Below are 124,034 nucleotides of genomic sequence, written 5' to 3'. Positions count from 1 at the left end.
TATCGATGATGAATATAGATTGTTTTTATTCGTCAAAACTTTAATTCTATGAAATTAATTTATGCTGTATGTTATATTATTTAAATATTATTAAAGAAATAAAATAATAAATACATGTACTATCATTTATGCACTATATTATGTTATGTGTAGTGGTATATTTTGACGTAATTAAATTGGCTCCCAAATACAGGTGATCAATATTTTATCCTCAATTATTACCTTTAAATTGGCTCCCAAAAATTTACTGTTAAATTGGCTCCCTAAAGTTTTTTTCAAAAATATATTGGTTATCAAAACGTTGTTAATAATTTGAAGTTAGACGTTATTTCCAAGAATAGTCAACATCGGGTACACTCAAGATAACAAAATAAATTTAGTATGATTCTTAATTTTCACATATGGTTTACGATATCGCATTCGTATATGTTACATCGTTAGGTACATTGAAAGTTATATATCCATTTTAGATTATTTAGTTAATATAGTAAAAACATTTCACAAGAAAAGAGAAATAATAAAAGCTCAACAATAATCAAAAATTAAAACACAAACAATATAAACTTTATGCAATTAGTTTTTATTTTTCATTAATAAGTTAAATCAAAATATTATTTTCAACTATTTTTCGAGGTCTATATACTTATTGCCTAATAAATATGTATATCATATAATATAGATCAATGATAATCAATTATTATAGTAGATTACGGTGATTAAGATGATAAGGCTAAATTCAATAACTATTTATAAATTTATATTATAGTATAGGTATATCCAGGTAGCGTCAGACTATATTTGAGTGCAAACACTGCAAACTGCCAGGATAAGGTTGATGTCGTATAAGTAAACGCCTTTAATATAAGAACCCTTTGTTAAATAATAATATCTTACAGTTTCGAGAGTCAACTGAAATATACATTTTTCAGGAAACAATTCAAGAGTCAACTTCAAATTTACCCAAAATTGGGAGCCAATTCAATAGTGGGCGCATATTTGCGGGGTTGATTGGGCTGATAAATCACCCCCCCCCCCCCACACACACACACACATACTTTTTTATTATTCACTTTCAGTGTGTTTTAATTTTATATTCAGTGTTCACGTTTAAATAATTAGACAACATGAACATATTTTTCAATCTTATCAAGTGATCTTTCGTATAAATACGAAATTTGTCACACTGAACCTAACCTATCGAAAGCTTCAGTTTTTATTTAATAACGCTAAATACCATATAATTCTGACTTATTTTATAATTACTAGTTTGTAAAGAATACGGTTTTTTAATGTACTTTTGGTGTTTAATGTTTTAACACATTTTGTAGTTTGCAAGGAATACATTGTTTAAATTAAAATACTTTTTGGTGTTTGATTTCATTATGCCCCTCCCTGATAAATTTTCTGCGGACGCCCATGTTCTCATATAATGTATATTGTTATTGCTGAGTTATTTGAGTATAATTTAATATCTTAATACCTTATTTTCTTACGAATGACAAATATAATATAATATAATATTACATTATTATGATATAATAGTACTATATATATATACTTATTATACTCATATACATGATATAATAAAGAGAAAAATAACTATGGTTATATTATTTATAGTGTAGTGTGTATACTGACTAAACTGTACCTATAGCTCTTAGACTGTAATGTGTGTACATTGATGGCGCACTTGCCACAATACCGTCACAGAATGATTACGGTAATAATACATTTACAACGCCGCGAACCGGCCATCATCAGCGTTGACGAGTAGGAGGAGGTGAGATGTATAATAATTTGCGCATTTCCCCCCCCCCCCCCCATGTCAAGCTTTTCATTGTTGTCCATACGTCAATCTACGAACAATTATAATTATTATACCATTCCGCGATGCCCATTCAAAGCAAATAATAAGAATAACGCAACAACAATAAAAAAAAAAAAGAATGATAGTAATAATAATAATAATAATAATAAAATAACAACCTAGTCAGTAAAAGAACAATTTCTCTAAATAATAAATAAGTCTGTTCATTGTGTCGGTGGTGATGGAGGTGGTAATACAGATGGTGGTGGTGGTGGTAGTGCACTTTCGAAAAGAAACATTATAAACAGACACACACAACGCACGTGGTGGTGGCTGTCAAGTGCGAGTTTGGATTAAATATAAAGATAATGGATTATAAAAGAACACCTAAATCAAGGCTATTGTTCGCTCAGGAGTGACGGAAGCCACAGATTATCGACTAGGTACTAGGTAGGTAACTGTTAGGTACTAGGCGGACTGCAGTCCACGTGACCTGTAATTTACATACGTCAGAAATTATTTTTGTTTGCTTTTATAGGCCTTAGGGTCTGTTAACAATACGTGAAATAATAGCAATGATAATAATAACGTGACCAACGCATCGACGTCACATATGTGTGCATGTGAGTCATTTAAACGAACATAAATTACATTATATTTACACAATATATGCATGTAGATATGTAGTTAAACAAAGCTCTGCAATAGTCGATCGTTAAATATGCGCCATCGACGAGCCTGCTATAGCCTGCAAGAATGAAAATTAATACCGTTCGACGTTACGAGGTTGTAACTTTCTCGTTGTAAATTATGACACATATATTTTATAGGTGTATGTATATTTTTTTCGCTGTTAAAAATCAAAATATTGCTCAGGTAATGCTGGTAATGGTTTAACGTTCAGAGTAAAACAATAACCACCGAAATACTCGTTCATCATCTAGTGTACCTAAATTTAATATTAAAATGCTAAGGTGAGCATTAACTTACTAGTATTAAGAAGAAAAATTAAATTTTTTTTGACGATGTGTTTCTTGAGAAAATAATATTACATATTATAAGTAAGTCACAAAATATCCTTCATGTGATCCACATACTAAACATTAAAAAAGTAGACTTAAGTTTTAAACTATAAGCTATGTTTAATATTATTTTAATATTAACTTTAAGCTTATGAGTTAAATTTATTATATTGTACATCCTACTTCAACTTTACGATCTTTTGTTTACTTAACCACCTTGAGCTAATTCTTTTCACTATAACTTATCACCTTATTATAATGTAAGACAAATTTTTGTTTATGAATATTCAGAGCTTGAAAAAAACATCAGTGGTAGAAATCCGATATAAAGAAGTATATTGTAAAAACACTTCATATTATAACTACTACAATAAATACCTGCATAACTTATTGATGACCTGTGTATACACATGGAATTATGCGATACTGTACTTAAATTTAAACTTAACTGGAAAATCGGACAATATTCGTATAGTAGAATATAATCTGTTATTTTAATATATCTTTATATTATTATGTACCTATCTATTGTGTAATTAAGGAAGCGTTAACACGAAAATGATCTATGGATATACGGATAACCAAAAACGAGTATAATGTAGTATAATAGTTGTGCTATAGTCAGCTGTAGCTTGTACTTTCACAATAGATATTAGGTAGGTTAAGTACCTGTATTTGGTTATTATGGTACAACATTCAATGTTGAGAATCGTTTTTGATTAACATAATTGCAATTACCATAAATTTCACTATTTACACTTTTGTTTTCAAATAGACACTAAATTTACTTTTATAACGGTTTTTGTTTTCGGATACATTCACACCTCCACTTTGATTCACTACTTCTTTGATGTCACTCATTTTAAATATAATAAGTTAATGTATTTTTTTATAATGTGAAGGTGAGAAAAAAGCTGATGTATTTGTGTTAAACATGCACATATTAACAACAAAAGGTGTATTACCAATTTAGATTACAAGTTTACGACAGTATAATGACATGTTATGCAGACAAAACACAAAAGTTTAGGTGCACTATATTCAATACAGCAATATCACACCCAAACTATGAAGGGAAATTAAAAATGCATTTACAAAGGAAAAGATTACCTATCGTAGTCCATAATAACTTCTAGAAATTATTAGTCTGTAATCGAATATTATAGTATTCGATTTAAAGTTAATAAGGTGTATTGTGGAATAAATTATTCTATTAGAAAGATAGCAACTTTCGACGTCTATATGAATTTTGGGAAAATACAATTTTAGTACCAATATGAAACTTTTAGAATCTTGTATTATTTGAAATATTAATTCCAAATATCATCCCTAATCTTTTTTTTCAATAATTTGGCATTTCCATAAATACTAATCTAAATTATAATATTAAATTTAATAATAATAAAAATCATTTGCTATTATTATTGTTATAAATTATTATTAAATTAAATCTAGATGTACACTATACGTTTATACATAATATCGATGTGTCTTGTCTTCGGGGAAAAAAAGATTTCAAGAGTTGTAGAGTTGGTCTTGTTTTGGTCTGGGTCTCATAGCGTGAGTATTGTTTTGGTCTTGGTCTTGGTTTTGCTAGTACCAGTGCCATCTTCGTCTTGGTCTTGTAGCAAGAGTCTTTCAAGATTGCAAGACCAAGACCAATTTTGATCATCACTATTTCCAACCTTTTAATGGTGCCCTCAAATTTAAACTTTGTTGATACGTGACCACCTGAACACCTACTAAAAATAAAAATAAAGTATGTCTAATTATTGTCTAATGAACAAAAATTTTAAATATAATCAATTTTATCATTTATTATTAACATATATGTCAATAATGAATAATGAACAGGTATCTACTTCTGTTAAACATGGAGATTATTTTGATATAATTATAATATATATCATGTATGTATATTTCGAAATAAAAAAATATAAACAATTTGATTATAACATTTTCACAATCGTAGTAAAATTATACTTTACCTTAACTTTAAAATTTTGAATTAAATGTAGGGGAGACCAGGGCTATAGTTGGATTACATTTGTATTTTTAATTTATTCAGTTCTATGACTTGAAAACTCTAAATACACCTAACAGCAGTTCACTAACTTGTAAGCTACATAACTAATCTTAATTATTAATCCATAATTGAAAAAAAAAATTATCAGGCCATTACAGTGGCGGTGTGAACTATTTTATTTCATGAAGCAAGTAAAGATGCTTGACCACCACCACCTAAATATTATCACACAGACACGCGGCCGCTTTGCCCCCACACCACCAATTCGCAATAATTCTACAACAATAATATACTTGATCATGTTAGTATCAGAAATATAATAAAATTACTGATGTTTGTGCTTCATAACATATATTTTATAATATATTAATAAATAATAACAGTACAACTTTATTTGAACAATAAATTTTCCCTCAATAAATCTGATAAATTAATAGATAAACAAAATAATGATACAATTATCTATGATACTAATAACTATGATAGTGTTTCCGGTTTCGTGTTACCACGATACCACGTTATTGTACACACTATAGGTACATAGTGTATTTCCAGTAACCGTGATGTATAAATCATCTTAATTATTATATAAATAGTATTAGTTGACCACTTGACCATATGTGTATTTTAATATCCATTCCATGAGGTACCACCACCTAATCGGTCATCGTGAGGCAATTGCCTCTTGAAACACCCTATCCCGCCGCCATTGCAGGCCCACTTACCCCGTATACGGAACAAGTTGACATGACCACTGGGGCAAGTAGTTGTCACTCCACGCAAGTATGAATACATTCAATTTTTCCTTATTTATTAATTTATTTAAATTTAAGCATTTTAAAATTTAACAAACATAGTAGCTAATGAAGCAATAGTAGGATTGTTAAAAATACCCATATTGTGAAAAATCTTATATCTCGTTTATTTGAAGTCAAATATTTTAAATTATAATATAAATATTCTCAAATACGTCAAATTAAACTTCATAAACGTTAAAAAATAACAAATATTGATAACAATATCTATTGATTATAAAATTAAGGAAAAATCATATGATCACCACGAATTGAACAGAGATACGCAACAATAATGGACACAATACAATGTTGATGCAAAGTGTCTAACTCAAACACTCAATTTTAAAAATCGACTTGGTAAACTTACCCCGGTCTCGGCGGTCTCCCCTAATAGTCTATTTTTATTATTGCTGTGACTATGTTAAATTGTTTCTTCATATTTCTATTGTATTATTGTGTGAGTATGTGTTTAATTTTTGTTTGCAAATTCATAATTTATTATAATAAGGCAAGTTTTATCGGAATTGTTGAAAATTGCAATTATATATTGTAACATTTGTACCTAAGTACTTACTAAAATATCTTTTATAATTAGTAGGTACTAGGTATAAGAAAAATAATATTTAGTGATAATTTTTGTTATAATTCAATCTTTCAAGTTTCCTCATTCTTCAATTTTCATCAACGTTCATGAACAATTTTATTAAACTATGACTATAATAGTTCATATGACTATCAAAAATGATATAAGTATGATAAATTAATAACAGGTGTCGCCAAACTACGGCTCCCCAATCGTCATCATATTTTATTATTCTGCGACCCGCTGTCCGCGAAAGTAGTTTTAGACATGGGTTCTTAATTCATGGTTTTAGATGTATTCTATTTTAAATTACTTGTCTATTCACTCATTCAGTCGTGGAAGAAAACATAGTCGGTACTACGCGAGGGGCCGAGTATGCACTGCCCCTCCTGTGGACCGTACCTATAAGATACTTCGGGCTTACAATAATAACATTCATATATTATTACATTTTAATATTTTATTAATGCTACAAGACTGCTATCATTTATTGATTACCTAGTAATATTAGTATAGTTGTATAGTTTGTTGTATGTTGGCACTGAGGTAAGATTCTTATCTATCTCAGTGTATGTGTTACAGGCAAAAGTCGAAATCGGGCAAACCTCAGAAATGCCCGGTAAAAACGTGAACTGCCCACAATCCTTGGGCAAAATGTCATATTTCGGCTTTTGACCGAGAAAACCTAGTTAAGACCAACCTCATTTGGGCAAAACTGTATAGTGACTTTTATCGTAAGGGCAAAACCAAATAATCATAACATAAATAATATTATTGATCAAAATATATAATTGAATACACTTAAATAACAATAAAAATATAATGATATTAAGTACTCCTATAAAAATTAACAAATAATAATATTAGGTACCTACTCTTATAATGTTAAAATAAAGTATTAAAAAAATTAATACATTTAAATATTAAACTTCATTTGAGCAAACCCGTAGCGTCTTAAATAACTTCACTAATATTAAATACAAATAAATAATTATCGTAAAATATTGTAAAAATATAACATATGAATACACATAAATAGAGCCCGGATAATTATGCACTAAAAAGTATCAAAATATGCCATATAATATGCAGTGAAAATCATTAAAATATGCAAAAAATATGTAATAAAAAAAGTTATATTAAAAAATTAAAAATTATGTTAAGCACGAAAAAAATACAAATATTTAAATTTAAACACATACAAATAAATACATAATTATTTATATTTAAAAAAAAACAAAATATACAACTCAAAATGTGTGTTTTTATTCTTTATTGTTAAAATTAATTATTAAATGATATTCAAGTTTTTCTTCGGTAAAACTGTGCCATCTATCTGTTAATAAATGCTTGTATATTGAAAATGATCGTTCAACATCTACCGAAGTTATTGGAGCAAATTTAAAAGAGCTTAAAATCATTGGATCTTTATAGTTTTGATCTAGTAGAACCACTTCCGCTTCCGCTATTAATACTTTATTAATGTTACGTAATACTGTTATGCCTTTGTTTTTGGAAAAAATATCATTTAATTTTGTTTTTAATTTTCGCTTCAATATGCAATAAATTATGAATTTTGCCAAAATATGCAAAAATATGCAATAACCTTTAAATATGCAGAAATATGCAAAAAAAAATTTCTCCATTAGCTTCAAATTATGATGATTCGTGGAGATAACTGACAACAATCTAAAAATATTAAAAGGAAAAAAATATGCAATTGCATAGAAATCCGGGCTCTACACATAAATAATAATAAAAAAATAATGTTTTTGTTTATTGGCGCATTTATAATCGTAATAAATTTGTACGATAAAAATCACTATTTGTATTTAATATTAGCGAACGTATATTATAAAGCACTACAATTTTGCCCTTGAGGCCTACTGAGGGTCAGTATACAGTTTTTCCCAAATGAGGTTGTCGTAACATATGCATAATGCAGCAACTTGCTGATAACTGAATCCTGATAAAGTGATTTGCGCGAAAAGTAGAATAATATGTACCCATAGATAATATATTATCTATCTATGTACCACAATTTCATAGATAATAGATAGCATCTTAAACTGTGATATGTACTAATCACGATTGTATACCTAACCTAACGGTATAGTTAAACTGTTTTCTGCCCCCCCCCTGCCAAGAGGATCTAGTACCGCCTATAGAAGAAAATCATAAATAAATAAACGTTTTTATGTACCCTGGTCAAAAAAAATGTTTGCCACCATCACTATACTAATTTAGAAAATACTAGGTATAATAAAAAAATGTACCTATTGAAAATGGGTGCCACGAATTTTAAGCACGGAGCACAAAATGTCTAAATACAGCCCAGTATAGGTACTTCGCGCTATTATTATAATATGTAGCTTAGAGATTTCAAATACATTGCATCATAATTCTTAATCAACTTATGACTAAAATAATTCTATTTTTACAATCGAGATAGTTATAGACAAGGCTAGGATTTGTATGCAACTGCATGTTTTTTTGCGTTTTCTGATTATTGATTTTGTCAGTAATGTCCACGAATCACCTCATGATAAGATGAATGGTGGTGTTTTTATTTTGCATGTTTTTGCATATTTTGGATAAAATGTATATTAATGCATATATTGAATAAAATTAATATTATTGCATACATCGATGCATCGATTATAAGAATGCGAAAAATGCATGTTTTATAGTATATTTCGTAATTAATATTTTTTGTAATCGCTTTGTTATAATTATGTTTTAATAAAATGCAAATTAAAAAAATATATATATATTAATATTTCATATTTAATTCTAGCTCTACTGATTAAAGTATAAAACTTGGTTTTTTTGTCAAACACAAATTTTATTTTTATAAATACAATCCTATGGACTATGGTACAATAGGTATGCGATTAAAGATTAAATAGTTTGATGGAGAAAGATAAACACAATTAATAAAAGTATGTCGGTCAATATAAAATCTAAAATAGAAATTAAAATGCATATTTTTGCATATTTTGGTAAATAAAATGTATATTTTACAATTTTTTATTGCATAAAAATCCTAGCCCTGGTTATAGAATACTGAATAGTTAAATTAGCTTACGAACATCGCGACTTTATAAAAATATTTCATGACCCAAAATTAGGTCGTGACTTATAGGTCAATTCCCATATAAAACACTGCCCTAGACCCTAGTACAATATATCGATATATTATGCAATATATGTATATTAAAGTGTATTTTGTGTACGTTGTACGTACTATTTGATATTATTATTATATATAAACAACAACAATACGTTTTATCGGAGGGGCTGAAGGGGGCTGATGGTGGTTGTGTACATGGGTGATAAACAAAACCAGACTTAAAAAAATATATAAGTATAATAATATAATAACAATTATAATCTTCATGATCGGCGGTTGCGGCGACGGAATGTGCGCGTGCGAGCTTCTGCGTTTGACAACGCGGTATAGATAGCGGATGGTAGCGAATCGTCGTCCCGCTCGTCAGCGCTCTCCCATTACTCTCTCACTCTCTTTCTCTCTCATACACGCACTGGCAGTTCTACGCCTACCCGCTTACCACCTCTACCAACTCCGTTGTCCCTTTAGCCATTATTATACTTATATACATACATATATATACATGTATATATATAGGATGCCAGGAAGTATATATATACATAATATATACCTACTCGGACTACTATTGAAAATGAACCGTTATTGTTCGGGCTCTAAAAGATTCTCATCTTAGTAATTAAACTCGTATTCAACGTCCATTGTTCGCGCTGTATCGGTTTACTCGGGGCGGCGAACATACGGCCATCCCTTGCCGTCTGTATCACTCTTTCGCCCACACCCCCACCGATGCCTGTTCATCCCCGAACAATGTCGGCAGCGACGTCTCTTCGTTTTCCACCCCTCCCCTCCCCCCATTCAACCGACGCAATGGTGCAATACCACCCAATAGCCCTGACAACTGTTATTACACTATTACGCTGCTGCACATATTTTAGATTTAGACACTATATTATTATAATATACATAAAATGTGTAATATGTACACTTTGCAGTGTAAACTCTGTATTATTTATTATATACACTAATACAAACTATTAACAACTTAATTTTTAAATACATCCACCCAGTGGCGTAGTTATAATTGTATTGTATTTTATTTTTATTTATTTAAAAACACAATACTTTCAAGTTTCAAAGAAAGCAGATTGAAACTATGAAAGCTAGAATGTGAAAAATAATTTTCGACGACAAGGGACAGACCTCGAGACATACAATACGACAGTAAAAAATTTGTTCCAAACGGCAAACGCTGTGAGCCTGTGAACGAGTGAACACCAAATAAACAAATTAATAATAACTCGAAATTGTTTTGCCCAAACGTGACGTCATATCATTAAACATGAAAGCTACATAATTGTGCCTATACAAGCATATTATGATAAGGCGCGTCTATTAGCTTATATGGTCGAAGGTTACATACTTCGACGGTGTATTTTATTTTTAGAATGGAATTTTTGATCACTGTTGTATTTACCAACTGTCTTTGAGGGATTAACAAGGAAACGTTAAAGGTTATCAGGACTTATTGCTTTGATTACGAATATTCGTAATCTTTCAATAAATATTACCTATTTTTATAGGCAGTTCCACCACAGATGAAACTATTTATATTTAAAAATAAATAAATATACAATACAATAAAATTGTACAATCTTTATTCAATCTATTGTTTGACATCATTATAACCACGCTATCTACTAAAAAAATGTCTAGCCTTAGCAATACTGGTGGTAATGGTAAATATAGTGATTTTCAGTGGCGCAACTACAACTTTTGTTGCCCTAGTGTAAAAAATTGGACGGTGCCCTACCAGTGGTGTTAATGTGTGGTTATATTACCACACTTATCTCAATATATATATGTATATATATATTAATATGTAAAACATAAATGATATTCCTTAAATAACCTAGTAAACAATTAAATAAATACAAATATTTTGATAAAATTCAATCAATCCTCTGGAAATACTGTGATAATTTAATATGTTTAGGAGAAAAATTTAAGAAGCATTTAAAATTCCTGTAAATTAATATTATTAACAAATTATTTCACAAAAAGACATATTATAATATATTTAAATAGCTTATAAATAATTACATCAAAAACATTATAATTGAATTAAAAAAAAAAAATTAACTAAACTTGACTTTTCTAACTTTTATGTTGGCAAAGTTATCTATTATTTTATTCATATCTAAGTTTTGAGTTTTATTTTTTTCAATATTTAAAATTGCGATGTTTGACAATCGGTCTTGATTCATTGAATTTCTTAATTAGTTTTTTATAAGCTTCAGTTTAGAGAACGACCTTTCCGCCGATGCAACTGTTACAGGTAATGTAAGGTAAATTAAAGTTGCGCATATGATGTACTATAGTCATGTTTTAAAATGTATAATGTTAATTGTTCAATATTTTTCACTTCAGAAATATTAATTAATTCTCTCATTGAGAGTAATTGCCGAGTTAAATCTGAAGTTATATCATTTTTATATAATTGTACAAAATCATATGACGCTTTTATTAAGTCATCTTCAAATAAATTAAGTAATGTAATTGGTTGTAAAAAATCAAAGTTTTCAATTATTTCTTTCAATGCATTAAATCTATTGGAAAGTTGAAAAATCACAGTATCAATTACTGGTAAAAAAACTCGAATCTTGAAGTTCTCTGTTGTAACATTTAATCTTCGATCACCGTCAACTTCATCAAAATGTCGAATGGCAAATTTAGAACGAACTTCATGGTAATTTTTTGAAATTCCCCACTTATCGCACATATTATGACTTGTTAGTATTAAATCATCATACTCATTTCTTAAATTTTGAATAATACAATTAGCCTCAAGTAAATTTTGACAAGCATTGTGTAAATTTGTATTTTTACGTTGAAGAGACTGTGAAACTCCATATAATGGTCTTAAAATATTTTCCCATAAGCATAACAATAAAACAAATTCAATATTTTCTAATTTTTTTTTTAGAGTACCTACTTGCAATATTTATATTTTTGTACTATTTTTAGATGTACTTATGATAATATATGGTAGGTAAACGAATCCAATCTAGATAACGTCAACCGTTTCAAGGAATATTGATATAAACTATTTTAGTAACTTTTACAAGAAATAATCAATAGATATCTTTATTATTATGCCTCTATGGTAATACCACATTTTAATGTTTATTAAAATATTGAAGTGTCATGTTATTCTAATATACATTATACATAATATTCTTCATATTATATATTATTTTTTTATTGGTTTTATGTATCATAATAATAATATATCGAAAAAACAAAAGCATCAGATGGTGCCCCCCAAAATGGCATTGTACTCTGGTGCCCCAGTGTAAGTACCACCCAACACCCCCGCTTGTTGCGCCACTGGTGATTTGGAACATATTGAAAATAATTGATAAATACTCTACTCTATATTCATTTACCTACCAGGTATGCCAGATGGTACACGCATGCATGATGTGTACATTTTGGAATTTTTGATGTTAAAAACTAAAATATATTTGTATTTTATAAGATAAATCAACAAACTTGGTTGAGAATAAGAAATTTTTTCTCGAGTTATAATCTATACGATATAATGGCGAGTTTCAACAATTTGCTACTAGAATATCAGAAATTATAGTATAGGACGCGAGATATTAGGAAAAAAAGTCCACGGAAAAAAAGTCCCACGGAAAAAAGTCCCAGGAAAAAAGTCTCCAAATTAATATTTAATTTAAATTCAGTCTTTTATCATATTATAGGTATATTTATAATTTATATAAATAGGTACATTATAGCCCATAGGTTACATACATCTTACATATTTTGTTGAAGATAATTAACATAGGTACAAAATAATAAAATAATTAATCCCGGGTAGCAATTGTTCATTATGCTAAAGTTCCAGGACTTTCCATTTGTTCCAGATTAGTCCTATAGTGACATTTTTGTACAATTATGCCAGCACTGGACCAAATTGCTTACTCTTAGTGCTAATGTAGTTGAAAAGTGTTTAAGTAGTTATAAAGTGCTAAATTACAATAAACACAATTTTGGACCATTTTATTTTACTATTTCCAATAGTTTTTAGACAGTCCAGTGGTGCCTTGATCGTACATATTAATCTTGATATTTATAGGGCCTTTAAAGGAAAAATGTTATTTTGGAACAATATTGGCACGATTATTTTTTGTTGTTGTTGTTATCCATGTGGGGAAATTCTAAATTTAGTAAAATAATAGTGAAGATAGCTGATTAGGCGCATACGGCGTACTCCTAGCTAGCTATATTAGCTGACGTTAAGCACGCGCGCTTTCGTTTGTTACTATTACGAATAACAATTAGTTATTTATCTAATATAATGATAATTATTTTCCGCTTTTTAAATTCACTATTTATATAGTTTGTTTACAATATAACATTATACAATTATAATACGCGTATTATACCGCCTATGCCGCGGTTTGTTAAAAACTTAAAACTTAAATAAAAGAATTTCCGTATCGTTCAAGTTAGCACTTTAAAGTTTGGGTTGCGTTCTACTGTCACCTGTCATTTTTGCAGCATCTATTTTGAAAGGTAAGAAATTCTTACTAAGAATAAACCATTATGCAAGTGGTCTAAGAATTTTTTTTACATATAGATATATTCGCACTAGTTAGATTAATATATGTAGGTATACCTACTTTATTACATGACGTATAATTCAAGTATTATACCTACATACCTAAATACATAATTATGCGTACTATATACCTAGTGTATACATAATTATTTTAAACACATTTTAGTTTCTATAGTAACTATATACACTATAGTTAGGTATATACTTATTATTTATACTTATAGTTTACTAGTTTTGTTATAGTAATCATTTTTTTTTATTTCTACGTTTTATAACACAAACTTAAAAATTAATAAATGTTTAATAAAAGTATATGCGATGGTAGGTAATTACTACCTTATGGCTTATTGTGGGCTCAAATATATAGTGGTACCTACATCGCTCTTTAACAAACTTTTATTTGACAAAACTCTGTCCCAAGTAACAAAAAAATATTTTTTTAATGTTTTAAAAAAGATTAAAAATATGTTTTAAATTGCATTCAAAAATATTTATAAAATGTTATAATGGCCAACTTTTCATTTAAAATACAATATTAAAAAAACAAATTTTAAATATTTTTTAAACATTTTTTTTCTTATGTAATTTTGATAATAAAATATCATAAAAACATTTTTTTCAAATCAATTAAACATTTTTTAAGTACTATTTTGATGTTTTTATAATATTTTTATTCCGTTAGAAACACCATTTAAATATATTTTTAATATAATAAATTCATTATATCATTATAATAACTGAAAATAGCTATAGGTAGGTTAGGTATTTAATAATAAATATGTTTTAAAAAAATCTTTTTATTGCTCTGGTTAAAAAATATAATAATATATATAAATGTTAAGAAATGTAATGACTAAAATATATATAGTTGTAATACATTATATATACAATGGTTATAATACAATATAAATGCTTATAAATATAATATGTATTATTATTATATAGTAATAATATATAAAAGGAAAATTTTTATAAGACTTTTTCGTTTTTTTTTTTTAAATTTTAAATTAATAAATACACAATATACTTAAGAAATATAATAATATGTATAAAATGTGTGTTTTATAATGGTATACAATATATATTAATAACTAATAATAATATATTAATAAAAAATTACTTCTGTTTTTGATATACACATTTTTATAAGCATAATATGTATTTTAGTTATAATATATAAAAGAAAAATTGTTAAAATGATTCATTTTTTTAAACTAAAATTCATAAATAGGAATACAATTACATTTTATAGGAAATATAATAATACGTTTTATATAAACTTATATATTTCATAATACTATAAAAGTTAAGATATATAATTGAAAAAAAAATACTTGTAGATATATGTCCGTTCTTTTTTCTTTTTTACTTAAATTAATATACAATATACATTTTTATAAATTTATAATATGTATTATAGTAATATAATATAATATAATAAAAGAAAAATTGTTAAAATGATTCATTTTTTAAAACTAAAATTCATAAATATACAATTAAATTTTATAAGAAATATAATGATACGTTTTATATAAATGTATATTATTATTTCATAATAGTATAAAAATTAAAATGTATAAAATCGAAAAAAAATTACTTGTATAGGTATGTCTGTTATTTTTTTTTTGTTTTAATTGTAATGTAAAATAATATTATGTTATAGTGATATTTTTATCATTTGCAATATTATTGTCGCCATCATCATCATCATCGTGATGATAATCTGCAATTTCTTTCTTTTTTTTTTGTTTTTCTTTGCTGTAAAAATACAGAACAATGAGGATCATTTTAAGGTTTAAAATATTTTACTATTTATATTCCTGTATCGGTTATACATTGTTTAAGTTTATTGTATAACTTATGCGCTAAATAATAATTAATAAACATAAAAAGTGGTTTTTATCAATCTTTATAATGTTAATTATACCTAATAATTTTTGTCAACATAATCAACGCTTCAAAGTTTTAAATAGTTCTAAAAAACATCAAATTCATATTATTTGTATATACCTACACATACAAATTTAAATAACCAGTGCTTGCAATATCATCAAAACAAAGTATCTCATTTAAAATCAATTATTTGCAATTTGTTATTTTTCATATTAAATAAAAAATAATAATTTACTAATTAGGTATCTCATTATTTAGGAATTATTTTAATCTGTGTAATAATGATCTAAACTTTTTGAAAATGTTAACATAAACCAACTTTGTCGATCAACAACTTTTTAGTGTTAAGAAAAAACATATTAGCTTATAAATCATATATTAATGTTTCTTCAATAATAATTATATTTTCAATTTTCTAACAATTAAAGACTAGGTTATTATTACTTTGCAATCCTTGTTGGTGCCTGTGCCAGCCATGACATAATACTATTGATAATATCATTTCTGATATCTTTTATTTGTTCAGGAAATTTTTGTCTAACAGCACCTTTAAATAATAACAATTAAATCATAACTATTTCATCATCAATATATAAAATACCATATTTAAACAATACTCTATACAATATATTATTGGCATAATAACAATAATATCATCTAATGAAAAAATAAAAAGATACCTACCTATAATGACTTTACAAATTCTAAACTCTGAAAATGGTTTTTTATTTTTTTGACCTTTCCAGCTGTAATACTTGAGGAGCTCATCAGAAAACATTATTTTTAAGATACTATAAGTGACTTTGGAAATATTTTTTCCTTCAGAGGCAAAAACTAGTGTTGATATCTATGTAAAATAAAATGTATATAATATACAATAAACAATATATACTACAATTATTCCATAATGATAAAAAAAAAAAAAAAAAAATACAACATACCAATTTGTTTGTGTAGCTTAATTCTTCATTTTGCAATGTTGATTCTATTGCTAAGAGTTCACTTTCGGTTTTTAATGGAAAACATGATAAATAGTGTTCTTCAGAATTTGTATTTGTATTTATTGTCTGACGATTAGGTGCCGGTTGATCTTCAATAAAGGATGAAACATCTTGTTTTACATACTTTATACTTGACTTTACTTTATTCATATCAGCTTTAAAAACATAGTATGTATGGGTTAAAATATTACTCTTGTAGTATGTATAAATATAATTTATCAAATAGTATTCAAATTAGATGTTGGTGCAGTTACCTGATAGCTTACAAAGTTGATGACCAATAGCTTCTAATAAACTTTTATCTTTGATATCAAAAGTACAGGAATGTATAACTTTTTTGGCTAGTTTACATTTTTTCAAATCTTTTGATGGTTCATCTGGTATAGGAGTAGAAAAGGGAGTACTGCTGCTAGACTGAACTGATGTCTTCTTATTGGTAAAACATGATGTGTCAAACTCATTTCTTGGTGGAGAAATATTATCACAATAATTGTTGGTCTCATCAAACGATTGTGACTGTTCTAGTTAAAAAAAATTATTATTATTAACTGTATTATAAAATACTATGATTGAAACATATTATATACAGACTAAAATAGCTTAGACAGTGTAATAAAAAACAAAAAAAAAAAACATAAAATAGTTTTTTTTTTAGAAAATTCAATTTACTTTTTTGTTTCTTAGGGAATGCAGGGTATGGTGTGGGCTTATCTTTGAGAAGTATATCATCCTCATCAGAGTGTGAAGAGTAATATTGGTCTAATGATCTTTTAGCTTTAACTTTTAATCTTTGTCCACGGCCTCTTTCTTCAACTTCTGAATGGAGGTTGGAATTCTTATTTAATTTATACATCAGTTTTAATCCATATTCATAATTGTCTAAAAATATAAATATTACATTTATGTACATTGCATAATACATTCATACTAGATTGCATAAATTTATAAATTACCAATATTTTCTTCTATAATGTCAATCTTACATTTTTTCCACTTATTATAATCGGGGTTTTCTTTTGATTTAGCATATTTTTTAATTGTAGATATTTTGAAATCCAGTGGATACCAACAATTTAATTTATTAATTATCCAACCATTTGGTATTAAATCTGGACTTTTTTCAACTGCATCATCTTCATTATCATATAATAATATTAAACACCACATGCTGACAACAAATTATAGCCATCATAAACATATATTTTAATAAAATAAATATTAGTCTAGTAGTGAAATATAAAGAATAATAACTACCTACTATAGGTAATTTAAAGACTTCGATGTACTAAATATTCAACTTTTGTATTATATAGAAAAACCTAAACTTCAATACATTATGTTTAAACATATAAAACGATAAATTATACACATAATAATTGCTATATACATTATGAAAACAATCTGATAATATAATACTCTTACACACATCACAAAAAAAGTTTATACAATGTAACTTGGCCGGAAAATAATATATATATTTAGCTCTAATATAATATTATGAGTATGAAAATAAATATGATTAGGTTATAAATAACATTTATTTATATAAAATAATAATTTAAACACCAAGTAATTATTTATTCGAATGTAATAATGGAAATACAATAAATGCATTTTTGTGAGAAAAATATACATATTTGTTAACAATTTCATGAACTGGCCAAATTCGCATTTCTGATAACTTTTCGACTTCATATACTCCAATAGACGAACTTTCACATGGAATTGTATAAAAATTGTTTTTTCTTAGAAACATTCTACCAATAATTACACAACTGTTCATGGCTTGTGAAAAACAAATATTGTCCACCATTATAATATCACCAGAAGCTGAACCACAACAATTATCAGGAGAACTAATTTTGATTTTAAAATCACTAAACTGTATATTGGAGTATTGTGGATTAACACATGAAAGGACCAAAGGACCATTGCAATGCATTTTTGAGTAAATAGGGTATTTTTGAAAAGTCTGAGGATTGTGTGTTGCGTTTACTGTTAACAATTCGGCCATTCTATTTCCTATTTGCTCTAATGGTTTATTTTTTCCTCTTGTCATTCTTTTTATTTGTTGAAGGTAATTCTCAAAGGGAAAAGCTGATATAGTATCTAATGTTAGCATAGGAATTATTGGTGCAAAGTAGTCAGCGTCATCGACTAGATGAATCAAATTATGAAAATTATGAGTAATGAAGCTTGGGTGATATAAAATCATAAATGACTGCACAAAATGTCTTAATAGTTCTCTTGAATAATCTCTTAATTTATGGTCTTGAATACTGGTTTGATTTAACAAAATAGATATAGCTACATTTAATGTCATAAAATTGTTGTATTTTTCTTGGTTTAAAATGCCTTTTAAAGCAACTGGACCAAGATAGAGTAAAAATGACCGATACTCAACAGCTTTCCATCTTAAAAGATATTTTAATTCCCTTGGTTTTCTTACAAATTCTACCGGTAACCTTGCACTACACATAAAATCTGAGATTCTCTGAATTAATAGTCGCGATAGCTTAAAAGGTAAATCTCCATCATACCAAGTTAAAAGCATGGTCCGCATCACTCCTAAGTACACCAAATGCATTATGTCGAGAATGATTGAATGTACAAAATCAATTCCGGGTATTTTCACCAAACATGAATCAACTAGTCGATAATTTGGATCTATCCAATTAATAAAGTCATCACTTGTTCTAGTTGGACAGTTAATATCAGTAAAAACACGCTTATTATTAAGAGTAGTACCTCGAACGGTACACCTGGTACAAGAATAATACCCACCATGACCTTTAATGCCCAATATATCTTTTTTAGCAGGTGCATCACAAACAAAACCGAGAATTTTAACTAACATATTAGTGTCATTATCAATTAAAATACCTCTTTCTGACAATTCTATGATTTCCAATACAAATGGAGTTAAAAAATTATCCATGTCTTTAGGTTTTTGAAAACCATAGTATAGTCCAATGGGAAAAACTATTTTGTTAAGTTCAGGGACATTAACAACTGAAACCAATATAGGAATTGCTTGGCCTGGAGAACTTTTATACAAAGGTAGTCCATCAATATTTATTAATAAATGTAATTCATGGACATTACAATCAAATGATGAGATCAAGCGTTTTAATTGACTTTCCAAACCAAAATGAATATAATGTCCTGGTTCAACTGTTTTTTTTTCAAAAACAATACTTGTTTTTAGCAAAGTTCTTGAATCTGAAGGCAAAATGTGACTTATATTTTCAATATTTTTTTTTAAGCCAACCAACAATTCAGATAGTGCACTAGCAGTAATATTATGCTTAACAGCCCAAACACGCAAGAAATTTTTAATTGAGTTTTCGTCATTTATCGAATGGTCAACAGATTGCCTACGAAATAAATTATTAGAATCAAAGTCCAATAAAACATCTTCATCAATTATATCATGTTCACTAGATGAGGTACTTGATAATACTTTATCATATTCATCATAGTCAATACTTTGGTTAGTAAAATTTGAAAGTGTCTGGTTGAGTGAATTTATAGGTGCATTTATAACATCCTGTTCATTAGAAGTATTTAATTGTTTATTGTTATCATTATTAGAAGAATTATTGCTATCTGAAGAACTATAATGATCAAACATATAAGAACAATCCTTATTTTCGGCCACACGCCTTCTTTTACTTCTGTTTGATAGGTGATGAAATTTAGAAAAAGGTCTAGGCATCCTAAAAACAAGATAATGCCCGACACAATAATTGAATATTGAAAAAAAAATTCACAATTTTATAGTTAAAATGCAATAATAGGTATAGTTGGCCAATATTTTAAATTATTTTTAACGCAAATGTAATTAATTAATCAAACAGAAAGCTTATTAAGTACCTATACTTTGATTTCTTAAATATTTAGCAAAACTATAGACGCCAAAGAAAAAAAATGAACAGATACTAAAAAATTCAATTTTTAACAAATTAGGTAGGTATACTACAAATTAAATAATTAAGAGAATATCTTTGTATAGTATTTGTTATTCCTCTCTCTTTCTGACCCACACGCAACATAAAAAAGTTTACGTTCACAACAATGATTTGAACCATAATATTAATTTCTCAAACTAAAGTTAGTTATGAGCTTTTTAAGATGTAAAAACATTTACTTAATTACCTAACAATTGATAACTAGATAGTATTAAACATAATATTGGTTTGAATAAAAAAAAATATTTTTAAATATTGTACTAGATTAAAAAATATATGATAAATAGTAATAATAGTTTATAGTTAGGTAATACTGGTAATAGATATGTATAACATTATTATTATTTGTATTCTTACTTGGCACTTCGCGAACTTTTTCGAGTTTCTTAGACAATATAGCCAACAAGTATATAGGTAAACAGCTATTTGAACGGCGTAATACGAACGGCACTATTAAAAACATTAACGAATTACGAAACTAGAAATGCAAACAACAAGCAAACCACGATGGCGATGTACGTTGTAGATTTGAGTATTTACTATTTGACAGAAGAAAATATAGAATATAATGACTTTAAACCATGATGAAACCACGGTTAAGGCGAACACAATACAATATTATTATTATTGATTAAAATTTCGTTTAACCAAAACGGAAAATTATTTAATATCATACCGTTCTAAATTTATATTTTAATAACGATATCATTACCGCCGGCCGTTGTGCGTGTGGTATGATATCGAGCAAGTGCGCAACGTTTCGCAACGGTAGTACGGTACGGTACGTTTACTGCATCAGTAGGTATCACGGTTATCTAGTGTAGATAACCGTGGTAGGTATAAATTCTGTTTCATTCATAGATAATCTTTATTATCTATGATTTCATTAGAGCGCATAGAGTAATAAAACTAGAGAGTCATCCTTATCACTTAAAATCACTGCGTTCTTATCTACATTAACTATTACTTAATACTTATTAGTTATTAGTCTTTAATTAGAAATTGAGAACTTAATATTATAACATATTTTATTATTATTATTAATATCTTTGATTCTTAGGCATTGTTCTAGCCTTCTAGGTTCTAATGTTTTATTATTTTCTGTTTTCATATATTCAGTTTACTTGGGCTTATGTTCATCAATATATTAATAATAGGAGCTAGGGATAATATTTGTTCCTATTAATCTTGTTAAATATTATGTTAAGGTCGATTCATTAATAATGTTAATATTTATATAACAGAGAGAGTATCTATATTTCATATACCTACACAATATATCTAAGCAATCAACATAGACATTAAGCTCTAGCTGTAGGGAATTATAAAATCGGAAGGAGTGTTACACTTGACATATGATTTTTAAAATGTACATAACTTAAAAATTTAAATTGGACTTTATTAAAACCAGATATTTCTGAAATAATGTATATCTATTATCCTAAATTGTGATTCCTGAAGACACTGATCTATAATTATAGTTTCAAATATGCATATATTTGTTAAAATAAATTTAATACTTAAACCTTTAATTTTGACTCTTATTCTTAAAATAAATATAAACTACCCAGGTTTTTAACACGCAGTTAGAAATGTTTTGACCAAGTAAAAAATACTGGCTTAAAATATTATATAAAATTGGATTGATGATGGTAACAATATAATATAGGTATATAATATAATAAGGTATATTGGTAGGAACACTACATAAAATATGATCATTGTAATTGTGACATTTTGTTCATACCTAAGTATTTGATTTTATTAAAAGATTTTATTTTAATTTTATTTTTGATTTTATTTGTAAAAATATAGTTTGTATGCTGGCCATTATCATATGTATTTCAACACTCATTTATCATACTACCATAAAAGTATATATTAATAATATACTATAATAGTAAATATTATAATCTATATAGCCTGCAATTATGGCAACCATTTTATTAGTTTAAAAAAAACTCAATATTTGAGAGCCAAAATTAAATTTAGTTTCTTCATTAATGAATTGCATATTTATGTATTAACTATATGTATAGCAGGGGTTGAAAAAATATAAGCAGTATAATAACAATTGTTCTAATAATTTATTAATTCATACCTCAGAGCCTAAATAATTTAATTACAAATAACTGGTTTTGGGAGATAAATGGTCCAGTGTATAGATGATATATATGTGATGATGATGATGATGATGTAAAGGCGATCAGAATATAATATTATATATTTTAAACATTATAAAAATGATAGAAAATAAACATTATAACTTAATATTTTTTTAATATTTTAAAATGTTTAGAAAAACATATTGAATAATAAACATTATATTGATATTTATTTTATCTTTTATTAAAAATCTTATAAATCTAATATTTATTTAATATAAAAAAAATATATTTTTTGAAAACATTATTTTTGAAATGTTGTAATATTTATTAAACGTATAAAAAACATTCCATTGTTACTTGGGGTATAATAACAAAATTTACATATTTAATAATATAATTTAAATTTATTTACTAATATATTATATATAATTATTTATTAAGCATATTATAGTACACTAAAAATAAGTTTTGTTAATGAAAAAAATATAATTTCTTTTAAACAACATTTTTATTTCACAATTTTTTTGTTAAATAGAAATACCTAGGTACCACTTTATTTAAATAAAAAAGTGCAATTTGGATTTAATACAAAACTCATTTACTTTGTTACTGATATTAATATATATTTTAACAACTCAAAGTAATATTGATAGACGATAGTACATTTTTATTATTAGTTTATGATACTATGCTTTTTTTTTTGGTAACTTCAACTACCTAGTTCTAGTAAAAATATTGCTGGAAATTATTAAAGTTGGAAGGTACTATTAATTTCATTAAACTAATAATATATACATAATTAATAATAATTTAATTTTGTTCACAATAATGAAATAATATAGGTATTTATATACATATTGTTATTGGTTGAAGAAGTATAATATTGGTGCTAGTTTTTAGAGCATTAATTTTTTTTATTTAGATTTGACTGATTTAAGATTAGGTGTCTAAACCTATTAGGTGTGTGTGTAGTACAAACAATTGGATATTTTAGGGACTGGTATACTTGCAGTAAATTATATGTATACATTAAATGAGTTTTTGTACCATCAATCATTTTACACATTTTTATTATTACTAAATTATAATATGTACCTAGGGAATCCAAAGTTTAATACATAGTACAGACAGACTTGATGTGATCATCTTTTTTCTTTAAATATATATATTGTTTATTAAAATCATATACTGCATATTTCATTTAACTTGGGTTTTTATGTACCTACCATAATCTTATTGTAATTGTATAATAATAATATTATAAAATCTAACAAATTATAGGTAAAAAACATTTTTGATTTAACGTTATTATTTCTTGTAACTTCTAATGCATAATTCATTTAAATTTTATTCTACTACATGGTAAAAACAATTTTCTTGGTTTTAGGAAATTATAATGTTACGTATAAAGAAAATTTCTTCAAGTACTATTAAAAGTACTAAGCTAAGAATAAAAAAAAAGCTCAACTTAAAGCAAGTGCTTTATTATAAGAAGCTTTTTCTGAACAAAAATCTAATAATAATAATAATTCTCAACTAAATAATTGTATATCAATATTTGAAACACAAAATAAAAGTTGTAATAATAATATTCCTGCAATAGTTTACAAAAATGATAATATTATTGAAAAAAACACTGAACAAGAAATTCTTTTAAAAAACAACTTAAGTGATGATGATCTGTATGATATGATAGAATCAAATGTAAAAGTAACTTTTAAAGATTTAATTGCTGGTTGGGCACTTAAAAACTGTGTACCTCATTTAATTTTGAACGAATTGCTAAAAATATTAAAATCAAATGACCATCCAGATATGTGTGTGGACTCACGGACATTATTAAAAACTCCTCCCCTTACAGTATCAAGAAATATTTCTGGTGGCCAATATATTCATTTTAGCTTAACATCTGAGATTGTCCATTTACTTATTGACAGTCAATTATCAAATAAAATTCCAAATACTCTACAATTGATGGTATGAATAGATGGTTTGCCTATATCTCGTAGTACTCAAAGTGAAATTTGGCCAATTTGAGGATATTTTTCTAATATACCAGGTAAACAAGTTTTTGCTATTGGAGCTTTCCACGGACAATCAAAACCAAAAGATTGTAATAATTTTTTAAACGATTTTGTTGAAGAAATAATACCATTAATAAATGTTGGAATTGTGTACAATAATAAACATGTGAAAATTTTATTACATGGCATTATATGTGATGCTCCGGCCAAGTCGTTCGTTCTAAATACATTAGGCCATACTGGAAAAGTAAGCTGTTCTAAGTGTACCATTGAAGGAATTTGGCTAAGTAAAGCATGTTTCCCTATAATTGATGCCCCACTTAGAACTGATGAAAATTTTAGAAAATATTAAGATTCAAGATATCACAATGGACATACAGTTTTAGTCAATATACCTAAGTTTTCAATAGTTGAGTCTTGTATTATTGATTACATGCATTTAATTTGTGAAGGAGTTGTACTAAAAATTGTAAATTTATGGATAACTGGTGTTAATAAAAATCCAACAAAATTACCCGATAATTTAATACAAGCTGTTAATAAAAGACTTAATCGTTTAGCCACATACATCCCACTTGAATTTCAACGTAAACAAACAGAAAATTCCAGAATGCATCCTTTTTCTCAAGCATCACGTTGGAAAGCAACTGAGTCACGGCAATTTTTACTGTATACTTCTGTGATATGCATTAAAGGAGTAGTTTCAGATGACATATATAATCATTTTATAGTACTATGCGTGGCAATGAGGATTTTACTTTCGCCTTCAATTCACAAAACTTTTAATGAATATGCAAATCAACTTTTAAGATATTTTGTATCATCATTTCGTACTTTATATGGCATCCAGCATATGACATACAATATTCACGGTCTTATTCACCTAGCTAAGGAAACCTTAAAGTATGATGAGTTAGATCAGTGCTCAGCATTTCCTTTTGAAAGTTTTATGCAACCACTTAAAAAGGACATTAGATCTCCTGTTAATCCACTACAGCAACTAGCTAGGAGATATATGGAAAGAAGACATTTTTATGATAAAATTGCTTTAACCAAACATGATATTTCTGATGAAAATCAATTGAATGGTGATATACAATTGTTAGGAAAACCCATGTTTAAAAATGGAGGTCCTTTAACTTCAACAACTAAATATCCACAATATAAACGAGTAAAAACAACCAATTTTACAGTAGGAACAAATATGCAAGACTGTTGTGTTCAAATGGACAATAAAGATATAGTGATTATTGAATCTATTGCTACTTCCACATTTTGTGATTCTGAAGTAGTTATTGTTGGAAGAAAGTATAAAACATTATGTAACATTTTTGATTCACCATGTGAATCTAAATTTTTAGATATGTATTCTATTTCAAACTTAGAGATGTTAAATGTTTGGTCGTTATCTAAAATAGAAAAAAAAATGATTTGTTTTAGATCAAACCTGTCTCACTATCAAAATACCGATATAGTGATGCCTCTTATACATCATACATAATAGAGATTTATTTTGTATATATATTGATATAACTATGTAAATTTTGTATGCAAATAACTATCTAATTATATTTAATTATATTATCATGTAAATATTGGTAAAAAATTAATAACTATGTGAAAACAATTATATCTTTATTCTATATATTATTATTATGTTTATTTATTTACTATTATTACAATAATTGTAAGTTTAAATCAGTTATATTATGCTATTTAAATTTAAATACATTAATATATATAATGATATGTATATTTTATTTTTATTCTAGCTTTAAATTGTATTGCCATGCCTTGGTCAGCAGTAATTTTTATGGGGCCCACTGAAAACGCCCAGCATGTACCAGCCAGTTGGTTTATCAAAAACAATGAAAATAATGAAGGACTTTGTTGGTGGCCTTATAACAAACATGATAATCCACCTGAAATATCAATTAATTTTTCTTCTTCTCAAATTAATAAAATGATTATTCAAGAAAGTGTTCCCAATGATTATGATGGGTCTTATTGGCCAGCTAAATGCATATCAACATTTGGCAAGTATTTTAATTATATTATTATACCTACCATTATAATTAAAATAAATATTATATACTATGTATAGTCGGGTGTATAGAAGATAACATACTTATTTCCTGCAATATGCATATATATTTGGATATAATGATGTACATAGTTATGTTTCTCATTCATATCCATATAGGTATCTAACTCCAAAAAAAATAAATAGCATTTAACATAATTTTAGATACTGAAGGGAGCGATGTTTTTATTTTTTACCAACCTCTTATTATTTGTTTTACTAATGTCACTTTAAACCATTTGAATATAATTTTTTTTTCACTCTAGATAATATTATAATGGCCCGTAACGTAGCAAAAGCATTATCTGGTTCTGATTGTGAAACACAAAATAATAATTGTGATAATGATGAAGATATAAATACATGCAAAAGAAAAAAAAAGAAAAATTCAAAATACCTACAAGAATCCGAGGATGATATTATTACCACTTCAGAAACTAAATTAAAATTATATGAAAACAGTCACATAAGTAAAGCTCAAAAAATTTTTTTTTTAAAACACAAGGTTGTTAAGGATAATATATTGAACACTGTGTCCAATGAACATTTACCACTCCATCCATTCAAACAAAAAAATAATTCTGCAAATTTAATTCATGATGTTGCTATTTCAAAAAAAAACCCCTTTTAGAAATAAATTCTATTCCAGCTTCAACTATAACTAATAAGACACCATTAGTAAATATATCAAATACAATAATAAACAGTGAAGGTATATTATATCAATAACTCTTATATACCTATATGTAACCACAAAACAAAATTATATTTCAGATAATTCTAACAGCATCAATAGCACAAAAACTGAAACTTTATCTAATGCATCTATAATCAATGTGGATAGTGAGAATATTATAAAAAGAGTGTTAACTGAATATAATTCTACTGATTTTGAAGAAACAAGATCAATGATAGGTACACAAACTTCAAATTAAAAATGTTGTATAATTTATAATTTATATAATATAAACTATCTATTATAATCAGACATTAAAATTATATTTCAGATGATTCTAACAGCATCAATGGTACAAAAGCTGAAACTTTAAGTAATACATCTACAATGAATGTTGATAATGATTATACTACAAAAACCATGTTAATTGAAAACAATTCTACTGATATAGAAACAACCAGCCCAATTATAGGTATACAAACTTAAAATTAAAAATGTCTTATAATTTATATAATAGAAAGTAGAAACTAGGTATATAATATATAATCAGACATTAAATTGTGTGTTGTAGACAATTCTTTCAGCATAAATAGTACAGCTGATACTCTATTACTTTCTTCATGTAATACACTCACAATATTTTTAAATAATGATGATAATTTGAGAAATGTATCAACCAAAAATAATTCTACTTTGAAGAAAAACAGTTTGGAGATAGGTATACAATTTCAACCTTACAGTTATAATAAAGAACTACTACTTTCTGAATAATATTTTTATGACGCCTATTTTAGGAAAGTATTTTGATAAGATAAAATTACTTTATAGTTTATTGAGTAACTTGACTTACACCCTGTATAAATATGACACCATTTATTCAAGTATTTTTATATTAATATGTAGTCTTTTTATTATTTATAGATGAATGCACTAATAATGATCTTGCAGAAGTATTTAATATCAGTGAATTATTTTTCGTTTTAAATGATGACAAAATATCAATGCAGCCCATATCAAACTGTAGTAATAATCCACACTATTAATGGTATAAACTTATATATACTTAAAACTTGATAATATTATGTAATAATCATTCATTTGTTTACAATATACCGTGTATCCTCAAAAACAGGGTACACTGTATAATTAAATTGCCCATATTATTCAGTACTCTATATATATTTTTGAATTCTATTTTCGGGAAATAAAACTAATATACATACTATGTATGGTGTACTGAGTACAAAGTTTAAAGTTATATGGGTATATATATGGGTATATAGGTATAAAGTTTACCCAGCTTTTGCGGACACACAGTATTTTACAAGCAAATCTTTTTAACTACATAATTTATTATTTACGTTCTAAATGTTATTAATGTATTTAACAGAAAGTTTTATTGGAAATTATGACCATAATAGTGCAGCAAATATTTTGGACAATGACATTGCATGTATTATTGAAAATGCAATAAAAAAAGCAACTAAACCTATTCTTACCCAAGTGACAATTCTGCAAAAAACTTTGGATAAGGTATCTATAGTTATTATGATTTTGTGCATTTTGTTTTATATATTTTTGGTTTTTGGACTTAGAATAAATGTTCAAAGTATGTATTAATACTGTGTACCTATTTTTCTGGCTTGTATAGGTGATTGCCAATCAACAAATAACCGACCAAAAAATAAGTTTATTATGTGCTAGCAATAAGAAAATGAGGCCAATATCATGTACAATACAAAAGTTGCCATCTTCATTAGAAGGCATTTTTCCGTTGCAGAATAATGTACAAATAGCAATATTAAAAAGTTTTTTGGATTCCGACAAAAATTCTGAAATGGATATTGTAAGAAATTAATCTAATATTAGATAATAATTATATATTTGTTATTAATATGTCTTAGCTATACATCTTATCGTAAATAAATTATTTAAGGTATCAAATTATGGTAAAAATCCAAACGTGAAAAAAGTGACGAGTTGCAGGGCCACAGTTTCATGCTTAGAAGCACTCATCAGCAAACAATTTACAATGCAATATACATTTAAAGGAAAAGGCAGGAGGCTAAATTTTCATGATACTCCATTTTACTATTTAACTAAACATTAGTTATTGTAATGATACATTTTATAACTTTCAATGATATTATTTCTTCCTTATTATTTATTTACAAAAAATACATTAATATAAATATAAATATACATTTTATTTCAGAAGCTACATCAGAGTTTCGCACTACAGATGAAAAGGAAATAAAGTTTGAATGCACTGTGGAAAACTTTGTAAAACATGCTAAGAGAGATGTTGAAAAAGAAAAAGAAAAAGCAAAAATAAATAACGAAGAAAATGCTAATAATGATTAATGATTTTTACCTAACAATTATTTTTTTCAAAATAAACAATGCCTTTTTTATCTTAATAATATTTTTTTTTAATGCAGATTTTATTATATTTGAAGATATCTGTTTATTCTGTTTTAGGTCTCAAACCCATACACTCAAACATTTATAAAATAGAATTTAATGTTAACTATTTATTCACATTCAAACATCTTATTTTATTAATTTAAATTAAATTAGCTAGAAATTCAGGAACCAATCTGAGGACATATTTATTTATTATAGATACTTTTTATAATATATTGTATTTCAATACCTATAACTTTTTTCCTTTTATTTTTAATTTGGTCATATAAATAAGAACTATATTAGGTATAAATAATGAAGTCAATTAAATAGTTGTAAAATTAACTAAAAATACAGATTTTACAAACTTTGATGATAATAATAATAAAAAATAACCAAAGATGTAAATAATTAAACAGTTTTTTATAATTTAAAATCTAATCTTCTTTCTTTTTATGAAGCAAACATATTAATTATTACTTCAGAATTAATATGTATATATCTCTGTGAATATTCATCAGCACTAAACCATTTAGTCTTGTCTCACCTGTAGAGTTCCTTAAGTACGGCTTTATTATTTTTAATAAAACTTCTTTCGAATGATGCAGTTGATACTGGTAATCAAGATAGTATTTAAAAAAAAAAACATTTATATTTGGAAACAATTCTTCTGGACACTTTGGTATTGTATCCAAGGGACTTTTTGGAATTCAATTTTTTTTACAATTTTATTGGACCATTTTTGATTACAAAATTCAAATCCATTCTCAAGTAATTTGTAATTTCCTATAATCAAATCTTCTTCATAAAAAGTAATTGCTATAGTTTTAAGTCATTTAAAAATAAAAATAAAAAAATACTGAAATAGTGAATATAGAGAATACTACAAATAGTCTACAATTATCGGTATAGAATGTAGATACAAGAAACAAGTAAAGATTCATGCCAGCAACAGGCATATATACAATCTCCAATTTAATATTTCAGGGGGGGCTTAAGCCCTTAAGCCCCCCCCCTCCCCCCCGCATATACCACTTTTATACGTCCCTAAACTGGTTCCCGCATAGTTCTATTTAGTTACAAAATAGTGTAGGCACTATATTAAGTCTAAATAAATGGTGCCAATAGATAAGTAATCCAACAGAGCACTTTTCTAGAACGGGCCATTTTAGGACGGTCCAGCAATGTTAATATTCAGTATTCAAAATTGCCATGGGACCAGTGGAGGCACTAGCCCGTCACCATATAGGAACGGTCCTGGACCATTTTGATCAGTTTTGGCACTTTTCTGTAACCAAAATTGCTACCCGGGATAATATAATATCTTAACATCTATAATAATATTATTTAAAAAATATCTAAATAAATGCATTTTTATATTTTTTAAACAATACGTTATTATACATGTATACTACATATTTTACAAAATATCTCTTATCTATACTATTATATAAAATTGTAAGGGTTTTTCTTAGACCACGCTAACCGAGAAAACTACTGAACCGATTTGGTTGAAATTTTTTTTGGCTGAAACCCGACACTCCGCTGAAGGTTATAGTAACACTTTTGTCAATAAAAAAAAAGTATAAAGTTCATACAAAATCAAAAACAGAATCAAAGTAGTGGCGCCCTCTTTCGGCCAAAAAATATACTAAATATTTTTAGTTGTTACGGTTCTATAGGTTGCAGATCCAAAGAGGATGAGTTGTTCTTATATAAAATGGAAACATATGGTAAACTTATTGTATGACATATAGTTACTATTGGTTACTGATAGGACAAGGTTATTATGAAAGAATATTTTATGAAAATCCACCCGAAATGTAGGAAATCTGTATGTCAAAAATACAACAGTGGCGCCATCTGTCTAGAAAAAAACAAACTAAATTATAAAAAATTTAGTTTATTGTTGCAGATTAAAATAATAATAAGTAGTGTATTATATAGTGGTTGCTATTGGTTTATCGGGCATGTTTGTATATTATAATATTACTAGCCGACCCGGCCACGCGTTGCTGTGGCTAAAGTTTTTGTAATATTACATTATAGTAAACAATCTAAGAGAACATCAGTCACTGGCATCAGCACACTGGCATAATTTGTACTTAGTTTTTTTACCTTTTTTTCTTACCCAAATTTTGAGTAAGTGGCCAATTCATTATCATGCCGAGAGCGCAAAGAGCACGCATTAGCAGAAGAACTGCCAACGCATCTCGAATGTATAACAGAAGGCAACAAAATAACACACCAGAACGTTCTCAAACACGTGCTCAGGAGCAACGTAACGCTTTGAGTATGAAATCAGCGTTTAATTATCAATCCGAGATTGATTATTTAAATATTAAAGCGCTTCGAATTGGACGAATGACTATATTATGTCCTAAGTGCCATGCAAAAAAATGGAAAGATGAAACCCATGGACTTTGCTGCGCTGACGGTAAAGTTGTTTTACACCAATTTGAGGATCTTCCAGACCTAATTAAAAGTTTAATTGATAATTCTCACCCTCTATCAAAACATTTCTTTTATAATTCTAGACGGTATAACACTCTGTTTCAAATGACATCGTTTGGAGCAAACGAAATAAGTGAAGGGAACTTCATGCCCTCTTTTAAAATTCAGGGTCAAGTGCATCATTTAATAGGTAGTTTATTACCCGAAATTGGAAATAATGCTAAATTTTTACAAATATATTTTATGTCAGAGTCGGATCAAATATCTATTCGAACAAATATGATTCCAAATATGAAAAGAGGTCTCATTGAATCATTGCAAACAGTTTTGCGTGAAAATAATCACCTCATACAGAGCTTTAGATCTAATCTGGAGTCGAGGTCTTTTGATGAGTTGCAAAACTTTAAGTTAATTATTCATGCTGACAGAGTTCCTCAAGATGAACACAGAGGTCAATATAATGCACCTACCATCGATGAAGTAGCTGTATTATTAGTTAATGAAGATAAAGGTCCCAGAGATATAGTTCTGCACGGTCGGAGTGGACAATTGAGTCGAGTTTCCGAATTGAATAGATCTTATGATGCACTGCAATATCCATTGATGTATACTAGAGGCGAAGACGGTTATCACATTAATATATTACAGGAAAATAACCAAAATCGAACCAAAACTGTATCCTGCATGCAATTTTATTCTTATAGGTTTATGGTTAGAGAAACAAGTCTAAATCATCTACATTATTACAAAACATTATTCAGCCAATTCGCCGTAGATATGATGGCAAAATTGATTTCTGAAAGACTACACTTTATTCGTAACCATCAAAAACAACTACGTGCGGATGATTATGTTCACCTCCGAGATGCTGTTAACAATGATGCAAATATTAATGCTAATAACGTTGGGCAACAAGTAATTCTTCCTTCCTCTTTTACTGGCTCCCCACGTTACATGCATGAAAAAAATCAGGATGCCATGACTTATGTTCGTAAATTTGGCCGTCCAGATTTATTTATTACTTTTACATGCAACCCGGAATGGCCGGAAATAAAAAATGAATTATTTCAAGATCAAAAGTCGTTTGATAGACACGATATAATCTCTAGAGTTTTTCATCTCAAACTAAAAAAGTTTATGCATGTATTAAAAAATTAATATATTTTCGGAGATGTAAATTGTTATGTTTACAGTGTTGAATGGCAAAAACGAGGTTTGCCACACTGCCACATTCTTTTGTGGTTACAAACGAAAATTCAGCCAGATGAAATTGATAAAATTATTTCTGCCGAGATACCAAACAAAGACAGAGATCCTATACTTTATGAAATAGTTTGCAAGAATATGATTCATGGCCCATGTGGCGAGTTAAATATTAGATCGCCATGTATGAATATTGGAAAATGTAGTAAGAAATACCCTCACAAATTGGTCAAGGATACTCAAACTGGACATGATGGTTATCCGACTTACCGACGGAGATCACCAGATGATGGAGGTTATACTGCAATATTAAAAGTTCGTGGTAAAACAGAAATCGTGGTTGACAACCGTTGGGTTGTACCGTATTGTCCAGTGCTATCTAGGTGCTTTAATGCGCATATTAACGTAGAATACTGTCATACGGTTAAAGCGATAAAATACATATGTAAATATATTAATAAAGGATCAGATAGAGCTACTTTTTCTGTTAATCGTGAAAACGATGAGATTACAAATTTTTTGAATGGTCGATACATATGTACTTCTGAAGCGTTTTGGAGAATTTTCAATTTTGAAATCCATGATAGAGATCCGACAGTTCAGCACTTGGCTGTTCATCTAGAAAATGGACAGCGTGTTTTCTTTAATGATAATAATCTTCATCAAGTTATTGAAAATCCAAGAAAAACGACACTAACTGCATTTTTTGAACTGTGTTCACATGATGATTTTGCGAAAACACTGTTCTATCATGAAGTTCCTTCTTATTACACCTGGGATAATAGCAGAGGCTGGTTAAAGAGAAGACGGGGAAAAGATGTTCCAGGTTGGCCAGGAATAAAAATGGACACTGCCATTGGTAGAATTTACCGATTCACCCAAATCAAAGTGAGTGCTTCCATTTAAGATTGTTACTAAATTATGTACAAGGTCCTACTTCATTTGAAAGCTTGAAGGCCTTTGATGGAGTCATTCACGCGACCTTTAAAGCTTCCTGTTTTGCTCTTGGGCTTTTAGAAAATGACGAGCAATGGAAAAATACTCTAGCGGAGGCAACTCTTTCAGAAAGTCCTTCAAAATTAAGAGAATTATTCGCAATAATCATAGTTTTCTGCCAACCGTCTGAACCTCAATCTTTGTGGGAACAGTTCAGAAATGATTTTTGTGAAGATATTCTTCTTACAGAGCGCACTCGATTAAATGACTTGCAATTTACTTTTTCTGATGAAATATTTAATAAAGGTTTGATTGAAATAGAAGATAAAGTTGTTTTTCTGTCTGAAAAATATTTAACTAAATTTGGAATGAACTCACCTGTTCGAAATGAAAATGCATCTGATCCTTTTGAATTCTCAATTTTGCGTTCTTACGATAATAACCGATTACAAGAATTTGTAGAAATCAATTTACCAAAATTAGTAAATGATCAAAAATATGCTTTTAATGTTATTACAGAAAGCGTAATGAATCATCAAGGAAGAGTTTTTTTTTTAGATGCTCCGGGTGGTACAGGAAAAACATTCCTAATTAATTTGTTGTTGGCTCAAATTAGATCCTCAGGTAAAGTTGCATTAGCAGTAGCTTCATCTGGTATAGCAGCAACTCTCCTTAGTGGCGGCAGAACTGCTCACTCGACTTTCAAGTTACCGTTAAATGTATTATTTGATACAGAATACGTTTGTCCGATTCGTAAAAATGGCCCTCATGGAAAAATTCTTCAAAAAACCTCATTCGTTGTGTGGGATGAGTGTACAATGAGTCACAGATCACATATCGAAGCAATTGATCGAACATTAAAAGATCTTAGGTGTAATAATAAGTTTATGGGTGGCATAACATTCGTTTTCGCTGGTGATTTCCGTCAAACCTTACCAGTATTCCCTAAAGGTACTCGAGCTGATGTCGTTAATGCTTGCTTAAAATCTTCCCATATATGGAACTATGTTGAAAAACTTTATTTGCGAACAAACATGAGAGTTTATTTATGCGGAGGGGACGATATTTTTCCAGCATAGTTGTTGAAAATTGGAAATGGAACTTTAGAAAATGAAAATGGTTACATTTCTGTCAATCACACGATTGGACGGGTGGTCAATAACGTGTTAGAGTTGATTTCTACAGTTTATCCAGACATTTTTAATCTGTCCAATAAATCAGATCAGTGGTTATGTGAAAGAGCTATAATCTCTCCAAGAAATGTAACAGCAGAAGAAATTAATGATATCATCCTTCTAAAATTCGATGGACACTCACGTGAATATCTATCTATTGATACAGTTACATCAACAGATGATGCTATTCATTATCCACAAGAATTTCTCAATTCTCTTTCTCCTTCGGGATTTCCTCCTCATAAACTAAAATTAAAAATTGGTGCTCCAATTACATTATTACGTAATCTTCAACCACCGAACTTATGTAACGGTACAAGATTACAAATAAAATCGTTGCGAAATAATATTATAGAAGCCGTAATTCTTACAGGGCCAGCGAAAGGAGAAATTGCATTTATTCCAAGAATTCCCATGATTCCCTCTGACTTGCCGTTTTCTTTCAAACGGCTTCAATTCCCGGTTAAAGTTTCTTTTGCCATTACCATAAACAAAGCACAAGGTCAAACATTCAAGTACGTTGGCGTAGATCTTCGTACAGAGTGCTTTTCACATGGGCAATTATACGTGGCATTTTCTCGAACTGGAGACCCGAATCATCTTATGATTTTAATTTCAACAGGAAATATAACAAAAAACATCATATACTCAGAAGTCTTATAAAATTCATATTTTAATTCTTTTTTTTTCTTTAATAAATTTTAATAAATCTTTAATAAATCTTTATCAACCATAAATTATTTCTTTTTTATCAGTATTTATTTTTATCATTTATAACGCTAGAAACCGTTTTTTATATTTACTAGCCGATCACAATAAACAATAATATTTGAATAAAAAATTCTACATATCATGGTCCGAAGGCAAAATAAACAACCAATCACGGGCGAAGCTGTGACGGGTCGGCTAGTGAAATATATTATATTATGAATTATACTATTATTATATTATTTTCAATAAATTTAACATGTACCTACCTATATTTGTTGTATATTTATATGAAATATTTTACAAATCTTTTATATCTGAATAAATACATTTTTATATTTTTTAAATAATATTATTATAGATGTTTAAGATATTATATTATTAATTATTATATTATTTTGTACCTATGTTAATTATCTTCAACAAAATATGTAAGATGTATGTAACCTATGGGCTATAATGTGCCTATTTATATAAATTATAAATATACCTATAATATGATAAAAGACTGAATTTAAATCAAATATTAATTTGGAGACTTTTTTTCCGGGGACTTTTTTCCGTTTACCAGGACGCGAGTTTGACTTTTGTAGATTTACATAGTACCTATGTGGCCATGTATGCCTATGTATTATAATATTATATAGTCTTCAAATCGAGTACACAAAAATAAGCAATAAGTTGGTATATAGTTAATAGTTAATACAACTATAAAAATATTAAAAATTAAATATCTAACTAATGTTCAATAAATTGTTTTGATATTTGAAACGGAGGAGATATACTTTACCCTTGTAACATATCCCCAACCTAAAATTGACCTCAAATGTCTGATGAGGATATTATTAACCTCATATCAGTATATCACACCACTGTACATCATGGTCTGCTATTTACATAGATACCTACTACGATAATACAATATGCTGTATTGCCTATATTGCTATGCCTAAATACTTTTCAGTAAAGAACGAGTAAAATATCAACATAATTAAACGATGATTAAATATTATTTGCCTTGTAAATCAACCAACTTACTTGTTAATATGAAGTATACCTATACAAAACGAAATAATATGTGTAAATAATTTTTCCATAGTCAATGTAATAGCTAGGTAGGTACACTATAATACTTGATTGTCTATTATAGGCTATAAACTATAATTATTTGTTAGCTGTAAGTGTGTAACTTAATAGTGATCATATTAAATATCATGACTTGTAATAATAATTATGCTACAAGCTTACAGACATGCCAGCATTGTGTAATATGTCATATGTATAGGTACATATATTATATGAAATATGTAGTTTACTATAAGAAGGAGATAATCTATGGGTTAACTACAATATAGTTTGTAGCAATAATGCAATAATTGCAAATTTGCAATATGTTCCCGAAATTAATATTATTCATATATACACCTATCGGCAATGTAGGAAAAAATAATAATAGGTAGTAGGTACTTACCTAGGTTAAATGTTAAAAAGTTAAAATTAAAGTATTTCTATTATCACTATAAAATATTATACAGATATAAGAATTTACACTTTTAAGTTTTAGTTATGAGTTATAAGTATTTAGAACTAATAAAGGAGAAAAGTAACCTACTCTGCTATACAATCGGTATCAAGTGTTCTTCATCCATGAGAGTCCAGCCTCCAGGGCTATCCCTATGACAGGATGATCGAGATCCTCACCCTAGACCATATTACCCTCTCACCACAATTGGACAGGCACCGCTTTTATATGGATACAATAAGATAGTCAAGCTGATGAGCAAAAATAAAATATATAATTTATAGTTTGAGCGTTAAATTATTGTAATTTTTATTGTAACTTTTACTATACGTGTCTATATTAACTGACATTAAATTAATGTACCTACCTATTTAATTTTAAACGAATTAATGATTAAAATTCAATTTTTAAAGCTAACATTTTTAGTTCAAGTAGCGTGTTATGTTTATTAATTAATTTAATAAATTGTTATTTTGTATAGGTATATATAATATTTAATAATAATAACAATAATATACTTAATATTGTTTTTCTACTCTTGTTTAAATCATTTTGCTCTCTTCTCCATGAAGTTTGAATACATATATTTTATTTTTAAATTACAACAATGTTAGACACTTTGACAATACCTCGTTTTTACACATGAATATCAAATTTTTAATTTTAGACATAAATGAAAATTATATTAGCTCAAAAAAATATTCATAGAATTATGCTTAACTTTTATTTTATTTATTCAAGTGATGGCAACTTATTATGAGCCATATGTACCTTTTCATTTTTAAAATTTTAGATTTGAAAACTAACAATCTTATGAATTAACAAAATAATTTGATGCTTTTTACAATTTTAACAAATTCTGTCAAAATTAAAAGGTGTAACCGTTTTACGCCAAAATGACTCACGTCCGTTATCGCCAAGGTTGTTTTCCGCCTTTGAAAGGTTCGCGTTCTGTGATCGAAGAGAATTTATGTTACCGCAGTAGTTAGATAGTGGTTACCGGGTAGCAAAATTTTAAAGCATGACGTCACGGCGCGCGAAATTTTAAAATATGTCAGCCCATTAATTCGACTATCAACAATCAGATAGGGCATAGAACCATAGTTACTTAATAATTTCTAATGATGACAATAATATAGATATAAGAAAATAATAATTGTTTGGTATAAATACAAATTAATATAAAATGAGTGATCTGCAATAGGGCACTATGTCAAAAACTTAATATAATGTATAATAATATCACAAAATAGAATCTATTCAATAGATTAATAAATATGATATAACTAATATTAATAATGATAAATAATGATATTTTCAATTTTGTTATTGTCAATCATAGACTTAGGTTAAGTCTAGCATGAGGTCTATGTTGTAATTTTGTCAATAGATAATAATCAAGTACATGACAAATAAGAATTTATTTAATTTATTTGTCATGATAAAGTATAAACATAGGTTTATTAATAGGTAAATGAATAAGTTTAGTTACATTAAATTTAAAATTAAAAATCACATAAAAACATATTAAAGTTATTGGTTTTGAAATAAAACAAGTTTGAAGTTTTGTGTATTTAAACCTAATTGTTATGGTATCAATTTATTTTTTAATTCGTGATACATTCGTATATCTAAATATTTTAAGATAATTAAATTCGTCAATTGGTCCCTGTGAATATCTAAAATGGATATGTTTTCGTTGCAATCGTTTTTATTAAAATATATGTTTAATTGATGCAAATTTGTACATCATTTTTAGTTGTAATTCACAATATTATAACTTAAGAGTTAAAAATTTAATTATTTGATTTCTCTATTCAAGACAAGAATACAAGATATGAATATTATAGTAATATAATAATTTATTATTATTAAATATTTATGGTGATAAACTGATAAAGCCTATGATACCAATATTCAGTAACCTGTGCTACATTTTGTAACCATATTGGTAACTTAAGTTCTCTTCCGTCACAGATGAGAACAATAGCATGGCCCATCCATTTCTTTATTATCTATGAATATTATAGCATAATATATTAATGTATAGGCAATAATGTTTTATTGTCATTATCATTCGATATATTTTAGGTTTTGAAGATAAAATAAATAGTAATCATGGCTGAAAAAAAAACAATCGAAAATTCAATCTTTTTTTTCAAAACCGCCCTCAATTATGAATTCATTGAATCCAACTCATACAGTTATAAGTTTCTCTAGTTCATCATTAACTGTATTATCTGCATCTGATACACTTATCACTCAGTACTCATCTTCGACTACAGATAGACAGTTTTAAAGAGAAGGTTTTAGTGTAAATAATTTTTTTTAAACCCCTCCCAGAGCAAATTTGAATGTACGCCACTGGTCGTTTGTACTTCATTCATAAAAATCTGAACTAATGTAAATATTGAAGGTGAGTTTTTATAAAATGATTAATTTAAGTTGGAATGAAAAGATTCACATGCATTTGTAATTATTTTTAACGAAGAAATTTCTATTGCCCATAAATTAGGGGGGGGGGACGCGTATTTGAAATGTAATAATAATTGTTCAATAAATGTTGTGAATACGCAAGACCGCGATTATCAGATGAACGTTGTGGCATAAAATTCATTACTATTTGATGGATTCAGTTTAGGGGTTCTAAAAATAATTAGCTAATTTTGTTTGGCGGAAATCAGAATATAACCTTTGGTGGAAAACGACCATGGTGTTAATGGACGAGGGTCGTTTCAGTGGAAAACGGAAATGCTCAAATTAAATATATATACATTTTGGCCTGGTGGCCAACACATACAATTGGGAAATCTAGATAGTGAAACTTATTAGTATAAAATAATACTTTTAATAGGTACCTTATTTTATGCTAGTAGTTTTAATGTTAAATTTTCATCTCACTCATTGACATGGCCAATATGGCATACGTCACATATTAAGTTCCTTAAATTAAAAATAAAACAATCCATCAAATTTATTGGTAACATTATTGCTACACAAAATTACTACAAAAATACATGTTGTTAGGAATGATAAGTTTTAAAACAAGTATTAGGTACAAGGGCACTTGTTTGTTATCGCCCCGCCACTCTTGTTTGTTATCACCCCGCCATATAGTTATCGTGTTTAGCCCGTGATTGATGATCTATTTTGGGAAATATTTTAGGAAATAACTGACCTTTGCAAGACATTTTATAATATTGTCATACTAATATAATATCAAATAATATAATAATACGTTGCTGGCTTTTGTTATTATATTACCTACTTCGTTCAGACCAATATTAATTTATAATAATAAAATTAATTTTAGAGGATTACTTTAAGTTATTTATACTAATGGTTGTTTTCAACAATGTTACAGGAATTCAAAAGGTTTAAGAGTCTCATTTGGCAGAATTTATGTGTAGAATACGTCTCGGAAAAATGATGCATTTGAAACTAACTATATTAAAAGATATTTCTGAGTTCTGGCCTTCTTTGTAAATTTATATTATTATTTTTTAAATATATGATTATAATAAATTTTTAAAATTTTTTAATGTATTATAATATATTTTATTTATGGCGGAGCGGTAACAAACAAGAGTGGCGGGGAGATAAATTTTATACGGTGTACTGGCGGGGAGATAACAAACAAGTACCGGTACAAGGTACATAATTAACTCGAAAACTGAAAACATTTTTGCCCACAGATATATATAATAATTATATATATCTGTGTTTTTGCCTTACTAACATTAAACAGTTAGAATATAATTCACTAGCGCTATCTATTAACAAAATAAACCAGGACCATAAAATCAATCATTAAGCTTACTTAATTAATGATAAAATTATTCTCAATTTTGTACTGCCACAAAAGAATGGATTAAACGATTTATCTACAACGAACTTCAAATTAAACAAAAATTTTTTTGCACATCTAAAGCTAAAGCGGGAAAATTTAATGGAGTTCAATTATTTTGACTAAGTTTGCTATTTATCCAAAATATGGAGACAACACATCGGATGAAGCGTCTTAAAATATGATACGCTCCAGTCCTCTTAAAATATTAAATAATCCCTAATTATAATTTATATTTTAAGACATTTTTGAAAAAATTTTCAAAACAACTACGGATAATAACATTATATACAAAATGCATTTTAATGTACAATCAACATATTATCTGTGATAATAATCTATGAAACTATTATCTACATCGTGATATGAACTTTAACCATGGTTTCAACATAGACCTTATAGTATAAGGTCTATGGGTTTCAACCACATTGGTATCAATGAAATATTTGTTCATTATCTATTGTATTGCTGTAATCATTAAACCTTTAAACAGCAATCACAAATTACAATATTTTCTGCTTTTTTGTTTTTAAATTATGAATATTTTATAATGGCTAACTAATCCTTTTTTCTTTTATTATTATTCAATAATTTGAGTTGTTACCTTCATAGTTATTCTTATTATAAATTTCCTACTATGATTTAGGTTTTCGTAGACTTCCCAATCGGTTGTATTTGTTTCAAGACTTATTGTAAATTCATAGGCGAACTTAACATTTTACAATGTATTCGGTGGATAATCGAAATATGTGGATTAATAATCATCATATTCATAATCCTAGTATTCGATACGCTACTAAACGTAAAAAGTTAAAGAAGGTTATTAAAAATATGGTTTTCGTAAGTACACTCAGTTTCATTGTTAACTTGTCGTTAATCGTCCTATGGTTAGTTACAGCTTACAACCGCAAATTAGTTTTGTCGTCTAGGTTTTTAAAATGTATTTTTATACCTAGGTATTTGAGTTTCAATGTGAATTTTAGTCAAGTCATTCTAATTGATTAAATCTTTGAAAAAATTATTTTTAATTATTTTTCAATAAAATTTCGGTTGACAATTTATAGTTGCAATTAACAGCTTGTTAACACCAAAATGATTAACGACGGATTAAGGATTTTTTTAATTAGTTCTAAATTAGTTCTATTGTGCTTAAATTAAATATAATATATATGTTAGGGGAGACCTAGGACATTTTCAAACATTTTACTTTCTACCTTGCTTGGGGTTAGTGTAGAATTGTTTGTTAAAATAAACTTTCTTCTAAATTCTGTGAGAAATTTCTATTGAGACAAATATAATATATAATGATTAAGATATAATATAATATGTAGTTAATAACATATTTTATTACAAAAAATGTTATTCACTTAAAAGCTAAAAATTTAAACAATTTCAATGATTGTTACACAAAATTTCCTAATAAACGATCGAGAAACAATAATCCGTTAAAAAATATCTAATAATTTAATTTGATTTAGAAGTTAATAAAATATAGTAGTGTTTAGAAAACACATATCATAATATGATATTAAAATCAAAAAATAAGCATAAAAATAATTGTCTTAATTAAAGCTATTTGTCTATTAACCCTAAAAATGAGATAATATTGTGAATTAAAATAAATATTTTTGAACTTTAACTACTAAAATTATTAGTTGCACACAATTATTAGACATTATACTTATATTATGAAATCCAGTTTCATACTTTGATTGTAACATATGTATTCACACTAGTGTAGATAAATTAGATAAATTCTTAAAAGTATTAGTTTTAGTTGAACTTCTTTTTTGTGCCCTTGTTTTCCATTTAATTTTTAAACAGATGTATCAAATAGTTAAATCATAAATATTTTTTATTTAATTATAATTACTTTACAAATTAATTTAAGGAAAATGCTGCCATATGTGATGAAATATCGCGAAATCAAGAAAAATTATTAATTGTCCGAGAAGAATGCAAATTTTTAACTAAAAAGTTAAGGATATTTGAACCTCAATTAGGTAACTAAATCTTAATCGTTTTAACCATTTTACAATTACAAATATATACACTTAAAATCATTATTCAGTAGCATATTTACACTTTGACCATATATAATTTTTAAAATATGTATTTGACTACGGAGATTAGTTTAATTGATTAAATTTCCTTTACAAATTCATCATTGACATCCAACAATCCAACTGTGATATTTACTGAATTAAATCACGGGATAAAATTTAAAATTTAAAACATGAGTTTGTGGTTCTTTTTGATTGTTAGCAGTATTGAGATTAACACATAACAGAATTCAGTAGTAGTATAAATTATAAAGTAAAAATCTTACACAAATATTTATTTTCAGATGTTCCTGCAAACCCAACCACTGTAAAAAAAGCTACTCCAAGAAAAAAAGCAACTACCAATGGTGTGTATTTTTTAAAATTTTAATATTAAAAAAATTATTTGATTTTATAAAATATAAATAAATAAATAACAACCAGTTTAATACTTAAATCTGTATTATATGAAGATTATTTATTATTATACTAATGTTTAGATAATTAAAAATAAATGTCATACATATTGTGTGTTTTGTTCTTTATTAAAGAACAATGTTATTCAGTTCATGTCATTTTTGTATATTATTATATTATAATTTAGCAATATGTAGTTAGTCCCATATATGAAATTTTATACAAAAGGTAACAAATGTTTATTTACAGGTGTTGTAACACCAAAGCCAAGACGTCCTGCTGCTAAACATAAAAAGAATATTATAGAAGTCCAAGAACCAATAACTAGTGGAAATGTTACTATTTATAATTTTGGAGATGTGAGTTTAGCACATAATTTCTGAGTACATTAAATCTAACTTTCTAGATATTACTGTGACTATACTCTGTTCAATTTAAGAAACATAGTCGATGGCTGACTTGTTTGCTGGGTTTTGGAAATACTACTCATCAGCTGTATAGTTAATTAACTTGTTGGATGTGACAAACGGACTGCGGCTTGATGAAAACTGGTCACCACCGTCTACGTTTTTTATTTTGAACAGAGTTTACATAGGTACCTACAGTAAAATATTATTTTATTATGTTTAAATTAAATTTTTTTCATAATAAAAGTGATATTTATCTATTCACAACTTATTAATTTTTCCAGATTGTATATGATACACCATTCTATTATTCAGACTGTGCAATCTATCCAGCTGGATTTTATGCAACAAGAACTTATGCTCATTTTAGAAATATATTTTCTAAATGCACTTATCATTGCAAAGTTATAAAAGCTGGTTCATCTCCAAGGTTCATAAACATTATTTTTTTTCATATCTAATATACCTAAATATACCTAATATCTTTTTGGATTATGAAATTTTGTTTTTAAATTTAGATTTGAGATCATGGATCATGATAAACATTTCAAAGTGACTGGTTTGAGTACTGATGAATGCCATAGTCATCTTATATCATTAATTAATAAATTACTGGGTGCTGACGATTTAATACCTGCAAATAGAAATGGTGATAGATTTTTTGGATTGAGTTTACCTCCAGTCCGCATGAAACTACAAGAAGCACCAGAATCTAAATTTTGTACGGGATATATTCCATTAGAATTACAGGTATTTTAACTATATTTTATCTCACAGAAAAACATTGTTTGAAATAATTTTCTAAAAAAAAAAATTATAATGAACCATACCGTGGTGTTGGAATATTTTTTCTTATTTTGCAGTGGTAATGATTTAATTTGTTTTATACAGATATGATTAAGAATTAAACCATCTACATTCGATGGGAATTGATAAATATATATAAAAAATAGATATCATGGCATGTACCACTTATAAAATTATTCAACCTGAGTTATATGTGTTTTAGCAAAGCTTTGCTCTAAAAGAAAACAACTACATTATTTATTATTATTCTGTATATTTTTAGTAATTGGTGTCCATCCTATTTTTTATTATTAAAATACATATATTTATCTTAACTAATCCTACAGTTGAAATGATTGAACTTTTTGTGTATAAAATTATAATTTATAATTTTCAGCCAAATTGTCATGAAGCAGAGTTAAAAGCTGAAAGTGATCCTGCCGTGAGTTTTGAAGGTCTTCATAATACATTGAACAGATTTAGATCTAGACATTAAGAAGTGTCGTACTTAAGCGTATAATAAAATGTGATAAGTAAATATAATTTTATGAAAAAAATGTATACAATTTTAATTACATTATATTATCAAGAGAAAAAAATTAATCAATTCATCATTATTGTATATTCAGTGTTCCCAAATACATTTTTTTATAATCAGCCAATAATTATAAATGTATGGTATTCAATGCTATCAATTGATATCATAAAATGTAAATATTTTTATTTCTTATATATTGGTCCATTAACAATATAAATTTATTTTTGTTTTAATTAGCCATTTTAAAAACCTTAGCTCATTTTAAAACATTTTATTTTTTATCGTATGGATACATTATTATTTTATTTTTCATTATGGTAGTAAAAAATTATATAATAATTATAATATAAACAGAGGTACACAATATAAACAAGGCTACTGTTTTTTTAAGATGAAATTCCTAACAAAGAAAGATTGCAAATAAAATGCAAGAAATAATTTTTATTTACTAGTTTTGCAACAAATTTGAGAATTAATAACTTGGCTTGTGGCCGTATAATTTTATATGTTAGTTGGAGTATCCAAGTGAAATAGAGAAGTGGCAGCTCTAGTAGTGTGTAAAATATATATTGTTATATATTAGTAATCATATATAACTTCTGATAACATATTTTTATTTGTCTTGAAATTAGCTTAAATATGACCTTTTCATTTTTTTTCTTTCTTGGAATTGTATAGGGTAGTGCACAAAAATAATGATTTTTCACCATAAATACATTTACACAACCTGCTTGCATACGCATACACACATTTCTTATAATATAAACACTTACCATTTGATTTTGTTTGATTAAAGATGGACATTTTGTAATTTTTAACCTTTTTAAAGTTATTTTTATGTATAGTACTTAATACTTGTAATATATATTTATATTAAATGAAAAAAGTGTTTCATTCATTCAAATATTAAATATAATATACAATCCTAATAACATATATAAGAATAAAATACATGTTTTTTTATTTTTACAATGTTGAAAACCATGGCCCAAGATGACAAGACTCATCAATGTATGATAACGTAATAAAAGGGCTAAAGCACCAAACTACTATAGATATATCCAGATGATTCCCAACAATAATCAGTGCTGGAGGACATTTTTATGTAGGCCACTCTAACTAGCTAGTATTAAAAAATATTCATTGTAACCACTAACTAATAGAAGGGTACTAAAATATTATAAAAATTAACAAATAATTACTTTTAAATTGTATGTATTGTATTCAAAGATATTGAAATTTTATAGATAATTGTGAAGTATTAGAATGTACTTAGAAATTGGGAATTTAGCGCGTTCACAGAGTATAATTTCTAAAGTTTTTTAGTTACTTATGTCTCACAGCATTGATTAACATATCTTAACTAATAAGTAACATGTCAATTAATAAATGCTGTCTACGAGTCTGTGATGGGCTAGCTTTTCTAATATCTAAAAATATTGTCATCTTTGCTAAATTTTTCTCCCTAATCTTTTACGTTGATAATAGTATTATGATATTGAAAATCGGAATGATACACCATGTTTTAGATCATATACATTTATATTTATTACTTGATTTATTTAATTTGTACTTATTTTGTTTAATATAAGTTTGAATAGAAAATAGAAAATTTATTCACACAACAATTAAACCAATTAAAAATATGTTAAGCGTTTACCAAAATTGTATCATGACGTGTTCTGTTATCAAATTTTTACTCTTCAAATATGCTAATGAATCAGCTATTGATGAGTCTTTTTTAGTTGATTAACTGGTTTAACACTTTAATTTTTTTAAAGATTCCTAAGAATTTTTAACTTAGTTTTATTAAAATTAAATTTAGTTCTTCTGGGAGTACATAAATTAGGAGGTTTTATTTTACCAACATAATACTTTCTTCGTTTTCTTTTGGGAGTAATTATATAAGGATCTTCAGTCATTTCTGTATTGAACACTTCACAACTAGATATTTAAGCATTGCACACTTCAGAACTAGATGCTTAATTATTACTTGTAGTTGAAGCAAATTTATCATCAAGTTGCACTTCCATTGAATTTGCTCTTGACAAGTTGCAGAATGATCTGAATAAAAAATGTGTTTTACTTATTATGAAGTTATTAATTTATTATAAAAATTAACAATAAATACCCAGATTCAAAAAATCTTTTTGTTCTACTTGAAAGCTTAGTTGGTACTGAACCACGTGTCAAGGATCTTCTTACTAAACCTAATTTATAACAGTTTTCTTCAAAGTGAAGTGAACAAAGTCTGTTTTTTATTGTCTCTTGGAAATCTAATAAATATATTAGTTCCTTTTATTATTTACTTTTAACATTTTAACCCTTTTATTAAACATTTAACATATTGAGTAAGTGTAAGAACTTTTTTCAAATTAATTTACTTAGGTACCTATTGTTGATTTGATTATTATTTAAATACTGACGAGTGTAAAGAGATGCCTGGATGCTTAACTGGAGATTTAAGACAAAACATACAAGCATTCTAGTTTTTAGTACTCATTTTTTAAAATAAATAAAAATGTAATTTAAAGTCCAGTTTAAACTTAATTTACATATAAAAAAATAACAGGAATTTTGAATTTCATTATCACTATCAACGGTGATTGCGGGTGAATCTTAGATCCTTAGTTCATAAACTATAGATCACGAATTAAGATTTATTTAGTATATCTTAATTCGTGCTATGGGTGGAGCTACAGGAGCTACAGCGTATTTGTTGCCGATATTAGCTTTTTGTTATTATTAATTTATTAATTTATTATTTTTTATATTAGTTTCTGCATGAGGTGTTCCACATACGCATGCGCTATGCATTTCGTCGCATAATAAAATTATCCATTGGCCGTAAACAATGTAACATGTGGATAAATGAGCAACGAATTGCATCACGCATGGGCATATCGAACACCTTATTCGGAGTAAATATCTAAAGGGTGAACCGTGCTCTACTACATAAGATGTGAGTCGTGCTCATGCGCTTTTGCCACAATTCACCTTGGTTAATATGTTCATAGACCTTAGTATAAGGTCTATGAATATGACAAACACCTTTTTTTAATCCTTGTTAATGTTCTATGGTTCAAGAATTTTAGATTATAGATATTATAATATTAAGATAAAATCTAAAAACCTTGGGTTATGTTGGCTATAAACATTTGGCCAGTTGTAGCTCTATCCATTTCCAATAATTATGATTAAAGCATAGACTTACTATACTACTGAAGTACTGAATACTATATGTATAGTATAGAAGTCTGTGCCACTCTGTAGATTTAAGGACCAAGTTATGTTATCTTTTTCTTAAAATATGATAATATGATGAGATAATAAATATTTGAATAAACAACGGGATGGATAAGTGATAAGTAAAAAGTAATCTTATCTATCTGAATTTTATAAGCTTAATAATTTAATATGCTTTATAACCGTCGTTCGAGCGTCCTAGGTCCGACTCACCATTGACACCCTTCAACAGAGTCCGAAAACCGTGGTTTATTTTTCTATTGAAGAAAAATAGTTTTGTATTTCTGCCATTTTTAGTTAACAGAAAATGCTTAAAATAATTTGACTGTTTAAAACAAAAACATTCTGAAACAGAATTATGGCAAATCAACTTCAAGGATTGGATTCCGTGAATAAAAAGATTATTTTACATGTAAACTCAGGTTAGAACATATAATTTTGGAAATAGAATATTTAGTCCTAAGATAGTTTTGGATACCGTAGACTTGCCACAATTAGACATTTTGCGACTCCACGCTGAAATAAATTGGCACCTTTGTAAAGAATAAAAGAAAATATATAATATTTGTTTTACACTAATTTGTGCTTTAAAAAAAAAAAATATTGATTAATAATTTATGAACCCTCTCCCAATCTGTAAAGATGCTATTTGAGGCAAATCCTTCTTTTAATTCATCATATAAGTTGTTTTTTTTTACATATTTAAGGTACATCATTGTCTATAGATTATATTAATATCAAAATAAAAATTGATTCAATAAAACTACATAGGCATCTAAACTATGCAAATTAATATATATATTTTTTTTTATTATAGGTATGTTTATTTACAATATACCTAATTTGTTATTTGTCTTTTAGTAAAGTTAGTTTACTGTTTTGATATCCACTCTAAACCTTTTGCTGGTCATCATTAAAATAATATAAAATAAATAATCAGCAGTGTGAATAAAATAATATTAAGATGATGTTATACCAGCATGTGTTGTCTTCGTTTTACAAATATTGAACATTCCATAAAGGAACTGTTTTAAGCCAGAAAGAATCAAGAAGACAATTAATGACTAAGAAACAAAATATTCACTCTATAAATATGAGAACATTTACTGTGCAACGTTGTTTTTATTTTGTTCATATCACAAACACAAAAATATAAATACATTGTTGCATAGTAAATTAAATTTTGATCAGAATAATATTATATACCTATTATATTATATTATACTGTCATTAAAATAACTTCAATTTTTGAAAGTTTTAATAATTCATAAATGAACAAATTTCCTACCACAAAATTTAGGTTGCCTGGGGTAGTTGTAGCCAATGTCTCCCCTAAATGTGGCCTAAAATAATTACTTCCTAGGACAAGGGTGACGAACCCACACACGCATTTAAAGTGGCACGTTTGTCAAATTTCAATGGCACACAAAAATTAAAACAGAGTAAAATTATGCTATTTTTAACATTTTACTTCTAAAAACTTCAATTAAATTAAAAACAATTTAAAAGTTATAATATTCCTATAAGTAAAATTGATTATATTACTATATTATGTCACTATATTTATTGTGTTCTATAAACTGTTAACAAACTTTAGGTATGTGGAAAATTGTCAAATCCTTGTTTGTTAAAATTTGTCACTTGACCCAAAAAAGGTTCGGAACCTCTGCTCTAGGACGTTATTTTTCCCATATTTTTGACTACAGTAATAAAAATAACCAGCATTTTTGTATTTGTATCAGCTTCCAAGTATTTATTAGAATACCTATCCATCTTAGAAACTATTAGAATTTGTAATAAATATTTATTATTAATTCATTTTGAACATAAAATGCGAGATAAAATGTATCTATGCAAAGCAAAAATTACAAGCCAATTGTATAAAAGGGGTGTGAATATAATAAAATGATAGTTATTGAGGCAACTTAACTACTCTATACTAATATTGACAAGGCATTTAATAATATTTTTTTTTTAGGATATTCTAAAATATTTAGCAAATATTTCTAAAATTTCGCAGCATATAAAATTATAAACATCATATTTAAAATGTTTATCAGAATATAAGTCCAGACTCTTGTCATAACATAAAATAAATTCTGATATCATGCTGCTTGCCACAATAAACTCAATGAGTGATGTGTAAAAATAAAGTCTAAGTAACTAATCCCTTTATCGCGTTAGTTGTAATAACTCATATAAATATTACATACTACATAGAAATGAAAATAGTCAAATTCAGAAGTCTGAAGTATCTAAAGTTATTAGTTTATTACTAAATTCAATATGATAGGTATTTAATTTGTTATAATTCTTTATTCATCATACATTTATTGAGATTTTGAATAAAATAAAATAATTTGCTTTGAATACCACAAAATAAATAAATAAATCATATTTTCACAAATTAATAGAACACAATGGTTTGATAAGAAGAGATTCGCTTCTAATAAATTTAGTAAATTATTCATAGTAATGAATATAACTATAAAATTTTATACTCTCACCATATTATGTTAAAATTATTAATATTAATGTAAATTATTCATGTTCATTATACAATTTATAATCATAGATTTATATTTTAGCCTATGGATTTGGTTTGGTCAAAGGATCAATTGTAATTTATGCAACATTAATGAACCAAACATTAGAAACAGCTATAATTCCAGTCAATAAAAATGAATTGAAGTTTTCCTCAGATATTATATGGTACATGGATAATGCCACATTAAGGAAGTAAAAATTAAAAATTGTATTTATTTCTAAAAAATACTTCTTATTTTTTTATAATGGTTTATTAATATTATTTTATGTTGCCCAAGGTTAAAAATGTCTAATGCATCTATAAAAGTTGAATGCTTCCGTATTCCAATAGACAAACTTAGTTCAAATGAAAAGCTTGGTTACCTTTTATTAAAAGTGAAAGGTGCACAAACTATTAATCCAACATCGAATGATCGTGTAAGTAATACTGATTTCTCATTTCAATGAATTAGCATATATCATTTAATAATGTATTAACTATTATTCATAAATCAAGAGTTTAAAATTAAATTTTAGATCGAAAATGTATCATACAAATTAATAGGATCAAAAAACTGTTGTTATGATCTTAATTTATCATTAAGAATTGAAGATTTAAATGATAAAGCTATTGGAAAATCACCTAAAAAAATTAATTACTCAAAGTTGATAAATAATAAGAATAAAAATGATGAAACTTGTTTGAAAAAAAGTAAAGTATTAAACAATCACTACTTACTAATTATTAACATACATTTTTAGTATATATCTTTAATTTTAATGCTACTACTTAAATCATTGATATATCGATGGCATTTTGTCAAGATATTTTTTACTGTTAGCGTAACCCCACAAGATGAGCTCTGAGAACTTTATTTGACTATCTGGTTGTACAGCTTCTTTTGCAGATTCGTCTGTCCATTTCATTCCTTTCTCTGTGTAACCTGGAATCCAAATGAAGGCGATGTTTATGTCTCTGTGTTTTAAATTTATAGTTTCTTCTTGAATGCATTTAGCAATGTCTGTTGGCTTAATTTTGTTATCTAGGTTCTTGGATGTTCTCAGAGAGTGTGTGAGTATTACATTGTTTGTAATTTTTTTTTTTTATTGAATTATATTGTTTTGAGTACAGCTATTGCTTTGGCGGAGTATATGGAACATTCATCTGGCTGTTAATATCTAATTATTGAATTGGAGTGCAAAATCGCAATGACAACCCATTTTTATGTTTTTGATACATCATTGTAAAAGGTTTTACAATTTCAGTGTGTTTCCAGGATGTCTGTTAAAAAGTCTTTATAGATAGTTGGATTTTGGATTCGTGTTTTCTTTTTTATTCAGGGATAATCCATATTTATATTTACATAGCTTAGAGAACTATGGTGGAAAGTCGTAAGGTTTTGTTTTAACTATAGAGCCATGTTGTATTTTTTCATTTTATTTTATTAGTTAATTTTAGATATGTGTATGTTGTACGTCCTCCAACCATCACTGGCCTCATATTTTCACTTTGTTACTCATCTCAATGTACATGTAATTTTGTCATTAAATCAAAATATTCAAAACCAATTTTTGGACGTAAAATAATATCACACCTAACAAAAAGTACTTTCACAGGTTTAATTTAGAAATTTAAAGATGTTTGAAATGCATAAATATGATTATTTTGCATTAATTTGAAGACTTTTTTAATTTTTGCAAATTCTTGGAGGGAGCATTAAAATCTTTTTAAAAAATCTATTTGAAAGTATTTAAAAAAAAAGCTCAGACCAATGCAAATTTAATTTCTTTACCACGTCAAAAGTCATAATATTTTTTAAATTAATCCGCTATAAGTACTTTAACTTTTGTCAGTCATTTGGTTTTTTGAAGAAAAATTTACATGGTTTGCAAGAGCCTTAAAAACTATTATCTAAATGTACAACACATGTTATATAGAATGAACAAAATAAACTTAATTGATTTTTTCAGAATTAGGTATTGTAATCCTCTATGATTGTCATATTTATAACAATATTTTTATTTCAGTAGAAGACAACAAACATTTTGAAGAAAATATTGAAGTAGATTCACCAATTCCTGATGTTAATAATGTTATGTTAGAACAAATTGATATTTCACCAGAAAAACATGAACACCAGTAAGTTTTGACAAAAATAAATAGGATTTTATATTATTTAAATTATACTCCAGTGGCGAATGCTGATTCCATTGATGGGCATGCTCATTTATTAAAATAATTTAGTTATAATAATTTCACCATTATCAGAAAAGTATCTCCTTATAAAAGATTTAGAAATCAAGTCACTTATAACTTATTTAGCTTATATGATAACTATAATATTATTTATGTATTTAAAATAATATACTTATAATTGTACCAAATACTATTAAAAAATATTTAAAAATAGCACAATAAAAAAAAAAAAATTGTCATATACTCGTCACTTAATTTCAAAATAACTGGTATCTCATAGTGATAAAAAAGGGTTATATAACTTGCGCATAGATTTATTGCATGCTTAATGCTTTTTCATTAAATGTTACAATAAAGATGAACATGGATAAGTATAGACGTTTTTATTTCTAAGCATGCCTAGAGAATTCGCCACTGTTATATTCTATATGAAAAGCATGTAGATACAAATTATATTTTGATTTAGAAATGAATTAAATTTTGATTTTCAACAATCGATTGGAGAATTAGAAGATTGGAAAGACAAACAAATGTTATTATTTAATGAAAAGGTTATTTTTTTTATTAATGTTAATAATCATATTTAAATTACAAACAATTTTTATTACACTTACACAGATGAAATTGAAAGAGGAACAACTGTTAAAAGAATTTAATAATAAATGGTTGAATGATAGAAAACTCATTGAAGAGGAACTTACCTTTGCTATGTCAAAATGTAAAGCATTAGCTAAGGAATTAGACGAAATGTCTGATAAGTTAAAAGAAAGAGATGCAATTGTAACAGCTAAAGAACTAGAAGTATGATCATTCATAGTAATTTTTCCCCTGTTGAAAATATTATTAAGGTTAAGATGTTTATGATTTTTCATATTTTTTTCTTAGTTGCACACATTGCAGACCAAGTTTTAAATTAGTTTTCTATGACATGAAATCAGATACAATAAATTTATTGTATTTTGCTTATTTAAAAGTTTTTAGGAATTAGTTCATATTTATAAAATAAATTTCACATTTTGCATAATTTGATAAAAAAAAAAATTTAAAAAAAGTTGACTATAAATTCTAAATCTATTTTTTCACATTAATATAGTTATTCTAAAAAAATCAACATATTTATTAGTGTTATATATTATTGATTTAAGTGCAGATTTTGTTATTTTCTGGCGTATTTTAATGCATTTTTTGAGTTTTAAGATTATAAACATCCTAACCCTAATTATTACTATTAATAATTCTATTATATATTGTAATTTTTTAGTTAGCATGTCAAAAAAATAGTATGGATAATAAATATATTGGATTAATGTCTTCCAATGCACAAACACATAATGAGCTAAGTAAAAATATTTTTGAATTGGAAAAAAAACTGCATGGGTTAGAAAAATTGAATATTTTACTAAGAAAAGAAAATGAAAAACTAAAATATGATAACAGTTGTGGTTTGCATGTACAAGAATTAGAAAATAAAATTGTATGTTATTTAAATTTAAACATATTTTATGTTTACATAAATAATAATTAATTATTATCATATTTAGTCAATTTTAGAGGGTAAACTTGAAGACGCTAATAAGTCTTGTATGTTCTTCAAAGAACGATGGATAACATCTGTGAGAAAAATAAATCAATTGTACACAAAATTTCATGGAACTAAAACTGATGATCATTTACTCAACAATAAACAAAAGTAAATACTTAATACTTATGATTTATTATTGAATACATATTTGAGAAAAAAAGTTTTTGATATATTCAGTTGTTATATTTATGTTACCGTCAATGTCGGAAATAAGCCATTATCAGTAATGACTAGTCAATATTAGCAATGGCTAATTAGTTAAGGCAATACTGACAATGGCTAGGCAATATATAAAATGCCTACAATCGATAGTTAATTTGGGTAATATATTATTTATTTATATAATTTAAATCAACATAACCATGATTATTATTATTATCTAAATATATTTTATTTATTTTCACAAGATAAACTACTATGGCCTTTTGAATTACATAATTTTTTAGCTGCTCGACAAACACATCGATTATTTTGGCATTTTGTTTTACAATAACACCTTTCATATCCCTGAGTCCCAGCAATACTGTTATGTCCGGCAGCCTCTCGGAAAGTAATTTCCTTTTCTTTTGCTGAATTTGTAGTCTCCTTCAAATCGAGAAAGTTTTCGTCACATGGTACGATTTCTGTTCTCGTGTATCTGTGCTTTAAGAAACCATTTTCTGTACCTAACATTGTATCAATAAAAAATTAATTTTTTCTTATAATTTTCTCATTTTTAAATTTAACCACTTACATAATTTGTACAAGCCATCTTGAACATCGGTGACAACAGCTAATAAGTTAACTAATCGATAACCACCTTGGAAAATAACGATAAATGACAATAATATAACATTGACTAAACTTACCAGTCAATTACGGAAATATACACCAATTGCCTACAATGACTGGTATGCACCGGCATTACCGTTATTGCCGGAATTACCGACAATGACGGTAACATATATATATATATATATATATATTTATTTATTGGAGATATAAAATCCATAAAAATTACACAATAAGAGTTTACATTATAAGAGTAATGTTTAACATAAAATATATGATTAAAGTAATCACCCATTAGTGAGTGTTGGTTCGTGATTAATTTTTAAGGGGGCGCGTATAAATCTGGAATTTAAATATCTGGACCACACAATTCTGGACAATACAAATATGGATAGAATATATTCGGATGCACAAATCTAGAATGTACAAATCAGGAACTCCAAATTTAAAAACCGGGAATGTACAAATCTGGAATGTACGAATCAGGAATGTACAAATCAGGAACTCCAGATTTAAAAACCTGGAATGTACAAATCTGGAACGTACAAATCTGGATTTTAAAAATTTTTAAAACTGAACTACACAAATCTGGAATGTAAAAATTAGGAACTCCAAATTTCACAAGTAAAATAATTTAATGGTACTTAAATTCTTTCAAAGGTACTTCGGAAATATTCTAATTACAGACAATATATATTACATTATTGTTATAATATGTAATAAATAGAGCAGAGTACTTGTAGCATTTGCATTTTTTTTGTGCACTGTGCACAGCAGTCATAAAAATACTGTTGTACAAAACAAATTTGTTTCATGTTTCCACGAAGCTATAGTTTTGAAATTTTATTTGCATATAAACGCATATTTAGAGTTATTTTAGTTTTTATGTCATATGTCTTCCATTTTGTACTTTTTGATGCATATTCAAAATAATTTATTGTTTCATCAACATTTTTATTTGTTTATTTATACAACCAATGAACCAAAGTAATATTAAAAACACCTTATTATTCAATTCAACTTCCAAGGTGAAAATGTGTGTTAATCCTTTAAAATTTGAAACTAAATTTTTTGTCAATTAAGTTTTTGAAGTTGAAACATTAATTTGTAGAAGGGTCTGAATCCCATAAATTAAAATAATTCAATACTTATTGTAATTTTTTTTTTTTCATAAATATTCATTTCAAAATTTATATTTTTAATTCTATTTTGCTTTAGTGATTTTCAAGATTTTTTAGAGCTACAAGGGTCATCTCCCATAGTAATAATTAATAATGCATGTTTACATAAATACACACAAGACACATCTATACTATGATAATATTTAGGTTAGGACGGTTAGGTTTTTAATTCTGTGGTAATAATCTTAGATAATTATATAATATAGATATGTATATACATTTATGTTACAGCTAAAGTGTTGAATTCCGATATTTAATGAAATAACTAGGTACTTCATGAATTACCTACGAATGTTAGTTAGAGTATGAAATAATACATGAACATTTTACTTTAACTATTTATTTCATAGAATATCTAGTTATTCTATACAATTTCAATTCAACATCCGTATAAAATACATTATGTAATTATTACACTACTAGTGCACTTAAAAAAACCCTGAACAGTTTCCAGTGACTGCGCAGTTGCCGCAGATCTTAATGCATCACTTTCATTTGGAACAGTTTCTACAGCTAACAAATTTTCTGAACTTACTGTGAACTGGGATCGAGAGTATAGTAGTTGTTTTAACACTCTTGTGATTATAATGTGTAGGTGGGTTCTAATCTGATTTAATATGTTATATTAAATTGTTGAAAATATTAGAACTATATTTATTTATTATGATATTTTGTTATTTACAATTTGACACATTAACGATGTGATGCCAGGGAATGTATAAAATAACTAGTTAAAGTATAAATTATAATAATTATATACATTACCTACAAGCTTTAGTTATTTTATAAATGACCTAATTGGCAGAGCAGCAAAATTGTTAATATTGCTAGAAATTAGAAATAAGGTAGTGTTTATGCCTCTACAATTATTATTGTTTTCTAACCTATTAATTTATAGATATTTTTTGTATATAATATCTGGAATATTAATAGTATGAATGATGTACTAATGACATAAAAATAATTACTAATTATTATATAGCTATTAACAAGTTTTATATTAATAAATATTATACCTAACATATTGTATTCCTTTCACCTATATAATTAATAGATACTACCAGTTTCTTGTGTATTATATTATTATTCCTTAATTTAAAGACATTTAATTGGACAAATATTAGTGAAGTATAATATTAAACTTAGTTGTGTCAAAGTATTTTAACTTTTTAACTTAAAATGATATTAAATATTATACATTATAAAATTTAATTTATGTAAATAGAACGTTTTGTAAAAAATTTGATCAAAACATACTATTTGTGTTAAAGCAAAATGTACTATTTGGTGCAAATAGTACGTTTTGATCCAATTAAAAATGTGATAAGCTGTATTTAAGTAAAAAAAAATACATGTTAAAATACTTTTGAATACAGTCTAATACAATCTCAATTATTGAATGCACAGTAGAAAATGACCTCCTCTGAAAAATATGTAGAACGCAAAAAGTACATTTCGCATTGTCAACCCACAATTGGGTAGTGAAAAAGGGAAACTGTGCTCAATCGGGTTACAGCCATCAAAATCACATCGATTTTTCGTTGATTTAACATGCTTCTTCATTACCTACTTCACTGATATTTTTTTCTTGGTGAGGGGGATTAAAAGGGAAAGAAAACGTTATTTCATGGTAGGATTTTTTTTAAACTTGGATTTTCCCAAAAATTTGAATCTTAGGTGGGTTTAAAATGGTTAAAAGTGGTAAAAAGGGGCAAAATATTTCGATTAAATATGAAATCTTGAGAACTACTTGCCCTATAAGCTGAAGTTTGATAGGTATATGGTAGTGTGTAGGTAGAAAATATCCTCAAAGAACGGATTTTGAAACATTCAACCCCCAAGGGGGTTAAAAAGAGTTATGTGGATAAATCAAAAAAGGCTTTACTACCAATATTTTTTAATTTTGGTATACACGTTTTGTAATACAAATAATGAAACGTCTTTCACCGCTTTTTTTAAAATCAAACACCAAAGGGTATAAAGGGGATAAAAATGAAATGATTTTTTTTATTTGGGCGTAAGTACATATTTTGTATAAAAACCACTTTCGTTGTCAATTACCTATAATGTGTAGTTCAGATATGATTAGAAACAAAAATGTGGTAATAAATTAGCCTATTGGCTTGAAACAGTTGAAACCGAAATCCAAAATTGAGTATGCTAAACCTTCACAAGAGAAAATTTGAGTTCATTGTACAATTTGTACAATTTGGGTTAAATCCAGATTTTTACATCCAGGTTTTTAAATTTGGAGTTCCTGATTTGTACATTCATGATTCGTACATTCCAGATTTGTGTAGTTCAGTTTTAAAAATTTTTAAAATCCAGATTTGTACATTCCGGTTTTTAAATCTGGAGTTCCTGATTTGTACATTCCTGATTCGTACATTCCAGATTTGTACATTCCAGGTTTTTAAATTTGGAGTTCCTGATTTGTACATTCCAGATTTGTGTAGTCCAAATATGTTCTATCCATATTTGTATTGTCCAGAATTGTGTGGTCCAGGTATTTAAATTCCAGATTTATACAGGCGTCCATTTTTAATTATTTTTATATACAGGGTGATTTTTTTTATTGAAGAACACTCATTATTAAAAAAATTATTGACTTTTTTCAAAACATTTTTTTACTTAGTTTCAAGTTGTTAAAAACAAATGTTTTTATAAAAAAATTAAATTTTAAATATTATTATCCTGATCATTTTTTAAGTTTTTTACTTTTTTGAATGACAACAGAGTTTTAATTTCATATTCCAAAGAAGAATATTTTTCTAAATCTAATTTAGGACGAATAGTTTATGAGTTATAAGTATTTAAAGCTTAGACAAGCGGAGTAGTGAACAAACATTTTGAGGGGTAACCCAGTAACACTCCACTCTGCCAACCTAAACTTTAAATACTTATAACTCATAAACTACTCGTCCTAAATTCGATTTTTATGAATAAAAATACTTAGAAAATATTCTGCTTTGGAATATGAAATTAAAACTCTATGTTGTCATTCAAAAAAGTAAAATACCTAAAAAATGATAAGGATAAAAAATATTTAAAAATATAAATTTTTAATGAAAACAACAACTGGAAACTATGTAAAAAAATATTTTGAAAAAAGCCAATACTTTTTTAAATAATGAGTGTCCTTCGATAACAAAATCACCCTTTATATACATATTATATTTATTTCATATTTTTTAAGAGGCGTTAGATATTTATGTTTTGTAAAAGGCCACGGTACTACTTTCTTTTAGCCTGGTATTAAGATTTATGGGAGTGTAAGAATGATAAGATCTTTTATGAGAGAGTTAGCATGAATTTGGAGTTGTTTATGGAAGCGTATTGGCCATAGATTCTTGATTAACTAATTAATTAACTAATCATTTTTAAATAATTTTATTTAAGTTTCTACATCCGTAAAATAAACTTTGTCTTATTAATTTCAATGTTTTCAGTATTCAAAATATATTAACTAACCAATTAGTAGAACGGCAACATGACGAAGAAAAATTAAGATTACTTTTAAATGATATAAGTAAACTACGGCACGATATGACCAACACTAATTTTTTGGACTTATGAAAACTGGAAGTATATACAGAAGTAAAATAAATTGGCTATTGATTATATTATATCTAAATAGTTAAGTAAAAGTCATTTTTAAAATTATTTTTATGAATAATCTAAATTTTAATAAAACTTGTTATGTGTGATGTAGAGCGTATTATATTAGGTATAGTAATATTTCAAATGTTCAACTATTAATAGTAAATTATGAATCATTTTTTTAGAATAATTTTTTTGTATTCATAAGTCAGATAAGATAAAATTTAGTATTTCAAATACTACCTAGACTACTTTATTAATACAGTAGAAGCCGTTTATTAGAAATACTTTGGGACCAAAATGAAATGTGTCAATTAACTGATAGTTTCTAATAAGCAATTGGTTTGATTTGTACTATGGGAAAAAAACGTGAAAAATGTATGTATGTATGTATATTGTATAATTTAAAAAAAGTATGTACAAATGTATATATTTACTATATTTTTTCAAATAGTTATTGATCAAAGTTTGTTTTTTGTGTCAAGTACCTCCAAGACCATTTGTTCATATGAATGATGCTGCTCAAAATTGGTTATCACACGGATAACCGGTGTATATGTCAACTGACCTTTGCACAATTGATTCAAATAACCAATGCGATTTTTCAATAATGTGATTATTGAATTATAAAATAAATAAATAAGGAAAACATATCGCCTTTAAATCACTTCAATAGTTTAATTAATTAAAAACATAATAAGACAACCGTAAGTCGTAATAAAAAATGTAACGAACTAAATTACATTAAGAACAGTAGGTACAATCATTGATTATAAATACTATAGATTGCTCACTGGCCGGTTTTTCGGTGGCGTGCTATTTGCACGGTATCGTTAGGCTGCGCTGCGGACGCGTGGTTAGTTGTGCACGGTAACGCTGCAATCGCTAGCGTCTAACTGAGTGCGAAATGCTAAATATAATATTAAGTACCTAATAACTAATAATCGTTCAAAATCTATTTTGGTTTCGTGTATAATTTAGTCAATGGCTCGATGTCTCACACACACACACACACACACACACACATATGCAATAATGGATAATATGGTGTGTAGTTTTTCATTTCCAATTGACGCTTTGACAGTCGGTTCACGGTTGTATCGCGATTGTTAACACGTTCTGTAACGTTTCTTTTATTACGCCAAAATGTCGAGAAGAAAGTGTTCTTATTTTAATTGCAATAATATGCAAAAAAATACCAAAACTCGATTTCACACCTTTCCGTTGGATTCTAATTTATTAAAAAAGTGGATAATCCATTCCGGCAACAAAAAAAATAAAAAAATATTAATTAGAACAAAAGTTATTCTAAAAGTCAGTTTTATCTGTTACGATGGAAGACATAAGCGCCAAAATTAGATAAGACAAAATAAAGTCTTATCGTACAAAAGCGCCAAAATCGTATCGTACGAAAGCGCCAAAATCCTAGGTACCTGTGTAAATTTAGGCTGAAATTCCGGATAATGAGGTTATACGAACTTTAAATGCAGCTGAATCATATCATCCACATTTAAAAGATCAATTTTATTTTGCTCATTGTTCCGTCCATAGTAATTGATGTATTATTAAAATTATAAAGCGAAACATTTATTTATATGAACTCTCCTCCTAACAATAAATTAAGGGTATCTCACGAAGAAATACCAGGATGGCGAAATAAATCGTTTAGAATATGTGAAAAAAATAGGATTAAAAAATCAACCAATTTATTAAATTTATATTTATTTGTATGTATATCATAATTTATTATTGATTTTAGATTCTGAACGAAGTGATGAATGTATTGATTTTACAATGATGTGTGTCTGTGTACAGCATCACTAGTCGAAAAAATGCTTCGATTTCAAACTTTGGGGGTGGTTTCTGATGTAAAAGTGAATATCCTTGGTGCATTATAGAGGTGAAAAGTAAACATTTTCCAACAGTTTTCAAAAAAATCGAGAAAAACAAAAAAAAATGACGGAAAAACGGGAGTTTTTACGCAAAACCAGTTTTAGACCAAATCGATTTTTTTATATGATGGTAATTCAAAAACTAATCACTGTAAACGCTTTAAATTTTTACCAAATGTTTATGTTAGTGTTATCTATGTACAGTTTAATTTTCAAAAAATTTTGACTTTTTTTGAGATATTTATAGACCACTGAAATTTTCGATTTTTATGAGCAATTTTTTTTGAAGTGTCGGTAAAAAATTTTTGGATGACCAAAAAAAACTTTAAAATTTAATACAAGGTTCCTTATGAGTTGTTCTTATTATAGCTAAAAAAAATTAAAAATCGTTAGACACAATTTTTTTTTTTTAAGCGTTTATACTTTAAATTTTTACGAAATCTGTCGAAAACGCGAAAATTCGCAAGTAATTTTGAAGTTGAAAATTCATAAAAATTTTTGTGTTTATAACTAAGGATTTAAAATACAACACTAAGTCTTCCATAAGTTTTTCTTCAAGTAGCTATAGACAAAACTCGAAGCGTCATTATAGGAAAAATTTTAAGTGCATCTGAATTTTAAATTTTTACGAAATAGCGTAACGATAACGATTTATCCTGAAACGATTTTAAATATTTGTTATTATTCAAAAAGTATAAGTGACAGATACTTGAAAATTTTACCAGTTATTAAGATTGGCATTTTCTTTACATGATTTAATTTTCAAAATATTTTGACTTTTTTTGAGATATTTATAGACCACAGAAATTTTCAATTTTTCTTAAAAAAATTTTGTGAATTGTCGATAAAATTTTTTTGGCCCTACCAAAATACTTGAAAATTTAATACAAAGTTCCTCATAAGTTATTCTTATTGTGATTAAAAAATTATAAGAATACATAGGCACAATTTTTTTTTATTAGCATTTGAAGTTCAAACATTGACAAGAATTCGTCATAAAAAAAGAGAATTACAAAATGCATACAAATTAAAAATTTTTAAAAATAAGTAATTGATTGGTGCTGCATAAAGTACGTATTCATTTGATAGTTTTAGTTATTTTACAAGAAATCTTAAAAATTAACCTGTTATAAATAAAAATAAATGTTTATAAATACAGTATATTAATTGAACCTTGTAGTTGTAAATTTCATATTATTGTTTGTATAATTATTTCTGTAAACGTGAATATATTTCAAAAAATGTTTTCATCAATCGAAAGCCATTAAAATAATACTTTTGATTTTGTTGAGCAAACATAAGGACTTAAAGTTCCATCGAATTTAATAATAAAAATTGCAACAATATCATTAACTCAAACTCTTAATGGTTTATGATTTACTAATTGTACCTAGGTATTATAGGTATATAAAATAATTACTGGAATATTAGTTACTGTTTATTTGAGTAAAATACCTACCTAAATAAACTAAGAATAGATAAGTCCCATCTTTCCAATATTTTTTAGTTTACTCTTTCTTAATTTTCTAACAGCTCTTATAATTAATAGTAAATTAGAACGCTCTAAATTAGTTTCTTTTCCCAATATGTTAATAGACAATAGTTGAAGGTTTGATTATTAATTAATAATATAAATAATTATTGTAATGACGATCAGCGGAGAGCAAAATAAATGGTCACTCATTTCAGTGAACATCGATCGGTAACGTAAAACAAAAATAAAAATTGATGCCCGTAGACACTGCGCACACGACCAAATCATTCAAAATAAAAATTTAAAATAGTGATTATTTGATTATTATTAGAAGTCGGACTTCGGGATCGGGAGTCGTCGACGTCATGACGACTGAGACTGACGAGTGACGATAAAAACCAGTTATACCCGCACCGCGACAATCGCGGCGGTTACGGCATTTGGAATAAAATACGAATTTATTAATATTGTTTGTTCTTATCGCCATCTATCGAGAGTTTTAATGTACGCCACCGAAAAACCGGCCAGTGAGCAATCTATAGTATTTATAATCAATGGTACAATGTACATCATATAAGAACATAGAAAAACATAACCTAACAAAATAAAATGTAGCAAGGAATTGTGTCTAACTTCAACACTCCCCTTCAATTCCTGCATTAAACAAAAAAATTAACAATATACATTATACAAACAATAGAAATAATTAAACATGTAATCCAATTTTTAACAAATTATCCTTGAATTTATTTGTAGGTAGGGATTTCGTCAGCATATCAGCTTCTTGATCTGTTGTATGAATATATTTTAACAGCACTGTTCCTTCTTGAACTTTTTCTCGAATGTAGTGATGTTTTATATCAATATGTTTAGTGCGTTTATGGTATTCAGGGTTTGATGCTAATTTAATGCAACTTTGATTATCTTCATAAATTAATGTAGGTTCACTAACATTTAAGTTTAAAAATGATATAAGACTCCTTATCCATAGTACCTCACATATCGCATCACTCACAGCCATGTACTCTGACTCTGTTGACGATATTGCAACCGTTTGTTGTTTTCTAGAACACCATGAAATTGTACAACCATAAAGTTTAATCAGATATCCTGTAGTAGATCGGCGATCATTGATATCATTACCCCAGTCAGCATCAACATATACAGACAAAACTTGAGGCATATTTATGCTTTTCTTGTAACAAAGTTTGTGATTAAGACTACCTTTAATATAACCTAGAACACGTTTCAGATGTACCCAATGTTGTTCAGTTGGATGACATTGATATCTGCTAAAATAACTAACAGCATGACACAGGTCTGGTCTTGTACCAAGCATTGCATACATTAAACAACCAATTAATTGTTTATATGGTTTGTCACAGATTTCATCATTTTTATCATAAGCTAGATTTAATTTTTGTTCTATAGGTGTTGATATTGGGTGACTGTCTTCCATGTTGAATTTTTTTTAAACATTTTTTAAATATTGTATTTGATCAATTTCTAATGTGTCATGATTTCTTTTAATGTGAATGCCAAGGAAAAAATTCAATTCACCACCATCAGTCATATCAAACTCCTTCTTAAGGTTATCTTTAATATTATTAACTTCATATAAGTGTTTACTAACAATTAATATATCATCAACATATAGAATAAGATAACTCAAACCTTCATCACATTGAGTATTAATATATAAACAAAAATCATTATCTGATCTTTGGAAACCTAGTTTAGTAATATATGTATGAAATCTTTCATTCCAGCACTTACTTGCCTGTTTCAGTCCATATAGAGATTTATTTAATTTACATACATATTTTGTGTCCTTATTGTCTTTGAGTCCTTCTGGTAATGCCATGTAGATTTCTTCATGTAGGTACCCATTCAAAAATGCTGTCTTAACATCCATTTGATGAGCGCATAATGTTTTTTCATTTATTAATGCTAGTATAGCTCGGACAGTTGTAAGCTTTGCAACAGGAGCATATGTGTCATTAAAGTCAACTCCATGTTTTTGAAGAAAACCTCTTGCTACCAACCTAGTCTTATATTTAAGGATGTTTCCCTCATTGTCCCTTTTAATTTTGAAAACCCATTTACTATTGTTAGAGTTTGCAAATATTCGCACTTAAAACGGACTGTAAATAATAATTAACTAAGATACAAATACTAAAAACTAAGAAACTTCCACTTTATTAGTCTCAATAACTTGAATAACTACACAATATATATAAAAACAATAAAACATAAGGAGTCACCGTTGGAGCAACGGTTGACGGTTGACGGTCGACGGACTACTCCTTATAGTGCCGGCGGCCCGCCTAATAACAATTCCCCAGCAGGGGTAACAACTTAAAAATTAGTAATAAAAATTATACAATATAACATTCGACCATCCTGGCATACTAAGTGTCCTCACTTAGTTATTCTACCTATTTATATGTAATTATCCAGGTACTTGGGTCTGTGAGTTTGACGCTTGGTCCGCCCCATTGGAATCTCTTCCTCAGACTCTGATTCTGACTCCACCTGTTGATTTGTAGTCGTAGACACTGGTTCCTCTGTTTCAGACTGCCCTGCTTGTTCGCTTTCTTTATCGTCGTTTCCCTGTTCTGAGTCTTCAGATATGGGTAAATGGTATGACTTGAGGTTGGACACATGTGCTGTAGTAGCATAGTGTTTATCTCCTTTGTTAGATAATGATGCGATACTGTAACTGTCTGTTGGATATACTTTTGTCACCACCATAGGTCCTCTAAATTTGTCCTGTAGTTTTGTGGACTCTCCTGTTGGTTGTGGTGCCCTTTTTAAGTATACAATTTCACCTACATTGTATTTGATGTCCGAAGAATGCTTTGAGTTATACCTCAACTTCCACTGCTCATGTTCTTCCTTGATTCTTTCGCGTACTGCCATTTGAATTTGATGGATGTCCTGCCACTGTTGACCCTCGGCAGTTATACTTGACAAAGCACCTCCTTCAATTGAAGCATAGTAACCAAATAATGCATGAAATGGGGGTATCCCCTATTGTCTTGTTGTATGCGTTATTGAGCTGACTTTCAACCTTGTGTAATACCTTGTCCCAGTTTCGTTCCTCTGACATGTTCACTTGAATTGTTGGAACTAAAACTGCATTTACTCTCTCCACTTGTCCGTTTGATTGGGGGTGGCGAATAGAAATCAATGCATGTTGTATCCCATTGGAGCTGCAATACTCAGTGAAACTTCTGGACGTAAAACAAGTACCTCTATCACTAATAATTTTCTTGGGTAACCCAAAGTCTAACACAAACATTTCAAAACATCTAAGAAATGCCTTGGTACTTGTGTTCTTAACTGCATATACTTTCACAAATTTTGTCAAATTGTCGATGATAACTAGTACATGATTATTTCCTTTAGTTGACTGTACGAATGGACCTGTGTGGTCCACGTTCACCACTTCGAATGGTCTGTTACCAGGTAGTATAGGATGCAATTCACCTGGTCTTTTCCCTCTAGGTAACTTGGTTAATAGACATTCAGGACAACAGTTAATGTGGTACCTAACATATCTCCTCATCTTCGGGAAGTAGTACCTTTCTTGAATTTTTGCCACTGTCCTATCAACTGCAAAGTGACCCAATAAATCATGGTATTTTACTACTATACTCTTACGCATACTACTCGGTACTCCCCACAGGTACTTTACATTGTCTCCTTCCTTCACCACTCGATACAATAAATTATCCTTCAATAAGTATTGTTGGACTCGTGCAGCTTGTTGTTTGGTGCGACTAGTTGCTGGTGTTTTGAGAATAGATATCAATTCAGCCACTCTGGTGTCACTGTGCTCAGCATGGCTGCCACTTCATCGCGTTCTGACCTAACTGTCAAAACTTCCAAACAGTTTTCTATCACTTCGTCCATGGTGTCTGTAGCTTCTTCCGTTGGAGCTCTACTAGTGGCGTCTGCATGTGACATCTTCTCACCTGGCCTGTGCTTGATCTCGTATTCGTATTCGCTCAGCATGATAGCCCATCTGGCAATCTGTGAATTCTGCCTCTTTTTGGTATTCAAATGAATAGTGGCTTGACAATCTGTAACAATGGTAAACTTAATTCCTATCAATAAATTTCGTAACCTGTTTACAGTCCAAACGACTGCCATCAGCTCTAGCTTTGTCGAATGATACATTGCTTCAGTTGCTGTCGTCTTTTTCGAAACTGCATATACCAAATGCATTTTGCCATCTGGCCCTTTTTGCAGGAGCATGCCGCTTAAGCCCACTGCGCTGGCATCACAATGTAGTTCTGTTCTGTCTTTAGGATTAAACAATTTGAGTATTGGTTCGCTGACTAACGCTGTTCTCAACTCCTTGAAAGCAATCTCTTGTTTTGGTCCCCAAGTAAATGAAGTGTCTTTTTGCAATAAGTCACTTAATGGTCGTGCTGTCTTTGCATAGTTTGGAACAAACCTGCGAAAGTAGCCAGTTAGTCCAAGAAATCGTCTCACATCATGTTTGTTTAAAGGTGTCGGGAACCGTTCGATTGCACTGGTCTTACGGTCTCCTGGTTTCAGTCCGTGTGTACTTAATGTAAATCCCAGGAAATCAACTTCGTTGCTGGCAAATCGACACTTAGTTAGTTTAAGCGTAAGTTTAGAGTCTTTCAACGCTATTAAGACATCTTCTAGTTTGGTTAACATGTCCGGTAAGTCCACGGCTGGAATTAGCATGTCATCGAGATACCATACTGCGGTATTTTCTCTCAGCTGTCCGAGTACCTTCGCCATCAATTTAGAGAATACAAACGGTGTGTTTGTTAGACCGAACATCATTCGTTCGAACTGACCAGTTTCTGTTGGTGTAATGAACGCCGATTTGTGTTTTGTTTCTTCTGTTAACGGGACCTGTAAGTATCCTGATGCGAGGTCAAGGACACAAAACATTTTTGTTTCAGTAAGCCCTTGCAACAGATCATCAATATCAGCTACTGGAAAGGTCTTTTTAACCGTTTGCTGGTTCAATTTACGGTAATCAACCACTAACCTCGGTTCTCCGCCCTTTTTAGTGACAAGTAATACTGGCGATGAATAACTAGAGTTTGTTTCGGTAACAATACCCAGCCGTTTCCATTCTTTAACTATGGAATCAATTTTTGTTCTTTCCGTCGGTGATGTTTTATATGGTTTGGCTGTTACAGGTTGATTGTTATACTCAATATCCATTGACAATACATCTGTGCAGCCTAGTTCTTCCATATTAAGCGCAAAACAACATCGATATTTATTGATTAAATCTAATAGTTGTACCTTTTCTATCTCTGAGATCATTGTACCACAATTTACCATAGAATTGGTTATCTCTATTTGGTGGTTGTTCTTTTCTTGACACTGTATCTTATTAATATTCTGTATTCGTCCAACACATTCCCCTTCATTTATAATCTTGTCGTTCGGTGAATAGTTGGCCACTAATACTTCCATTTCTTCAGAGTCTACCATCGCCTTAATGATACCCAGTTCGTTCTTCTTAAGCACCTGCTTATGACTTGAGCGGGCAATTGTTGACTTAGTGGCACAAAAATCCTCCTTGGCAAATGGAAATATCAGATTATAATCAAAAATTACTTCATTACTAGTTTTAACAAATGTTACGTTGTCTTTGTCAGTAAATGAACGTCCCACTATCAAATCATTTTCCTGCGCCTCATCACTGACCACCCACAGTTCTATTTCTTCGGTTACTGAGTCGATGTTCAACTTAGCATGAGTAATGCCACATACTACATTAGACTTTGTGTTGCCATACACCGTTAATAATTTGCTAGTTGGGTTTATACTTAAATTAAACTTCTTAGCTACACTCGATTTGATTAGGCAAATGTCGCATCCAGTGTCTATCAGTCCATAAGTTATTTCCATACATCCGTTAATTCTGATAGGCTTAATGTATTTAGACTTAGTGATTGTAGTATTAATAAAACTTACTGCTGGAGTATTCTGATCTGATTGTCTACAATACTTTTTAGTATGCCCTTCGACTCCGCATTCTGTACACTTGAATGGTCGTTTAGGTTTTGGGCATTCTCTGCTTATGTGTCCAAAAGCATTACAGTTGTAGCAACGTCGACCCGTAGGTGCCTCCATTGTACTAGCGTGCTTATCTATGGGTACTTCATGTTTGCTAGGTTTATTATGACTGAAATTACTTGGTTTACTCATGTAAGATGTTTTTGAAGCTGGGAATCTACTATTTCTTTTATTCATTACTTCCTCGAATTCCCTGATGTCTGCTAACAGTAATGGAATCGATGTGTGTGGATTACTTAAGAGGTTGTTACATAATGCTTTCGAATGTAATCCGACGCATATCATTTTCTTAGTTTCCGCTGGTGACAAACCTAAGCCGTGACACAGTTTAATTTTATCGTGTACAAACGCAAACACGGTTTCGCCTTTGATCTGTACTCTAGACATCATACGTTTCCATCGTTCTGCTAAGCCTACTTGTGACGTAAATGTTTCTTTAAATAAACTATCAAATTTTCCCAATCGTTTAGGCAGGTTTGATTAGCTAAATACCAATTCTTCGCTGCACCTGACAAGTTGGCACGAGCTACTTCTAGTTTATACTCTGCTGGCCAATAATGTAATTTCGCCGTGACGTCAATAGAATTCAACCATTCTTCAGCTATCATACCGTCGTTGGACTCACCATCAAATTTGTTCAGATTTTGTTTAAGATCGGGCAACATACTGAACTGTCGTCCAAGATTCAGATTCGCCATTGATTCGACTAAGACCTTGTCCCGTTCGCTGTTTTTATCCATAACTAATCTCATGAGTTCATGGATCCCCGCATATGTAATTGGATCTTGATTAGCCATTGTGACTTGATTTGTTTTTGTACACACGCACACAAAACACGACGACTTTATTTACACGGAACGGGTATGAGAGTACTACGTATTGCGCGGCGGCGTATTCGTCTAAAACGGTACGAATACGTATAAATATGTAATTAATACTTAAGAAAAACACTATACACTAATCGGAGTGCCGGTAATGTTTTTCACATACGGCGTATTTATTATTATTTTTTTTAACAACAGTGATAACTGATAACACGTTAGTGAGAATAATATTGATCATACATAACCTCACTATCTCTCTTTTTTTTTTTTTAACTTCGAGCTTCGTTTTGATGACCTTTTCGGCGTCTATCCCACTTCTGATGTTAGAGTTTGCAAATATTCGCACTTAAAACGGACTGTAAATAATAATTAACTAAGATACAAATACTAACAACTAAGAAACTTCCACTTTATTAGTCTCAATAACTTGAATAACTACACAATATATATAAAAACAATAAAACATAAGGAGTCACCGTTGGAGCAACGGTTGACGGACTACTGCTTGTAGTGCCGGCGGCCCGCCTAATAACAATTCCCCAGCAGGGGTAACAACTTAAAAATTAGTAATAAAAATTATACAATATAACATTATCTATAAGTTTTCGTCCGGTAGGTAGTGGCACTAATTCCCATGTATCATTTTTATTTAATGACTGAAGTTCTTCATCAATTGCCTTTAACCATAGTTTTTCATCATGTCGACCTATAATTGAATTATAGTCATGCGGTAGATCATCAATAAAGGTATCTGCATTCAGTGCCAAAACACTAAAATCATAATCTTCATGCCATATTGGTGTTTTTCTTATTCTTGAAGTTTTGGGTGGTTTTTCTTCATTCACAGTTGTTTTCTCTATATCCTGGGTTACATCATCTTGATCTGAACATTTAATTTCATCAATAATATGTGTATCTTCAATACTTTGCTTTTGAAAAATTTGTTCATTAAATATTACATCTCTTGATACAACAATTTTATTTTCATCTTCACTCCAAAGTCTATAACCATTTATGTTGTAACCAACCATAATACATTTCTTTGTTTTAGAATCTAACTTTGTTCTATTTTCTTCAGGAATGTGAACGAACGCTTCACAACCAAAAACTTTTAATTTAGATAGATTTACCCTTTTATTTGTCCACAACTCAGCTGGAGTTTTGTTAGATTGTAATGAACGACAAGGACTTCTGTTTGTTACATAGGTAGATGATAAAATTGCTTCTCCCCATAATTCCTTTTTAACACCTGAATGTAGTATTACACAGCGAGCTTTTTCTAACAAGGTTCTATTCATGCGTTCAGCTACTCCATTTAATTGTGGTGTATAGACCGTGGTGTATTGAATCTGTATACCCTTAGTAACGCAAAATTCTTTAAAATCGTTAGAAGTATATTCTCCTCCATTATCACATCTTATATGAGATATTTTATAGTTATGTTTTGATGTTACATAAGCCTCATACTGCATAACACATTCTAATACTTCACTTCTTTTTGATAAAAGATAAACCATTGTGAAATGAGTATAGTCATCAATCAATGTTAAAATGTACCGTTTGTTATCCCATGTCGCAGGAGATATTGGACCACAAACATCTGTATGTATAAGCTCCAAAGGGCGACTTGACCGTTGAAGCAACCTTTCCTTGAATGGACGTCTTGTTTGTTTACCTCCTACACATGATTCACACACAACATGAAGTTCATCTATAATTTTTGTAGAAATGTGAATTCCATCAACCATTTTCTCTTTGATTAATCTAGACAAATTTGATTTACATAAATGACCAAGCCTTTGATGCCATAAATTTGCATTTTCCTCGATAACTAAATTAGCATTAGCTGAGTCATACGTTTCATACATATTAAATTTAATCTGATACATTTTGTCATTTCTTTCTCCCATGGCAACTAAATTATCATTCTGTTGTATTAAAACTTTAGCATTATAAAAAATTACTTTCATTCCCTTCTCTTCAATCTTTCTTACAGAGAATAAATTATGCAACACATCTGGTACAAAAAGTACATTTCTAAAAGTAATTTTTCTAAATTTATTTTCAATATTAGAGAATACATGAATTGTACCTGAGTATCTGGCGTAGAGCATTTCCTTTTGTTTGGCCACAGCAATCTTTATAGGTTGTTCCAATTCTTGAATCTCTGTAAAATATTTCTTACTATTCACCATGTGGTCCGATGCTCCAGAGTCCAAGTACCAACATATTGTATTTGAAGTTGAAAAGTTCCCATTCTTATTGGCTGCAACTTGAGTATGGAAGGCGACTTCTTCTGTTTCAACACTAATTTCCTGAGTATGATTTGCCTTACTCGTTTTCTGTTGTGTCTTAGGCTTTTGTATCTTCACACGACAATCAGAACGTTTATGACCTATTCGCCCACAGTTGTAGCATTTGAATTGAAAAACTGGTTTCTTACTTGGATATTTATTTGCATTTCCAGAAAAAGCTGCTCCAGATATTTCCTTAACCTTTTTGTTATTATCTGTGCGCTGAAGTTCTATATCCAATAGTTTACTCTTAACAAAATTTAAAGTTTGTTTATCATCACTCATAGTTTCCAATGCAATAACTATGCTATCATATGAATGAGGTAATGTCAACAACAACATGCTTATTACAAATGATTTATCCATTTGCTGTCCGGATCCTTGAAGCTCACGTAAACGATTTTCAAAAAGTAGAAAATGTGATTCTAATGAATCTCTTTCATCATATTTCATAGTCAACAATTTTCTTATTAAATGAAGACGACCAGCAACACCTTTCTTTTCAAAAGTTTCTTTTAAAGTGTCCCAAATTTCTTTTGCCGACTTTTTGTCTTTCACGTATTCCAAATGACTATCAGCAATTCTCTGAATAATTAAAGACTTACATTTCAGTTGTCTCTTTTTACCTTTATCTGTTGTTGGTTCTTCCGTGACGAAATCCAAAAGTTCCTGTTCTTCAAGTAATATTTCCATTCGAAATTTCCAATTCGAAAAATTCTTCCCATTGAACAACGGCACTTTGTATTTGTCCTCTTCCATTTCAAATATGAAACTTTGCAACAACTTTAACAACAACCGAACACGTACGAACCCACGTGGTTTCCTTTTTATTTTATTTTATATAACGAATAACCAGAATAGGGTGACTGGGCCCATAACTTATTGAATTATAAAATAAATAAATAAGGAAAACATATCGCCTTTAAATCACTTCAATAGTTTAATTAATTAAAAACATAATAAGACAACCGTAAGTCGTAATAAAAAATGTAACGAACAAAATTACATTAAGAACAGTAGGTACAATATACATCATATAAGAACATAGAAAAACATAACCTAACAAAATAAAATGTAGCAAGGAATTGTGTCTAACTTCAACAGTGATTTACTTTCAATGTTCTAATATATGTCCGGTCTGTCCCGGTACATTTTGTTTCAATTATCCATGTTTCTAATAAGCGGTGTCTACAGTATTACGATAATGTATTTTACTAGTGCCAAAAATCAATTTATTCTCTTAAAGCAATTCTTTTAGAGCAGGTTAGCTCTTAATCATTCTACTTTTTCATATTTGCAGCATCGTCTCCAATGATAACAAAAAAATTTTCTTTTCCATAAAATTCAATTATTTCACAAATTTTATCTTTCAAATATTCAGCAGTGTGACAATTATCTTTAGTATTCAAAAATTTAACAAACAAAGGTTCAGATTTGGAAATCACAAAGTTAATTATACCATCATTGGTAATGTTTGTCCACCCATCCAATTGGAGATGCAAATCATTAGCTTGAAGAAGATCACTTGTAATGCTGCTTTACATTTCTTCATAAAGTTTATCCACATGCTCTACAGATATAGTTTTTCTACTAGGTAGCTTAAAAGATGGTCTAATGTGTTTAAAAAAATCAATCTACAGTTCAATCATGGACAAAGGAGATCCACTTACAGCAATAGCTAAAGCCAGCTTTTTACTTAATTGTGCCTGTAAAAAAATGTATACAAATGTGATAAAATTACTTAAACGAAAAAAATATCTAATAATTATAGCTTCATATACTTTTTTTACATAAATAATGTGCTTTATTATATTTTTTTGTATAACTTGTTCCTAAGGTATTATATTATATTATCTATAATAAACATTAATTAATAATTTAGAATACTGAAAACATTTAAACCTTATTTTAATTAATTTATACATAACATTTTAAGCATATTTTTAATATAATATATATGTACTTATATGTATAAAAAGTTATATTATTATGAATTACAACAAAAATAAACATGCTCTTCTTTTGTTGGATTAAGTTAAAAAAATTAAATGATTCATTAAAATTATATATTTGTACGATTGTACGAGTTCAATATAAAGGCAAACTAGTCAATTAACTTACATTTTCCCTTTATCTATTCTGTCAAAAAACCAGCTGAAGTTTTCGGAGTGCTGCTGGATTTGTAATTGGGGAACTTCTTTTGATGTTGATTGAACTTGAACTTGGTCATCAATAACATCATATTCATTTACATCGAAAGTTGATATTTGAGTTGTGCTCTGCTTGAATTTCATTTTAGTTTCTTTTGGACATTGTAGACATATTTAATTAAATGAGATTTCATATTGTTCACGTTTAAATTGTATTATTTTGAACATAACTTACACGATCGACTCTTTTCATCAATACCGACTTTTTAAAAATATTTGCGGATCGGGTCTTCTTTTCTTCCCATAATAAATATATTTTTAAATAAAATAAAATTATAATAACACTTATTGAATGACATACCTAAGAACGTGACTTGAATACATTTTTTGAAGAAAAAAACACAAACAATGAAAACAAAATAACCTAATAAGTAAACGCGTAATTATTATCCACAACGACGACAACTTCTTCATATTATTATTATGTTTTATATCGTGAATAAATCGTGGTATTGAGTGTGTTCACTGTTAGGCGTTAGCTATTGGCGTACCGCGTAATGGCATAGCATGTCGACGGTAGGCGGAAAAAATGATCACGGAAAAAAACACGTTCGTGAACTTAGCGGCACTCATGTAACAGATTTCAATAAAACCTATCCAACAATTTTGTTGGACGTTTGTTGGACATTGTTGGAAAGGTTTTACAATTTGTTGGACCGTCATTAAGAAGTTATAAACATTTTTCCAAAACCGCCGCTAAGTTCACACTAACGGCCAACATTAAATCAAACACATAACAAACTGTACAAAACTGTTCTCCGCGGTTTGTTGGACGTTGTTGGAAAGGTCCCGCAATTTGTTGGAACTCTGTTTATTTTATACGAATTTTTGAAAAAGTGCCGCTAACTTCACACCATCGGCCAACTTTTTTTAAAAGTTCAAAAAGCCATCTAAAACGGTTCTATATAGTTTGTTGGACGTTGTTGGAAAGGTCCCACCATTTGTTGGAACTCTGGTTATTTAATACGAATTTTTTAAAAGGTGCCCCCGGCCAACTTTTTTTAAAAGTTCAAAAAGCCATCTAAAACGGTTCTATATAGTTTGTTGGACGTTGTTGGAAAGGTCCCGCCATTTGTTGGAACTCTGTTTATTTTATACAAATTTTTGAAAAATGCCCCTCTGCCAACTTTTTTTAAAAGTTCAAAAAGCCATCTAAAACGGTTATATATAGTTTGTTGGACGTTGTTGGAAAGGTCCCGCAATTTGTTTTATTCATATAAAATGTCTACACACGGACAAACACAAGACACACATATACATAATAGGAATAGCTGGTCTTACACACGTATAATCACCATAATTATTAGTTATTGTTGTATTTGTGTATGTATTAAATGTATCTTTTAGTTTGTGCTCTTGTAAGTAGTTAGTTTTACCTACATAATATATTCCAAATATACCTACATTTATTCCCAGGCTGCGGGAATATAATATAAGTACCTATAATAACACTGTCGTCGTGATGACGTCTGCCCTGCACTATACATCGTCGCGTTACCATCGGCATATTATTTCACAATTATTGTTAAAAGGACTATACAAATTATAATTGTTATATTTTTTCACCATAGCAGTGACCAGCTCAAATAACCCATTTATTTAATATAATCACTTATACTTAAATTACATTTCTATAATTCTAATTGAGTTATAATATTTTACTATAGGTATTTTACTATACCTATTATACATAATACATATACTATGATAATACCTATATATAATATATTTTACCAGCTTTTAACTGTGAACGAATGAATATTGAATACCACGCGGCCCACTACAGTCAACACAAAACTTTTAATTACTTCAGTAATATCTACGCTACAAAAATAGTATTTTAAATAACAAATTTAAAATTTAAAAGATACTTCGTTTGAATAAACTATAATAGAAACATAAAATTAATAATACATGTCATATTCACAGTAATATGTAGCACATAAACTGAATAAGAATTTGGTGCTACTATAAATTAGATAGTGATAATTTTTTAACTGATTATAATTTATTTGTTTATATAATACATAATTATTTTTTATTTCATCTATTTATATCAAAATTATTGTGTTATTAAGTGTTTCAAATTTTTTTAGTTTTATTTTTATAATTGTCAATTACATTTTATTTGGTGGTCAAAAAGTCTGAAAATATAATACAAGGTTCCTGATATATTGATAGAATAGCATCTGAAAAATATTGAAAATACATAGACACGAATTTTTTTTATAAGAAATTAAAGTTCAAATTTTGACAAAATTTATCAAAATTTTGAAAATTATCAACCGTTGTAATTAAAAAATTATAAAATGTTCAGTTCTTATAATTAAGGGTTGAAAATTTCAAACAAAGATTCTCATAAATAATTCATACTGTAACCAAAAATCTTAAAAATATATAAATAAATTTATTTTTTACAGATATTTTAATTTTAAATTTCGACAAAATTACATATTTAAACCAAGAATAACGATTTTCGTGTAACTTAATTTTAAGAAATCTGTGTATACTTAACTTGAAGTTAACACATTAAATATGTAAACAAATTAACTTATTAAGTTAAAATTTAGTTAAAAAAAATTAACTAGTTATTTAACTTTGGTCTTAGTTAATATTAACTTAACTCGTTAATGCCAGCCATGCTTTTAAATTCACTTAAAATCAATACCAAAATTTTTGTTTGTTAATTCGTCGGATAGTCAAATGAGAAGAAGCTGATTATCTGTGAAAATTATTTGTATGTTATCATTTTAAAAGTAGTAATACCAATTTAACCTTTATAATATAGTTATGTTGTAAGATTAAAAGTTTAGTCAGAAGGCGTGTAGAGGAGTATATATTGGAGAGTATCTCATGGTATTTTAAAGATAACAGATAAAATGCGATTTCTAAAAAACCAATTGAACGTTCTTTATTTATAAACTTTATGGTTGGCCGAGTGGCACCATATAGAACCGTTTTATATTGTTTTTGGAACATTTAGAAAAAGTTGGCCGGGGGCACTTTTCAAAAATTCGTATAAAATAACCAGAGTTCCAACAAATGGTGGGAACTTTTCAACAACGTCCAACAAATCGTTTACAACAGTTTTGGATTGTTTTTTGAACTTTTAAAAAAAGTTGGCCGAGGGGCATTTTTCAAAAATTCGTATAAAATAACCATAGTTCCAACAAATGGCGGGACCTTTCCAACAACGTCCAACAAACCGTGGAGAACAGTTTTGTACAGTTTGTTATGTGTTTGATTTAATGTTGGCCGTTAGTGTGAACTTAGCGGCGGTTTTGGAAAAATGTTTATAACTTCTTAATGACGGTCCAACAAATTGTAAAACCTTTCAACAATGTCCAACAAACGTCCAACAAAATTGTTGGATAGGTTTTATTGAAATCTGTTACATGAGTGCCGCTAAGTTCACGAACGTAAGTATTATGCATTTTTTTTAAATTATTAAATAAAAATAACATGGTATTTAAGAATGTACTCTGAATACTTTTTCAGGAAACCAAAAGTCTAAAACTGTTTGAGAATATAGCCAACTATATACTTCATTATATTTATTATTTAATTATTTATAAATTAACTTAACTCGAATTTGATTAAAAGTAACTCGTTATTTATTAAGTTTATATCAATTAAAACAAGTTAAGTTAAAAATTAAGTTTATGAAAAATAAATTTTCAAAAGTTAAAATTAACTTAACTTTTAACTTTTTAACGCGTTTATGCCCAGGCTTGATAAAACCATTGTAATATAAGATTAAACTTGAACAAATAACAAATACTCATTATATTCCAAACTTATATTTATATAATTATATAATATCCCAAAGTGCCTTCGCTGGTTGGTTCTTCCCTCAAGATACTACATATATTATATATAATAATTAAAAAAAAAACATCATTTATGCTTATTGTACTTTTTTTTTATTTGCAGATTGTATAAACTAGATTAAAAATAAAAAAAAGCGGGTAAGTGGATGTCGCTCTGCTGTACATTAGGTGGTGGGGTGGACCTCTGATTAGGGTATAGGTTAGATTTGACAGTGGCGCCAAAGTCCAAAATGTTACCTATGACATCAGACACCTCCACATAAAATTTTGACACCCACCTATTTCATATAATTACCTTACCTTTATTTTTTATGAAATATTATCAACTTTTAGTTTACAATTGACAGTAATGTCTAATACATGCAATTATCCATATCGTAATATATTTAGAATGACAAACGTAACTCTCCTACCTACTAAAATCACCTATGACAGCTGTCATAGGTAAATATATATTTTGGCGCCACTGAGATTTGAATGCAATGATAGGTATCATTGTCTACCAAAAACGATTCTGGACGGAGATGATTTGTCTGTCTAGGATATATTATAGATAATTAAAAATTTTCAAATCTTTGATTTAAAAAGAAAATTTTGTATAAATTTCTAGCTTAAAGAATTTTCGTAATTTTTACGTATTTAGTCAATATTTGAACTTCAAATGCTAATTAAAAAAAATTGTGCCTACGTATTTTTATAATTTTTTAATTACTATAAGAATAACTTATGAGGAACTTTATATTCAATTTTCAAGTATTTTGATGGGGCCGAAAAAATTTTATCAACCCTTCAAAAAATTTTTTCAGAAAAATTGAAAATTTCAGTTGTCTATTAATATCTCAAAAAAAGTCAAAATATTTTTAAAATTAAATCATGTAAATAAAATGCCGATCTAAATAACTGATTTTTTTCACGTATCTACGACTTATACTTTTTGAATAATAACAAATATTTAAAATCGTTATCGTAACGCTATTTCGTAAAAATTTAAAATTCAAACGCACCTCAAATTTTTCCTATAATGACGCTTCGAGATTTCTCTATAGCTAATTGAAGGAAAACTTAGTGTTATATTCTTAATCCTTAGTTATAAACACAAAAAAATTTATGATTTTTCAGCTTCAAAATTACTTGCAAATTTTCGCATTTTCGACAGATTTCGTAAAAATTTGAACTATAAACGCGTATAAAAAAAAATTGTGACTAACGATTTTTAATTTTTTTTAGCTACAATAAGAAAAACTTATAAAGAACCTTGTATTAAATTTTAAAGTTTTTTTGGTCGTCCAACATTTTTTTACCGACACTTCAAAAAAAAATTCTCAAAAAAAAATCGAAAATTTCAGTGGTCTATAAATAACTTGTAAAATGAAAATTAAACTGTATATATATAACACTAACATAAAAATTTGGTGAAAATTTCAAGTATTTACAGTGATTAGTTTTTGAATTACAACCATATAAAAAAATCAATTTGGTCGAAAACTGGTTTTGCGTAAAAATTCCAGTTTTTCTGTCAATTGTTTTTTGTTTTTCTCGATTTTTTTGAAAACTGTTGGAAAATGTTTACTTTTGACCTCTATAATGCACCAAGGATCTTCAATTTTACATCGGAAACCACCCCCAAAGTTTGAAATCAAAGCATTATTTCGACTAGTTATGCTGTACACAGATACAAAAAAAAAAAAAAAAACATCATTGTAAAATCAATACATTCATCACTTCGTTCAGAATCTAAAATATTATATTATAATTATATTAAATATAGATGTATTAACATTTCTTTTAAATTTTAATTTTTTCTGTGGGTTTTTTTTCCATGGGCTTTTTTCCTTGGTAATTGCTTTTCTATGGTTTTTTTTCCATGGGCTTTCTTTCCTTGGGGGTTTTCCGTGGGCATTTTTTTCCGCGATTCCATGTCGACCTATAATTGAATTATAGTTGTGGCGACACTTGTCCCACATCAACGCGATAGGTGACCTACAGATGCATCACCGAACTACAACGCCAGTGTTTACGTCTCGCCGGCGCTGCCGCAGTCAGTTCTCTGAGTTCCCTCGCTCTCAGCGTCTCACGTTTCCGGTCCTATTCCTTTTTGTTTATTGTTCGCGTCACACACATTAACGTTTTTTCGTAGTAATTCATTGCATTGTCTGTGTACGTCTTTATTTTACCTAAATATAATATTATATTCGATTGTGTCGGTAATCATAGTGTTTAATCATTTTAACCTTTTGTACCCCACCTCACATTAAACAACCGCATTGGTGACCTCGTGTTTTCGCAGAATCTTCTATTTTATTTACACGCTAATACGTTATGTTTCCAAACAAGTCAACCGACCTTTTTTCGTTAGACGAAAATGAAGACTCGCGTGAAAATCCCGGTTCACTCAGTCAACCGCTGGCACCCATAGTCTTGCTCGACACGACCGCGGTCGACGGAATTTCCCACGTGCCCCGACTACCGAATTTTTGGGTCAATTCTCCGCACAAATGGTTTATTCATGCAGATGCCGTGTTTGCTGATCAGAGAATTCGTTCAGACATCTCGCGTGTTAACCACGTACTCGCCGCCCTAAACGAAGATGCGGTCAAGGCTGTAAGCGATCTGATCGGTCTCAACGCATCTTACGCTAGTTTAAAAGATCGACTGATTAGCCAGTGGCGTGTTTAGTAGGAGGTCAATTGACCCTCCGCTCATTTGAATTAGTAATCGACTGGCCTCTCAAAATTAAAAATCCCAAACCTAGTAGGTAATCTAATTCCTCCTGGATTAATGTCATAATATTATGCTTTACGACTCGTAAATAATATTATGTAGTGCATAATAATAGCACAGAATAGGTGAAATCAGAATGGACACCGATAATTATTTTACATTGGCTCTTATGGAGAGTACGGTAATTTGAGCTAAAGTGCCACCAGTGTTCACAAAAAGTACAATGACAAAAATATTGTACGCAATAATTTTGTATAGAAACATATTCAACGTTGGTGGTTTATTTGAAATTTGGTTATGTTATATTATTATATTTTAGAGTATATTTCATCAATATCAGTTAATTAAGATCAGTTTTACCACAAAACTGTACGCGAAATACATACATATTACATATATTTCTATTCTATATTCGATTTGAAATGGAAATAAATTAGATTCATATACTTTCTAGTAATAAATAATTTATATTTTATATTTTAAAAAACATAAATATTTGCAAGAATTGATAAAAATAAATTTAATTAACAAACTTACTATAAAATTATAGGTTATTTATTTGATATTTAATGTAGCAGCCTAATGTAAAAATGTATTTTCTTCATTATGCAATAGGACCAATATAGGTAATTGTAGATGATATCAACCAATAAATCAATAAGAAAAATTAAAAAAAACAAACATGATTTAATAACAAATAATTTTATTTACAAAAACAATTGCAAATAAATAATAAATAAACTATATAGGTATATAAAAAATCTTTATTTGAACAATTTTATTTGGTGTTATATATATTATTTTAATAAAATATGAATAAACATAGTGGATGTTTTTAAATTAATAGCTCTAAAAAGAACTGTTTTAAAATAAAATAGCACTGCATGTATAGCAAGCTTGTACAAAAGAAAGCAAATAGAAAGCAATAGCTAACTGCAAAATAATTTTACAAATGTTTTAGTACAATCAACTTTCTATTTTTCAATTTTTTCTCGGACACCAAAGCTTTATTCAAAAATTTGATACCTGTAAAAATTCTGAAGCGTGTAAATAAATTTATTAAATATGATTTTTCAAAATTTTTACATGGATGATCATAAGGTACATTACAAAAATCAATTTTTAACTTAGCCCCAACACCTTCCTCATAGGCAATACAGGGAAAGTTATCGATGAAAATATTTTCTAGCTCATAGATATAATTATAAAAATCATCATCAGGCATCATCAAATTTCCAAAAGTGGAATGGTTACTAGTTGGATATGCTTTGATAAATGATAGTAGAAAGGATTGATCCAGTTGTTTTGGATCCCAAGTCCATTTGCTCTTCTTTATAGCATCTGCAATATAAATAGGAAATCAAATAATTTTTAAGCTAAATAGCTTATACTATAATAGGCTATAGCACTATAGACATAGTTCATTAAGAATATACCTTGGATAAATTAAAGGTAAACATATTTATTTTAATGTTTAATTCAAAAATATATTACCTAGCTTCATCACACATTATACCAAATACGCCATCTCCTACTTCTGAAATGATCTGGTCTCTTACATTTTTTGCACACATTTCAATAATGATATTTTGAACTAAAGGACTTGTGTGATTTGTAGTTTTCAGACATTTTACCGAAAACTCAGGTACATATTTGGACATTAATTCACATGCTTCCTTGAAATTCCCTATAAAAATTAAACATTACCTAATAAATAATTTATTAAATTATTAATTATATTGTACATAAGTTAGGTCTTAGGTACGTAGGTACCTATACTATAATTTATAAAATGTTAGGTATAATTATTTTATACCAACATTAAAAAACAAATATCTACCTTTATTAAGTGAATCAGTAGACTCGTCATGGCCTCTAAATGGTAGCCCCTGGCAACTTAAATATAATGTGATATCTATTAATGTTTTTATATAACTTTTATTAGCTTCAACCTCTAATTTATGCTGTGTTGATAATTGTGTATGCACACTAAGTACTAACAATTGTCTCAGTATTCTTATGCCCTAACCATTTAGCAACACAAGTAAGATGACTTTTTGTACTAGCATGAGCTTTAAGCTTAGTCTGTTTTTTTTCTGTAATGCCTCTAGACCCACTTAACTACAAAAATTAAAAAACAAAGTTAACACTGCCATAACTACTAATATAATAATTAATACAATATAGCCAATATTATAATCTAATAATCATTACATTCAATAAATATAATTATATGTTAAAAGTTTTAAAAATGAAATTGTTATAATCTGTTACAATACATACTTTTTTCCAATTTCTAAAGCCAGTTTTTGAAAATGTTCCTTCATTATCGTTGGCACCAAAATTGCGACACGGAAAGCAATACGTCAAAGCGTCATTTTGTATACTGTATACTAACCAATCGTGTTCGTTAAAGTAAGAAGCATTAAAGCAACGGTTTTGATTTCCATATTTGGTTATAGGGTAAGACTGAAAAAGCATTTAAAAATATTTGTTTAGTTTCTATTAAGCATTATTAATAACCAATAAGTACCTACCTAGGTAATGTAAATTACACTATGCAATGTTATATAATTATTATAATTACCTTTAAAATTGGTCTTATAGGACCAGATTGCAAATCACCAAGATCAATTTTTTAATAAATTTTAATAGCTAGTAGATTCATAGTCGGTTTCATTTAAACACGATGTGCTGCTAGAAAAGCTAGAGAGGGCTAATAATTCAGAAACAACGCTATCGGAATCATTATCCAAATTACTTTTCAATTTAGGTTTGTTTAAGCTAGTTAATTTATCTGGTTGAGGTTTTGTAAAATTGAAAATATCAAACACACGTTGTTTACTCATGGTCACAAACTCAAAACTCGCAATAAAATTAATAGTTAATTAATATTAAACTTTTAATATTACCACAGAAAAAAACACCGGCTTCTCAACTCTCATATATAACTGAATAACTTTTAGTCTCACTAATCTCAGTGTTCACTGTTTAGTGTTTACCGTCGTAGCATACAAAATAATGATTTCTGCAGTTGTCGTAAACTCGTAATCGTAACGGGTAAATCATCATAATATAATCTTATACCTATCGGTGCTTTCCAGCTTAGGAATTACGTAATAAATTGAATTATTTTTTCTAACAAAAAACTGAAATTTGAAGATTTAAAATGAGGGGGCTATACTATTTTTAGAGGGGCTAAGCCCCCCTAAGCCCCCCCAATTTACGCCTATGGTTATTATGTTATTAATAACTTATTATTAACTACCACCTCATATTATCGTAAACACATTTAGATGCAGTTTACTGTTTGCATTTATTTATTTTTTTTTTTTATTAAATTCATTATTATTTTATTAATTATTAATCTATAGTCTATGCCAGTTGAGTAATACTACTCTATGAGTGGAGACCGATGATACATCCATAACCTATGAGGCTATGATTAAATTAAATTAAATTATTCTTTGTTTAACATTATATGAAGTAAAAATTTTCTCAAGGATAAAGATAAAAATTTAAAAAAGATAGTTGGCAAAAATATTACTCACTAACAAAAACATAAAAATTTTAAAGGCTACAGCATAAAATGTAAATTAATATATCGGTATAAGTATTATTTATATTAAGTATATTATCTTATGAGTTATGACTTATACTATTATAATAATAGTGTACACCGGCGTTTCTTAAACTGTGTTCCGCGGAACCCCAGGGTTCTGCGAAGCTTAAGTAATTTTTTAGAAATAAGAAAATTATTTTTAAATATCCATCATGGAAAAAAAATACTTGTATATTACATAATAATGTATAAGCCATATGAAATAATCTATCAGCTAACTCTATATTCAATAATCTACCTATACCTACTTCTACTTTATATTACAATTTATTTGCAAATAATCCTAAAAAAAGCTAAAAAGCTGAAAAAAGTAGAGGTTCCGCGATAAAAGTGGACATCAAAAAGGGTTCCACGGATAAAAAAGTTTAAGAAACACTGGTGTACTCGTACACTGTACAGTGAAATTAAAGACATAATATGTATATGTGTATTGTGTATGTGTGTGTGTGAACTGATCAGTGTTTTTTATACGTGGATTGGGCAAAAACAATTTTGTAATTAGGTACGTTAAAAAAAAAAAAAAGATTTTTATATTTTTATATTTTTTACACGTCTTTATCTGTGTACGTAGAGCTCATATTGAAAATTGGACTGAAAATATTGGTTTGCCCGGTAAGAATTTTGGAGCCACTCCGCCCCTGAATAATAATAATTAATAATTATTAGTTATTACGAAACGTTAACATTGAAATATTGTAAAATGCAACCGAACATACAAGAGGTTTTTTATCACATAATTTGTATTAGCTATGTTTTATAAAAACGGTCTCTTATCATAATAATTTACTAACATCCTTACATCATATATTTATATTAATATGCTATATTGTATATTATGATCTATAAGCCAAGAACTAAGATAAAGTGATCCAAGTTCGTGGGCCAAGTCAATCATATCACTATCCCACCCGTAATTTAATTATATTTAGTGATAACATATCAACACTGGCAGGACGTGACGAGTGACGACTGACGATCTGCGGCTGGTTTGGTCGCTATCGTATGGAATTTTATTTTTTAATGTAGTTGTTTTCGTTTTCCATTGGTAATTATTATTAATGTCATAGGTATTTGTCCGTTCCTTATCATCAATTGGCAACTCTAGGTATTAGATAAATAGTAAGTAGACCACCACGATCGATGTACAGTGGCCATAAATCATAATAGTTATTAGTTTAGCTTTTAGCTTTGACACAGTTAAAAGTTACAGCACAAAGAGCGTTATATATATATCTATATCTGCACAACCTATTTAACAATAATAATAATAAACGTCTACTCGAATTTACGTGTAATTCCGTACGCTTTTTGTAGAGGTATCATGGCTTTTCAATCCAACAGTGCGGTCAAAGTACTAGATCCGATCAGAGAAAACTATGACAACTATCTGCTTATCGACGTTGGATCGAACATGGTGAACAAGAAGTTCAGCAGGGACTTGGAATCGGTGCTACAACGAGCAAAAGATTCGGGTATGGCCATTGATACATTTTATCTAAATATAATTCATGTTGCCCGACCTTGTCTGACATCAGCAATATTATAATGTAACAACTTCCTATGATATTGTTCACTGTCGACAAACTTATTGCAGATATGGTGTTGTTAATAATATTGTTACATAGTGTTCATCATTAATTTACAGGTGTTCAAAAAATAATTGTTCCTTGTACCTCTCTTAGAACAAGTAAAGAAGCATTGCGGCTAGCAAGAATATATCCAGGAGCGTTATATTCAACTGCAGGTATATTACCAATATGTATTCAGTGGGGTATGCAAGGGGGGACGTGGGTGGCCAGATCACCTCCCATTGGTTTTTTTTTGTTTTTGCTTACTTTATGTAGGATGCACTATAATGCAATATTTTGTCACATAATTATATATTTGTGTTTGATGACAGGGTTTCTTTTATCCACATACATTAAACTAACAGAGATAGTAGCCAAAAACATGTGTAATCTAATGGTGCAAATTTCAAAATTATCACACAATTTTTACGTTTTAAATTAATTTTTTAGCCTAAAATTTGCAATAATTACCAGAGGTTTCCTCGTTTTGATCAAACTCCAGCCTTCTTCTATTGTACTATTGGCTTCTCAAATGTTGAACATAAAATAAAATTGTCAGGGCTAATAGACAATAACATGCCTAATCAAACTGTGAAAGTATTAAGCCGATAGCGTGGTTGTTCGATTTTCAATGAGTTTTTATTCAAATCGGAAGTCGTTAAAAATTCGCAATACCGCAGTAAGGTACACACTGTTGACCAAGTCTTCATATCAACTAATTTAAAATTTGTGAAAATATTTACACACAAATTTCTCTCTAAATAATGGTTTTTTGGTGGAGGGGGGGGGGGGAGATTTTCCAATCTGTACCCTCCCATAAAGCTATGCTATTTTATTTTTTTATCCCTTCCCTCATTTCAGAAATCATATCTACGCCACTGCATGTACCATTATTAATTTAGTCATTAAAATATTTATCTATTAGTATGGATCAATATAACAACTATCGAACAATTAATCTAGTATCAAATTAGATATCATTTACATAAACAAGTGTTTTTTGATCATTTAAAATTAAATTTTAAAAGAAATTCATTAATTTACGTTTAAACATAAAATATTGAACATAAGTTCTAGAAATTCGAAATTAAATATTAAGTAGGTAATTATTGCATACAATAAGTATGTGGTTGAAAAATATTATCTTCAATTGCCCATTTATTTATCACTTTTATTATCTACTGATTTAAAATTACTGTTAAATGTTTATTTTATTGTAATTAATAGGTATCCATCCGCATGAAGCAAAATCTTGGGAAGATAATTATTATGATGAACTGAAAGATATTGCCAAAAATCCAGAATGTGTAGCTATTGGTATATGTGGTTTGGATTATAACAAAGATTTTTCATCGCCTGATATACAAAGAAAAGTTTTTGAACTACAGGTATTACTAAAATATAAAAGTATTAAGTATTAAGTAATATTTCTTTTAAAATTTTTCATTAATGCTTATTATGTAATTATTTTTTGCAAACAACAGGCAACAGGTTAGAAAAAAAATGGTTGTATATTTTGCATGTAGAATTATTAACATAATATGTATTATTTTAATAACATTTGTTTTTATATAGATTTCCTTGGCTAAAGAAATAAAAAAGCCTATCATGTTGCATCAAAAAGGAGCACATGAAGATTTTTTAAGGATTATAAAAACACATTTGCCTTTAGAGTTCCCAGCAGTTTTACATTCATTTACTGGTTCTTTTGAAGAAGCTACTGACTATATAAACTTGGGAATGTACATTGGAATAACAGGTAATGTTTGTTGTTTCTCAATAAATAATGACAATGTTATATAAATCACATCATGCTGTAATTAAATAATATTCATTTTTTTAAATATATATATATATACTAAATACCCAATAATTTTAAATTTTTGTTTTTAGGAGGATTGTGCAAAGATAGTTCTGGTAGTGGAATCAAAAAACTCTTAAGTGCAGGAATATTAACACTAGATAAAATACTAGTGCAATCAGATTCTCCGTTTATGTATCCAAATGCTAGAGCAGCAAATCTTAGTGACGAATTAAAATCTAGCCTCACTCAAAGGTATAATTTCATACTAAATATTAATTTTTAAATAGTTATTATTTTATTAATTATTATACATTATAATTTTACAGATCATTGGGATTTTTACAGCGTTACTGTACATTTCATCGAAATGAACCATGCTCATTACCTATTTTAGTGGAATTATTGGCTGGTTTTATTTCTAAAAAACCAGATGAAGTGGCTTTAGCAACTTCAATTAATGCGCTTAAAATATTCGGAATATCATAATTTTAACAACACTTCAAAAGTGTATAAATGTGTGTTGATTTAATTATTTTTTTTATTCAATTTATGATTTATAATTTATTACTGTTATTGTTCATCAAAATGATTAAATATTAAGGTTTTTAACTTTTAATAACTATTAGTCAAAGTATATGAATGAAAATATATTGTGCCATTTAACAACTTTTGTTATAACTGCTACTTTGATGTAACTAAATAAATCATTTTACTTTATTTTTGTAACTGCTGTTTGTATATATTCTTATTGACTTGTTTAGTATTAACTTACATACTGCTCTCACAAAAAGTTCCATGTCTTACAAAAAACCAATTCAATTGACATATCCTCCACTCCGCCCTCAACTAACAATTATAAAATACTTAGGAGTGCATCAGGCTGGCAGATTTATCAGTACGGTTTACTTCTAAATAAAATTTGTTTCTCTTAGAAGAGTTAAGACAATTCAGTTTCTTAAAGATCAATTTTATGGAATGGAAGATGGTTAACAACTGAAATGTACTCATTAGATGTAATAGCATTAAGAAATTTGTAAATCGTTTTTTTAAATAAAATAAAATTGATGAAATGTAAATAGTTAAAAACTTAACAAATAGACATAATTTTGGCAAATTGTAAAATAAGTTTGGTTTTATTCACTATTATAAAATAATTTTTTTCAATATCAAATTTTTTAATACAAAATAAAAACATACACTAATTCACATATTTAGTACTTAAGAGTTATAAATGATGTAATATTAAAATTGAATGATCATATTTAAAATATTTAATTAACTTACTTATACTATTAATTTATTTTATAAAATTAATTACTTCAAATAATGAAAAAAAGGAACATGATTAAAAATCATTTACACAAGTTAAAAATAATAAAAATAAGTGTAGATAATAGAAATAAAAATATTTATCATACAACAAATTAAAAACCGAATATTTGTGGTAATTAATTATACAGTAATGCTAATTTCTAATCGCTTAATTACTTTATCATATGAGGGTTCTAATTCATTATACTCAATATCTAAATCTTCTAATTTTACAATAGAGTCAGCTTTTTGGATTTTTTCAACTTCTTCAGCGGGCATAGCCAACATAAGTTTGGTAGGTTTTTTCTAAAAATAAATTAATGCATAGTACAAAACATGCTATATATAGAAATAATATTTAATTATTTTATAATAATGACATACTTGAAATGGCCAATTCAATCTTGTTTTTACAAATTTCTTGTATTTTTCATATTCATCTTTATTCTGTCGATTAGTAATTTTAAGTAGTATGATTTCAATTACACGACGAACTTGTTTCTAAAACAATTAAATTAAGATTTATTAATTAATAAAAAAAGTATAAATATCTTTGCTAGATTATAATGTAATAATTAGCAGATAATTTTGATATGCATATGAATTACAATACTAAATATATAAAAATAAAATAATGTTTAAAATATAAAAAAATGAACTTTTTGAAAAATTAAGACACATTATTAATAATATATAGTAGGTTACACTTGTGTAGTACTTTCACAGTATTTGAAAATAGAGGTCAAGTTATTAAAACATAAAATGGTCAGATGTTCCAAAATAGTTTTTACTAGAACATACATAAATGTGAATATTGGGACATAATGCTAAAACAGGGAAAATACAAATCATGTGGTAAATGACATGGTTACTATGTAATAATGTGTTGGTTTGTTTCACCTAAGAATATTGGGAAATAAATTGGTCTTCATATATTGTGACTGATATTCATAGAAGAATATGCTTTGTATCCAAAATAGATTTAAGCCTGAATTCTATAGAGGAAAGCCATAAAAGGGTTGATGAACACAGTACCATAGTAACAGTTCTATATTATATACATTATCAATGGCATACTAAGAAAAGGAGGAAGTACACAAGGACACCATATTACATTACCACATAAATACATTTTTTTTTTTTTATTTGTATAAAGAATTTTATTTTAAATCTATCTTTAACATGGACAAAGAGACATCAAAAATTCCCATTATTACTAATTTACTTATCCTCGTGTATCTATTTTCTCTATTAATAATTTTGTTTTATAAGATGAAGTAGGGGAGACTGTAAATATATAAAGCAATATTTATAAAGAAAATTAAATATTCTTCATATTTTTATTATTTATTTGAGTAGGGCGTTCAAAATCAATTGATGGAAAAATTAGGATTAACAAGAAAAATCCATGCAATATATATTAAAATTAATATTAACAATTGCATAATAGAAAATTGTGTTCACGGGACAATGTTAATATAAAATATATTCATATTGATAAATATATGATTTTATTCGGGAGACTATCAATAAAGTATTATAAAATATAAATGATTTATTATCGTTTTCTAAATAGTCCCATATGTGAACTAAACAAGTATAATTAATAAATATTTACATCAATTTAGAATGAGTCTCGGCCCATTATCATACTTGGCCTAATCTCAATATAAATACAAACCCTAAACATCCAATTAAAAAAGTAATAATTGTAAAAATTATTTTTCCTTAACTTTAAAATTACTTCATTTCAACCTTAATTTAATCAATTGTTATTAAAATTATGCAAATTGATAATTAAGTAAATAATACACATGCCAAGTAAAAAAAATTAAATAGAAAATCGGACTACTTATACCTGGTTGATTTTATAAAGATTTTTAAACTCTTTAACCATTTCTTGATACTGCAAGTTTTTCAATTTTTCTTCATCAAAAGTTTTCAGACTATGAAAATTAGTAACATCTACAAAATCTCGAACAAGTTGAAATTCATCGTTTGGACTTTCAACTAATAATAAAAGGCAAATTAAGAGATATTTAAATATATACCATAAAAAATATTACATGAAATTATTTAAAAATATAATATAAATTAATACCTGTAATATCAATAACATCTGATTTAGTGGCATAGTGTTTGTAAATAGAATTCAGAAGTTTAGCACACAATCCTTTCCTTTGAAATGGTGGTAGAATTAACATTTGACTAATTCTTGGACGGATTTTATCTGGGTAAGCATAATATTCATAGATTGTTGAATATCCTACTGGTGTGTAACACAAATCACCATTTTCATTTTTGAAGACTTCATACCTAAAATTAAATTTTGATTGTTAAAATTTGACCATTAATTTTATTCACATAGATAAGTGTTATATATATTTAATTGTTATGTCTTATGTATCACTGATTATTAGTTAAACTATTCACAGTTATTTATTATTAGTTTTAAAAACTACTTAAAATGTTATATGGATTTTAATATAATTTCATCATTATTTTAATAAGGTCCATTTACAATTAAGACGTATTAGGGGAGCATAAAACACAAAAAGTAAATTATTTAAATTGAAAGAATGTTAAATTTTAAGAATATTGATTTAAGTTAAATGTTACTACTTACATTATTCCAAGAGTTTTAAAGAATTGAAAATAGATATGGGGACAGGCTCATACTATCTTATATATATAAATGTTACTCATATCAAACAATAATTTACCTATATTTAAAGTATATTCTTCAATTTTTGTTTTATGCATGTATAATATGTGTTTTTAAGTACTGAAAACTTTAAAGGAATCTTAATTTTTTTAAAGTGTCTGAAATATTTAAAATGTGTATCAAAATATAAACGACTTACTGTGTGTTGCAACTATAATATATAGGTAATGAAAATATTTCTTAAGTATTTTAAATACTATAAAAACCAAACATTATATTGAAATTCTGAAACGTTTATAGTTTTAAGTACAAAAATATTAAACATAACTCAAAAATCACAAATAAAATGTTTAGGTAAATTATTGTATAAATAACCAATTTTTATGTACATACGGAAGGCGATTATACCAAGCCTGGCCCAATTACGTCACACAGTTATTCTAGATATCCCAACATCTCTTAAAGCAATAATTTTTTATAGATTGGATTTTTACAAAATCGATTTCAATAGTTTAGATTATAAAGATTTAGAATTTAATATTATTATTTTGTTGTGTGTTCATATGCCTTTAAGCCAGATTCATAACTATGTCACATGTCGTATCATTTGAAGGCGTGGTAAATATGGTTACAACTGCTAACCCTATTGGTTTAAAAGTTGAGCAGTAGTCAATTCTTGGAATACTTATTTGCAATTTGGTTATTACATGATACTAAAAAAAGTAGGTACAGTCACGATGCAATGTAATCAATACGAAACATAACAAAGCTATGAAAGTAACTTTAACCATTCCAATACAACAAATAAAATAAGTACATAATATAAAATTACATCTTACATGATAAATATCTTCCATTTAGAATCATCAAAATCAATGATATTTGATGAATCTATATACCATAAAACAAATGTCTGCAGTTGATTAAAATATTCTTTAAACTCTGTGTTTTCATCTTCAATCACATAAACTTCAAATTTCTTGTTTTCTTCAATATGGTCTATAACCACAGTTAAAAATTTTAATATAAAAGTTAATCTAAATAAGAATGTAAATTCATTTTACTTAAAATAAATTGATCGAGCTGATTTCCAAAGGGCTTAAACGATGGTTCATCTTCTAAACATTTTTCAAATACATCAATATTTGAATAAAAATTAGGAGTAATATAATCTTTGAGTTTTTCCATTATATTGTCCGGCTATAAAATTAACAAATATTGCCAAAATAAATTTAAGAACAAATATTAATGCTAAATTTAACATATTGAAAGTAAGGATTAGATTTATTTTGTCCATGTTTCAGTAGTTAGAATTGAATATAACAGTTTAACACAAATTCATCCTAACCCACTAACATGAAGATCTGAAATTTAAAATCTAGATTAAAAGATACATTTTGTTAGAAAGTGTTAAATGGAAGCAACTAATATACAACAACTTAATGTTGTGTTCATTTAATTGTATCTTCTTTAAAAAACGTTTTTAGTAAGTTATGTTTATATAGTAAATAATGATTTATACTTTTATATTGGACGTGCTCTAAATTTAAGGACTGTTATGACAGATTAGCAACAACAACTAGAATAATGAATATTTTAATAAACATTCAATCAAATTTAGTTATATTTAAAACTTTATTTCTTTATTAGACTATAAATTGAAAAAAAATTAAGTTTGATCTATTATAGATTCTGAGTGGAGCAATAAATGTACAATCATGTGTATTTTATAATTTATGTGGCTGAAAACATTGAATAAAAAAAAACAACAATGTTGATTTGTTGATTCAAGAGTAAATTTTATAGTATTAGTTTTATTCAATACCTATTAGAAAAAATACTAAAATTGCCAATAAATAATTTTGTTGATTAAAGTGTATTGTATTAAAAAAATATATGATCAGAAAATATGAAAAATAAATCCTATATTTTTAAATGCAATGTGTTTATCATGAAACACTTTCAAACATTTATAAATGTGCTTATAATTTGCTATAATAATGCATTATGTATCAAATGTTACTGTACCTGAATTTTACAATAAATATTAAATACTTACATTCATACCAAATTTCTCTGAATCCACTTTTGAAGAATACTTAATATTTATATAAAGCTTAAGACTACAAGCAGTATAATACATTTTTACAACAAGGTCTTTGTAACCAAATATTTTTTCCCTAAAAGAAAAAAATTTAGTCAAAATTTTTTTATTAGTATTGAATTATTTAAATACTTACATATTTCCAAATACTTGATAAGTCATGTCAGGATAAAATGCTACTTTTGGATCATTGATATCACTAGGTTTACGAACTTGAAAATAAAATAAATATTAGGTTTATAAATTATAGAAAACAACATTTAACATAAGCTTTTTTTTTATTTGCATTATAATTACCTAGCTTAAGTTCTAATGCACTATTACTGCTTACAATATATTGTTCCATTGTGATAAAAGATTAGTGTGATCAATAAACCTGGAATAAATATAATAAAGCATACAAGATTACATCCAATGTATTATATTAAAATCGACAATCCATACATAGGTGGTGTGGCCATAATTGTATATGTCCAAAACGGGAACATTTTCTGAATTGTTTTTAAGAATTACCAATGACTAACAGATAAAATTATAAAGCACTTATTAATTAGGTAGTTATTACACTATTTAATTGTAATTCAAATTTTTGATATATTTATAGTAAAATATATTTTCAAATTACTATACTATTTATAAAACTTATTAAACATAGTAATACATAGCAAGTATTTATGATATAATTTATATAATTTTTGATTAAATAATTTAAAAAATGTACTTAGGTACATAACGAAGTAAAAAGTATTATAATATTGAATTTTTGTAAATTCCGAATAAAAGCCGAGCAATTAGAAAGGGGCATGCATAATTCAAAAGTGAGACAATCTCCCTCCTAAAGTGAAATATATAGTGACACTTAATTCATTAAAATTGGATATCTAACAATTATACTAAAATCAATTGCTAATAGATGAGAATAAAAATTCACTTTTACTTAAATTAATGTAAATATATAATAAATATAAGATAGAAAAAAAACAAATTTGTGCATGACATAAAAAATAAAGAGTATAGGAAAAACAGTCATGTGAATGAAGGCAGTTGACATGTTAATGTCAGCAAAGCCATTAAAAAAGTATGCAAAGTTTAAGCAAAATAATTTGCACAAAATGTTCCACATTTTTAAGTATTAATCAAGTATTTTTAATGATATCAAATATAACTACAATATAGAAATAATTAAAAGTAGAATATCGATTATTGTTGGTTAGACACTAATTTCTACAGACTATTACTGATTTAATTGAGTTTTGTTACAATACTGAAAAAATAATTTAAGGTACGTACCTACCAGTTAATTATTAAATATTTAAAAATGGGCATGACTATTAAATAGGCACAGTTAAAAGTAGAATCTAACAACTATTTTTATAGGTTAGAAATTTATTGAATAGCGCCTTATAACTTTTGAGTAGATAATTAACAAGGAAGTAGTGACTAAGTGATTATTGAAGTTTCAATTCTTATATTTAGTTCTATAATGGAAAAGTGTACAAATATAAAAGAGTAAGCACACCACACACTCTGTGGTAGCAGTAAATGGCGTCAGCTTACATTTTATGCTACCGCTATACGGTGTGTGGACACCTTAAAGCAATTACTTGTCACTAAATTAATATCTCTCTCCTGAAGAAATGCCACATACCCATTCACAATTGTAAGAGTGAAATTTTAAATTCTCTTGAACATTCTAGTGGAGATCCCAAGCCGATGACTACTCATTAATCTTATTATAGAAAATAAGACACATATAGCCACATTGTATTTTTTGCCCAAAACCAAAGTCAGTAATTTCTAGTAAGTACTTACCTATATAAACGAGTAGACAATTCAGAAAAGGCTAAAAATAGGTGGCAGACCAAAACCGCTATTAGCAATGACGTGAAAATGACAGCAGCTGCCTACTAACCAGAACTTAATTCTGCTAGAATATCACTTAACAGACGCCAACGATGACAGTGAAAAGAAAAGAATAAATAAAAATTTGGCGGTTCCTGTACGCCAGACAATAGTCGAGCATCGATACCCCACTCACAAAACACGGTGTTATCTCAAACAGGGTTTCCAAAAGGTAAATTCCTCGCTAGGCGGCACCAGTCTTTGAGGAGCGTCAGGGTTGCCGTTTCGGCGATGCTTAACCACCGAACCACCATTTTTACTGTAAATCGCCCAATAAATTGCTTACCTTTCCCGCGGCGGCAGACTAGCGGTGTTATCTCGCTATTATCGTTATCATTTGTGTTTTTATTATTTTTTTGAAAAATCTAAGTTTCTAAGGTTTCTACCACAGAGCACAGACTTCTACAATAGACTTCTATATTTCTAGTTTTCTACACCGGTTTCTGACTTTCCAAACGTTTGAATGAAGAAAGAAAACATTTACTCATAAGGCATTCACAGATATCAACTGGAAATTCTGTTTCTTCATCATTAAGAAAATTTGCCATGACACTACACATTTATTCACCTTCTGCTTATGCTTATGTTTGAACAAAATTCAGTAAAGCTCATTACCTTATGTCAGTACTTTAAGAAAATAGTACAAAAAACTGGTTTACCTTGTCCAACTTAAGATGTTGTTTAATCTCATTGGTAAAGAATTACGTGTGTGTTTAATAGTGAACGAAAGAGTATCAAGCAACATGTATACTAGATTGGCACAAGTAATCAGAGATATAAAAATAGATATTACTAGTTGTGTAGTTCTTAAAATCAAAAATGCTATTTTTATATGAGCTATGTGATGTTAAGTTGAATGTTGAAACAACAGAGTCAAACTTTTAAACTATACTACATTTTTAAGCAATTAGCCAAAGTATGTTATGTATAAAATTATTTTGACAGTTATGAAAAAAATTAATAATTTCAAACATTTTAATAACTTCTCATTACAAGTCTTTGATCAAGAGCAGTTAAATCTGACATGGTGTTATATTCTGTATAATTGAAATAAAAAGTAAAAGGTTTTTATAAAAGTATAATCTTTTCTAACACAATTCACATAAGGAAATAGTTTTGTTACAAAAAAGTACCACCAGATTGTTTAGATGTTAAAAATTCTCTCATTTTAATAACATAAATGAACAAAATAATTCAAATAAAAAAAAATTATATGGGTAATGGGTATACCAAAATATATTATGTAAGTCAATAAAGAAATAATAAAAAAATTATTATTTTTTTTTATAATTAAATAACATAATCATTATATAGGTATTTATCTAAAACATGATTTATATATTCCAGACTCATGTTGAGTATCACTTTATGATATATGCGCAGTCACTTCATTGTTTTTAAGCTATGTATAAGCTGAACAATGCATCAATAGTACTATGCCCAATGTCTGTTGATGTGAAATCAACAAGTGCTTTCAGAAAATTGTTTTTAAATAGACAAAAGTACCAGGCCACCAGGGAAAACATTTTAATTATTATTTTTAGAATAAAATTAATTCAAATATTTAGTATTTTAAATCTGTTATAAAATTAATATGTCTTTTCTGATGGTGTAAATTTTTTGAAACTGTTTGTCAATTAAAACATTTAAACAAGTAAATAGGTATTATAAGATAAATTCACTTTTTTTCTTTTATTTGCTCTTGCAGTCTTGCCGCATACTTACTTGGGAATTATATTAACATTTTTGATAATTCTTATTATTTAATTCTAGTTGATTGTTCTGTTCTATAATTAAACTATACTTTTTAAAATTTATTTGTACCTGTTTAATTATTGAGTTAAACTAATTTTTTGTATTATTTGCTACTGACCAATAAGAATATATTATATAGAATAAATCTACAATATCTTAAATATCTACATAAGAATACTTGGATTGATAGTAAGTTTTTTAATAGATACAATAAACTTTCTACGAAAAAATCACATCAGGTGAATTATAATTGCTTACTTAAATACTTTTGAAAATACTCCAAGTGATAGACATTTGTTAAAAATAATTGATATAGACAATGCATTTTGGGAAGCATTTTTAAGAAAATTATTTGCAGTGCTGTAACTAGGCATTGGCAAGGTGGACGGTGGCCAAGGGCGCAGTTTAAAATGATCGCGTTAGGGGCGCAATTTTTATTTCATATAAATACTAAAAATTCATTATTAATTTATAACATTGGTTGCCAAGGGCGCACATAAAGCTAGTTACGGCACTGATTATTTGAGATGGATTTAATTGTGTAAGGAGAATGGTGTTTGATTTGCATGATAAAGAAATTTTAAGTTAATTAATGGTAACTGGTTTCCAAAAAAATAATTATTTGCGTTATAATAGCCAGAATCAAATGTCTTTTAAGTTACTATCTAAAACTACTGCTATTAATTTTATTAGCTTTTGAATAGCTATTTGATATCACTCATTAGCCATCAAGAAAAATTGGTAATTGTATAATTGTTATTGAAAATTTCACTGACATCTTTATTTTTTATAAAAAAAAAAGTTAAAATAAATTAATGTAAATATTCTTTATAATAATATTATATAATTTATTAGCTGTCTCGACACGGTGTTGCCCGCGTATTAGTTTGTTTTTTGGCATTTTTGTAGGCCGTGTATAGTGTTATTACTTATTAGCATTGATTATAAATACTACTAATTACTACAATGTTATTAGTTATTTTATACCTATGAGAAAATAATTTTTTTTTTTATTTGTAGTTTATTAGTGGTTTTGGAGATCATAGCATATAGTAAACTATTGAGAATGTCAAATTAATATTCAACAAAACACCAAATATTAATTTTTTTGAATTCATTGTATTTTTTATATCTTAACTAATATATTTAAAATTATATCTCTATCATAAATTATATGAATTTAAAAAAAAAATTGTCAGTCTCTTAGTGCGATGGACTGCATGGCCGTAACTATGTGGGGGGGGGGGGTAAGGGGTTCAACCCCCCCCCCTTTAGAAAAATAGAAAATTTAAAAATGTCTAGTTTATTCTAAAATTTAAAAAAAATTTTTAAACCATTTTTTTTTTAACTGAATAAATAATAAATACTTTATATATCTATATTATGATCAATGTATGTATGTATATATTTATAGTATAGTGCTCAAGGTGGCAAGGTGTATGATAGCGTAAACGTATCTCCTCGTCGAAATACGGAGCCTTTCGTACACGTAGAACGGTCATAAGTTCCCGGTCAAATTTCCCGGTTAAACTGATATCACTGATATAACAGTCACAATTTTGTATTATGTGTTACACACTTGACACTTACACACTATACGTCTATAGTTCTATACAGTGTAATATTTAATATTGTGTTGCCACTTGTGAGTTGTGAGACGTTTTTACTTTTACTGTGAATTGTGATGTGTAACTGAATTTTCAAGTTTAATACCTACATTTATTATTTGTAATTTATTTTGTTTTAAAATATGGATCGCTACTTAATTTTAAAAAAGACCAACGAAATGGTGAGTATTTTTTTTTATATTAGGGTACTTAGTGTCTTAGTTCATGTAAATGCATGGAAATATTAATTAAACCTTGTATTTAATGTTTGTAAAGTATAAACAATACTCAAAATATTCATATAGTTTATAATATTCTAGAGTTCTGAACCAGTAAATACAGACATAAGTCAACCTAGTAATAGAAGTAACAAATAAAAATGAAATGCTACCATCTAATGCATTGGATGCCATCAGGTGTTGTGACCCAATCATATTCCCTAATATATTTATGTTATTAAAAATTTTGTGCTGTCTCCCTGTTTCTACTTCAACAACAGAAAGGTCTTTTTCTGGCTTAAAAAGAATAAAAACCTACCTCAGAAACAGTATGAAAGAGGTATGTATTATGTATAAACAATAAATTCTAATTAACCTGATTATTTCGATTTCATTTTATTGAATTGTTTGTCAAACAGGATCGTCTCAATGGTTTAGTGTTACTGAGTTATTATAGGAATGTTGTTATCACGCCAGATGAAGTATTAAATGAAATGGCAAAGAAGCCGAGAAAAATTGACTTAGTGTTATAATGAAAATATAATGTTTTATTCTCACTATTTTGATGTTTTACTCAATGTAATTTCCTATAGTAATATCCCCTATAAAATTTCTTTCTATGGAACTGAACCCTCCCCATAGAAAATTCTTAGCTATGGCCCTGCAATGGAGTGTACGATATTTTTAGTAAATTCATCTTTAGCCAACACAAACTGGAGGTGGGTTACCCTGGCACCCCAGTGTTCGAATTTTTTATTATTTTTTTTACCATTAATTGTACTATAATTTCTACCGATTTGTACCTAAGTATTTCCCCCGGGAAAATCGATTTTCCGCCGGAGCTCCAAACGTTACACCAGCACCCCCGTTGCTAATTTGACTAATAAAAATGTTTGCTTACTTATACAGCTGAATTTGCGCCTTTTATCTGTCGGGTTGAGTATTTAAATGCAGGGTACTATATCATGAGCAATATTTGTATTTTGTACCTAATTTTTCCTAGTACAATCCAGAAGACAGAATAAGTTTGTGTAATCAAAAAAAAATATTTAAAAAAATGTCTAATACAATGTATTATTATACACGTTTTATACGGTATAAAATTAAAAATATTTTTTAACGTACACAAATTACTATTATCATATAGAAGATAAATATTATAACGAACCTAACCTAACCTACCGATTCAGCGCAAAAAATTGTAACAATTTTTTTAAATATTAATTGTACTATAATTTGTAACGATATGTACCACTAATTTAGGAATTTGTATAAAGTTCTGCTCTGATCGCTCTTAAATATATATAACTATAACAAAACCACAAAATGATAATTAATAATTATATTATAATACATATGAAACAGCGATTAAATATAAAAAATAAAAAAAATAATAATAATAATTTAATATGTTTGGTAACCAATGCCAACTCTATAAAAAAAAAATTGTCGTAGGTTAAGAAAAATCCTTGTATGAGCCACCCTTTAAAATAAAAATAGGGGTGTGAAAAATAGTTTACATCACTCTTTGACACCTACTTAATATACACAACAAATTTCATGAAAATCAGTCCAGCCGTTTCGGAGGAGTTTGGTAACAAACATTGTGACAAGAGATTTTTATATATTAGATATGTTTACCTAATTACAATTTGCCTATATAATATTATTGGTCTTGTTGACTTATTATAAAATATACTTAATTGATGTCTGCCAAAGTGTAAATACATTATATTTTCTGGATTACAACAAATTATTATTTATTGAATATAGCTTATTTTACAAATTTTGTTTTTTGCACTTCAGTATAGCTAATAAATATACTGACTAATGTTTTAGATTCTGAGCTATGAATGTATTAATTTTGCATAGGTACCTAATGACGACATAGGTAATTAATATAATTATTTTATTTTTTAACTGCTATTGGAAAATTTGAAAATGTTATATGTATTTCTAGCTTAACATAATTTGAGAATTTTCGTGATTTTTACGTATTTTGTGAAAATCAAACTTTGAATGCATATAAAAAAAATCCCGTTTTTTCCTTAATTTTTAGTTTGTTTATTTCAATAATTTAAAAAAATATTGAGAATTTTTTGCTTTTGATCCTTCCAAAGTGCCTACCAAGTACCAACTAGATTAACTTTCTAATCTAACAAAGTACTGAAGTAAAAAATCTAAGCATTTTTACTGTCCCAAAACGTGACGTGATGACAGTCACAAAAAAAAAATTTTTTAAAAACACACACACCATGGTAAAATCACTAAAATCAATACATTCCTCGCTCCACTCAGAATCGAAAATGTTGTTCTAATAATCAGTTAGATGGCGCTGCTATTATCGAATTAATTTAAATCTAAAAGTACCTAATTCTGGCCAATGCTGTGGCATTGAGTTAGATTAAACCTCACTAAACACAACTAAATCTAACCAAACCAAGAGATTTTACCTAAGATTTATAATTAAAATACAATATTAATAACAAACAATTATTATTACTTCAAATAAATTCAAATTTTAAAAACATTTATCAATATTAGGTACCTATTTATTATGGTGAGTCGTGCGAATAGTCAGAACTCAAAAATAATGTAATTATTGTATAAGGCGGATTTTTATTTCATCATAGTGGGCCGAATGAACCCTGCTTTCAAACTCTTTTAAGTTTATTTGTGAATATAACAGAATAACAATAATATTATGCAACATAGTGCTTTATTTTTGGGAGTATCCAATTTAATTGTATTTATTTATTTTTGCGATTTTCGCTTGAACTTAATATTATATTACCGTTTTCTGTTTAATAATTAGGACATCAGTAGTATATTCAGGTTTTTTTTCGTAAAGTGTGGAGTAATATGAATTTTTAGTTATCCACAAACCACTTCATAAAAAATAAATATTTTCGTTTTTCATGCATTTACCAGCACGTAGTGCTGTTTTTAGGGGGGCAGGGGGCTTAGGCCCCGGGCGGTACATTTTTAGGGTTACTACATTTTGAGATAATACGGCACCTAGGTCATTTGGGTGATAAAAAAAAATAATGACACTCAGATACTAATATAAACTATCATGTTGTTTTTACAAATACATCTATTGCATCAAACCGTAAAGTATAGACATTATTGTATATACCAATTACCTGTAATTACTGCGGTTATATTATTTTTATTTGAAAGTGTTAAATAATATTTTTCTCCAAATTATTTTACTAACTTTTGTGGTAGGTATATTAATAATTTCACAGATATAAAATTATTATATCTTATACGCTGCACGTTATTATCATTACATATAGTATATTAATCAGCCAATGACGTCATTTAGTAGGAATATTTACCAAATATACCGTCGGCTTCGACCGTGACATATATACTAATATTTTATACATTATTTATAGGTACCAACGTCCTACGACTATTGTATAGCTCCATTAACATAAAATTTATAAAATACAAAAAAAATTGGTGGAATTTTAAATTTTATCCCGGAGTGCTGAATACGTTCATATCCTAAAACAAAAAAAAAACGGTGGTGATAGTGATCCGTATATTGCCACTTCACATCATACTTTATTTTATATTAATGGGATTACAAAACAAACAGAAACAAATTTTTAAGGGGTTCGGTATAGCCAATATTATAATAAGTGTTTTAGTTTGAGTCCTAAAATTGCATCAGAAATAAATTATTTTTAGTGTGTATATACTCTCCACCAATCAACAATCACCCACATCATACACAAAAATACATACCCACATGCACATGTCATATTACTAGATCAAAACATTCAAAACTGATTTATGAATATGAAATATAATAAGTATACACCTGACAACAATTTAAGTACTTCCAGTAGTTCGATTTTAAAAATGTCAAGATGTTTGAATACATAAACAAGGTTACTTTGCATCGGTCGATATACTTTTTCAATTCAACCAAAATTTTGACTAGACATTTAAAATTTTACGAATTTGTTAGTTTTTAATATTAAATACATAAAAAAATATTACAAATATGCTTTAACCGATACAATGTTTACTTGTATACAAATTCAAACATCTATAGGTTAATACAAGCATAAAAAATTAACAGAAACCCACAGTATGTTTAATTTACAGCAATAGTTGTGGTTGCTGTGATTAGGTTTTCGTGATGACGACAAAAGAATCATATTGATTTAAAAAAATTGTTATGAATTTTATTTAAAAAATAATTTGAAGACATAAATGATTTTATTTGTTATAAGGATCTCGGTGGGGGAAAGCTTCCTCCAAATTATAACGATGAATTTATAATTACTTTATAAATATTATATCATTATTTTTGTGTATTTTCATGATTTCGCAAATATTCTTTGCAGTTATTTTTAGAAATAATACAAAAATCTTATATTTATACTTTAAATCTTTGACTATTATTATATAGTGTCGTATTTTAGGAGAGGGTGTTAAAATCAGGCTATATTACATAATAAGGAGCCTGATTTTGAAAGCATCACTATAATTGTGTTTTAGTCCTCTCATTACTCCATGTCCATTTGTTTCTTAAAATAAAATTGTATGTTTATAAATTGTTATACATATACCGTAATTTATAATACTACCATTATTTTTAGCATAAAATGCTTTAGCCCCATCAAACGTCGAAAGTCACAATCCAGAATATATTTTTTTTTTTGTTTAACCTATAAGTTAATTGTATTTTTAAAATGTTTGTTGCCCCTTAGACGAAACATTACTAAACAAAGTTTAGCCTATAGAGATACACCCTTCGTGTATATGTTTTATTGTATATAGGTACTACAGTCAAGTACACTGCTAGTATGATTTATATTATATAACAGTGCGTTATACGACTATACGAGCATACAGTAAACAAAACCCCATGAATGAACAGCGCCTTACAATGACTCATGAGCAAAATAAATGCATGTGTACTATACAAGTTAAAATTTCAACGATTAACCGCGAGTCCGCGATCGTTGAGCAAATGCAATGACGACATACAATATATAATAATGTATGGATCAATACTGATGAAATACCTGACTGGTAGTAAGGAAAACGGCTGAAACACGATTGAGCATAAAACACCTTTTTTGCGACACGATTGAGCAAAATTGTCGGCGTATCAAAGGAAATTAAAATACAAAAGAAAACTTACACGATTGAGCATAAAAAACTCTGCAACGTTGCCATTTTCAATTTAAAAAAAGTAAAAATAAATAATTTAAATTTAAAAATATTTATTCAAATAATTATAATAATTTAAATATAATATGCCAAAAAAATAACACAATTTTATAGTCAAAATTTAATATACCTAGTCACATTAAAATAGTATTTAGATCCAATTGATAATAACAATAATAATAGATATGGCATGAAAAAAATAAAATCAAAATATTTATAATAATAATAGTTTATTGCTCCGGACCTAATTTATTAATCGATAATATTGTCGATAAAGTTGGACTCGGCTCATTGCTCGCATCTGATATCATAATAATCGTGTTTAATAATAATACGTCAAAATAATAAATTACAAAATTTTGGCAACATGAATGTGGCAACATCGCATAAAATATTCTATGCTCAATCGTGTTGCTAAAAAGGTATATGCTCAATCGTTTTATGCTCAATCGTGCTTTACCGAGGAAAACTACGTAGGTATTTATTCTCGATATCACTATAATATGGGTATAGGTACTCTTGTAGATATAAATCTGTGTATCGCGATTTGTCTATGCAGGGTGAATATTTTATAGTGCACACAAATTTCTTAGGAAATACTACCGAGAGGAATATTCAAATTAAATTTTGTTTAATGTTTGACAACATACCTAATATTTTAAATTTTTATTCGATTATCGGTTTTTGTTTTTAAAATGTATACCATTTTCTGTGGTAATACCTACAGCTAGGATTCACGATAAAATAACCATTTGAATATATATATATTATATTATATATTATGAATATATTTATTGGTCAACGCGTTATGTATTTAATAAATTATGTAACGATTTAAATTTCGAAAAAAAGGAGTTGTAGTAGTAGTAGTATAGTACCGCTATATTAAGGTAGTAGCTATGATGGTGTGTATCATATTATAATATACAAATTAAATATAATATGATATTGAAATATATACCTTCCGTTGCATTCAATGATGTAAATATCGTTTAAACCGGTCGGTATAGATACCGATACCAATTACTTGCTAGTGGCTAAACCTAGTTAATACCTCTATATATATTATGGATTTTTGATGATGAACTCGGCCCTTGATTTGATAAAATGTTAATTATTTAAATAAATATCAATGACTATAGTGGAACTCGAAATTCAGTAAAACAAGAAACAAAAATATAAAAGTTGTAAGGAATTCAAAAATAAAAACATTCATGCGTACGCGTCCTTGAATCATGTGAATATGTACCAGGTGGAAGGTACCTATATATCATTATAATTTATAAATATATTTATTTATTCATGTTTGTATAAGTATAATATGCATATATAATACATATATATTTATGTAATATATACACCCATATTAGTATTTATATGTGATATACTATAGTATAGAGCAGGGTCGCCAACCTTTTCCAATAAGTGAGCTATATTTTAAGTATCTGGTATTGTATTAGCACCTAACGTGCTGAAACATTTTAATAACAATAAACGAAAAACAAGTATCTGGTAATCGCCTACTTCATACTTGTTTAGGGGGGTACTTACTTATATAAATAAATTATTTATATTACTATATGCAGAATATAGTAATATATTATGTAAAAATATTTCTTCATCGGTATTCAAAAAATGATATGTTTTTCTTCCAAAATAAAATATACTATACTTTGTTTATAAAGTGTAAGAGTCTATTTAAGTCTTAAAGTTTAATGATGATCGTACTCAATAGATATTGAAAATTTTTTGTAGATTGACCAATGTTTCTTAATAATAATCGACGATCGACTGGTTATAGCGTATATCACTGGTATACAGTATAATATATAAACTCTATAAGGAGTATCCGATTCAGAAAGAACAGGTAAACATAATACATAACTGTCTATATGTAGTAAATTTTTTTCTTATTAATATTATAAATATATAGGTATAACAAGTGAATAATTTTATAAATTATTTAACTGACTTAAACGTTTAAGTGTTCTTGTTTATTTACATCATACCCCAACAATTAACAAACACTCAAATATTATCTAAAATACTATCATAGCATTTTTTGAAATGTTTTCATGAATAAAAATTAATAAAATAAACATATGGTGAAGATTTCAAGTAGGTATCTATGGTTATTTGATAAAAAATAAAATCATAATCAATTCGTAATAAGAAAATCAATCGAAAAGAAACCTGGTAAATATCCATATAATCATAAAAATTTGAATTTAAAACGCCCATAAAAAGTTAATGTAATTTTCCGGTAAACTTTATTTTTATTTTTTAAAGGTAGGTAAACTTAGTAGAATCTTCAGATGTTCATAAAAAAATATTTTAAATTTACTATTAACTTTTTTTTTTCAATTACAATTGTTACAACAAACAATTTATGAGGAACCTTGTATTAAATTTTTTTTTTTGGAGTGAAAACATTTTATTTGACAATAATAAATTTAGAAAATACAAAAATATCTCGTATAAATAATTCAAAAAATAAATATGACTATTTTATTATGCTTAAAAAATCATAAAAATATTTTATAAAAATTTTAAGTATCTATAGTCTATACCTACAGTTGTTGAGTTAAATTCGAAAAATAAAATTAGTTATATCGTTAAATGATTTTGAGTAAAAATTTCCGTTTTCCTTTCATTTATATTTGTTTTTTCTAATGCTTTTGAAAACTTCCTAGAACTGGAGTAAAATATATTGTACTTATTTCCATAGGTGCAACACTGGGGGTGCTAAAATTATTTAGATGAAACAGGTCCGTGGGGGCTACGCCCCCACACCCCTAAGTACCATTCTTCAATTTTATAATTACTATAACTAATCTTAAATGCACTGTAAAAACATAAGCTATATTTAAGTATCTAAACAGTAGTATACCTCATAAATACATTAGGTATATTACCTATATATTCATATAATAACCTAATGTTACATAAGTAATATTTGATACAACCGTATTATATAACTATAATCATCATAAATAATTTGTGTTTCCGCCAACAACGCCAAATAAAAAACAATCTTACGTATAACAAAGAAAACTTTTTTCATATGATTTTTCCATTTTTGGTATTTTTGATCTGGGGGTGTTAAATTAACGGCTGGGGGTGCTTCAGCTGAAGCACCCCCAAGCACTCCCCTAGTTGCGCCTATGCCTATTTCTTTAAATGATCATCAGAACTTGTAGGTGTACAGCATTTTTTGTTTAGTTGTGTGGACAGTTCGTTATCACTATTATTAAAATGTAGGTATGTATTCATTACTCAAAACAGTAATTCAAATCTATGACAATTAATATTGATAAATACAAAATAAAGTCGTATACAACACATTTATTTCAAATGTTTTAACAAGAACACTATCGGGCAAGGGTAACTCATTTCTATGTTTAAACATTAGTGTCAAGATCTCTTAAAAAATTAGACTTATTAAAATATAAAAATAATCTAAATAATATTAATAATTTTGGTTTATTTTAATGTAAATGCCTCATTGATTATAAAGTATAATTAAAAGAGATACAGACCGTATAAATATATATTTTTAAGAAGATCTGTATCCACGCTCAGTGGCGTCATTTGGGGGGGGGGGGGGGGGGTGGCAAGGTGGGCATTTGCCCCCCCTTGTCATTAGCGGGCTACTATCGGGCCGGTCGACTTGGCCGACCCGGGCCGGGTATATGGTGCTAGTTTTGGGCCACAAGCCCGCAAAAATGATTCATAATATTCATGTCATTGCTAAATAAAATATAACAATGATTTCGTGGCTCGTACTAATTACGTAAATAGTTATAAGGTATCTGACATCTGTATTCTACATGTGCAGTTGTGGACTGGACGAGCGGGGTACCGGGTTTCCCGCCTTCCCTGTGGGCCGCTGCTCGTATAAAATATATATTTATTAATATTAATGTGAAATTATTAATTAAAATGATATCGAATAACTAATAAGTAATGGGTAAGTATATAATATTATTCAGCATAAAAACCCAGATTTCTGATTAATTTAAAATGCGTGACTGGCTTGTGTTCGTCCGGTTAGGTTAGCTGTGGAGAAGGAAACCGCTTTACTGATAAATTTAAATCAAGCTGTTGATATGTTTGGAGCTATGAAAACAAGAAGATATCCTGTTACTGCCTAACATTTAAATTTTAAGCAATTTAAAAAAAACTATAATTAATGATAAATATATAATAATGTATTGTATCTGTATTTTTTGTTTTATTTTTTGTTAATACCATTAAACTCATATTTGGTGCAAATAGGACATAAATTGGGGTAAAATTCCCCTTAAAATATGTCATCATATAGTAGCTAATAGCATTGACTATATGTTGTTTACTCAATGCTTAATACTAAATACTAATAGGTAAAATTGGGTATCCCTCAACATATTATATTTTATATACCTATGTATTAGTTAGTCATTGTTATCTTTCAAAAATGTGTGTTATTTATGCCTAGAGTAACCACAGTTATCTCAGATAACTAACTTATATGTATATAAATATAACTATGTAAGAATGCTGTTTGTATTGAGATAAAAATGTAATTGTCAGCGAGCGGTTTTTTTTTAAATTATGGACCGGTCAAAACTTTTGGCCCCCCTTTTTCAAAACTTGAAATGACGCCACTGTGTTAAATTGAGATAAAATTTCGTTTTGACTTCTGGTTTTTACTGTCGGGTTTGTAAAATTGTCCAGAGCAGTAAATTGAACGAATATTTAAGCATTAATAAGTCGCAAACGGATTACTCAAATTAAATTCTGTAAACGTTAAAATTATTTTTTTCGGTATGTTTATAGATTTTTGTTATAGAAAATAGGTATTGCCATTTAAAAATCGAAAGTTGATAGTGTTTTATAAAATAAGGAAGGAAGTTAAAATTATCAACATTGTAACACAGTGTAAAATAGTAAAATCTAGAAAGTTAAAAAAAAATTATTTTAAAATTCCTTATACTTCCCGAGATATTAACTGGTTTACGATAAAAAATCACCCTGTATTATAAATAATATACTCTATATATACAGAGGTGTTTCCATTGATTTTTTTGAGAGTATACTATATCATTAAATATAAACATTTAATACGATAAAAATATTTGTCTTATGGTTTATTGGAGTAAAACCGGTAAAGAGCGTGTCAATAATATGGAAAAAATTTTAAGCCAAATTTTTTATATATCTCATTTATACTACGTATATTTCGTCAGTATAATAATGGTATAATATCGATCATGATTAAGAGCATACGCAGTATACCCATAATATTGAAAAATAACCTTGAGAGTATACGGCGTATATGATGTAGTATACCCTATGAGAACCATTCTTGTATATATATATATAATAAAAAGAAAGATGGTATGTGGCAACGTTCTGCAGGAACCTATATTAGGTGTCTAAAGTCACTGTAATGTGTGTGTTGAATTTGAATTCCGTGATATACAGGCTCTTGAACCAAACTTAGACTAAAATTAAAAGTAAATAAATGTTCCTTCATTTGTTTTAAAATGAAAAATGTATCTTTATTTTATAAACATTGCTTTACAATGTGTGGCTCACCTCGAATTAAATTAATAAATTTGCGGCTCCCAAAGTTAAGGTTAGTGGCCACCCCTGTTGTATATGAAAAAGGATTCTGAGCAATGACGTTCTATCAGCTGTAGCTGTGTATTTGATAATATTATTATGATTAAAGAAATTCATTTCAGTATTAGACATTATAGTACTAGTTGATACATTTTGTCAAAATTCTAAATTCAAACGCTCATAAAAATTATTGTGGATTTACGCTTAACTTTTTTTACTAATAGCAACTTACGAAGAACATAGTATTTTATTTTTAAGTTTTTGACTGAGTGAACATTTTTCATCTAAATTAATTGAAAAAATTCTAATAATAATTGAAAATTTTTAATGCATATAAATAACTCAAAACGAGTCAAAATATCTTGAAAATGTTTTAATGTACCTATAGAAAATGCTAATACTAATAATAATTAATAACAATTTTACGTACTCATGGTAACTATTTTTAGAGTTACACACTAAAACCAAAATAGATTTTGGTCATAATATAAATCTACAAAATAGCCAATTTTTTTTTAAACCATGGTAAGAGGAAGGTTATCAGTCACATTAAAAAAACTGCAGAACAATATCTGCATGTATACTTTGAATTAGAACTATTGATTTTCTAATTGTTTGACATAATAATATAAAGTTGTATATTATACATTGGAACAACTATAAGACGAATTTTCGATAATTCGAAGGAATGCCTTGGCCCCTGCCTTACAATATATGATATGTTTGATTTCCTTAAGTTGAATTTTCGATAACTCAAACTTTTTCACCCCTAACCGATTCGAGTTATCGAGGTTCCACTGTAATCATTTTTATGATAGTACGTATTGACAACTTTGTTGTGTCAAGCAATCGAATTATAATTTGTTTTACTTTTAATAGTTTTGCTGGTTTTAGTTTTATGATGTGATGATGTCTGAATTAGATTCTATTGGTTTTCCAATGGTAATCCAAAATCAGATCAATAAACTTTCACTCAAATATTACAATATAATATACACAATACATATTTTTATGATTACATATTACATATTTACATTACATTTTAATAATTACAAATCAATTTCAAACTATACTTTAGTTTGCAATGAGTTATAAGCAAGGAATTAATTGGCTCAACAATTAAAAATAATGTAATAATTATAGACTTTAATATTCTTAAAATTTTAAATTGTAAGTAAAAATCTTATTGAAAAAAACAGTCCATTTTTAGGAGTAGAATATAGGCAAAACCTAGTCTATGAAGACTAAAGTTGCGGTGTGACGGTTGTATATTTGCGTGTGTTTATAAATGACCAATGGTCATTACTCATTAGTGATGCTTTCGCATTATACCATGTACATTGTACACAAATAATGAATAACTAATAATAACAATAATTTATTTATCTATTTATTTATGTTGTATATGAACGGGTATATTATACCCTTTTACAAATTATATAAAGAAAACATATCAGATAAAAACTAAAACTAGATATGACGTGTAGTAAAACCTAACAAAAACAGATAAAATAATACTGAATTAAAAGTAATATTTATATAAAATTATAGTTATAATAATAATAATAATATATATATATATATATATATATATATATATATATATATATATATAAATGTAAATGTAAATTTATGTTTAAATATAATTTAAGAGAATAATTAAAATGTTTAGAAATGTATTGAGATATTATTATTATTATTATTATTCATTGAGATGGCTGTGCTTGGTGATTCAAAGCCAATTTTGTTATGTTTGTTTTAAAGTCTGTAAGATGAAAGCGTAAGTCTCCTTTTTTGGTGATGTCAAGTCAATTTATTTTTTTCGATATTAGATTCGTCACCGCATTGAATCCTCGCTCAATGAGGTAAGATGAAGGAAAGAAATAAATAATTTTTGTACGGCAGTCCACAGTCCAGGATAGATTTGACTGATAGTAGACTGGATCTAAAATTCTTTGAGGTATTCAGCATTCTTAAAACTTGATTCTAATATCTCGTTGGTAGAAATTTCAAACAGTTCTTCTTGTTACTGTAATTTTTCTGAATCAATATTTACAAAGGGATTTATGACCCATTGAAGAACTTCCAGGTATAAAATATCTTAAAAACTTTGTGAAAAATCTTTATCCATAGACTGAAGGCATTGACATTAAATTTGTATGTCGTCAAACGAGATTGTACTGTTCTTGTGTAGATTTGAAAGGATTGGAAACTGGCTAAACTCGTTGTGACAAACTTTTGCTTCCATAAAGTTAGATTATTTGGAAGACAGAAATAGTAAATTTAGTTGTTATGTCGTCGCCTTGAAGTTGCAAATTGATGCCATTGAATTTTGAGAATAAATCGGTCATATAAGTGACAATGCCCCCTTATCGCCCAAAAAAGCTCACAGCTCCCCTGCGTCTGAAATTGTAAACAGAAAACTGGTACGGTATTTATAAACGTGGAATACTGGTATGATCCACAATAGTCAAGGTTTCTCAAACTCAGATTTTAGAATATGTTATACCTATGGTATGATTAACGCTTTAGTATTTTTACCCCTTATTGAAGTAATAGATAGAATGGTTTATTTACATATACATCGACATCTGTACAATTGTTACCATTACTAAATTATTTTGACGAAACTTATATGTTAGTGTGAAGTCTGGGAGCCCAATATTTTGTCCCCACTTTTGGAATGTGCATGAAATTACTTTAAATAATGGCAACAGAACAAATAATGTTTGTGAAGGTTGGAATAGCTATTTGAATAAGCTTGTAAAGTTGTAAATAATCCATCTTTTTGGTTAGTAGGTAGTTAAATGTATCTAACAAGATGAAGCGACAACGCGGATTGAAAGAACACACAATACAAATAATACCTTAATGCCTAAAAGTTCAAAAAAACAAAATAGTTTGCAAGACAAACTACATAATGAATGTGAGAGCTATTTGAATAAAGATATTAATTTAGGACAATTTTTAAATAATATAGCTAAATGTACGAAATAGTCGTTTATATTTATTAACTATTATTATTTTGATCAACTATTTTGTATGAACTTATTTGTGTGCTTTGTTCATTTTTATTTCTAAATTATTTTTTTGTTTTCAACGTATTATTTAAATTTAACTTTTTGACGATGGTAATTTATCAAAACTATAAATAAACATTGTAAATTTGTAAAAAATTTAAAAACATCTTAGGACCCCTGAAAATTAAATTTTGAAGAGTACCAGTATTCCACGTTTTTGATTTCTTTTGTTATAAATTCTATGGACCGTACCAATATTCCGAGCATCGTCTGAAATGTGCTCACCTCAATTTATTGGTAATTTCCATGTGTAATGTGGACAAATTAGCGAAAAAATGTTAAAAACTATTTTTATTTTTTTAGGATTGATTATACCTAGTTTGTTTTAGAATTTGAGAAATGTACTATATCTATTTAAACACTGTTTCAGTCTACAGTTGTACAAACCAGATAAATATTTATATTTGTGCCATTGCATTTACATCATACCTATATGTATTTTATATTTTTATGTATAAAAAATAATTAAAAATTAAAATAAATGAAACGAAACGTTCAGCTTTATCTTAAAAAATATAACTTAGCGAAATCTGGTTTTTATCTCGGGAATATAAGTTTTGATAAACTTCGAAGGTTGCAAAATCAAAAAAGTTTTAATCGTACAAAGAAAAGACGTATACTTTACTTACTATAACTTCAACTTTTTGATTTATATTCATAATACATACGCAAGTATTAAACATATTATGAATAATTTAAAAAATGTTAATATTACTTAATATAATTTAATGTGGTTGAATCTAAATAAATTATTAAAACCGAGAATTTTTGTTATTTAAATATTTATACAATATACATATTTTCTAAACATAATATAACGTGTATGTCCGATATGTATGGGTGTAACGGTTCAAATTATGTTCAATAAAATACTAATATATATTATTTATGTATTAACAAAATACTTATTTCTGAGGATAATGCTAAAAATATAGCACAGAGTATTTTGAAAGACGATATTAGGTAGGTAGGTAGTCTATATTTTTATTTTTAAGTATCGTTTTCATTTTTTTTATATTTTGAATGAAAGCATACATTTTTAATAGGTATTATATTCCTAATCAGGATATTCTACCAAAAATATCTATGTATAATAAATAAAAATCAAATTTCATAGGAGTATATTATGATAAATCATGTATAAGTATTTAAAACTAAGATAATGTGTGGAATATATTATTAGATCGAATTTTGCCACTTATATACTCTCAGAAAAAATATTTACAAAAACATTAATACTTTTCGAGAAAATTAGAGTTTATTATGAAAGTAATCAACTTATATCTTATATTATAGTACATCGAAAAGATTCATTAAGCACGCTCACCCCTTTTTTTCTTAACAATAAGTTATTAAAAATCTGATTTTTGGCATTTATAATTAGGAATTATTAGAATCATATTCTCACGTTATGATTTTTTTGTACTCTCAACGTTATAAAATAATTTATTTCAAAACGTTTTTATGTCGGCAATGGAAAATTAAACTTCTTACGGAAACTATAAAACCAATACAACATTGGAACACTCGAATATACTTACCTATATTACGGTGGTATATATTATTATTATATGAATAAATGTAAAACTTGTTTTTAAAATACTTTCTAATCTGAATGAATACGAGGTAAAAAAAAAATACAATATATAATATTATAATTCATAGATAATTTATATATACTACCAATAAACAATAAATATTCAATGATTAAATATGTATAATCATGGCATTTGGATTTGCATAATATACAATATACATTAAACCGTTTAGGTATATTTGATTGGTGACCGAATGTGGTTCTATTGTACAATAATAACCCAACCACATCAACCTATAATCTTCTACCGTTGTATAGAATCTATATTATATATAAAAGGCTTTTGGGAATGTATATTGTATGATCGAAGTTTTTAAAGACTCTAAAAACTACTCGACAAATTTTATCGAAAATTACAGAAATTATACTTAGGAAAGTATTAATTTTAAACTTTATATAGAGTTATTTGAACATCAGATAGATGGTGTAGAATAAACTATTTTTTTAAAACATTTTTGTTGATTACATACCATTTTATATCATAGTAGTTAGATTTAAAACGAAAATAATAACAAATATATATTTTAAATATATATTCATTTTCACAGCGGGCCAAACGTTATATCTACCTAATTCTCGTAAACTCCCAATTAGCAGCGTTATTTCAATTCTTTTCCGGGTGTACGAAATTTTAAACAGGCCAATTTTAATATATCACCAAGCAGTTTTAAAAAGTTTATACCAATATATAATATATATATATTAATAATATCATCTCCTTCCTTTAGGTAAATAATCTTAATTTACTCATATCAACTAGGTAATGTACTTTTCAAATAGTTATAAATTCAATTTATCAAAAGTTTATACGCAACTAAAGCAACCAACTGAAGTAATTACTACTTTTTGGAAAATAGGAAAATGTGGTACAAATGAATGTACTTAAATTCCAAAATACATATAATATATATCCATACAAAATATTCGAATATCACATTTTTAAATATTTAAAATTAGTTTTTAATATTAGTGATTTACTGGTTATTACCTATGCGTTTACTGCCTCTTATAAATTGATATTACTACAGGCATCTTGTTTCATCTCATATAACCATCAGAATAGATCATTTAATCTGTTATCACCCAAAGTATTTTGTAAATAGTCTTTAACTTGTTTGAAATACGAAAAAAAATTCATTAGAAGCTGTTGATATTGTCATATTGATAATTTTAATAAAATAGAGATTATTTTAAAGATTCATTGAAAGCTTCAAAATAATCTCTAAGACTTGATCAAACAGTCAAGGCAAATTTAAGACTTAAGGCTAATATAGTTATTGGTTTTGATTCTTGTTTACTTTTTCAAAAGAGCCGATGATATATTATCACTCTTCAAAAAATATATATTAAACGCCAACATCAACTTGAAGTTATATTCATTAAAAGAGTTACTATATTTTACTGTTCCTCTCAACGAATAAGACCACCTGTAGCAACTAGCAAGAACTATTATTCGAATAAAACAATTGAGTCATTTATGGATAGTTGCTTTATGAATAAAACACGTCTCACAGCCGTGGTATTTATATAAGGATAATAAGGATAAATTTGACATCAAAGTTTATATAAAAAATTAAATAAGCACATGCCATAAAAAATAAATTATATATTACCCACACTAAAATATATACATGTTATGTATATGTTTTATTCATATTTAATAGTCAGTTAAAACAGCGCATAACAGCATCAGCGGTGGACCAATATTATTATTAACACTATTAAGTTAGTGGCATGCCGTCACACACCACGTCCTCTCAAATAACGCCCCTGTCACAAATGTGCAATGCCCACCTTGGCCAGATTTGTCTTCAAAGTTATACGTATTTATGCACTAGCACAGATATTCCAGTGAACTGAGGCTTGAGGTACACTAAAACCAAAATACACAGAGTGTTGTATATTTTTATTATTGTTTATTTTTTACGGATGAAGTCAAGTAATACCATTGATGCAAATAACGTTAGAAATTTGGGGAAAGGGAGGCTGAAGCTTTATCATAATAATATTGAATAAGCTTAAAACAAATTTATGATATGTTTAATGGAGGGAGGAAGTATCGAATGAATTTTTCGGAAACTTAGCCATTTAAGCCCTCCTCCTATTTACACCAATTATAGTAATACTGCTAGTAGTATTTGAACATTTTTCAATATATATATATTATAACTACTATATTTACAACTAATAACTTCTGTACAGTGAAGTAAAATCGATATAAGATCAATCCACTATAACTCGTATAGGTGTGATGGAAATACAATAATAAGTAGGTGATAAACGGTATCGTAATATTATGCAATGGCGAATTACAGGAACCTGCAAAGTTGAGAGTAGGTACACGCTAGACAAATAATTTAGTGCTGTTGAAACTTAAGTCGAAATATGCTTATTTGCAGTAATCAATGACAGGATGAATATTATTTTGAATTTTCATTAAATTGAAGATTTTCAGATAACGGCCATAATGTAACATATTCAGCATATTCCATATGGGAACTATAATATATCTCATTAAATTTACGATTAACGTTTCTAATAATATATATTATCATAATAATACATATATGTACATATATGTACATATACCTAACTGTAAGCTATAATGAATGTAATGCGTAGGTAGATACATAAGTATTTCATATTTTCTCTGAACTGCATAATTATAGATTTCATTGGATATTACTAATATTAGACACAAGTAACATACAATTATTATGCGCTATACATAATATAACGAGTTAATATAATATTTTAAGCTCGCCAAATAGGTACTAAGTATAGGTAGGTACAAATAATACAACATCGTGTTCGTTTAGATAAAAAAATAGAATTTTATGAACAAATAGAATAGAATAATATTAGAGAAGATAAAATATATAATGGTTGTGTTACATATAATATATTATATACTTATTCTATATATGTACCAATTGATTATTGAACGAATTATAATTATTGTTCATTTGGCAAATTCGGATTAGTATTATTAATTATTATAGTAATTATTAGGGCTCGGAAGTTGTAGGAGCTAAAAAAGGTAAAATATGCATGCAAATATGAACGAAAAAATTGCAAAATATGCATTAAAAATGTTAAATATGCAAAAATATTATTCTGAATTCCAAAAATATACGCACTTCACCTACTAACAATACGACGTCTAAAACGAAACTGTTACTGTCAAACATCAATCGTGTACAATCAACAGAAACGATAAACGAAGAAACCATAATTATATTTACGATAACTTATCGATAAGATAGTACTACAAATAAGTATTTTGGCATACTAGCGTGATACTTGGAGTACATCACTGTTATTAACTCCGTAATTGACTATGGCGATGACAATAAATACCTTCGTTGGTCATTTTGAGTTTTATATTTAATATTAGTTGAAATGAACAGGTTAAGAAAAAAATCAATTATTTTTAGAAAAATATGAAATATGCATAATATGTGTATACAATTAATGAAATATGCACTTTTTAGCTAAAATTGGAAAAATATGCAAAATATGCATTTTAAATTATAAATTTTTTAACTCGCAATTGTATATTTCAAATTTTTAGCTAGGTCTGCTATAAATTGAGATCATACAGAACAATATGCAATTCCTACAACTTCCGAGCCCTAGAATTATGAATAGATAAATATATTAATTTTTATTAGATAATATACCATATATATACAAAGGCATAATAAGAATATGACGTGATACAATATAATTTAGAAAAACATGAATAGAGTGAAGGAAAAGATCATCCAGTGATTGCACTTCCTTTTGCTTAAATATAATTTGATATATTTTTTTTAAATTAAATTAAATTAATTATTATTATTATTATTATTAGATTCTGAGCGGAGCGATGAATTTATTGATCATACAATGATGCGTGTAATGTTTTTTGTGTCTGTGTAGAGTGTACACGATAAGTTTTCGAAATAATGTTTCGATTTTCAACTTCAGTAGCTTTTCAGAATAAAAAGTGAATTTAGTTGGTTTATTTTGATATTATTCAAAAATGAATAACTGTAAAAACTTTAAATTTACTAATAATATATTTATTTTATCAATTCCTATACTTGATAAAATTTTAAAAATATTCCAACAATCTTTAAGTTATTTATAGACATTTGAAATTTTCCGTTTTTTTTAGTTTTTTATTGTATACATGTCGAAAAAATTGTATTTATTGGGTTGGAAAATATTAAAAATACTTAGGCACGTTGTTTTTACAACTATTTAAAGTTCAAATCTTGACAAAATGTATTTACCTAATTATAAAATAATAAATTCTTTAGTTGTTAAAAATTTATAAAACGTTTAAATTGTATAGTTAATGATTGAAAATTTAAATAAGGTTCATGTAAGTAGTTAATTCTGCTACAAACTAATCTAAAAACTATACAAACACAGTTTCTTTTTATAGTTATTTTAAGTTAAAATTTGGATGAAATTCCACGAATATCACATTTAGTTATATTGTTGTAAATTAAAAATATTATTTGTGGATACTGAAAATGTCTAGAGTATACTTTATATCCTAATTTAATACTTAATGTCGTTGCATTATACTAAAAATGTATAATAAATTGTATATACCTTCTATGAATGACTGAATGAGTCGGGTACAATATGGTGAATCTGATTTGATTAATTTGAAATTTATTTTATTGATACTACCTAACCTACATTTTTTTTTTTTTTTTTGAAATAATAACAATATAATTAACATAGTATAATATATCCTAGACTGACAAACCATCTACCCTCAGCATCATTTTTCGACTTTTCGTATACAATAATATCATATCATTGAATTCAAAATTAATATCAACCATTACAGTAACCCACTTGTAATCTACTACACAGCAAAACGATATCCACTTACCCGCTTTAAAAAATTTTTTTTCGTTAATCGTTAAGAAGATCTTTGCAATAATTTCTTTTTAGACACCATGTCAAATTTCCAAGAACCGTATGAGTGGCTAAGCCAGATATTAAAAGGGTTAGGGTGAGAATGTAGTTTGATGAAAAAACTTAACAGTACGTTTTAGCTTCTTCATGAAGGGTTTTGATTTTTAAGTCAAAATGAAGGGTAAAATTAGAAATTTAAAATGGGGCATTGGTGATGGAGCGTAGTATTTTGTTTTGAATGGTTTATATTTTATTAAGATTGGAATTTTTGACATTTTCCCAAAGTTGTAGACTATATGTCCACTTAGCCTTAATTAAGGATTTGTAAATGAGCAGTTTATATTTAATTTAGTATATTTTTTTGATAACAATATTTTCAGCAATTGAACATGCGTATTTAAAGAGAGTTTTGTCCCTTACGTGCTGCGCACAGGTGAGACGCCGATCAATGGTTAGCCCTAGGTATTTTACCGATTGGGATGAAGGGATAGGTATGTCATCTAAAGTGGCATCAAGATAGGAGGCAAGGCTAAGAGTAAAAGAAGTGTGAAGCGATTTAGATTGGTATACTTTGACTCTCAATTTATCATAAGAGTTTGATACTAAGTTAAGGTGATGTTATAGATTTTGGAAAGCAGAAATTGAATCTTCATGTATTGATATAGTTGCTTTATGATCTGCAAACTCTACCATAGTAGTGTTTAAAGAGGTTAGTTGATCAGCAGCATATATATATAATATAGAATTGGTGACAGCATGTCAACCTGTGGAGCTCGTGCAATGTTTGAAAAAGAGGAACCAAACCTGACTTGAAAGTGATGATCAGTTAGATATGACTTAATCAGCAAGTATTAGGTTCGTGGAAAGAAAAGTTTTAATTTATAAAGTAGCCCTTCATGCCAGATACGGTCAAACACTTTAGATACGTCGAGAAATACACAGGAACAGTATTATTTTTTTCAAGTGAAAAAGATATGGTATCGGCTAACCTATGGAGGTGATGTGTTGTAATGTAGGATGCACGAAAACCAAATTTCATGTTAGGAAGCACATTACTAGAGTAAATGGAAGGGAGAATTCTTTTGAGAATTAGTCTTTCGAATATTTTAGCAAATAAGAGTAGAAGGCTTATGGGTTAATAGGAAGATGGTAGATCGGGAGGCCTTTCTGATCTAGGGCAGTGGTGGCAAACTCATGGCACGCGTGCCAAAAGTGGGACATTTATAAAATTTTGATGACACGCAAAAAATTAAAAGTGTGAAAAATTATGATATTCGTAAAATTTTGCTTCTAAAAATTTCAAAGAAACAAACTATAAACATTTTAAAAATTATAATATATTACATTATAGCCCATAGGTTACATACATCTTACATATTTTGTTGAAGATAATTAACATAGGTACAAAATAATATAATAATTAATAATATAATATCTTAAACATTTATAATAATATTATTTAAAAAATATAAAAATGTATTTATTCAGATATAAAAGATATGTAAAATATTTCATATAAATATACAACAAATATAGGTACATGTTAAATTTATTGAAAATAATATAATAATAGTATAATTCATAATATAATATATTTCATAAAAGATATTATGTAAAATATGTAGTATACATGTATAATATTGTTTAAAAAATATAAAAATGCATTTATTTAGATATTTTTTAAATAATATTATTATAGATGTTTAAGATATTATATTATTAATTATTATATTATTTTGTACCTATGTTAATTATCTTCAACAAAATATGTAAGATGTATGTAACCTATGGGCTATAATGTACCTATTATATAAATTATAAATATACCTATAATATGATAAAAGACTGAATTTAAATCAAATATTAATTTGGAGACTTTTTTTCCGTGGGACTTTTTACCGGGGACTTTTTTACCGGAGACTGTTTCACCGGGGACTTTTTTTAGAGACTTTTTTTTCCTAATATCGAATTTTGGTAACCTACCCTATTATCGTATTATTTACACAAAAAATGAACGCATTTCAAATATTCAATTTCATATCATTCAATTGTAAAGACATACCTACAAAGGTAAATAAATTGGCTGAATAGTTTCATAAATAACATCTTATAAGCATATTAAATTATCATGATCAACGTCATAATTCTAAAGATAATAAAACTAACCACTTCAGACTGCTGAGACTACCAACAGACAATAATAAATATGGGCATTTAGAATATAGAAATAATGTTCTTACATAAATCTGATAAACATTGTTAAATTGTTTAGAAGTCAGTTAAATTAAATATAAATATATTCATATATCATTAACGATGATGGATGCACCACAGCAAATTTTAGCCTCTGTTACGTCGAGTCTCCCAGCGGCAGTAGCTGGAATTCTCTCACCAGTCGCCGGGATAAAATGAAATATCCTTAAAGCAAGACAAAAGGCAGCGGGAGCTATGTCTTTCCCCATTAACATCCATGATTTACTGATTCCCGACAAATACACTTATACGGTG

At 27.7% G+C, this 124,034-nt stretch overlaps 11 protein-coding genes, 1 long non-coding RNA gene and 1 pseudogene across 25 annotated transcripts; 7 read left to right on the top strand and 6 right to left on the bottom strand.

The window, feature by feature from the left end:
* Positions 1-15,550: 15,550 nt before the first annotated feature.
* On the bottom strand, positions 15,551-21,330 carry LOC149060669 (uncharacterized). The gene is made up of 8 exons (XM_089216667.1): positions 21,161-21,330; positions 17,786-18,000; positions 17,502-17,711; positions 17,087-17,353; positions 16,773-16,987; positions 16,516-16,678; positions 16,276-16,378; positions 15,551-15,696 (listed from the first exon to the last, which is right to left on the bottom strand). The coding sequence occupies exons 2-8, from the start codon at positions 17,997-17,999 to the stop codon at positions 15,591-15,593; spliced, it is 1,278 nt and encodes a 425-aa protein (XP_089072793.1). The 5' UTR covers position 18,000; positions 21,161-21,330; the 3' UTR covers positions 15,551-15,590.
* On the bottom strand, positions 18,406-20,621 carry LOC149060670 (uncharacterized). Its single transcript, XM_089230130.1, has one exon. The coding sequence runs from the start codon at positions 20,548-20,550 to the stop codon at positions 18,406-18,408; it is 2,145 nt and encodes a 714-aa protein (XP_089086256.1). The 5' UTR covers positions 20,551-20,621.
* A 6,976-nt stretch (positions 21,331-28,306) lies between the features above and the next one.
* On the top strand, positions 28,307-29,804 carry LOC149060668 (uncharacterized). The gene is made up of 5 exons (XM_089230123.1): positions 28,307-28,412; positions 28,616-28,739; positions 29,085-29,227; positions 29,346-29,540; positions 29,631-29,804. The coding sequence occupies exons 2-5, from the start codon at positions 28,679-28,681 to the stop codon at positions 29,802-29,804; spliced, it is 573 nt and encodes a 190-aa protein (XP_089086249.1). The 5' UTR covers positions 28,307-28,412; positions 28,616-28,678.
* A 2,848-nt stretch (positions 29,805-32,652) lies between these two features.
* Positions 32,653-33,712, top strand: LOC149060667 (uncharacterized). Its single transcript, XM_089230119.1, has one exon. It carries the CDS (start codon positions 32,660-32,662, stop codon positions 33,710-33,712), a length of 1,053 nt encoding a protein of 350 aa, XP_089086245.1. The 5' UTR covers positions 32,653-32,659.
* A 186-nt stretch (positions 33,713-33,898) lies between these two features.
* LOC149060666 (uncharacterized) lies at positions 33,899-35,772 on the top strand. The gene is made up of 4 exons (XM_089230112.1): positions 33,899-34,295; positions 34,425-34,616; positions 34,688-34,999; positions 35,318-35,772. Exons 1-4 carry the CDS (start codon positions 33,899-33,901, stop codon positions 35,770-35,772), a joined length of 1,356 nt encoding a protein of 451 aa, XP_089086238.1.
* Positions 35,773-42,431: 6,659 nt separating this feature from the next.
* LOC107173664 (transforming growth factor beta regulator 1) lies at positions 42,432-46,312 on the top strand. The gene is made up of 7 exons (XM_015524283.2): positions 42,432-42,785; positions 43,837-43,948; positions 44,293-44,355; positions 44,654-44,763; positions 45,096-45,241; positions 45,330-45,561; positions 45,995-46,312. The coding sequence occupies exons 1-7, from the start codon at positions 42,669-42,671 to the stop codon at positions 46,091-46,093; spliced, it is 879 nt and encodes a 292-aa protein (XP_015379769.1). The 5' UTR covers positions 42,432-42,668; the 3' UTR covers positions 46,094-46,312.
* A 1,346-nt stretch (positions 46,313-47,658) lies between these two features.
* LOC149060665 (uncharacterized) lies at positions 47,659-49,409 on the bottom strand. 3 transcript variants are annotated; one of them, XR_016192483.1, is made up of 3 exons: positions 49,269-49,409; positions 48,267-48,411; positions 47,659-48,199 (listed from the first exon to the last, which is right to left on the bottom strand). It is a non-coding gene; the product is annotated as an uncharacterized LOC149060665 (long non-coding RNA). The 3 variants fall into 3 exon arrangements; XR_016192484.1 differs by having other exon boundaries at positions 48,267-48,345; XR_016192485.1 differs by lacking the exon at positions 48,267-48,411.
* A 111-nt stretch (positions 49,410-49,520) lies between these two features.
* Positions 49,521-75,781, top strand: LOC107173666 (uncharacterized). Of its 11 annotated transcripts, none has more exons than XR_016192481.1 (11): positions 49,522-49,803; positions 51,970-52,120; positions 52,207-52,345; positions 52,445-52,619; positions 53,936-54,047; positions 54,571-54,655; positions 54,723-54,905; positions 55,366-55,578; positions 55,646-55,794; positions 61,088-61,274; positions 75,398-75,781. XR_016192481.1 is itself a non-coding variant. In XM_089230868.1 (10 exons), the coding sequence occupies exons 1-10, from the start codon at positions 49,740-49,742 to the stop codon at positions 57,871-57,873; spliced, it is 1,275 nt and encodes a 424-aa protein (XP_089086994.1). In that variant the 5' UTR covers positions 49,521-49,739; the 3' UTR covers positions 57,874-58,508. The 11 variants fall into 11 exon arrangements, 5 of the variants coding, with proteins under 5 accessions (XP_089086994.1, XP_089086990.1, XP_015379772.1 ...); XR_016192477.1 differs by lacking the exon at positions 75,398-75,781 and adding an exon at positions 61,693-61,902 and having other exon boundaries at positions 61,088-61,616; XR_016192478.1 differs by lacking the exon at positions 75,398-75,781 and adding an exon at positions 61,693-61,902 and having other exon boundaries at positions 61,088-61,620.
* LOC149060664 (uncharacterized) lies at positions 65,252-66,063 on the bottom strand (annotated as a pseudogene).
* Positions 75,782-83,817: 8,036 nt separating the features above from the next.
* Positions 83,818-85,413, bottom strand: LOC149060663 (uncharacterized). Its single transcript, XM_089230085.1, has 5 exons — positions 85,300-85,413; positions 84,848-85,033; positions 84,562-84,685; positions 84,059-84,251; positions 83,818-83,905 (listed from the first exon to the last, which is right to left on the bottom strand). Exons 1-5 carry the CDS (start codon positions 85,411-85,413, stop codon positions 83,818-83,820), a joined length of 705 nt encoding a protein of 234 aa, XP_089086211.1.
* A 1,622-nt stretch (positions 85,414-87,035) lies between these two features.
* Positions 87,036-90,284, top strand: LOC107171039 (uncharacterized). The gene is made up of 8 exons (XM_015521271.2): positions 87,036-87,186; positions 87,254-87,305; positions 87,501-87,658; positions 87,832-87,930; positions 88,982-89,142; positions 89,330-89,513; positions 89,648-89,810; positions 89,885-90,284. The coding sequence occupies exons 3-8, from the start codon at positions 87,508-87,510 to the stop codon at positions 90,042-90,044; spliced, it is 918 nt and encodes a 305-aa protein (XP_015376757.1). The 5' UTR covers positions 87,036-87,186; positions 87,254-87,305; positions 87,501-87,507; the 3' UTR covers positions 90,045-90,284.
* A 378-nt stretch (positions 90,285-90,662) lies between these two features.
* Hat1 (histone acetyltransferase 1) lies at positions 90,663-97,674 on the bottom strand. Of its 2 annotated transcripts, none has more exons than XM_089215848.1 (10): positions 97,451-97,674; positions 95,936-96,014; positions 95,775-95,850; positions 95,594-95,714; positions 94,599-94,734; positions 94,374-94,533; positions 92,971-93,185; positions 92,728-92,879; positions 91,254-91,370; positions 90,663-91,175 (listed from the first exon to the last, which is right to left on the bottom strand). In XM_089215848.1, the coding sequence occupies exons 2-10, from the start codon at positions 95,982-95,984 to the stop codon at positions 91,011-91,013; spliced, it is 1,191 nt and encodes a 396-aa protein (XP_089071974.1). In that variant the 5' UTR covers positions 95,985-96,014; positions 97,451-97,674; the 3' UTR covers positions 90,663-91,010. The 2 variants fall into 2 exon arrangements, with proteins under 2 accessions (XP_089071974.1, XP_089071975.1); XM_089215849.1 differs by having other exon boundaries at positions 97,551-97,673.
* A 3,099-nt stretch (positions 97,675-100,773) lies between these two features.
* Positions 100,774-102,130, top strand: LOC107172415 (52 kDa repressor of the inhibitor of the protein kinase-like). The gene is made up of 3 exons (XM_015522704.2): positions 100,774-101,084; positions 101,223-101,460; positions 101,540-102,130. Exons 2-3 carry the CDS (start codon positions 101,287-101,289, stop codon positions 101,651-101,653), a joined length of 288 nt encoding a protein of 95 aa, XP_015378190.1. The 5' UTR covers positions 100,774-101,084; positions 101,223-101,286; the 3' UTR covers positions 101,654-102,130.
* Positions 102,131-124,034: the final 21,904 nt, after the last annotated feature.

The sequence above is a fragment of the Diuraphis noxia genome, unplaced genomic scaffold (assembly GCF_037042655.1).
Source record: "Diuraphis noxia isolate RWA-SAM2 unplaced genomic scaffold, SU_Dnox_SAM2 contig0001, whole genome shotgun sequence".
NCBI classification, from domain to species: Eukaryota; Metazoa; Arthropoda; class Insecta; order Hemiptera; family Aphididae; genus Diuraphis; species Diuraphis noxia.
The sequence above is the reverse complement of the archived record's forward strand: the minus strand, read 5'-3'. Positions and strand labels throughout refer to the sequence as shown.

Bases quoted from the DNA above. Each gene is read 5' to 3' on its own strand.
- LOC149060669 (XM_089216667.1), bottom strand. From the start codon at position 17,999: ATGTGGTGTTTAATATTATTATATGATAATGAAGATGATGCAGTTGAA. The intron at 17,712-17,785 runs GTAATTTATAAA...TTATATTTTTAG, and splicing joins CATTATAGAAGAAAATATTG to ACAATTATGAATATGGATTA. The intron at 16,679-16,772 runs GTATGTTGTATT...TATTTTACATAG, and splicing joins TAAGCTACACAAACAAATTG to ATATCAACACTAGTTTTTGC.
- LOC149060670 (XM_089230130.1), bottom strand. From the start codon at position 20,550: ATGCCTAGACCTTTTTCTAAATTTCATCACCTATCAAACAGAAGTAAA.
- LOC149060668 (XM_089230123.1), top strand. From the start codon at position 28,679: ATGATGACAAAATATCAATGCAGCCCATATCAAACTGTAGTAATAATC. The intron at 29,228-29,345 runs GTATCTATAGTT...TGGCTTGTATAG, and splicing joins TGCAAAAAACTTTGGATAAG to GTGATTGCCAATCAACAAAT. The intron at 29,541-29,630 runs GTAAGAAATTAA...AAATTATTTAAG, and splicing joins AAAATTCTGAAATGGATATT to GTATCAAATTATGGTAAAAA.
- LOC149060667 (XM_089230119.1), top strand. From the start codon at position 32,660: ATGACATCGTTTGGAGCAAACGAAATAAGTGAAGGGAACTTCATGCCC.
- LOC149060666 (XM_089230112.1), top strand. From the start codon at position 33,899: ATGATTCATGGCCCATGTGGCGAGTTAAATATTAGATCGCCATGTATG. The intron at 34,296-34,424 runs GTACTTCTGAAG...ATCTTCATCAAG, and splicing joins TTTGAATGGTCGATACATAT to TTATTGAAAATCCAAGAAAA. The intron at 35,000-35,317 runs GTTTGATTGAAA...TTAGATCCTCAG, and splicing joins TGATGAAATATTTAATAAAG to GTAAAGTTGCATTAGCAGTA.
- LOC107173664 (XM_015524283.2), top strand. From the start codon at position 42,669: ATGTATTCGGTGGATAATCGAAATATGTGGATTAATAATCATCATATT. The intron at 42,786-43,836 runs GTAAGTACACTC...AATTAATTTAAG, and splicing joins TTATTAAAAATATGGTTTTC to GAAAATGCTGCCATATGTGA. The intron at 44,764-45,095 runs GTGAGTTTAGCA...TAATTTTTCCAG, and splicing joins CTATTTATAATTTTGGAGAT to ATTGTATATGATACACCATT.
- LOC107173666 (XM_015524285.2), top strand. From the start codon at position 49,740: ATGGCAAATCAACTTCAAGGATTGGATTCCGTGAATAAAAAGATTATT. The intron at 54,906-55,365 runs GTATGATCATTC...GTAATTTTTTAG, and splicing joins TAACAGCTAAAGAACTAGAA to TTAGCATGTCAAAAAAATAG. The intron at 55,795-61,087 runs GTAAATACTTAA...CAATGTTTTCAG, and splicing joins TTACTCAACAATAAACAAAA to TATTCAAAATATATTAACTA.
- LOC149060663 (XM_089230085.1), bottom strand. From the start codon at position 85,413: ATGAGTAAACAACGTGTGTTTGATATTTTCAATTTTACAAAACCTCAA. The intron at 85,034-85,299 runs GTTGTTTCTGAA...ATGCTTTTTCAG, and splicing joins TGGATAATGATTCCGATAGC to TCTTACCCTATAACCAAATA. The intron at 84,686-84,847 runs GTATGTATTGTA...TAATTTTTGTAG, and splicing joins GCTTTAGAAATTGGAAAAAA to TTAAGTGGGTCTAGAGGCAT.
- LOC107171039 (XM_015521271.2), top strand. From the start codon at position 87,508: ATGGCTTTTCAATCCAACAGTGCGGTCAAAGTACTAGATCCGATCAGA. The intron at 89,514-89,647 runs GTAATGTTTGTT...TTTTGTTTTTAG, and splicing joins AATGTACATTGGAATAACAG to GAGGATTGTGCAAAGATAGT. The intron at 89,811-89,884 runs GTATAATTTCAT...ATAATTTTACAG, and splicing joins AAATCTAGCCTCACTCAAAG to ATCATTGGGATTTTTACAGC.
- Hat1 (XM_089215848.1), bottom strand. From the start codon at position 95,984: ATGGAACAATATATTGTAAGCAGTAATAGTGCATTAGAACTTAAGCTA. The intron at 93,186-94,373 runs GTAAGATGTAAT...ATTTAATTTTAG, and splicing joins AAATGGAAGATATTTATCAT to GTATGAAGTCTTCAAAAATG. The intron at 92,880-92,970 runs GTATTAATTTAT...TTTTATTATTAG, and splicing joins AGATGTTATTGATATTACAG to TTGAAAGTCCAAACGATGAA.
- LOC107172415 (XM_015522704.2), top strand. From the start codon at position 101,287: ATGCTACCATCTAATGCATTGGATGCCATCAGGTGTTGTGACCCAATC. The intron at 101,461-101,539 runs GTATGTATTATG...TTTGTCAAACAG, and splicing joins TCAGAAACAGTATGAAAGAG to GATCGTCTCAATGGTTTAGT.